We start from the raw sequence: 144,179 nt of genomic DNA on the forward strand, positions 1-144,179 counted from the left end.
ATTGTATGGATAAAGCTTTTCACTCCTCTCTTTACTAAAAGCTTGACCTCACATCACCCAAGATGAAAATTCTCATTAATTTAACTCCCCACCATCAACACAAACCCATAAATGACTACTGGGATTCACAAACTTCTCCCAAAGTCACACTTCTTTAGTAATTAACTTGTCTTCTAAATCAAAGTAAACTCATCAAATGCACATTAAATTTTGTCAGACCAGCAAGGCTATAATCTCTAGAAATGACAACACATCAAATCTATATAGTGCAGAGAGAAAGAGATCTTTGTGATCCAAAGTCTCAAAGGTCATCATGATAAATGCAGCAAGGCATTAAACAAAAGAACAGTAAATGGTAGCTAAAATCTCATATATCGTCAAGATGCGTAGGAATACAAAATAATGCAGTAAATGTTAATTGTTGGAATTTGGAAAATGTACAGAAGGTCACAGAAAACAATCACTGCTTCCATTAAAACTCATTAAACCCATGTCTCTACCCTTTCACTACTTAGCATCACCATCACCATTATTCTATTCAAATCCCAATGTCTTTGCTTTCCCACCATGCCCACTTACTTCCCAAAATCCACCTGTCTGCCTGGTTTTTTTTCTCTTTTCTGACCCGACCAAATCTCAGCATATCTAAATGAGATTTCTCATTTCTACCTGTGCCCCCATCATCTCACGTGATTTCCCACGTGTTACACCTAGAACTCACGTGACATCCGTCGAGCCACCGGCTTCATTGCGCTTGCACCTGCTCTCACAGCCAGGAACCCGTCCCAGATCTCTGTGAAGGCTCTGACGATGATCTCATGGTGGTAGGGAGAATTCAGCTGTAGGAAGCAGTCGAGGAGGTCCCGAAGATCCTCCCGGGCGTAAATTTCGTTCTCTAAGATCATTTGAAGCATGGAACGCCGGAAATCAAGATATGGGTCATTGGAATCCTTCACCACAGCCACGCTCTCGCCAATTCTCCCGAACCCAGTAACCATCTTTGAGTTCTTCAGATCATATTCTTCTTCCTCAGAATGGGTTGGAGACGTGTCCATGTTGGGAGAGAATGTAGTGGTCGTGTCGTCTTCGTCGACCGAGAAGCCACCTCTATCCCAGGAGCTCGAGGAGGAGCCATAGAGATCAGACTTGTGGTATGCTGAAGCCTTGCTCTTTGTTCTGGGGCTGAATATATCGGAGAGCTTTGGCCTTCGACACCCACAACTTACGTCCACTGCAACTGTGTTCCGGCTGAGGCCTTTTCTGTGTGAAGAAGACATTGTACAGCGCCACCCAGTGCCTCGAGGGGAGACAGGCAGGGAGAAACAGAGAGGCAGAGAGAGTTGTTGAGACGAGAAGCGAATCAGTCTGCTGGTTAGGGACTTGAGTCCTTCTCTCGCCCTTCTGCCGTCGAGTGTAAGGAAGATTTTATGGGGGATATTGACCGAGGCTGAGGCTACTACATAAATTGAGCATGTGAGGGTCACATCGGGCGGGCCATCCTGACAAGCTTTTATTATAGTTTTATATTGAGTAAACTAGTCTTACTATTTTCGTAGAAGTTAGGGAAAATTTTTGAGATTTCATACATCAGAATGATCTTGGGATCTGAGCAGCAAAAAACTCGCCGCTAGATTTGGCATCTGGGACCAATATTTCACACCTGAGCCATTCATATTATCTTTGACTATTCTCCCTTCCTTTATTCCTTCTTTTACTTACAAGTTTATTTCGGCACGTCTGGGGAAATGGGTTTTCTGGGTTGCTGGTCAATCCTCATCCATATCCTTGCTGTGATGTATGAGCACCACGGCCCTGGAGCCCTGCCACTTGGAGGGAGGGATTGACAGAGATCCCACACCTAGGTCCTATTTACCCAACAATCTCCCTCTTCTGTTCCTTCTGGTGGAACCACTTGAAAGAATTTGAAAAAGAAGCTCATCTAATCCCCCCCCTTCCGTCTTCCATCCCTACTCTACTTTTTTGGGCCAGGCCACATGGATGGGCTTTTGTGGGTGCAATGGTTCATGATCATCAAATTGGAGGAAAACTTCGGCTGTTTGGAAGCTTCCCATGCATGACACGTTATCAATTTCTCATGGGTGTGAAGTAAAATTGATCTTTCCAATCAATAATCTTTTGGCCAAAAAGACAAGCAAGCAACTGAATGGAGTAACGTGTCATATACAGGAAGCTCACAAACAACCCAGGCTTTTTTTCCTAAACAGCCAGTGAGCCAAAGTCATTCCTCAGACTGAAGAGGGACGACCCTTAGGATTGGCCATGTATCAGTATTGAATGAATGTCGTTTGTGTTCCCACTATTGGAATTTGGAAGAACAAGTTGTGAAGGTTCAAAATCTCAATTTGCTTTTGGGGAAATGAGCAGAAAAGAACGCATTTCTTATGAAACATGTATTGCTAGAAACTTACAATATTTAGGAGAGTGATTTGGCAAAGCATGTGGACCCCTCTTGGGCTGCATCTAACTTAGGCTTTCCTTAAGATTCTCTAGATGTCCAAAAATCACTTTACTTGGCAACTTGTCCGAGAAACCCTTCTGTTAAATTTGAAATCCAAAGACAACTTTTCAAACATCTCGGATAGGGACAACCACAGTACTCTAACAAGACAACATATCTGGTGAGAATCAAAATAATGTCATATTAAGTACAATTTGGAATCATAGCCTTAATTTTTTATTACCAGCTCTCAATCCTCAATTGCTTTGAGAAAAACCAAAACTTGTATTGTTTGAAAAAATACCCAGAAGGCCAGAACCCATCGTTTGAGGACAAGAAAATCAACATCAACATTCCCCTTTTCCAACAACAAAGAGAAGGAAAGATACAAACAAGCAACAACTTGCTGCCCAACTCGGATTGGCAAAATGAATAATTAGATGTTACCAACGAATGAATTTGGGATAGATTTGTCTGGGTTTTCGTTTGTTAGGTGATGTTTGGCAGTGTAGTTCAAATCTAAACTCGCCAGAGACTTATTACAGAAAAAACCTGAGAAAAAAAAGGAAAAGATTTGATGCAGTAAGACTGTAAAAAGTCAATGTAGCTCAAACTCATACCAAGCGTTGCTTAAACTTGTTTTTTCTTGGTCTCAGACCCTCAGCGTCATTAGGGGTTTGCTAATAAACCATTTAGAAGATTCCTGTGTCTTTCAGATGAGGCAAATCGAATCAAAGGCTGAGTGTTGACTCATCAAGTAATTAAACTAAATTAGCCCGAGTTCTATATTAAGTACATATAAGCTGGAGGTATTAAACACCGGAAAATCTTGTATTATTAAACTAAGCATAAGCCCGAGATCATACATTCCACCACACAGTTTTCCAGTACAGAGGGCGAATTGTTTAGTAGATATTAGTGTCTTTATTAAGTGATTGCTTTGGTTCACAACATAAGATGGGCCAGAAATTGCGAGTCACGGGACAATACAGTCCAGTGCCCCCACGGCCCCACCAATCTTCTGGCAGTAATATATATCGTCTGTCTGCTGGCATTGTTGGATTTTTCTTTTTAAACTTTCTAATTTGAGAGAATATTTTAGTTATTATCACCATTGCTGATGCCATCCAATGTAAACTCTACTGTTCCAATAATCAAATAATCATAATTAAGCAACTCTGTTCTTTCTTCTTTCTTGATACTTGAAAGAAAAGAAACTCCCCCCAAGAACAAAATGTTTCTGGCTTTCTGCTAATTACCTTTTCACCACCATGTTTCATACATAATGTATCCTTGCCCAGCCTCCACCGACAGCTCGACAAACAGTCAATGAAGCCTCCAATTCAGACCCCTTAAATCAGTTTTCAGACTCTTAGGAGACGTTGGTCCATGAACTGTTGTCCAGGAAAAAAATAAAGGAAAAAACAGGAGTGCACACGGATTGAACAGAAACAGTCATGACTTATGACCAATAAAATGGTACAAATTTTGGATTATAGTGGATTCAGGTGATGCACTAATTGTGTGGTTTAAATTAATGAGGATAGGTAATCTAGAGCTACATATGGGGGAAGAAGTACCAAGTACAGTATGGTGCTAAGGTGTACCATATTATCTTTCCTAAATAAAAAAAAAAATACAGAGGGTACACCCAGAAATTGAAAATGAAAGCAGTTTTGGTTGACCTGATAAACATGGCAACAATATACGTGAATTTCCATGGCCACTATCATAACTACGTAATACATGATAACAGGAGAATAATGAAAGATATATAAACAAATGGTAAATTTGTCACATAAGACTGGTATATGGTAAACCTTGGGCTGTCATGTTTTGCATATGGGTGTATGTCAAGATTTCAGAACAATAAAGTCACATTTTTCTGTTCCAGATAAGAAATACAAACTCCCCTTTTCTTTCTTTGACATTAGTCATTAGGTGTTTTCTTTTCAATTTCAAGATTTTCAATGGTAACCCTTAATTACGAAGTGGTGCATGCATGCCCTAGAGCAATAGTAAACTAATTGTAAGCTACTGAAATATGCCTTCTATGAGTCCTGTCCACCAAAGATCTCCGCATCAACAGCATCACAGAAATGTGTCCATGGTATTTGCATGCGTCATGACACCAAAGGAATTAGGCATGAGTCACATGACCAATTACTAGATATAGCATCTTATGCTAATGAAAGAAATCTCTCTTCTGGTCATATGCCAGGAATCTAACCTTACTGGCTTGCAATTAGAATTTGACGATTTATTAAGCTTACTACATGATAAGCAACCCATAATGATCCAGCCTCACTGCAACAGAAAGCATGAGTGTGGCCTTCCCGTTCTATTGTTAAAGCTACGTCTGGGACCTGCTTGGTAATCTGCAAATGCAATTGAAAAATGAGCGGAACACTCAAAATGAAGACCGTGAAACAAAAGGAAATAACAGAAGATGAACTTGGTTTGACACAGCTATATGCTGTTAAAGCTTGTGCTCAGGACTTGATCAAATTTACCTACGCTGTGGTGCACAAGTCAAAATTTAATAGTGCTCTAACAAATAGAATTTATATAATATAAAATTTTTCTATTACATTCACAAGAAAAATGAAAATTTATTGCAGTTATTGCAAATAGTCAAATAAATTATAATAACCCCAAGACCATACTTTAGCTGTCATATATATTGAAAATATAACTTCCACCATGTTCAGATTACCAATATTTATTCAGTAACCCAACATTCATCCAACTAGTTGATAAAATATGAGATACTTTTTTATCCAAAAGAATGTAACCTATTGGAAAGTTCGTGTGTGTGTGTGTGTGGTTTATATTTTCAGAAGCCTGTGCTTCATCCCTCCCAAAAGGGTATAAAATAACCAATATGTTAGCTTAAATAAGTCGAAGACATAACAATTCAAGAATTGCATATGGCCCTACACTCACAGAATTACATCATAGTCCCTGGATGTTTAACAACATTATAGACCCTCCTTGAGAAAGAAACCAAGATGCAACCATATCTTCTACTCAACCATGCAAATGCAAACAAGAAAGCAAATAAAGTAACACCCTAACAACCTTTTCAACTTCATAAATCCCATCTCTGTACACAAGAAGTTGACTGAAATATAGGACCTACCTCTTCAGACATTGACAATGGACCCCAGTGATCATCAAGACCAAACAGAAAGGCAATTTGATCCCATTTTCCTCTTATGAACCTCCAATCCGGTGCTTCTGAAAGCTACATTTTCAGTGGCCATGGTCAGCACAAAGTTGAGGTTTTTGGTTTAGCAAATGTTTAAAATGGAACTAGTTACAGTTTGATTTGCAGATTTTTGTCAGTCTAAATGAAGAAATTCATGCAGTCACTACATAATGTAATATAAAGGGCAGCAGAAATTGAAAAGAATGTTGGATCATCTACTAGGTGGTAAACATTCATAGTGGTCTCTGATGCCTGAAACATGGAATGGGTGGTAAATGATGGGCCCTAAATGTATACATCCTATATCCCGAGATCCAAGTTTTAGCCGATACCATAGAGAGAATTGCATGAACTTCAGTTACAATCACATACATGATAACAAACAAAAGAAACATAGAAATAAGATACTAAAACCAGATTGCTAACAAAGAAAAAAGAAAATTACCCAAGAAAACAAAAGACAGCAAACTACCACAGCAGGGGAAAACTAACTTTAGTTACTTGTTTTTTTTGCACTTGCCAATTGTTTTTGAATAAACTATTGATGATGCGCGATCCGGTCTGTCCTAGCTGCCGGTTACCTCGCTTCTGAAGAGATCGGAGGTGCCTGAAACAAGGAAGAAAATGGAGGCTTCCGGGGAGGAACCCGGTTGGAACACTCCAAAGCTCAAGTTAGTGTTCTTTAGAAGGCAAGGGAAATGAGGAATTCTAAGACCAGAAAATGCAAGAGTCACATACCCTCTTGTTTGTGAGATGGGGGCCTTTTATAATCACCTTGTGTGCTCACTTCCATGCCTTTGCCAGTTCGGGCATTATTACCTCTGCCAGATCGGGTCACTTCCTTCTGTCAACTGCCAGTTCGGGTGTCATAACCTCCACTGCTAGTTGCTAGTTCGGGTGTCATAACCTCCATTGCCAGTTGCCAGTTTGGGTGTCATAACCTCCACTGCCAGTTGCCAGGGCCGCCTCTGTCCGTCTGGGATGGCGGTGGCAGGTGGCCGTTGGATGGCGGCTGTCATGTGTCAGTCCTCTGATCGATCAGGTGCGTTGCCTCCGTGTACGATCACCTGGGCATTAGGTACGGTTGCTCAGTCAGGCGATTTGGAGCCAAAGTGGTCTTTTAATGTGAAGTCTCGAGTTCGGATAGGAGTATGGCCCGAACTGCCCCTAGGTGGGTAGTTCGGGTTTTTTGCCTTTGGTGCTTCTTATAAGGCTCAGGACCTCGAAGGGAGAGCTTGGGACTCTAGTTCGGAGCTCGGTTTGTAGGTTCCTTCGAGGGAGCTCGACTCTTTAGTTCGGAGCTCGGGTCGCAGGTTCCTCCGAGGGAGCTCGACTCTTTACTTCAGAGCTCGGGTTGCAGGTTCCTTCGATGGAGCTCGAGTTGTGGGCCTGCTGCCGTGCCGAGCTGGCGTTTCGGCTAGGTCGCTCTCGGTTGCTTCCACGTGCTCGAGGGTCATGACCCGATGTGGGGAGTTCACGGGATGACAGGTGGTTTTGCCTCGGGATACTTTGGCCTTGATCAGGAGCTTTTCTAGTCCAGTCTGCTTGTGTTCTTGGCTCAACTAGGGTTGGGTTGGCTTGACCAGGGGTCAAACCCGGGCTGCGTGTGGCTCACGCGCGCCAACGATTTTCAAATTTTTAAAATTTTGAACGCGCGCGCCAAAGTGTCTTTCGATCAGGGAGTGTGCAGCTGACTTTGCGGGGAGCCGTTGGATGGTTTCGATCTTGGCCGTTGATGCGCGGGTACAATGGCTTTAAATAGTGGGGGGACCCCCAATCACTTTCCTCTGTTATCCTTCAGCGTTTGTTCCTTGAGCTCGCGTCACTCGTCCGTAGTTCGGTCACTCGTCCGTAGTTTCGGTAGCTTTGCTTGGTGAGTCCTCAGCCTTCTTTGTTTTTGATGTCTAGTTTTAGTAGCACAGATAGCCCTCTGGGGGGGTCAGACGCTGGTTCTACGAACCGAGCTGCTGCCCCCGATGGCCTTAGTGAGTCCGAGGCGGGGCCCGAGGTAGAGCTCGAGGAAGAGTACAACCTGCCCGGGGAGTATACTTACTTTTTACCCTCGGGCGACTTTCCTTGGGAGCACGGTCCGGATGAGATCATGATATTTCGGAAGCAGCTTGTTGCCGAGCTGCGCCTTCCCTTCCATCCCCTAATCGTCGAGGTTATGAACCACTTCGGCGTCACTATAGGTCAGCTTCACCCAAACTCTATCCGCAACCTTGTCGGGACCATCTCCCTTTGCTGTGAGCACTGCCTTCCTTTGGACTTAGAAATTTTTTCCGCTATTCTCATGCTTAAGAAACAAGCGGGTTCCCTACCCGGGAGTAGGAGGGCGTACTACTTGTCACCTCGCCCGAGCTTCAAGCTCTTACCCGATCTCCCAAACAAGGTCCCGGCGTGGAAGTGAAAGAATGGTAGGATCCATCTAATGGATGCCATAAAGGTTGCGGAATGGGTGGGCGAATTTCAAAAAATTTCCTACCTTCTCCCAACTGGGAATCATATTCCCTAAATTTAGAATACAATATTCAAGGATCCTACTTGAACCATAATCAAACCAGATCTGTACCAAAAGACAAATGGGAGGAATATACCTGATCCGGAGAAGCAGTATCTCCCAAAGTTGGTGTTCACGCCCAAAGAATGCTCCAAGATCCGTTCCTGCTGAAGATGACACAGCTGTGGATGGAACAGAACCAGTAGGGTGCGTCCTACACACTGGATCCTTCACAAGAATCCTCTGGAAACACTAAACACTGAATCCTTTTAGTCTTTGTTGCAAGACTAATGTCAAGAACAAATTTCTTGACTTTCTTTTTCTGCAAAGATCAAATCTTGGAAGGGCAGATGGCGGCGGCAGGAGGAGAACTCCAGGGGCGAAAAAGGGCTGAACTGCTTCTTCTTCCTTTTCTGGAGTATGAATGAGATCCTATCTCAATTCGCAGGAGATATCCTATATCTCTTCAAGGTGGATCGAAATCTGATATTTCTCTTTCTTGGTTGGGGTTTCTCCTCCTTTCTTCTTGATTAAGAAACCTCCTAATTAGGAGTTATCCCAATCCAAATCAGTATTTGGATAGGGGATAATCTTAATCCTATCTGCAGATAAAGTTAGCTTACTCCTGATCTTATCAGAAGGTTACCAGATTCAAATCTAATTTGAATTTGGTCTCCAAGAGTGGATAAGGCTAAAGGCCCAATCCTTTTACTAACATTAATCTCAGATTCGCCCCAAGGTTGGGTGATCATATCAGCCCACCTCGAAATGGGCTTCTGGCCCATTAAGTGTTCAGTGTCTAATTACTTTCCAATCTGCTGCCCAGTTGGGCTTCTTTGTATGGCGTGGAACCCAAGCATTGATCTACAACCAGCCACATGGGTTTGGCCCAGCCGAATTCACTGAAAAACTCAATGAACCCCTTGAGTCCATCATATGGACCCTATGGGCCCAACACTTACATTAAGTGGTCCCTGGGCCAAGCCATCTTATAAAAACCCAGGGACTGTGGGCAGGTGCAAGATTAGCCCATCAGGTATTATCCTCAATGGTCTTACACTTAACCCCTCAGCCCTTAATGATCAAGCACTGCCCGACAAGAGAGGACCTCTCCCTCGGCTGCAAGGAACAGTGCCGCACTCTCCTCTCACATGGATCCCGGGAATTAAAACCATTTGCAAACAATTTGAAACCGTACATAAATATATAAATATATTAATTTTTGCAAAACAAAATTCCAACGATTGAAATCAACTGCCGGCAGTTTGGTTTCCATCAGAGAGAGTGCATTCCCGATCATTACCCTTTGTCCGACAAAGTGGCTGATTCTGTCACTATGATCACCCACTCAGATGATTTCTCAAACTGCCCCAACATACCCAGGTTTTGATCCCCGCTAAGGATCTCGCTGATTGGCATATCAAAGGCAGCCTGATCCAACACCTAGTGAAGTGTCATAATCGAGTCTAGGGGTCAGGTGTAACTTTCCAGTTTTGCCCATCTATCTCCAAGGTCCAGGGCAATACTGGAAATCTGGTCCGGTTCAAGGATTCAAGTAATCCCATACTGCATGTGCCTCGGGTCTTACCCTGGTGGCTGAGACAGGCCATCCCAACACTTGGTGGCACACCAGTATCAGCCTTGGTAGGATAAATCTCCCCAGACTTATCCAACAGCTGTGAACATTTAAAACTAACACGAGTCTCTATAAATGTCCAGTTTTAGGGTTTTACACAGAATTAAACCAAACAACATGAATCAAACATGCACTTTATTTATTTCCATTAAATAACAAAAGTACATCAAATCAGATTGAAGCCAAGGGCATACAAAAACTGTTTAACAGGAAGCGGGACTACTTCATAGTTCAGAGTGCTACGAGGTGGCCGTTTCCTACCGGTGTTGTTTTAGATGAAGATACAGTGAAGGGCCTCCGGGACTGGGCCCGACTTGGGCTAAAATGCGAAGCCTATCTGACGGAGGATAAACTCATTCAGGCCGGTCTGAGTTCGGGTAGGTTTCTTACTCAGATAAAGATACTTTTGTTTCTGCTTTTATTCCCGTCTTCTGATGCCGAGCTCCTTTTTGTAGGTGTTATGGAGGCAGACAAGACTCGAGGTGCGAACTTGTTTGCTGGCATGAAGCGGAAGAAGCGAGCTGCTAAGCGAGTTCGCGCCGATCCTTCCCGGGTGGCAGAGCTCGAGGTACCGAGGACGGAGCCTCCTGAGGAGCCTGAGGTGCCCCCTCCAGTTCAGGAGGCGACAGAGGCTCCCTATGCCCGGGCTGCGCCTTCGATCTCGGAGAGCCACGGTGGGAATGGGAGCGTGCTGATGCCGGGCTACGCTCTCCGAAAAAGCAAGGCCGCCACTTGTCCTGAGGAGGTCGCGCAGTGGGCCAATCTCCCTACCAATCTCATAGGTGCTCGGGCTGCAACTCACGCCATGGTGGTAAGTCGGAGTGGTTTTTTTTTTTTTTTTTTGCCGAGCTGATTTGTCCTCGTTCTGGTAGGTGCACTCCTCTATCCACGCCTTGGCGATCCAAGCAAAGAGATGCTTGAGACGGGCAGAAGCTGCTGAGGCTAAGCTATCGAGGTCTCAAAGGGACAAAGGGGCCTTAGGAATGGTGGTGAGGCATATGGCCGATCTGAAGTTGGACCTGGAGCACCAGGTCGAGTACCTTTAGGAAGACATTAGGGAGAAGACGCAGATCTTTTCTCAGGCTGTAGAGGAGGCGAAGGCAAAAGCCGTTGAGGATTATATCGCCTCACCACACTTTGACGACATGATGGTAGGCTCGTACAGACGGGGTTTCAAGTTGAGCTGATGGATGATAAGGAACACGTACCCCGACCTCGATACCAGTGCCATAACCACCTCACACATCACTGAGGAGATGGCTGCCGCAACTGATGACAATGCGGATTCAGAAGACGAAGCGGGTCCTTCGGGTGTTGTTGAAGTCCCTTATGAAGGCGAGGAAGATTGACCTCTGGGCTTGTGAACTCGTTTGTGTTTTTTGTGTTTTTTTTTTAAACACTGTAAAGCAAACATTTAGCAATGAAGTATTTTTTCTGTTCAAATATGTTGAGCAAGTATTCTCCATTTGCCCCGAGCTGCTAAACGTGCCCCGAGGCAAGTTAACATAGTAAGGCTATGTGCCCGATCTGTTCTCTGCCCTAGATTGCTTTCTTCGATGATGTGCCGAGGTCATCTTTGGCTCGGTATTTTGCCCCTTTTGGTGCCGAGGACCTTGTTAGCTTGGCATTCTGGGCCTTAGGGTGCCGAGGTTTTTGCTAGCTCGGCAGTGGCTCATGGCCAGATTAGTTTGTTAACTTATAAGTAAAACCGTCTTAAGTTGACGATGTTCCATGCCCGGGGTATCCGCTTACCTTCCAGGGTCTCGAGTTCGTACGCTCCCCCGAGTACTCTCTTCACTCGATAGGGTCCTTCCCAGTTCGGTCCGAGTTTGCCAACGCCGGGCTCAAGTACCATGATTTTGCGGAGGACCAGGTCGCCGACGCGAAAGTTTTGTTTCCTAACTCTGGCGTTGTAGTACCGAGCTACCCTTTACTGGTATGCTGCGGTTTTGATGTATGCGAGGTCCCTTACCTCGTCAAGTAGGTGGAGGTTGGTACGTAGCTCGTTGTTATTCGTATTGTTGCTGTATGCTTCCAACCAAAGTGAGGGGATTTCGATTTCGGCTAGGATGACTGACTCCGTGCCATAGGTGAGGTTGAAGGGAGTTTCTCTAGTGGCGGTCTTCTCTGTAGTTCGGTATGCCCATAGGACGTTGGGCAGCTCGTCTTCCCATAACCCTTTAGCTCGGTCTAGCCTGGCTTTTAGTCCGCGGAGGATAGCTCTGTTCGTGACTTCTGCCTGACCATTTGCTTGTGGGTGCGCAACCGACGTGATGTTCTGGACGTTTCGAGCTGTCTTCGAACTGCTTTCCGTTATCGGAGATCAGCACCCAAGGTAGCCCGAAGCGGCACACTATGTTCTTCCAGAAGAAGTTCTGAACGTTTCGAGCTGTGATGGTTACGAGTCTCAGCTTCAACCCACTTGGTGAAGTAGTCTACTGCCACTACTAGGAGCTTCCTCCTGTTGCTGGCAAGAATGGCCCGAGTAGGTCGATACCCCATTGTGCGAAGGGCCATGGGCTGGTGAGGTACTTGAGGTCGGCGGCGGGCTGATGGTGAATATTTGCGTGCTTCTGGCACTTCTGGCACTTCTTGATTAGCCCGACAACATCTGCTTTTATTGTTGGCCAATAGTACCCCTATCGTAGTGCCTTCTGAGCGACAACCCTGCCCCCCAAGTGTTCGCCACATAGGCCTTCATGAATGTCGTAGAGTACGAGCTCGGCTTCGGGAGGTCGCAAGCAGTGCAGGTAGGGGAGCGTGTAGGATCTTCGGTACAACCGTCCGTCTATCATGATGTACTTGGCTGCCTGATGCTCAACCCTCCTGGCGGCGTTGCATTCTGCGGGGAGGGTTCCATGTAGCAGGAAGCTCGCGAGTGGATCAATCCAGCTCGGTTCTGCTTGGGCAACATGAGCAACCTCCTCTGCCCCCCGGAGAATGCTAGGCCAAGGTAACTCCTCTATGTACACAGTTCTCATGGTGTTGTCATTGGTGCTAGCTAGTCGGGACAGGGCGTCGGCCTCAGTGTTCTCTGACCTCGGGATTTGCTTGATGAAGTGTGACTGGAAGCTAAGTAGTGCCTCTCTTACCTTTGCCAAGTAGGCGATCATAGCCGGCTCGTGGGCTTCGTATTCCCCTGTAACTTGGTTGACCACGAGCTGGGAATCGCTGCAGATAACTGTGTTTTGCCTTCACCTCTTGCGCCAGAGCTAGCCTTGCTATCAACGCCTCGTATTCTGCCTCATTGTTGGATGCCGCGAACTCAAAGCGTAGTGCGCATTCTAGTTTCATGCCACTCGGACCGCATAGAACTACATCAGCTTCGCTGCCTTGCTGGTTTGAGGAGCCATCTACGTGAAGGATCCAGGGCTCTTCATCCCAGTTCGCGCTTGACATAACCAGGAGAGATACCGAACTGGGTGCGACCTCACAGGACTCGGACTCAGCCGGCCTGGGAGCACCGAGCTCACCCAAACTGGGAGCCCTGTGCTCAACCGAGCCAAGGTCCTCAGAGTTGAACGTGCATTCTGCAACGAAATCCGCCAAGGCTTGGGCTTTGATGGCGGTCCGGGGCTTGTACTGGAGGTCGTACTCACTGAGTTCGATGGCCTACTTTGTCAATCGTCCATAGACCTCGGGCCTGAGTAATACTTGCCTCAGGGGTTTGTCGGTGAAGACGGTGATGGTATGAGCTTGGAAATACGGGCGTTTTCGGGCCGCAATGACCAACGCATAGGCCAGCTTTTCTATCTCTGGATATCTCGTTTCTGCTCCCTGCAATGTCTTACTAACATAGTAGATGAGTCGTTGAACCCGATCTGCTTCCTTTATTAGTACCGAACTGACCACTTCGTCGTTTGCCGAAAGGTATAGTTCTAAAACATCGCCCTCTTCTGGCTGGGTCAACACCGGGATGCTGGCGAGGTATTTCTTGAGCTCGTCAAATGCGAGCTGGAAGTTCGGGTTCCACTCGAACCCTTTGCCTTTTATTGCCTTGAAAAAGGGCAGGAAATGGTCTGCTGACTTAGACATGAAGCGACTTAGAGCGGCTATCCTGCCATTTAGCCTCTGAACCTCTTTTACTTTTTGGGGTGGTCTCATCTCTAGGATGGCCTTTATTTTGTCCGGGTTGGCCTCAATACTGCGCCGGTTGACGATGGGCCCTAGGAACTTACCAGAGGTGACACCGAAGACACACTTGTTTGGGTTTAGTTTCATGCTAAATTGACACAGAATTTGGAAGACAGAGTGCAAGTCTTGTATTAATTCATGTGAAAACTGTGTCTTAACTACCATGTCGTCTACATAACATTCTATCTTCATGCCAATTAAGGGCTGAAACAGCTTATTCACGAGTCTTTGGAAGGTCGCCCCAGCATTTTTCAGTCCGAAGGGCATGTCCTTGTAGCAGTACAGGCCGAACTCGGTTAGGAAGGTGGTTTTTTCCTCGTCGGATGGGTCCATCCTAATTTGGTTGTAGCCTGAGTAGGCATCCAGAAAGCTTAGCAACTCATGTCCCGAGGTCGCGTCCACTAGGCGTCAATCCTGGGGAGGGGGAAGCAATCTTTCGAGCAAGCTCGATTCAGGTCGGTGTAGTCGACGCACATGCGCCACTTGCCATTTGCCTTTTTTTACCAGAACTGGGTTGGCTACCCAGCTCGGGTAATGAACTTCCCTTACGAAGTCTACTGCGGGGAGCTTCTCGACCTCCTCATCGACCGCCCTCCAGCGTTTTGGGGGTAAGTTGCGTTTCTTCTGTCTAATGGGTCTGACTACAAGGTCAGTACTGAGCTTGTGAGTTATGAGCATGGGGTCTGTGCCGGGCATTTCTACTGCGGACCAAGCGAAAACATCTAAGTTACTGAGTAAGAAGCGTACCAGTTCGGATCGCAGGGGTTCTTCAAGGGATGCTCCGACCTGAAGTAGTTGGTGGAGTCCTTTGCCAAGCCAGAAATGGGAACAGTTTCCTCTGTTGGTGCAGCTCGCTCCTCCTTCTGTTCCGTAGGTCGCTCCAGTTCGAGGTCGTTGGTTATCTTGGCCTTTCCCTTGAGGGCGGCAATGTAGCACTTGCGGGACTCGAGCTAATCGCCCCGCACTACCCAGATGCCGAAGTCCGTTGGGAACTTCATGGCCAAATAGTAAGTGGACACCACAGATTTTAAAGCGTGGGTGATCGGCCGACCTACTATGGCGTTGTAGAGGGAGGGGGTTGCGACCACCAGAAAATCGTGACTGAGTCTTACCGTGCTAGGCCACGTGCCGACTTCCACAGGTACTGTGACATTTTCCAGAGGTCTGACCTCTTCTCCGTTCAAGCCGACCAGCGGGGTGTTCGCAGGCTTTAAGTCACTCTCTTGGAACTAGAGCTTGACGAAGGCCGCTTTAAAGAGGATGTCTGTCGAACTGCCGGAGTCAATGAGTACCCGTCGGATTTCAAAGTCATTGATCTTCATCTTTATGACAAGTGCGTCGTCGTGGGGGTAGTGGACCCCGCACGCATCGTCTTCGGTGAAGAATATAGGGTCTTCCGTCCTAGGCTGCTTCGAGGGATTTCGTTCTTCTCTGGCAGCTTCCCAGGTTGACGCGCGAGCTGCTGCCGAGGTGCACCCTGCCACGACCGGTCCTCCAATGATCATGTGGATTGTTCCCCGAACTGGTCTTTCCTCCGAGGGCTGCTTCTGTGGTTCCACTGGCCGACTGCTGGACTCGGGAGCTTCTTTGTTGTGCTCTCCCTGCCGACCTGGCTTGTTACTATTATTATTATTATTGTGTTGAACAAAATTTCGTAGATATCCGCGACGGATAAGTTCCTCTATCTCGTCGCGGAGATTATTACAATGTTTGGTGCTATGACCGTGATCCCTATGGAAACTGCAATACAAGTTTTTATTCCTCTCGTTCGGGTTTCCCTTCGGACGAGGTGGCCACTTCACATATGGGGCATCTTTGATCGTCATTAAGATCTCGCCCCGCTTCGCGTTTAAGGGTGTGTAGTCCGTCTGAGCTGCTAAGGGAGCCCGGAACGGCTGGCTTGGCTTCGTCTCCCGAGCTGGGTCTTTCCTTCTTCTGTCATCTGGGTTGGAGGGCTCGCCTTCCCTCTTCCTTTTCTCGATCCCGCTTTTGGTCCTTTGGTTGATCTCCTCCTCTGTTCTCATGAATTTGTCTGCGAGCTTGAGGAATTCAGCCACGGTCATGGGCCGGCTAACTACTATGTGCCACTTGAACTCCTTGCGCGTCACTCCTCTCTTAGCTGCCGCGAGCTGTACCGCGGGGTCCTGTCGCGGTATCTGCAAGCATGCGCCATTGAACCGCTTGATGTAGCCCCGAATGGACTCTCCTTCTCTCTGGACTACTCCGAAGATTCTCTCCTCAGTTCTGGGGCACCGCTTGCTGGTAACGAAGTGCACGGTGAAGACCTGCACAAACTGGGTCCAGCTTCTTATTGACCCGGGGGCCAGGTTCCAGTATCAGGTGCGGGCCACCCCCCTAAAGGTGGTAATGAAGGCCACACACATGCAGGATTCATTGGCCCTTTCCAGGTGCATTTGGGACTGGAAGGCATCAACGTGTCGTTGGGGTCAAAGGACCCATCATACTTGTCTAGAGAGGGGAGTTTGAAATCTCTGGGCATGGGGACTGCAAGGAGTTCTAATGAGAGGGGGGAAGGGACTGAGAGAATAGGGGCAGCTTTTACCTCGTCCGAGCTTGTCTCTTCTTTACCTCGGAGCTCGGGCAGGATGCGGGTGGAAGTTCGGCGACTTCGCCGGCGCCTTCATTGCTGCTTAGAGGGCCTAGTATTGGCGTTGCTGGCTTCGGTAGTGCCGAGCTCGATGGGCCTGGACTGTTGGTAGTCCACTGACTTGAGCGGTAGCTCAAACTTGGAGTGCCGAGGTGCTGACTTTGCTGGCAAGGAGGTTCCCGATCCGCCAGCGAGCTGCGAGGCGGGGGTGATCGGTCTTTCCCTCCTGCCCGGGGATGAGACCTGGCTCTTTGAGGGGTTCTGAAGTTGGGAGGCTTCTCCTCGGTGAAGGCGTCCACCCTGAGGGGAGGGCTTAACCGGCTTCGGAGCGGGGTGCTGAGGTGGAAATAGTGGTTGGTTCAGAGGCAGTTGGGGGAACTGCTGTTGATAGTAATACTGAGAGATGTGCAGTACTTGGTGCTGTTGGAGCTGATGCTGCTGAAACTGCTGCATTTGGGCTTGCATTGCCCGCATGCACTGCATCAAGTCATCAAACTAGTTTTGGCTAGTCGCCAGAGGGACAGCAGTTGGTTCGGCAGAGGTTGTCTTGACAGGGGGAGGAAGGGGAACATTCACAGGCGCCACCATGTTTGGTGCGTTGAGGCTAGGGATTCCGTCCGTCGATAAGGGGATGGTGGACTATCCTATGCACACAGTGGCGGGCTGGGGGTGTTCCCCTACAGCATTCAAGTTGTGCTTGCTGTTGCTGGGAGAAGCCATGGAAGGAAGCTAAGGTTTCTTTGAGAGAGAGAGAGAGAGAGAGAGAGAGAGAGTTAAAGGTTAGGGAAGGCTTTTTAAAGTCTTCCGGGGAGGACCCCGGTTGGAACACTCCGAAGCTCAAGTTAGCGTTCTTCAGAAGGTATGGGAAATGAGGAATTCTAAGACCAGAAAACGCAAGAATCACATACCCTCTTCTTTGTGAGATGGGGGCCTTTTATAATCACCCTGTGTGCTCACTTCCATGCCTCTGCCAGTTCGGGCATCATTACCTCTGCCAGATTGGGTAACATCCTTCTGTCAACTGCCAGTTCGGGCATCATTACCTCTGCCAGATCGGGTAACTTTCTTCTGTCAACTGCCAGTTCGGGTGTCATAACCTCCACTGCCAGTTGCCAATTAGGGTGTCATAACCTCCACTGCCAGTTTCCAGGGCCGCCTCTGTCCGTCTGGGATGACGGTGGCAGATGGCCGTTGGATGGCGGCTGTCTTGTGTCAATTGGGTAGTTCGGATTGCTCAGTCAAGCGATTTGGAGCCAAAGTGGTCTTTTAATATGAAGTCTCGAGTTCGGATAGGAGTATGGCCTGAACTGCCCCTAGGTGGGTAGTTCGGGTTTTCTGCCTTTGGTGCTCCTTGTAAGGCTCAGGACCTCGAAGGGAGAGCTTGGGACTCTAGTTCGGAGCTCGGTTTGTAGGTTCCTTCAAGGGAGCTCGGCTCTTTAGTTCGGAGCTCGGGTTGCAGGTTCCTTCGAGGGAGCTCGACTCTTTACTTCGGAGCTCCGGTTGTAGGTTCCTTCGATGGATCTCGGCTCTTTAGTTCGGAGCTCGGGTTGTGGGCCTTCTGTCGTGCCGACCTAGCGTTTCTGCCAGGTCACTCTCGGTTGCTTCCACGTGTCGCATGGTCGAGGGGTCAGGTCAAATCTTCCTCCATCAACTATTATTTAAGAATTTCAAAAATCTTAAAACAACTTATTTGATTCACAACATGTTACAAAAAGCAGGACAATAACTTGTCAAATCTGCTTAAAAAACTGATTAAGGTGAGCCAACTTAGTGATTCAGGCATGTTTTTCAAACATTATACGTTCACAACTATATTTTAAGGATAATGAAAAAGAAGGAAATGTGGAGAAAAGAGAATTATTTTCATTGTTTCTATGTGGTGTTACTGTATGCATATTATACACCATATCATATTCATCAAGGACAATTTTTTTACTGTAAAAAGTTCATTATACTGGTATATTCAAGGTAGTTAGATGAGATAAAAAGTAACTCTTATTTTCTTTATCCCTGTTAACCAGTTTTAGGGTCCTACTAAATTTTAAATATGGTATTATAGTAGGATTTAAAAGGACGTGTATAGCATATCTTGGAAAAGGAGTGCCAAATAGGTATCTGGCTGATCAAGGACATAATGAGGGTGCAACAACCAATGCTAGAACACCTGTAGGAGAGATGGAGCTTCTGGCTATAATAGGACTTCAACATTTAGAACATAGCCCTCCTTTATTTGCACTAGTCATACATCAGTTGACTAAACCTATTAAGGAGGAGGTCCCATGGGAAATGCTGTTAACAGATGACAGTATCAATTGATGAAACCAAACAAAGATCAAATACAAAATTAGATTTATTGATGGCTTAGGGTCTTTGTTAGAATCTTATATTATTGACAGGGAATCATTAGTCATTCTTTGTATTGTTTAATTAAGGGCAGTTTGCTGATTGTACACCCACATATAAATAAAATAGAAGGGGTGGCAGTTAGAAAGAATCTATTCTCTCTCTGTGGAGATTATGTAACTTGATGTATCTTATTAGTATAGTCCCTGTTGTACCTTGTATTTTATGTATCTTCTTTGGTAAGTTAAACAATTGGAAGTATTTCATAAATGATTGTTCATCTTTCACATTATCACAATATAAACAAGTGATAAATTTACCTTATCAAATTCCGTCATTGCCATAAAGAGGACGTTCCGCATGACATGGTACTGTTGATCAAGAAAATATGCTATAAAATTAATATGGTAAACTTATGAATATAACATAGCATTCTGTCACCAATAACATAAAAAAGTACTACAAAATTATTACCATCTATATGAGTAACTACCTTGTTGAGACCACACACATGATCTAGAACTATGGTATTATTAGGAAAGGAAACGAAAGTATGGATTTGGAGATAAGAAACTTTTTAAAGTGTTAGTATTAGGCTATTAGCCATTTTATGATTGTTCCCTAACTTACATTTTGTTTTAATTTCTTCCTTTTTTTAGTCAATGACAAGAAGTTGAAAAGCATTGTTTAAAGAATGATAAGTCACTTTCACATTCATCAAAGCTTATGACAAACAAGGTAATTCTAGGATGAATTGGTAGAATAAGGGTCTATTGCAATTGAAACAAGCTATCCTAAGGGAGCCTAAATAAATATTTCTTGTCACTATTTCCCACATGAATGCTGTTGATGATTGAGTAATGAGACAGAAGGACTTCAAGTGCTGAAAATTAGGCTGGTTGGCCAGGAATTCAATAAGTTCAAGAAGGCTATTATTAATTGGGTTGATATCAGGTTAGAAATTTAAAGATAAAGCTAATATCAAGCTGACTCTATCTAGGGCAGAAATTGGATAGCACAATGAGGGATTTAAAGGGTTTACAACAAACTACCAGATGGCAGTAAGGTTAGGGTAACCAATGACAAAAAAAGTAGCTGAATATCAACTAAAAGGAAATAATTTAAAAAATCAGAATTTGCTGGCATATATTTGAAGCCTGTTTAAGTTATTAAGTAGCCTTCATATTTAGATTGTTTGCAATCAGATTGAAGAAGAAAAGTGAAAGAACTGAGAAAGAAGAAAGAGAAGAGTTTGAAGAATGGGGTGGCTCAACCTTCTAACCAGCCCAAAACTAGTATTTGAAGTAGAGTTAACATATTACATGAAAAGACAAGACTGCCCCCACTAGTAGACAGCAATAAGGAGTTACAACTTAAGCCTAGGCCCATTAAACCCAATAAGAGAAAAAAATAACATAACAGAGATATAAAAGAGGTCCAAGACCATGTCATTAATTCCCACAATGCTCCCCCTCAAGCTGAGCATAGATATCTATATGCCCAACTTGCACAACAATTCACCAAATCTCATTCTAGTAAGCCCCTTGGTAAAAAAACATCAGCTAGTTGTCTTGAAGAAGGCATATAGGGAATGCAAGGATCCCCAATAACAATCCTCTCTCTCACAAAGTGTCTATTAATTTCAATATGTTTGGTCCTATCATGTTGAATGGGATTATTAGTAATATTAATTTCTGCTTGGTTGTCACAATACAACTTAAAAGGACCACTCACCATAATCCCCAACTCATTCAGAAGAATCCAAAGCCAAAGCAATTCAGCAACACCATGAGCCATATCTCAGTACTCTGCCTTAACACTTGATCTAGCAACCATAGTACAATACCAAATGTATAACTTCTATCACTTCTCAAGATTGTTTCAACTACTTTCATGTGGGACACCTAAGGAGCATGCATAAACTGGCTTACCACATGTACAGCATAAACAATTTCAAACCTAGTACGTGATAGAGAGAGAAGTTTATCCACAAGCTATTGATACCTTCCCTTGTCTAGGTATAATTCCTCCTCACCTTGTAACCCATGATTTTTCTCTATAGGAGTGTCAGCAAATCAACTTCCCAATTTCCCCATCTCCTTTAACAAATCCAAAGTGTACTTCCTCTAGAAAATGTAAGTCCCCTTGCTAGACCTAGTTAGCTCTATTCCCAAGAAATACCTTAGACGTCTTAGATCCTTTATCTCAAACTCTGAGGCCAAGAAATGTTTTTGTTTTTGAATTTCCCTTAAATCATTTCCTATCACTACAATATCATCAACATACACAATCAACAGTGTTAGCTTGTTAGCTTTTCTCCATTTCTCTTGTAGAACAATGTGTGGTCAGCATTGCTTTGTTGGTATCCTACAGTCTTCATTGCCCTACATAATCTCTCAAACCAGGCAGGCTATAAGGGATTGTTTAAACCCATATAGAGCTCTCTTCAGCTTACACACTCTTCCACTTATACCATACCCTGGCGGAGGATCCATGTAGACTTCTTGCAAATCTCTATCCAGGAATGTATTCTTGACATCCAATTAACATTACTCCCAGGTGAATTTTGCAGCCAAGGAAAGCAGCACCGATACAGTATTCAGCTTGGCAATTGGGGCAAAGGTCTCCATGTAGTCTATGCCCTCTTTCTGTGTGAACCCCTTGGCTATAAGCCTGTCTTTGTATCCCTCTACTAAGCCATCAGCACAATACTTTACAAGAAACACCTAATGCACCCCATTATATTCTTCCCATTTGGTAGATCCACCAACTCCCAAGTACCAACTTTCAGCAAAGGTCTCATTTCATCATCCATTGCTTCCCTCTACTTAGGGTCCACAACAACTTTAGAGTACCTAGATGGAGCAGAAATACAAGACAAGGCAAAAACAAAGGAATAATATGTTGGAGACAAGAGAGAATAGGAAACAAACTTATTTATGGGACGAAGAGCATAGTTGTCAAGGTGACAAGGTGCCCTTGGAGGCCCACCTTTCCTAATTGCCAAGAAGTTTTGTATATTGTGTTATAATATACTTTTATATTCTTAATTTTTTGATATTATAATTATAATACTGGCATTATTAAACTAAAATATTCATTTTGTGGTTATATACTAATTTATTTTTATTATTTTCTTATTTGTTAGGGTTTAATCAACACAGACATTGATATCTGTTGTATTGAACACTCAAAGACTTCAAAATCTGAACCAATAAGGAAGAACTTAAAATTTTGTCTAATCAAAAATAGGGATCCAGCCCCTAATTTTTTGAATTTTCTTTTCTTTCTTCTTTTTCTTCTAATGAGTATGATGATTTTCTATACTTTAACATGAAGTTTATACTTTTCTTATGAATTGCGGATAATTATTAAGGAAATATGTTTATGTAACCTAGGGAACTACCCTAGGATATATGTCTTTTACTTAAAAAAATCCACCGCCTAGGCGACCCCCCTATCGCCTAGCCTCACCCAAGCACCTTGAAAACTATGATGAAGATAGACAAATAGGCTTTCGCAAGACAATCAAGGAGATCCAGATCAGAAGAGGGAGGAATAGTACCTTTATTGTATTCAAAGGCATCCAACTGGTTGCAGTCATCAACTAATAGACCTCTCCTCCTCTTAAACAAATATGTAGCTCCCTCTCATGTGTGTAGAGTAGGAGCACCAACAAAAGGAGTCGGAGCAGACACAACAAGAGAAGCATCACCAGTGACAGGTGTGGTAAGACAAGGACCATCAGAAGATGGAGTAGGTGTAAGAGAAGTAAAGACAAAAGGGTTAACCTCAAATGAATTCTTTTCTCCCTCAAATGAAGATGGAGTAGGACTGTGACTTGCAAAGGATGACATCCTTAGTGAAAAATTTCCTCCTAGTAAGGGGATCAAAACATTTGTATCGCTTTTTATAGGAGAACAGCCTAAGAAGACCCCACAAATAATTTTTTGGTCTAACTCGGTTCTCTCCTTAACATCAATAAAACAGACACAAAAGACTTTCAATGGCAACAAAAACTCAGGAACGTTAGAACAAAGGATAGAAAAGGGGTTTTCATCCCAAGCACCTTGGATGACATCCTATTTATTAAGTATGATGTAGTAAGTACTGCATGAGACCAATACTTCTTGGGAGCCTTGTGCTGGAATAAGAGAGCACGAGCTGTCTCCAAAAGAAGTCTATTCTTCATCTCTACAACTCCATTCTGTTGTGGAGTGTAAGTGCAAGAAGACTAATCCAAAGTCCCTTCATCTTCTAGGAACAAGTTCAGAGTACTCTTGAAATATTCAGGTGTGTTACCAAATCAGTTTTACTTTTTTTCCAAATTGAGTTTCAACTACCTTGCAAAATATCATGGTGATCCAAGAAGCCTTATCATCTTCTTTCATGAGATAAATCCAGGCGCACCATGAGAAGTGATCAATGAAGCTAATAAAATAGCAATAACCATCCATGGAGACAATGAATGAAGGACCCTAAGCATCGGAATGAATTAAGTCAAAATGAGCAGTGACATTACTAATAGAACTTGATTAGTTTTCCTTACAATGCTTGACAATTGACACATAACATAACAAAAATTCAATGGGAACTGTTGAAACTGAAGAGAGGAGAGGAGACTTCTGTGTTTCGGCAATGAGGGTTCTGAGAAGAGTTTTCGAACAATCTCTATCTCAGCCCTCTAACACTGTTTTATTAGATATTTTTGAGTAATTACAAGGAGGCCCTTAGTTGGGCAGAATTTACAAAGAACTTAAAAAAATAACTTAACATTGACAGGATGGGCCCAAAATAAAAAGAAGAATAAACAACCTATGGGCCATTCGGCCCATCTTCTCTACACTCCCCCTCAAGCTGAGCATAGATGTCAATCATGCCAAGCTTGCTGGTATCATGCTAAAGTTTTGCCTTGGGAATGTCTTTGGTAAGAAAATCTGCCAACTGTCCTTCAGATGTGATGAAAGGAAGACAAACTTCACCCGAAGAGACCCTTTCCCTAATGAAGTGTCGATCAACTTCAATATGCTTGGTTCTATCATGTTGCACTGAGTTGTGAGCAATGTTGATGGCAGCCTGATTATCACAGTATAACATCATTGACTTGTCATATTCAACTCCAAGTTCTTCCATCAAAGATTTTAGCCATAATAATTCAGAAACCCCATGTGCCATGGCCCTGTGTTCTGCTTCAGCAGAAGACCGAGCAACAACCGATTGTTTCTTGCTTCTCCAAGAAACAACATTACCAGCTACCAAGCTGCAATACCCAGATGTAGATCTTCTGTCATCAATGTTCCCGGCCCAGTCAGCATCGATGTAAGCTTCAAGTTTCATATGACCATGCTTGGCAAACAGAATACCCTTTCTCTCTGCAGCTGCCAAATGAGTGTCTCGAGGAGCATGCATGAATTGGCTAATGCAACTGACTGCATATGCAATATCTGGCCGAGTCATGCATAGATACAAAAGTTTCCCAAGAAGTCTCTGAAAGATTCCTTTGTATTCTAACAATGTCCCTTCTGAGGCTGAGAGTTTATGACTCATATCAATAGGAGTAGCAGCTGGTCTAGCACCCATCTTTCCAGTTTCAGAGAGCAAGTCAAGAACATACTTTCTTTGGGAGATAAGAATCCCATCCTTGGATCGAGCCACTTCTATGCCAAGAAAATATCTCAATTCCTCCAAATCTTTAATCTCAAACTTTGTATGGAGAAAATATTTTAGATCTTGAATTCCTGAGGCATCATTACCCGCCACTACAATATTATCTACATACACAATGAGGTATACTGCCAGAGGTCCACTCCTCATCACAAAAAGAGTATGATCGGACTGTGTCTGCACATAACCAAAATTAACAAGTGATGTTCTAAATCTCTCAAACCATGTCCTAGGGGACTGTTTTAGTCCATAAAGATATTTCTTCAGCCTGCATACCTTCCCTTTTATATCAGTTCCATACATCCCTGGAGGAAGAGACATGTAAACCTCCTCATGTAATTCACCATTCAGAAATGCATTCTTCACATCCAATTGATAAAGGGACCAGTCAAAGCAGCAGCTAAAGATAGAAGAACCCTCACAGATGTCATCTTGGCAACAGGTGCAAAAGCCTCTAAATAATCAATCCCATATGTCTGTGTATAGCCTTTTGCAACCAGCCTGGCCTTGTACCTTTCAATGGTACCATCACCTTCCCTTTTATATCAGTTCCATACATCCCTGGAGGAAGAGACATGTAAACCTCCTCATGTAATTCACCATTCAGAAATGCATTCTTCACATCCAATTGATAAAGGGGCCAGTCAAAGTGAGCAGCTAAAGATAGAAGAACCCTCACAGATGTCATCTTGGCAACAGGTGCAAAATTCTCTAAATAATCAATCCCATATGTCTGTGTATAGCCTTTTGCAACCAGCCTGGCCTTGTACCTTTAAATGGTACCATCAGCTTTGTATTTGATAGTAAAGACCCACTTGCAACCAACAGGATTCTTCCCTTCAGGCAAATCCATCACTTCCCATGTGTCATTCTTGTGTAGGGCATCTATTTCAGATTTCATAGCATCCCTCCATTCTAGAATCTTAAGAGCTTCTGACACAGACCTGGGAATAGGATGAGAAGCAACAGAAGAGAGATAGGCAAAATATGAAGGTGAAAGCAAACTGTAAGAAAGGTGCTTGGAAATGCAGTGTGCAGTGCACTTCCGTTTTCCTTTTCTAACAGCAATGGGAATATCAAGGTCAGGGAAGGATGAATCCAAAGGTGTTGAACCAGTACCTGTTGTCTCTTCTGTGACTAGAAGTGTAGGAGGCTCATGTGTTGTAGGAGAAATAACCTGCACATTTCTGGATCTTTGCCTTTGATACACCTTGGGATTGAGGACAAGACGAGGAGGTAGGGTACCAGGACAAGGAGAATGGAATGACTGATTCACCCTTGATTCATTTGAGGGAGAGGCAGACACATCAAGGGACTCAACAGGGATAGGAAGAGGAAGAGCAAACACCTGTGTCAAATTCTCCCCCTGTGGACAATGTCCTTCTGGAGAGGAACCATTAAAAGGGGAAGACTCATCAAATGTGACATCCATTGAGACATACCGATTGCCAGACTTTGGATCAAAACAGCAATAACCCTTCTGTTTGGGGGAATAACCAAGGAAGATACACTTTTGGGCTTTGGGTTCAAATTTATGCCTTTGGACACTTGGAACATGTACATAACAGGTGCAGCCAAAGACACGAATAGGAATAGGAAAAAGATCTTTGTCCGGATGAAGAAGAGTGAAGGGAGACTTAAAACCCAAAACCCTGGATGGCATGCGGTTTATGAGATAGGTAGCAGTAAGTACAACATCACCCCAAAACCTGGTAGTAACATGTGAGGCAAATAAGATACTTCTTGCAACCTCAACAATATGCCTGTTTTTCCTCTCAGCAACCCCATTCTGTTCTAGGGTCCTAGCACATGAGCTTTGATGAATAACCCCCATGTCAGAAAGATAGCAGGATAGGTTTTTCACAAAGTATTCTTTTGCATTGTCTGATCTGAAGATTTAAATCCTGGTATCAAATTGGGTTAGAACAAATTCATGGAATTGTTTTACAAGTCTTGGGACTTCATCACGAGATTTCATCAGGTATATCCAAGTGAATCGTGAAAAGTCATCAATAAACAGGATAAAATATTTGTAGCATGATTAACAGAAGCCCTTATACCTGAATGAGCAAATGCTGAAGTAGTAGATTTTCCTGAAGGGTCGGTAGCAGAGGTCACATCACTCAGCTAACTGATCATCTTCCCAAACTTTTCATATTCTGCTCTCATGGCTGCCAACTGTGCAGAAGCAGACATCTCTTCACTATCTGGCCCGGCAGCTACATTTGCACTTCCTGATCTTTTACTATCATTTTTTTCTAAAACCTTATGGGAACAAGATTAGGATGTAACTTCCAGCACTTGTCTTTGGTGTGCTTCGGCCTCTTGCAGTACTCACATACAACTTCTTTCTTTCCTGTGCCACTAGAAGTTCCAACATTCCCTTTAGGTTTAATCCCCATATTGGCAAAGTGATCATTAATATCAGCCCCTTGAACCTGTACAACCCTTTTGCTCTCTTCACTACTCACCAATGCATAAGCTTGTGACAAAGATACACACTCCTTGGAAAGAATATTCTATTTTGTGATATCATATTCCGGGTTTAGTCCGGTTAAGAACTCAAATACCCTGTTTCTTTCAACCAGTTTCCTGTAGGTCTCTGCATCATTGGTGGTGTCCCAGGTTACAGCTTCTATCAAGTCTATTTCTTGCCACAAAGACTTCAAAGTTGAGAAGTATACAGATAATGGTTTCTCCCCCTGTCTTAGATTCTTCACATCACTTCTCAACTTATAGGCTCTAGCCACATTTAGTTTTTGGGAATAGGTTTCAGCAACACTATCCCATATTTCCTTTGCTGAATTCATCCATAGATAGTGCTGGCTGATCTGTGGCTGCATTGAGCTCACAAGCGACCCAATGACGGTGTAATTTTCTTGCATCCACTTCTCGTAGGATGGATCATCTTCTGGGGGAGCCTTCTTACTCCCGGAAATAAACCCCCACTTTCCTCTACTACAAACATGAATCTTTACTAATTGTGACCATGCCAGATAATTAGTTCCATCTAGCTTAACTGTGGTCACAGTCAATAAGGAATCACTTGGAGTCCCCTAACCCAGTCCATATTCAGCACCACTTTTGTTTTCAAACTCTGAGGAGTACATCATGTAAACACTCCAAATATGATTTCAGATGACTTCTACAAGTATGCTGGATAAGAACAAGCAATAACTGAGTTCAGCCGACCACAAGGAGACAACACACTGAGTTCAGCCGACCACAAGGAGGCAACACACTGAGTTCAGGCTTCAAGAAGAAATCAGAAACTCCTAGGCACTGTGCACTTAGCCAAAGTACCTTTTCAAGGTTGTACACTCAGCCAAGAAGAGTAAGTACCAATCGGTATTGCTGAATAGGCCTTTTCACAAACACAGTGTGGGAAATAGAGACAACCCCACTGTCAAAGAAGAGAAAAGACCCCAAAAACTGTTCGTACAGCCCTCTAAAAACAGCCGAACAAGAGTAACAATACACAGCCTTGTTACAAGGATGTTTCGGCGGGTTTTAACAGTCCAAGAAGAAGAGAAAAACAGCCCAGAAATTTCTGGGTTAAACCAGATTTAATGCAGTTGAAGGTAGTACAGAACAGCTAGGATTTTCGAACACTTCAACAGTCCAAACACAGTCGAAGGTAATGCAAAACAGAACCAGAAAAACTGAGCACAACTTACAGTTCGAGCTTCAGCAGTCCAAACACAGTCGAGCTTCAAAAACAGAACCGAGCTGTTCCCCTTCCCTTTTTTTTCTTCTTCTCTGATTTTTCCTGGTCACCGAACCCCTTCTCCAAGAGATTCTAGTCTTGGGCTTGTCCAATGACCTCCAAGAATCAGGCAGTACGTGACTAAGCCTCCAGCCCTAGGACGTTCAAGTTCAAATATGCTCTGATATCATGTTGAAACTGAAGAGAGGAGAGGAGACTTGTGTGTTTCGTCAATGAGGGTTCTGAGAAGAGTTTTCGAACAATCTCTATCTCAGCCCTCTAACACTGTTTTATTAGATATTTTTGAGTAATTACAAGGAGGCCCTTAGTTGGGCAGAATTTACAAAGAACTTAAAAAAATTACTTAACATTGACAGGATGGGCCCAAAATAACAAGAAGAATAAACAACCTATGGGCCATTCGGCCCATCTTCTCTATAGAAACAACTTTAAATAACTCTAATAACAAAATTTTCAATAAAAGAAAAGGCAAATGACCCAATCTAGCATGCCAAAGATAGACTAATGAACTACTTATTGTCATTTCTACCGCTAGTAGTTGCCTTAAGAACTGATCTAAAGCTTCATTAAGGTAGTACAGCCACTAAGTTCACAACCACTCCCAATCATTTGCCTTGTCAGTTGATCTTGCAAAATACGAGTGGGAAAAAAATGTCACAACACAACCTAAGGTCTTGGTTACTTTGGAAAAAATAATAGAACCATCAGAAATTTTGCAAGGTTGATTTTAGTAGAAGTCCTATTCCAAGATAAATGTCTCCCTTTCTAGAAAAAAATGGAAATAAAACCATAAACAATCTTTACCTTGTCTTGTCCAAAAGTTAGATAATATGATGTAAAGAAAGAAGATGAGTTTGTCAACTCTCAAAAGCTCCTAAGTCGATGACCCAAGAGTTGGACGAGGAGTGAATAGCACTGAGAGCAGAAGAGATACTTGTCTTTACAAATGAGGATGAAGTAATGGATGAATATTTCAAGGATGTCTACCTCTTGAGCTGTGAACTTTGGGAAGCTACTTGTAGGAGTGGTAAGTCCCAAGAGCAAAGAATTTGTGTGAGTACTCTTAGGAACACTATTTGCAACATTAGAGCTTGCAACATGTCTGAACTAATGTTAGGACTTTTATGTGGCTTTTTGTCCTTCCTTAAATCTGTTGGTTTTAACTGTGGATGAAAAATCTAGCAAGTATCATTAGTGTGCCTCTCACCCCCACATGGGACAATTTCAAATTCTTCTTATGCACCCCTTTTCCTCCCTTTGATATGTTAGAAACTAAGGCAGATTACTCACTAGGCTGAAAGGGAACACCAATTCCCATCTTTTTTCTCCTCATTTCCCCATTCCTAATCAGGTAAAAAACATGATGCAGGTTTGGAAATTCATCTCTTCCTAAAAGTTGTGCTCTAATGTTGAATGATCTACACCAGTCAAGAACTTCAATATTCTCCTTTCTTCAATCTGTTTGTCATGTTTTTCTTTGTCTTTTGTGCTGTCCCATTCAAGGATCAAATGATGGTCAAGCTTTTCTACAAGCCTTCTAGTGTAGCAAAGTAGTTGCAACACTCATGTCCCCTTGAGTCAAAGCTGAAATGTCTTGGTTCAGCCTGTAAATCCTTGCAATGTTCTTCAATTGACAATAAATGTTATACAATTTGTTCCAAATCTTATGGGTTATTGTAGTATAGTTCTGAGCAGTCCTTGCAATTTTGGGTGTCATAGAAGAAAGCAACCACGACATTACGGTTGCATTTTCTCTACACTAAGTCCTATAACTTGGTTCCTCTTTCTGTTCCTTGACCTTCCCATCAATGTATCCTTGCAGTGCATGACTAACCATGGACAATCTTGCTGGAATGACCCCTCCCCCATAGTTGTATTCATCTAATTTCACATTAGTAATTTGTATCATAAGGTTCCCAAGATGAATTACACTATCAATGGTCCTGGAATCCCTAACAGCAGATCCTTTTGCTTGAACTCAAGGAAAAAACACTGCCAAGAGTCCACACAAATCTACAAGATTGCCTTCCTTTGCAATCCTAGTCCAAACGACTACTACAAAGCTCCTTGCCCTAATTGGGCATAACAGAAAATATTTTAGGCTTCCTTGGAGATTCTCCCAAGGAAAAAATAAACCCTAGGAACAGTCTCAGATAACCACGACCAGCACTAAGGTTTCTTCTTGTTGTTCCAAAAAAAAAAAAAAAGAAAACAGAAACACTTAAGAGAAAATAAATGGAAATACAGAAGTATTCAAGAAGAATAAGAATAGATTATTGCTCTGATACCATGTTTGCAAACAGACTCAAGAAGAAAAGTGAAAGAACTGAGAAAGAAGAGAGAAAAGAATTTGAAGAATGGAGCGGCTCAACCTTCAAACCAGCCCAAAACTAGTATTTAAAGTAGGGCTTACATATTACATGAAACGACAAGATTGCCCCCCTCCCCCCATTAGTAGACATAGAAAGAGTTACAACTTAAGCCCAGGTCCATTAAACCCAACAAGAGAAAAAATAACATAACAAAGATCTAAAAGAGGCCCAAGCCCATGTTGTTCATTCTCACAACAGAGATGTATCCCTTAGAGTATGGCAAGACTCCTATGTCTTGATCAAGTTGGTCTCATCTGTTTTCATTAAGTACTGAATTTTCAGTGCTAATTTCTTTACTGCACATTTACTAGCCAGTAGTAATCATGGTTTATAATGTCTAAATATTATCAAATATTTTCACAAAGCTTTTTTTGAAGATTAATAAAAAAATAAATTTTCATTAAAATAAAAGGATTACAAAGGTGATCAGGTGACAAGGCATCACCCAGTGCAAAAGAAATACAAATCTGAAAACAAAAGCAAGAATTATGCCAAGAACAATAAGAGAATAACTGTTACTACAGCTCTAATGTCTTCCAAAAATCGACTCCAAACTCTTCTCTTTTGGTTCCTTGAAAATGCAGAAGCAACAGAACCCAATCGAGTTTTGCACCTACCATCCTGCATAACTTCTCCCAAGACTAATGTTTCTCATCAAATATCCACCTCTTCCTTTCTTTCCATACTTACCAACAGACTGCAAATGGAATGCAACTCCAAAAGATCTTTTCTTCTTGCTGCCCTTGAGTGATGGCCACATGTCAAAGATTTCTATAGGCACTTGAGGTGACCAAAGCTCCTTACCAAATGTTAGGTTGAGGGGTTTTATGTATTGATGGTTTGGCTGATAAGTGTTCTTATTAGTCTGTAATTGTGTTTAAGTTGTTATGTACTGGGCCTGTGTTAATGGGCCTAAGTTTATTTGCTGTTTTAAGTAGTCTGGGTGTCCCATCACTAAGCAGGGGCATTCCAGATATTTCCTGTAACATTGTACTATAATCTAATATAAATAATAGTACTGTCGACTGGGTTATTCAGTTCGACATTCTCAGCACCTCTTGGTCTCCTTTTCTTTTCTACTACTTCGACTGCAACATTTCAGCTTTCATGGTATCAGAGCATTGAGAACTTTCCTGGTTGCAGCTGACGCCATCTCTTCTCTCTTGCTGTCTTTCTTTCTTTGTTTTATCTTGGTTGCTGCGGTGAAACCCTAGGGTTGCAGGAGAACACTACAAGGTTCGAACCTAGGGTTTCCCTTGGTTGTAGGGCGCAAGGGAAGAAGACCCAGAAGTTGATGTCCTACTAGACTGTTTCTAGTAGTTAGTAGCTATTCGGCTGCTAAGAGAGGTCTGTATAGGACAGACCTAGTTTGAGGACTGATTTCTGCAGTCCTAGTATTGACCGTAGGGGGAGAAACACTCTCTACAGTTACAGTAATCGAAGCCCAAGAGAAGTTTGCATAGTGCAGTGGTGTGAGCCCTCAGTTTCAGGTCGGTTTCCAGCTCACAGTACACCCAATTTGTTGCTGTTACTGAACTACTTCAGAGCTGTGTCAGTCTCGGCAAGTCTGAAACAGTGTTGTGGGCTATCAGAACCTTCTTCAATACTGCAACTAGTCTCTTTTCAGCACTGTTATCACTTCGGCTAGTCTCAACAGTGTTGTCTACACAGTGTCTGCAGCCAAGATGTCTTCAGTATCAGGAGAGGTCTCTTCTAGAGATAACAAACCTGGTGGGAGGTCTTCAAACCTGGAAAACCCGAATCTGCACAGCTTGCAGATTACAAGTGTGCTGCTAGATGAATACAACTTCAGGGAGTGGTCAGTTTCTGCAATGCTTTTTATTACTTCCCGTGATCTCACAGCCTACTTAGATGGGAATAAGAAGGAACCGGAAGTTGGCAGTACGGAGTATGCAGTGTGGCGCAAGGAGAATGCCACAGTTATGTCCTGGTTGCTTGCCTCTATGACTCCACGAGTTGCCAGAACTGTTCAACACTTTCCCACAGCAGCTAAGATTTGGGAAAAAGTGTCTAAAACCTATGGATAGAGGAAAAATAATGCTAGAATCTACAGATTGAATCAAGACATTGCTGCCTTAAGGCAAGGGGATATGACAGTTGCAACATACTTTGCAACTCTGGAAGGACTTTGGAAAGAACTTGACCATCACTTGATTTTGAACTGGGAAAATGCCAGGGACAAGGAGAGACATGATAAGCAGGTTGAAGAGAGCAGAGACTTTAAGTTCTTGGCTGGCTTAGACCCAGCGTATGAGGGCATATGGTCACAAATTCTAGGAAGAGATGAACTGCCCGAGTTACACCATGTTTATTATCTGGTAAGGAATGAAAAAGTGAGGACAAAGGATATGCAAGTTGACTCTCAGATTCAACCAGCTGAACAACTTGGAGACCATTCAGCCCTGATTTCTACTAAGGGAAACAGACATCCAAAACAGAAGCATCTTAAGTGCACTCATTGTGGGGGTGAGAGACATGTGAAAGAAAAGTGTTGAGTCCTGTATCCACACTTGAAGCCAGCTGCATTGAGAAAGGACAAGAAGCAACAGAAGGGTCATGCGGCAAGTGGGAACCTTGTCACTAGTAACAATGGTGACAACTCACAGAGTATACCAACAGTGACTTCTTCTCCCATGGGGCAGGTTGCTGATTCCTCTGGAGCCGGTGCCTTGGGCTTCACTGCTAGTGAGGTAGAAGTCCTTAGTCAGGCTTTAGCTTGTCTAAGGAGTAATTCTTTTGCTCCCTCCTCTCTTGCCAGATCAGGTATAGTCTCTGCCTTTAGTGCAACTAGTTCTATTGACTCTACTTCTTGGGTTATTGATTCTGGTGCAACTGACCACATGACACATATGTCCTCCTTATTCTCTTCATATCAATTGTTGTCTGGTCAGGATAAGATGAGAGTTGCTGACGGGTCTTTCTCCGCCATCTCTAGAAAAGGGGTGGTTGACCTAAACAAGGACCTCTCTCTTAAATCAGTCCTACATGTTCCCAGTCTCACCTCAAATCTTTTGTCTGATTCAAAACTTACCAAAAATTGGATTTGTAGTATAACCTTTTTTCCTACTCATTGTGTCTTTCAGGACAGATTGACAAGGAGAACGATTGGGAGCGGTCATGAGTATAGAGGCCTCTACTATTTTGATGCAAACATCCGTTCAGCCTTACAAGCATTTGCTGCTAGTAGTCCGGAGAGTGTGGAGTCAATAGCTAGGTTGCATCTATGGCATGCTAGGCTAGGTCATTTACCTTTCTCTTCATTAGAAATGTTATTTCCCGAATTGTTTAAGGGCATTTCAAGTCAAAGTTTAGTCTGTGAAGTATGTCAAATGTCAAAACAATGTAGAACTGTTTATCCAATTTCCAGTAATGAAATTCGAGCTCATTTTGATTTGGTTCATTCTGATGTTTGGGGCCCTTCACCTATTGTTTCTATTGATGGTTTTCGTTACTTTATCAGTTTTATTGACCACCACTCTCGATGCACATGGATCTACCTGTTAAAAGGAAAAGATGAAGTGCCACGGATAACTATGGCATTTTGCAAAATGATTGAAACACAATTTGATAAGAAGATTAAGCAATTCCGGTCAGATAATGTTGCTGAATATTTTGAAAAATCCTTGAATTTATTCATGGAAGATGCTGGCATGTTATATCAATCATCCTGTGCTTATACCCCTCAGCAAAATGGGGTTGCTAAGTGCAAGAATAGACATATATTGGAGATAGCTCGAGCCTTACTATTCCAACACAAGGTTCCCAAGCAATATTGGTCTCAAGCTGTACTTACTGCATCATATCTGATAAATCGGATGCCATCTAAGGTGTTGGGTATGAAAGCCCTTTCTCTGTTCTGTGTCCTACTCTTCCAGACTTTCCTCTTCCTCCACGGATCTTTGGCTGTATATGTTTCATACATGTGAAGGATCCAAAGAGGACCAAGTTTAATCATCGGGCTACGAAAGGAATATTTTTGGGATATTCTCCTACGCAAAAGGGTTACAAGTGTTATGATCCTGTCTCCAAGAGAAAGTATGTCACCAGAGATGTGGTCTTTTTTGAGTTTCAACCCTATTTTCAGTCTTCTCAAAATCCTCTTCAGGGGGAGACTAGTGGGATAGAAGAGGATTCTCATTCTCCCTCTTTTTTTGTTCCCCTATCTGCCTCGGGCCTTCCATCCTTTTCTTCTACTCCTAGTTGTGGCATTTCGGGTCAACCTAGTGAGGCTCCCACTGTGCTAGTTACCTCTCCTGATACTGTAGATGTCCCTAAAGGCTCCAGTAGGCAACAGAAAGAGATACGAATCACCTACAACAGAAGGAAAAAGGGCCCTCAAACTCATGACAGCAACCAGTTGGACTCGGATCAATCCGTCTCTACAATCCAAGGTAATTCCAACACTCATACTTCTAATTTGGATCTTCCTATTGCTCTCCATAAGCCTATCCGTTCTTGTACCACTCTGCATCCCATTGCTGATTTTGTTTCTTACTCACATTTATCTCTAGTCTATCACTCCTTTGTGTCTGTTCTTTCCTCTATTCATGTTCCTTCTAGGTACTCAGAGGTCGTGTCTGATCCAAGGTGGAAAGAAGCTATGAATGAAGAAATGAAAGCCCTAATGAAAGCAAGAACTTGGGAATTAGTGGATCTGCCAGAGGGGAAGAGCACTATTGGGTGCAAGTGGGTGTTTACTGTAAAGCATAGGGAGGACGGGTCCATTGAAAGGTACAAGGCCAGGCTTGTGGCAAAGGGGTTTACTCAGGAAGAAGGGATTGACTACAAAGAAACCTTTGCCCCAGTAGCAAAGCTCAACACAATTCGGGTTCTATTGTCATTAGCAGCAAATTTTTCATGCGAACTTCATCAGCTGGATGTGAAGAATGCCTTCCTAAATGGTGACCTTCATGAAGAGGTATTTATGGAACCTCCACCAAGCTATGACTTTGATAGAAAGGTGTGTAAACTGAGTAAAGCATTATATGGTTTAAAGCCATCTCCTCATGCATGGTTTGAGAGGCTTTGTGGGGCCATGAAGAAAGTTGGGTACACTCAGAGTGGTGCAGACCATACCTTATTCATAAGGAGACAGGATAACAAACTTAATACACTCATTGTTTATGTGGATGATATGGTGATTACTGGGAATGACTTGAAAGAGATCCAAAGATTAAAGGACTTTTTAGCCTCTGAATTTGAGATCAAAGACTTGGACCATTTGAGATATTTTCTCGGGATTGAAGTTGCTAGGTCAAGAGAGGGGATCTACATATGTCAGCGGAAGTATGTTCTTGACCTCCAAGAGGAGACGGGCATGATAGGGTGTAAACCAGTAGATACTCCAATAGAACAGAATCATGGCCTACAAGAATCGGTAGGGGAGGACTACTGTGATAGAGAGAGATACCAAAAATTGGTAGGGAAGCCGATATATTTATCTCTTACTCGACCAGATATTGCTTATGTGGTGCATTTTGTCAATCAATTTATACACTCTCCAGAGATCCCTCGTATGAAAGTAGTTGAAAGGATTCTCAGGTACTTGAAGACTTACCCAAGAAAGGGAATTCTATTCAGGAAAAACAATAAAATTGAAATTAAAGCTTATACTGATGCAGATTGGGTCGGTTCTGTTGGGGACAGAAAATCAACTTCTAGTTATTGTACATTTGTGGGAGGGAACCTGGTTACATGGCGCAGTAAGAAGCAGAATGTTCTTGCTAGATCAAGTGTGGAAGCTGAATATTGAGCTACGCCTCGCGGGGTTGCTGAACTCCTATGGCTCAGGACTCTTCTAAATGAGTTTGGCATTAAAGTTGAGGGTCCTCTCAAACTATATTGTGACAACAAGGCGGCCATCAACATTGCAAATAACCCTGTGCAACATGACAGGACAAAACATATTGAGATTGATCGACATTTTGTTAGAGAAAGAATAGTCTCGGGAGAACTCTACATTCCTTATACTCCATCTGAGATGCAAATTGCAGATGTACTGACTAAAGGGTTGGCTGCAGCAAAATTCGTGGACCTTCTTGGCAAGCTAAACATATGATTGACATCCATGCTTAGCTTGAGGGGGAGTGTTAGGTTGAGGGGTTTTATGTATTGATGGTTCGGATGATAAGTGTTCTTATTAGTTTGTATTTGTGTCTAAGTTGTTATGTACTAGGCCTGTGTTAATGGGCCTAAGTTTATTTGCTATTTTAAGTAGTTTGGATGTCCCATCACTAATCAGGGGCATTCCAGACATTTCCTATAACATTGTACTATAATCTAATATAAATAATAGTATTGTCGACTGGGTTATTCAGTTCGACGTTCTCAACACCTCTTGGTCTCCTTCTCTCTTCTACTACTTCGACTGCAACATTTCAGCTTTCACCAAACAACTGGAAAAAGAAGTCCCAAATAAAACTAATGAATTCACATGCCATCAAAAGATGTGTAAGAAAATAAAACCTATTCAAGGACCTTACTTAACAGCTTATGCTTTTAGGTTGAATGGTTCTTTGAGATGGTATCAAAACCACTTTGACCAAGTGGTCTAGTGTTCAATCCTAATTACCTCCACTATAATTAATTAAGTTTCAGCACAAGGTATGGGTGGGCCTGTGCTTGTTCACACTTCAAGCCCAATGGGCTTTTGTGTGAGGAGACATGTTAGAGAATAAAACCTATTCAAGGACCTCACTTAACAGCTTAAGCTTTTAGGTTGAATAGTTCTTTGAGAAGATGCATAATGCTTTCAACATCTTATTTGCAAAGGACACATTTACTTGCCATGTAGTTACCATCTCCAATTTATATGTTCCTGGGAAAGAATTCTGTCCATTGCCACCAACCACCCAAACATTTCCAACCATTCGTTCTCTCAAAATCAAATGCTTGATCCATCCCCCACTCAGCAAGGAGAAAAGGCAACAATAAAGATTGAAACTTCATTATTCCCTTCCACACACTCACCCCATATGAATAAAATACCCCTTTAGGATCCCACCCGAAGTTAACCACTCATACTTGCAAGCAATTATACTCCTCACAAAGCCTCCCTTTCCAACCCAAATCTCCAAAATCATTTCCCCAACAAAGGCTGATTAAACATATTCACCCTTCTAAACCCTAAAACCTCATCCTTCTTAGCCCTACACACCTTATCCCATCTCCCTCGACAAACCTTTCAATTTCTTCTGCCACTTATCCGAAACCTTCAACAATGATTAATAATAGACTGGGAGATTAGATAACACTGTTGATTAGAGTGATTCTTCCTCCAATGAGAGGTCCCTTCCCTTCTGTTAGAGTTGGCTAAGGAAGGGTACTTCAGTCTTTTCTGTTTAAGTATTATGTTAATTACATGTCCCGTACTTAATTAGGGGCATAGTTGTCTGTGTACACTGATTTTGATATATAAATGTATGGTTGGATGGGAGAGTCTCTTTGACTTCTCAGTTCGACACTCCTTTCTCCTCTCTTCTTCTTCTTCTTCTCCCTCTCTCTTTCTGTCTTCTCTATCTCTGAAAACAGTTCGACTGAACTATTCTTACATGGTATCAGAGCGCCGCTAAAAAGGAGAGAGGAAGACTACAGCTTCATTCGATCAACTCCTCTTTCCACCCTCTTCCTTTTTTTATTTATTTTTTTCTGGTCTGCACAATCTGGCGTAAGTGGGGGAGAAAGTTGCGGCAATCCCCAGAAATCTGTGGCAACCTATTCAGGCATCGTAGGGTTATGGTGGCTTAGTTACAGGTGAAGGGGGAGTGCAACAGCCCTAGTGAAAATTTTCTGGACTGCTGTCACCATGCGTGACAACCTTGGTGGTCGAGTGGTTGTAGTTGTGGTGGTCTGAACCCTCTAATGAGCAGTTTCAAGAGGGATTTCTTTGGTGGTTATGAAATTATTTATTCACAGAAGTGGCCGAATGTATGCTAGGGCAGATTCGTGGGGATTGGATGAGTGTGTTGGTGCAGTATTCAAAGAACAATAGTCGAAGTGTTTGGGGCTGATTTTTTTGTTTTTTTTTTTTGGATGGGCAGAATCAGCTTTGTAGGTTGAAATGGCGTTGATGGGGGATGTTAGTGGTGACCAGAAATCAAGTGTGATGATCTCCTCTGATTTTTTAAGTGTGCAGATGACACCCATCAAACTCAACGGTGAAAACTATGTGCCATGGGCTAAGTCAGTGGAAATGTTTCTTAGGGCTAAGAAGAAAGTGAAACATGTACAGGAGGAGAGACCTATTGCTGAATCTCTAGGGTTCAGTGATTGGGAGTAGGAGGATGCTCAAATCATGACATGGTTGTGGAACAGTATGAAGCCTAAAATCAGTGTTAACTTCATGTTCTTAGACACAGAAAAGGATATCTGGGAGCACGCCAAGAAACTCTATTCTAGACAAGACAACACTACAAGAGTTTATCAGCTTTATCAGGAGTACTTCAATTTGTAGTAAGGAAACCAAACCCTTGAAGAATATTATGCCAACATGAGAAATCTTCGGAATAAACTTAGTGTCTATCATCCCTTAACTCCAGATGTCAAAATTCAGCAACAAAGGGAACAACTAGATGTTACCGGTGCTTGGTGGAGCTGAAATTAGATTATGAACCTGTCAGAGCACAGATATTAGGTGGATCTGCCCTCCCTACTCTAGAGGAAGTGTTTGCCCATCTCCGTAGGATCTCTCTTAGTCCAATAGAGAGTACTATACCTCCTGACAGATCAGCACTTGTTGGGACTCGAGGAGGAGCTTATGGGAACAGAGGAGGTGGCCGTACGGTTAGGGGAGGCCGTGGTAACCCTATGTCTGGTCGTAGCAATGGTGGAGGTCGTGATTCAAGGGGAGGTTATGGCAGAGGAAGAGGAAGTTCTACTAGGAAGTGTACACATTGTTGAAGAGATGGACACACAATTAACTTTTGTTATGATTTGCATGGACCACCCTCCACATGGGCTAATCATGCAGTTGTTGGTGGTAGTGAAGCTAGTGAGAATCAGCCAGATGATCCAACACCTTCTACAGTCACAACTACTTCTAGGAAGGAGATTATGAGTATTCCAAGAGATGAGTATGAGAGATTCCTTAAGCTACTTCACATCAGAATACTACCACCCTTGCTCATTCAGGTACGGCTTGCCTAGCATCAAAACCTTCCCCTTGGATAATCGACTTTGGAGACTCTGATCACATGACCGAGACTCCATGTGTGTTTTCCTCTCTTTCTCCGACTTCCACATCACATAATGTTACCCTAGCCAATGGTTCTTGTTAGAATACACAAATCAGGGGTATTTTGATCATTTGGGTTTATCTGTTTGAGAGTGAAAGGTCTATTTTATTTATGTTTAAGTTATGTGTCCCATCACTTATGAGGGACAATATGGTCTTTCTTGTAACTATGTTATTAGAGATAAATACAAGTGGGTCGGCTAGAGGTGGACTGATTTTTCCTAATCTGGTCGAACCCTTCTTCTCCTCCTTCTTCTTCTCTTCTTCTCTACTTTAACCTAGAATCGAATAGGGATTTTACATGGTACCAGAGCAATAAAACCTAGTTCTCTTTTCCCTTTTTTTTTCTTTCCTCGCTATTTGTCTTCTTCCTGGGTTCACCGCCAACCATTTCAGCTTTCTTCGATTTTCTTCTAACCTGAGTGGAAGCTCGACAAGAGGCCAAAAAGGAGTATTCGTTTTGTGGTTTTGGAGGTGAGTATGCCTCCAGTTACTGTGGTGGTGGTCGTTGAGGTTGTGTACTAGATGCCCTCTATTCTGTTATATGAAGAGGGTTGTTTGTGGACAGGTATGAACAGTTCTGTTTTTTTGCCCAAATAGTGGACTGTAAATGTTGTGTTTTGGTTCAAAATATTTTTTTTGTGGAGGTTTGAAGTGACTAGTATGCATATCAGCCTTGTTCTCCTCTGCTTTTACCTCATATGTGTGCTGAAAGTAGGGTTTTTCGACTGCTGAAGTTCACGACAGCAGTGGTGTGGTGGTGGTTGTACTGTGTTGAATGGTGTGTGAATGCTTCTGAATAGTTGAAAGTGAAACCTTGTGTCGTGTGGTGGTGTTTATACTGATTTCTGTGTTTGATTTAATGACTGAGTGATTTCAGCTTTTGTATTTGATGTGCAATGTGTATTTGAAGAAGTTGGTGGTGCTGAAAGTGAGATAAGTTTTGTGGAAGTGCGTGAGGTTGTGCTGAATATTTGAAGGTGAATTAGTTAAGATGGCATCGATTGGAGATGGGAATGACAATAAAACAGGCGTTATGATTTCTCCAGATTACTTAAATGTTCAAATGACATCTATTAAGTTGAATGGTGAAAATTACGTGTCGTGGGCAAAATCTGTGGAGGTGCTTTTAAAGGCCAAGAAAAAGGTAAAACATGTGAGAAAGGAGAAACCCTCCTCTGATTCTCCGGGGTTTAGTGACTGGGAACAGGAAGATGCACAAATAATGAAATGGCTGTGGAATAGCATGGAACCAAAAATTAGCATGAACTTTATGTTCCTAGATACAGCTAAAGAAATCTGGGATCATGCTAAGAAATTGTACTCCGGACAAGACAATACAACTAAGGTGTATCAATTGTACCAAGAGTACTTTAATCTGAAGCAAGGCAGTCAAAGCTTGGAGGAATACTATGCAAGTCTGAGGAATATCCAAAATGAGCTCAATGTGTATCATCCTCTGACACATGATGTTCAGGTTCAGCAACAACAGCGTGAGCAGCTTGATGTGACAAGGTTTCTAGTGGGTTTGAAGGCTGAATATGAACCTGTCCGAGCACAAATACTAGAGGGGGTCTGCTCTTCCCTCACTTGAAGAAGTTTTTGCCTATCTTAGGAGGACATCTATTGAGTCTATAGAGCATTTTTCTCTCTCAGATAGATCTGGTTTTGTGGTGACTGGAGGGGGAGGCCGTGGAAATACAAGTGGTGGTGGTCGTCGTGGACTTCCGGGTAACTGTGGTGGTCCCATTTTTAACCATGCTGGCGGCCGGAGTGGAGGTCGGAACTCAGGGAGAGGTCGTGGTAAAGGAAGAAGTAATGCCCCTAGGAAGTGTACACACTGTGGATTAGAGGGGCACATGGTTAATTTCTGCTATGATTTACATGGTCCACCCAACACTTGGGCTAACCATGCTATGACTAAGGGTAGTGGTACAATTACTGATAGTCAGTAAACTGACCCGATCCCCTCCACATCTACTGGTGCTTCTGAGAAGGAGATGGTGAGTGTACCCCGTGCAATATATGAGCAGTTCCTTCAGACATCTCAGTAGAACACAGCTACCCTTGCCCATTCAGGTATGGCTTGCTTGGCTTCCAAGCCCTCACACTGGATCATTGACACCGGAGCCTTGGACCATATGTCTGGGACTCCTAATGTATTTTCTTCTCTTTCTCGGTCCTCCACATCTCAAATAGTTACTCTTGCTAATGGTTCTACATCTCCCATCTGTGGTGTTGGTGATGTTGATCTCTCCTCCATGTCTTTATCATCTGTTTTATATGTTCCCAAGTTCCCTTTTAACCTTATGTCTGTTAGTAGATTAACCAAGTCACTTAAATGTTCCATAACCTTTTATCCCTCTTCTTGTGTGTTTCAGGATCTCAAGATGGGGATGAAGATTGGTGGAGGGCATGAGGCAGGTGGATTGTATTACCTTGATGGTGGTGGCCCTCCAGTAGCTTTCCAGTCGTCTCTTACTCCTCTTCAATGGCACTGCAAACTTGATCATCCTTCTCTCAAGGCTCTGAAGTTGCTAGTTCCTTCCTTGAGTTTCATCATTGGATTGTGAGTCATGTTAGCTTGGGAAACATCATAGAGTCTCTTTTAGTCCAAGAGTTGATAGTCGTGTCTCGAGTCCTTTTTCTTTAATTCATTCTGATGTCTAGGATCCGATCAAAGTGATGCCATACAATGGCTATAAGTATTTTGTAATTTTTGTTGATGACTTTTCAAAAATGACATGGATTTATCTTATGAAAGATCGCAGTGAATTGTTTTCTATTTTTCAAAAATTTTATGCTGAAATACGTACCCAATTTGGTGTTCAAATTAAAATTCTTCGCTCCAATAATGCCAAAGAGTACACATCAATACCATTTCAGCAATGCTTAGAGCACCATGGGATAATTCATCAAACTTCTTGTGCCTACACCCCACAACAGAACGGTGTAGTTGAACGGAAAAATCGACATCTCCTTGAAACTGCTCGGTCTTTGATGCTAAATATGAATGTCTCAAAGCATTTTTGGAGTGATCTCGTCCTCACATCCTGTTTTCTCATCAATCGGATGCCCATGTCCATCCTTGGAAGTCAATCCCCCTTCTCGGTGTCGTTTCCCACCTTGTCTCCGTTTCCTCTCACCCCAAGAGTCTTTGGATGTGTTTGTTTTGTTCAAAACTTGGAGCCTGGTTTAGACAAGTTAGATGCACGAGCTACTAAGTGTATCTTCCTTGGCTACTCAAGGACTCAGAAAGGGTATAAGTGCTATAACCCTAACTTCCATAAGTCATTTGTGTGCTCCGATGTCACCTTCTTTGAATCAGTTCCTTTTTTCTCAGATACTATGGTTTCTTCTCCTTCCTCCGTAGTTCCTCTTCTCGTCCCTGTTGCGGATCCTCTTCCCATGGTTCCCATTCCAGTTGCAGATTCACCTCCCATGCCAGTTACTACTGAGAAGCCACCAATCAAACAAGTGTATACTCACAGAAGAGCACCGGCCCCTCCTCCAATTCAGCTCTAGTCGACAGATCCTGTCATTGCTTCTTGTCCCTTAGACCTTGATCTTCCTATTGCCCCGCGGAAAGGTAAATGCACTTGTACTTCTCATCCTATTTCATACTATGTTTCAACTGCTCACCTTTCTGCTTCTCACTGCAACTTTATATCATTGCTATCATCTGTTTCCATTCCCAAGACTGTCCAGGAAGCCCTTACCTCCCCAGGGTGGCAGTAAGCCATGGAAGAGGAACTCTCTGCTCTACAACCCAATCACGCGTGGGAACTCACTGCTCTTCCTCCTAGTAAGCATGTTGTTGGGTGTAAGTGGGTCTACACAGTGAAATATCTTCCAGATGGCAGTGTGAAGCGATTGAAGGCCAAGTTAGTGGCCAAGGGCTATTCTCAGTTGTATGGTGTGGACTATATGGAGACATTTTCTCCTGTGGCTGAAATTGGTTCAGTTCGGGTGTTGATTTCATTAGCTGCTATGTATGATTGGCCTTTTGTGCAACTTGACATCAAAAATGCTTTCCTACATCGTGATCTCATTGACGAAGTGTATGTGGAGCAACCGCCAGGGTTTGTTGCTCAGGGGGAGGATGGTAAGGTTTGTAGATTCAAAAAGGCAATTTATGGACTGAAACAATCTCCATGCGCATGGTTTGGCAGGTTCAGTGAAATAGTGAAAGACTTTGGGATGAAACAGTGTCAGGTAGACCATTCTGTGTTCAGCCATGACTCAAAAGATGGGAAAATCTTGCTAGTGGTGTATGTAGATGATATTGTCATAACTAGGAGTGACAGCAACGGGATTGACAGGTTGAAGAAATTCCTATAGGACCACTTCAATACGAAAGATTTGGGTAAGCTGAAGAACTTCCTAGGAATAGAAGTTGCAAGGTCAAGGCATGGAATTAACTTATGTCAAAGAAAATATGTTCTTGACCTACTTGAAGAAACAAGATTGTTAGGTGCTAAACAAGCAGAGACTCCAATGGAACTTAATGTTAAGTTGAGTGTTGATGCAGGTGAAGAGTTTGATGATCCTGGAAGATACAGGAGGTTGGTGGGAAAGTTGAATTATCTGACTATTACCCGACCAGATATATCATTTGTTGTGAGTATGGTGAGTCAGTTTATGCAACATCCTCGGATTCCTCATTGGGAAGCAGTTCTAAGGATTGTTAGGTACCTAAAGGGTGCTCCAGGTCGTGGTTTTCTATACCAAAGTGGAGAGACTCTTGAAATAGTAGGGTATACAGATGCTGATTGGGCTGGTTCTATATCAGACAGGAGATCAACTACAGGATATTGTACCCTCCTTGGTGGCAATCTTGTAACTTGGAAGAGCAAGAAACAAACAGTGGTGGCAAGGAGCAGTGCAGAAGCTGAGTACAGAGCTATGGCTCATACCACATGTGAACTAGTATGATTGAAGAACCTGCTACATGAGATGGGGTTCTCGGTTGACAAACCCATGAGACTATACTGTGATAATCAGGTTGTTGTTCACATCTCTTCCAACCCAGTCTTCCATGAGAGAACCAAGCATATTGAGGTTGATTGTCACTTTGTGAGAGAGAAAGTGATAAGTGGAGTGATAACCACATCTCATGTGAGCTCAAGAAATCAGTGGGCAGATCTCTTTACAAAGGGATTGTCTCGGGGCAGAGTAGATTATATTTGTGACAAGCTGGGACTATATGACATATACTCTCCAGCTTGAGGTGGAGTGTTAGAATACACAAATCAGGGGTATTTTGGTTATTTGGCTTTATCTATTTGAGAGTGAAAGGTCTATTTTATTTAAGTTGTGTGTCCCATCACTTATGAGGGACAATATGGTCTTTCTTGTAACTATGTTATTGGAGATAAATACAAGTGGGTCGGCTAGAGGTGGAATGATTTTTCCTAATCTGGCTTAACCCTTCTTCTCCTCCTCCTTCTTCTCTTCTTCTTCTCTACTTTAACCTAGAATCGAATAGGGACTTTACAGTTCTACCTCCCCATTTACGGTGTTGGTAATGTTGACAAAGCATCTCTTTCTTTGTCTTTTGTTTTATATGTACCCAAGTTTCCTTTTAATCTTATGTTTGTTAGTCAACTAACCAAATCCCTCAATTGTTCTATCACGTTTTACCCTTCTTCTTTTGTTTTTCAGGATCTCAAGACAGGGAGGAAGGTTGGTGGAGGGCATGAAGCTGGTGGATTGTATTACCTTGACGGTGGTGGTTCTACAGTTGCTCTTCAAATTTCTTTGACTCCTCTCCATTGGCATTGTAGACTCATCCATCCATCTCCATGCTAAAGTGTGTACACAATTTGGTGTTTCAATTAAAATTCTTCGTTCAAACAATGGCAGAGAGTATTTTCTTACTTCATTTTAGTACTATTTAGAACAACATGGCATTATTCATCAAACATCCTATGCAAACACTCCTTGACAAAATGGAGTGGCTGAGAGGAAGAACCGACATCTACTTGAAACAACTCGGTCTCTTCTTCATCATATGAATGTTCCTAAACGTTTCTAAAGTGATGCAATACTTACCGCTTGTTTTCACATTAATCGAATGCCCTCATTCATTCTTGATGGTCGTTCTCCGTTCTCTATTTTGTTTCCCACTTTGTATCCATATCCCTTGACCCCCAAGATCTTCAGGTGTGTGTGCTTTGTTCAGAATCTTGGTCCTATTCTAGACAAGTTGGATGCACGGTCCATTAAGTGTATCTTTCTTGGCTACTCTATGACTCAGAAAGGGTATAAATGCTATAATCCTATTACTCAAAAATCCTTTATCTATCCTGATGTTACATTCTTTGAGTTTGTGTCGTACTTCTCAGGTCTTGATATTTCTCCTCCCAAAGAGGTTCCTCTTCCTCTTCCAATTGATAATCCCATTCCTGTTGTTTCCGTTGTGACTAAGTCTCCACCTTCCCCAATGCAGGAACTTACTGAAAGGCCACCAATCCATCAAGTGTATACTCACCAACAGAGACCAGCACCTCCTCCAACCTCTACTTCTTTGCAGATCTAGGTTCTTCCACACCCGAGTTGCCTTCTGACCTTAACCTTCCTATTGCATTATGGAAAGGTAAATGTAGTTGCACCTTGCACCCCATATCCAATTATGTATCTATCTCTCACCTTTCCGCTTCCCATCGTGAGTGTGTTTCTCTATTATCCTTTGTGTCTACACCTAAGGATGTTCAAAAGGCTCTTACCTCGCCAAGGTGGCGTAAAGCTATGGAAGAGGAACTCTCTGCCCTTAATCACAATCATATGTGGGAACTCACCAATCTTCCCCCAGGTAAGCATGTTGTTGGTTGTAAATGGGTGTATATTATTAAATATCTACCAGATGGGAGAATGGAACGGCTGAAAATCCGTTTAGTTGCCAAAGGGTATCTCAACTTTAGGGTGTAGATTATGTGGAAACCTTTTCTCCTGTTGCTAAGATTGGCTCAATACGTGTGTTGCTTTTCTTAGCAGTCATGCATGATTGGCCTCTGTTTCAGCTTGATATTAAAAATGCCTTCCTCCATGTTGATCTTCTAAAGGAAGTGTACATGGAGCAACCACCAAGGTTTGTTGCTCAGGGGAGGATGGTAAGGTGTGTAAGCTCAAGAAGGCAATTTACGAGCTCAAACAGTCTCCTCGTGCTTGGTTTGGAAAATTTAGTGAAGTAGTGAAGGAATTCGGAATGAAACAATGTCAAGTTGACCATTAGTATTTAGCTATGACTCTGAAGCTAGGAAGATCTTGCTAGTACTTTCTGAGGATGGCATAGTCATCAATGGTAGTGATAGACTTGAGATTGATAGACTAAAGGCCTTTCTTCAAGATCACTTTCAGACAAGATCTTGGGAAGTTGAAGTATTTCTTGGGTATAGAAGTTGCTAGACCGAAGCAAGGCATAAACCTATGTCAAAGGAAATATGTTCTTGACCTATTGGAAGAAACAGGACTATTAGGTGAAAAACCAACCAAAACTCCCATGGAACCGAATGTGAAGTTGGGCAGTGATATAAGTGAGTTATTTGGTAATCTGGGAAGGTATACAAGGCTAGTGGGAAAACTGAATTACCTAACTATCACAAAGCCAATTTATGCAAAGCCCTTGAGTTCCTCATTGGGATGTAGTTCTTAGAATTGTGTGGTATTTGAAGGGGGCTCTAGGTCGTGGGTTACTGTACAAGCTAGGAGGTGGTCTTGAAATAATTGGCTATATAGATGCAGATTGGGAAAGTCCAGTATTGAACAAGAGATCCACTATAGGTTATTGCACCTTTCTTGGAGGAAATCTAGTGACATGGAAGAGCAAGAAGCAGACTGTTGTAGCAAGGAACAGTGCAAAAGCAGAATACAGGGCCATGGCACACACTACATGTGAACTAGTGTGGTTGAAAAATCTTTTGCAGGAAATTGGGTTCTCAATAAGAAAACCCATGAAGCTATACTGTGACAACCAAGCTGCAATTCACATCTCATCCAATCCAGTCTTTTATGAGAGAACTAAGCACATAGAGGTAGATTGCCATTTTGTAAGGGAAAAAGTCCTCAATGGTGTCATAAGCACAGAGCATGTGAGAACAGGTGATCAGTGGACAAATCTGTTCACAAAAGGGTTGAATTCTCCAGCTTGAGGGGAGTGTTAGAGTCAGCTAAGGAAGGGTATTTCAGTCTTTTCCGTTTTAGTATTATGTTAATTACATGTCCCATACTTAGTACGGGCATAGTTGTCTTTATACACTGATTTTGATATATAAATGTATGGTCGGCTGGGAGAGTCTCTTTGACTTCTCAGTTCGACACTCCTTTCTCCTCTCTTATTCTTCTTCTTCTCCCTCTCTCTTTCTCTCTTCTCTATCTCTGAAAACAGTTTGACTGAACTATTCTTACACCTTCCACCTAGCTTTGGCCCCAATTGGTAACCCCAAGTAAAAGTAAACTCTCCTATCAAGCAGCCCATGGCCACTGCACAACCTTCCAAACCTCCTGCTCAATACCCCCTACACTAATCATCACACTCTTACTCAAATAAATCTTCAAACCAAATAGCATCTCAAAAATCTTTAAAATTGCCCTTACCCTTAGAACATGTTGAACTGATGCATCAACTAAAATTAATGTGTCAACTGCTTCTCTTCCAACCCTAAAGCCGTTCAACAACCCAGCCTCCATCCCTTTGTTAATCAATTTGCTAAGTACCTCCACCACCAAAACGAAAAGGATCACAGACAAAGGATCTCCTTGTCTCAAACCTATGGAAGAATCAAAGAACTTAGGAGACGCTCCATTAACAATACCAAGTATGAAACTGATGAAATGCATGCAGACATCCAACTCCACTTTTCTCCAAAATTCTTCTCATCACTTCTTCGAAAAAAAACACAAATTCTACATGATCATACGCCTTCTCCATATCAACTTTGCAAATTATCCCCGCTTGTCCACTTCTTATTCTTGCATCTACACACACACACACAAGCCTCTTCATTTCCATGAGTACAGAAAAGAATAATACTGAAATATATCTCGACACATCCTAGTTCTTTTTTTTTTTGGATCTCAAAAAAAAAGGCCCAACTTGGGTACTCAGTACCATCTTTGTCTTCATGCAGGACACTTGTCAGGAACAAGGTGGTTCTCGTATCTCGACACATCCTAGTTCTTTTTTTTTTTGGATCTCAAAAAAAGAGGCCCAACTTGGGTACTCAGTACCATCTTTGTCTTCATGCAGGACACTTGTCAGGAACAAGGTGGTTCTCCCAGTAGACAGACTTGTACATAATGCTGGTATTCTAGTTTTATTTTCTCTTGCCCTATTATAATAGGATAGGACTATTGTAGCCTAGTATATTATGTAAAATAATAAGGGTATTTTTGTAATTGCAAATAGCTATTTCTCTCTTAATAAAATACACCTTTCGGAAGTGGGAGAACTCATTTATGGAACCCCAGGAGTAACAGTCACCTAGGATGACATGGTATCAGAGCTTCATACATGGATCAACTGGATGAACTGCAGCCTGTTAGCTTCCAACCACAATCGCAGAAGAGGAAAGGAAAGAAAGAACAGATGAACTTATAAACCATTAATAAGACAAATACTATTGAAATGTGAGAAAAAGAAAAGAAGCATGAGAACTTACAAGTAGCTTATTGAATCTGAAAACTTCTGTCATATCATACCTTAAGCATATCAGAATAAAATATTATAGATTAGCCACAACTATGTGTACCAGATAAGAGTTTTACCTGAAGAAGGTAATTGCAGCCAGCCTCAACTGCTGCCGCAGACCAAGACTTCCCAATAGATCTTCTCACTAAAAATCTAGAAGCCCAGCTTGGAAACAAGCCAAACACTGCTGCAGTGGAGCTTACAAGAAAACTTAAGATCTGGGAACTGAAAACCAAAAAGTTACTAAGCTTTATGAATTCCTTATTGATAGGAATCTTGCGAGAAATTAAAAGATAGACGGTAAGTGTTTATCAAAAATGATTTGATACATCTGCAACCAACAGAAAAATAAAATTAACTTTTGAGATAATCAGACATGCATAAGAGCATTTTATGTAGTTAGATTAATTGAGAAGCAAATATTAAGGGTTATTTTTGTAATTTTAATATTCTTGTATTAAGGCATGATATCCAAGACAGATTCTCATCCCATTCATGCCAATTCCTCACATAAGCACCATTATCACAAGATGGTGTCACTGGTTGGTATAACCGTATAAAAGCTCCCCTCACAATCATCCTGTGCTGACATGCTTCTTTAGACACTGCTGACATCGACAGCCATAAAGATAAGTCAGCAGATGTACAGCCAACCTATAACTCATTACTCATCACAATCCCAGGCCCTGGTAAGTAAATGCATGATTTGGTGTTAGTCTCTATGTATCTACACCTCAATAAAAAGGAGTAGAAAAGAGGAACAACCTAAATACCTTAGCACAATCAACTAAATTTGAGTCCTCTACAGTAACTCCCGTCAAAAAGCTCTTCTCCAAATTGAACTTCAAGTTAGATATTCTTTTAAACAGCTCCACCACATATCTCAAGTTCTGAACCTGCTGCATGTCATCCCCCTCAGAAAAAAACTATAATGTCATCAGCAAATTGGAGGTGGATGACTAACACCATATTCCTACCCATCCACCTCCCCTTTAATTAACTGCAAACTATCATCTCTTGTGAGTAGACTACTTGAAACATCAGCTATTAGGGTGAAGACGAGAGAGTAGAGGGTCTACCTATCTAAGACCCCTTAAAGTTGAAAAAAAAAATCTCCAGTCGCCTCATTGACTAGGATTGAGTAGTGGCACAAGGACAGACAACTTAAGATCCATTTACACCACTACCAAAACTGCAACTCCCTATAATCCCGTGTTTTAAAAGCACAAAGTGCAAAAAAAGCACCAGGGCATTTTGCACCTGACGCACAGGGAAAAGCATGTGCCTTTTCAAAGCAAAGCACAAAAATGCAAAAAATGCCAAAAAGTCAAAAACAACTATAAAATAAAATATAAAACATAATATTAATTAAAAATATAAACTTATTTTAAAAACTACTATTATCTCAAATTAAAATGCATAAACATAACATGTAAAATACATTCAAAATGAAAAATAAAAAATAAAATCAAACATTTAAAACATATACAAGCATGCAAACTCTCAATCTCTTTATTTTTTTTTTTTTTTGCAATAACATTACTTCAAATAGCTAATGTGATGTTAAATATTTCCATTCCTGATTCTATGGGCCACCTTTGTACCAATCTCCTTGAGGCAAGCCCAAGCAAGTCCATATTAGGGTCTTAAGTTCTTTTTTTTTTCTGATAAATATGTTAGCGTCTTAAATTCTCAATCCCTAGTTCCCTACAAAAAATGATTTTATAATTTTAATTGTCTTTTATAATATCTTTTATTATGATAAATGAATGAATAACATTAGCAAATAGGGGGTTCTTAGAGCCCCCTAACATGGACATGTTTGGGCTTGCCTCAAGGGACTTGATCAAGGGTCTGGGGGAGAAGCCCCAGGCCCATCCACTAGGCCTAAAAAAGAGCAAAATGCACAAATTTTGAAAAGGCACATTCCTGGGCTGAAGCATAAGATGCACCAAACACACACCTCTTGAAAGTGTTGACCTAGGGCCTAAGCAAGGTGCATACCTTGAAATGTGCCTTGCCTGTGCACCTAGGTGTGCCTTTTAAATCATTGTTATAACCTCTAGGAGAGAAAAGCTCAATCCACTAAATCATATGCTTTCTCAATGTCTAACTTGCATGCCAAACCACCTCTGCCCGATTTCCTCATAAATTCCATGCATTCGTCTGCTATTGGGATCTTATCAGTAATTTTCCTATCTTGCACAAAGGCTCCTTAAAATTGTATGGTGATGGAGGGGAGAACTTTCTTGAGTCTTATAGATAAGACCTTAGCTCTAATTTTATAAACGCTAGTAACTAGGCTAATAGGCCTAAAATCTCTTAGGTGGCAGACTTTTGGATTTTGGGGCACCAAGGTTATGAAAGTAGAGTTCATTCCTAGATTGATGATCCCTCTATCAAAAAATTAATTAAACAATTCTAGTAGATCATCTTTTGCTATATCCAAACAGTCTTGATAGAAAGCCATTGTGAAATCATTTGGTCCAAGGGCTTTAACCCTATCCACTGCAAAGACCACATGTTTTATTTCTTCCAACTCAAACCCCCTTTCTAAAAACTCCACCGACCTAATCTTGGTTAGACCAATCCAAGCCTCGCACCTAACATCTCCTACATAATGTCCTTCTATAAATGGATTTAAAATGTTGTACGAAGACCCTAATCTTACACCACTAATCAAGTTTTGTTTATCGATAATCAAAAGAGAAAAGCTAGATTTGTTGCCGGTTTTGTATTTTAGGTGATTAAAGTTAAAAATCTCTGAAATATGGATCAATTTTAGTGTGTTTCTTGTAAAACCGTAAGTAAAAATTAGGGATTTGTGTTTTTTGGTTCAAATCTGAGGAATGAGATGTGATTTACACAACTAGAAGACCAAGACAAAGAACTTTTGAGAGTTCTTCATGCATAACGTCATTTGTAATAGTATACGAACCACAGCTAGGCAAAAACCAGGTATTGCCTACTCAATTTACACATTTTATCTTTTAATCTTTGTTTTGTCAAGTCTAATATACATTAAATAATTGATTATTTCTCTATTTTTACATGTTTGAGAGTAAAATCAGTTGTTGGATGCCCTTTCAAGTTTGAAACATCCAACAAAGACAGCTTTGGGCAATCATAAGCATTGATGTGAAGTTCTAGATCTATTGAAGTGATTCTCTAAGACATCTGAGAAGCTAGACTCTAACATTATCTTATTTTAGTTTCAATTAACTGTTTTCAGTATTACAGCATCATTTGCTTTGTCTCAAGAATCAAGTAAAACTGACAAATGAATGGAACTAATTAACCAATGTGGAAATGTAGAATTAGAGGTATTCTGGAAAAGGAAATTGTTGATTTTATTTTAGACAAAACCTATTCCTACTATACAACCAATGATTCTCCGCTAACTATAGTACATAAATTTCAAAAGTGAGAGAAAATCAACAAGTAAGCTAAAACCAGTTTCCTAGCATTTATAGAACCAGATGTAGATGTTATTTTTGAGGATTATAAAAATGATAAAAATGTATTTGAAACTGTTAAGTAATTTTTGATAAGTAGAAGATCATTAAAATTCATTGAAAATCATAAAGATATGCATCGTTACAAGCATCCCACAGGGAGGCATGAGATGCAGCCTCACTGTTAGAACAGAACTAGTACAGAATTACACCAAATCACTGTATACTTAGATTCATTTTCTGTGTTAACCACTGAAACTTCTTCATTTCATTTCTACAACACCAAATCACTGAGTCCGGATCTCTCAACCAACCTACCACCACCTTGGAGTCCCCTTCAATTATCAGGTTCTCCAAGTTTAAGTCTTTGACAATCTGAACACCTTATAACACTGCAAACAGTTCAGCCTTTAAAGAGTCTCCAATCCCCACCGGTCCTGAATAAAGTGTTAGTATGACCCCTTCTGTGTTCCTTATGACTCCTCCAATTCCCAAAGGACCTGGATTGCCTTGACTGCTCCCATCAAAGTTTAATTTCAGAAAACCTTCAAGAGGAGGTGTCCACACTGGCCTTGGTACAAATATTAAATGAAAAACATTATACATGAACAATGAAAGAGGGAGAAACTAAAACTGATCACATTAATAAAATAAACAAAATACAAAGGAATTGCCTGCTACAAACCAACGTTTTAAAAAACGAGCTGGAAACAGAACCGTTCTGGCCACCGATTTCCGGGTCGACAATCTGACCGTCCAGTTCGAACGGACGGCCCATTCTGACAGAAAAATTTAAAAAAAAAAACGGTCAAAAACCATTGAACAGGTCGACGGGTCGATGGTTCAACCGACCAGATCAACGGTTTGTTGACTTTTTCAACGGTTTTTTACCAGATTCCGGGTTTGGGGTAAAACAGAACCGGTTGCCTGGACGGTTCCCGGGCCGAACAGTCTGACCATCCGGGTCAACAGTGGTTCAAAAACATTGCTACAAACAACCCTATTCTAGAGAAAATTCAGGTCTCTAAAATCCTACACAGCTTTCCAAATCATGGCAACCAGTAGTTATCACTTTAAACTTGTAGCAATTGATATGAAAATTTTGCCTACACTCTTAGGATTGGTAGATTAAAGAAAGAATAAGAAAATTTTAAGTAATCCTATAGTTGTGAGTTCTATCTTAGTTAAAACTTCTAATGAACAAGAAAAGCTAAAAAACAAAAATTTCAAACTAGAGGAAACAACTCAAAAAACAAGAAACTAAGTTCACAAGGAATTTTAAAAGGTAGGGAAATTGTTATGAATCATGAATGTGGTAAGCCTAGACATACCAAATTCAATTGCCCTAAACTAAAGAATAATAAAATTTACGATAACAAAGATTATAATAATTAAGGAAGAAATTGTGTTGTTTCTGAATCCTTGCTTGCTGATGGTGATTCCATGAATTAGTGTTGAAGATTAATTAGTTTTATGATGTTTTCCTGAGTAGATGTTTTATGTTAGTTGTTAGATAGGAGGTGGGAACCACAGTAGTTATGTGAGTCCAAATTTTATTATGTTTTTGAGTGTTGTATATGTTGTTTTATGTTTTGCCGCACTATAAGGGCATAGTTGTCTTTGTATTGTTCTATTATTTTAGCATAAATAATAAGTGAAGGCGGCGGCTAGATTATTGCTCTCTTTTCTTTCCAACTTCTCTTCTTCTCCTTCTCTCTTCCTTCTCTCTTCAAGAAACTACTTTTCTTTTATATTTTTTAATTCAGCAGATTTCTACTTGGTATCAGAGCTTTGGCTAGGATTTCTTGAAGCATTCTCATGCAGCCCTAGGTCAGCCGACTACATGAAGTAGTAAAGGGCTGATCAATCTGCTATAGATTGCCTAGTTCTTGGAGTTTTTGGTGGGATCTAGTCATCAGGAAGGTGATCTACTGTTCGGCATCAAAATCATGGAAGAACTGGAGTACGGGGAAGAGTCCCAGAAAAGTTGAACTCTTTGTTTTTTATCTGATCTTGGGCACTTAGGTATTGTTAGTTTTCTTTTGATTTTCTGAAGAGGGCGGTTTGGTTTCTGGAATTTTTTTCGGCCTCCCGGAGAGATCGATTCACTTTTCTCTCTGTTGGGAGGCGTGAGGAGGAGAGAGATTTCCCTCCAGCTAAGGTTTTCTTCTTCCGGAAGGGTTAGTTTCTGTGTGTGTGATATTAAATTATTTTTTGAAGGTCTCCAATCTATTTTTTTCTTACTGTTGAACTGTTTGAAGTAAGATGGAGAGTTGGAATACCGAGATGAAATCTACTGGTGCAGTTGGACTGGGTGTTGGTGGTAGTAGTGATATTTTTGGGTCTGGGATCATTACTACAGTAAAACTTGATGGTACAAATTATTTGGAGTGGGCACAATTAGCTAAGATGGTTATTGGTGCCCGTGGAAAATTAGGGTATCTCACTGGGGATGAGAAGAAACCTAATATAGACTCTTCCCAATGGGTGCAAGAGAATTACATGGTAATGTCCTAGCTATGTAATTCTATGTTACCTCATATTGCAAAAAAATTCCTATGGGCTAATACTGCTAAGGAGATTTGGGATGGAGTGACTAAAACCTACTCTCATAAGCAAAATGAAGCCAAGGCCTATCAGTTAAGAAATCAGGTGATTATGAAACAAGGAGAAAAACCTCTTGTTGTGTATTTCTCCATGCTAAAAACCCTATGGCAGGAAATAGATCACTTAGAAACTGTGGTATGGGAAAGTGTAAATGATGCAGCAACTTATCACAGACTAGTAGAGAGGAATAGGGTTTTTGAGTTCTTGGTAGGGCTGAACCTTGAATTTGACATTGCTAGGCAGCATATTCTTTCTAGGGAGGGTGCGACACTCTCTCAGGCCTATGCCTTTGTCTCTGTAGAGGAGAGTAGGAGGAATGTAATGCTGAGACAGCCTGGGATTGACCAGACAGCTATGGTTGGTACAATAAAACCTAAGTCGAATGGAGACAGGGGGAGTAGTGAGACTAGAAGGGAAGATAAGGACTTGGTGTGTGATCATTGCAAAAGCCTAAGCATAATAGGGACACTTGTTGGAAGCTTCATCCAAATCTTATGCTTGCTCGGATAAGAAATAAGAAGGGAAATGCAAATGTAGCCACTAAAGGAGACTCTTCAGCCCCTCTCTCCCAAATTGATTGGGAATCCATTGCAGTAGCAGCAGTGAGAACAGAATTGGAGAGGTTTGGACAGCAAAATGCATGAGATAGATACACCACTTCCTTTACACATACAGGTAGTTCATATGCAACTACAAATCTTGCACACTTCAGGTAAGGAGGGACCTCCATGGATTATAGACTCAAGAGAATCTAAGCATATGACTAATGCCCCTACCATTTTCAGTTCCTATCAGTTGTGCTCTGGTAAAGACAAAGTCTCTACAACAGATGGTTCACATATGCCCATTGCTGGGAAGGGGACAGTTAGAGTGACTAATGATATAACTCTGTCCTCTGTTTTACATGTCCCTAGACTTCATACCAACCTACTGTCTATTAGTTCTTTGACAAAAAATTTAAATTGTTCCGTGACCTTTCTTCCTGGTAATTGTGTTTTGTAGGATCTGGAGTCAAAAAAGATGATTGGGAGTGGTCGTGAGGTGAATGGAGTCTACCTTCTGGATGAGATTCCGAGACATCAGGGACATCATGTTAGCAACAACAGTAGTAGTGGGTCAGATTCAGTGAACCAGATTATGCTTTGGCACAATCACTTGGGACATCTTTCCTTTAGTTCTTTAAAATTTCTTTTCCCAAAGTTGTTTGAGTCTGTTTAGTTATCTACTTTGGAGTGTGAGAGTTGTCAGTTAGGAAAGCATTGTAGACAGTCTTTTAAACCAAGTAATAAAAGAAGTACTTCTGCTTTTAATATTGTTCGCACTGATGTATGGGGGCCATATCATATCCCTTCCATGGGAGGATTCTGTTTTCTCTTGTTTGTGGATGATTATACACGATATTCTTGGATATATTTGATGAGATCACGTGATGAGGTTCCTAACTTGGTACGACAGTTCCACCAGATGGTTCTCACACAATTTGGAGTGAGAACTAAGGCTTTTAGATCAGATAATGCTAGAGAGTACTTTGAGAAGGACCTGACCACGTATCTCTTAGAAAATGGTGTAGTTCATCAGAGCAGTTGTGCATATACACCGCAACAGAATGGAGTTGCTGAGAGGAAAAACAAACACATTGTGGACGTGGCAAGGAGTTTTATGGTGTGTGCTTCAATTCATGTGTAGTTCTGGGGAGATGCAGTTCTTACAGTCGTGCATTTGATTAACCGTGTTCCTTCACGAACTTTGGGGTTTAAGGTGCCATTTAGCCTTCTTTTTTCAGATGGAGAGATATTTCATATACCTTTGAGGGTTTTTGGTTGTGTTTCTTTTATTCACATTCTTGGCCCTCATCGCAAGAAATTGGATCCTAAGGCCAAGAAATGTGTTTTTCTTAGGTATGCTCAAAACCAAAAGAGGTATTGCTGTTGCGACCCAGTGTCGAGGAGTAGATTTGTCACTATGGATGTTACCTTCTTTGAATCCACATTCTTCTTCTCGAGTGGTTCTCCTCAGGAGGAGAGTTTTGGGGAGAACACACAATTTGTTCCTCTTCCTGTTTTTGTGGTGCCTCCATCAATTCAGACAGCATCTACATCAGTTCAACCAGCACCTGCACCTCCAGTTTTTATCTGAGCCACTACGAGCAGCCTCATAGAAATATCAGCACTGGCAGATGATGGTTGACTCCACACATCCTCAACCAACACCACTCTCTATTAGTCCTACCGTGCTTTTCTTTCTTCCATGGATTTTGTGTCTATACCCAAGAATGTTACTAAGGCTCTCTCCAAACTTTGAATGGAAAACAGCCATGTAAGATGAGATGGATGCATTGATCAAAAACCAAACTTGGGAAATAGTTTATCTCCCTCTAGACAAGGAGACAGTCAAAGGTAGATGGGTATTCACAATGAAGTATAAGGCCGATGACAAGATAGAGAGGTACAAGGCAAGGTTGATAGAAAAAGGGTATACTCAGACCTATGGTGTTGATTATCTGGAAAGCTTTGCAAAAGTTGCTAAGATGAATTCAGTTCGTATCCTTTTATCTCTAGCAGCCACCTATTCATAGCCCTTGTTCCAGCTTGATGTCAAAAATGCTTTCCTCAATGGTGATTTACAAGAGGAGGTATATATGGACATTCCAACAAGCTTTATGAAAATGTTGTAAAGGAAAGGTGTGCAGACTAAGAAAATCTTTGTATGGACTGAAAGTCACCTAGGGCTTGGTTTGACAGGTTCAGAGGGGCATTCATCCGTTTTGGATACACACACACACAGTCTGATCACACCCTCTTTGTGAAGAGGAGAGATGCTTCGGTGTCAACTCCGATTGTGTATATGGATGATATAGTGGTGACAGGAAATGATCTAGAGGAGATTGATGATCTCAAAAAATCATTACAGCAAGAATTTGAGATCAAAGATCTTGGTGAGATCAAATACTTCTTAGGGATTGAAGTTGCAAGATCCAAGCATGGGATGTTCATTTCACAGAGAAAGTATGTACTTGACCTACTACAAGAGACTGGAAAGCTGGGGACCACACCAATAGACACTCCTATTGATCCAAATTAATGGTGTGGAAGGTAAGTTGGTGAAGGATGTGGGGAGATATCAAAGAATGGTGGGCCGACTGTTGTATTTGTGTATGACATGACCAGATATTTCTTATGCTATCAGTGTTGTGAGTCAATACATGCATGCACCTCGGGTTCAGCACTGGAAAGTTATTGAGAGAACACTTGCATATCTGAAAAAGCACCCTGGCAGAGGCATTCTTTTCTCAAATCATGAGAATCTGAAGCTAGAATCCTATACAGATGCATATTGGACAGGATGCTTAGATGACAGGAGGTCTACATCAGGAGTGTGTACCTTTGTAGGTGGAAACTTGATCTCCTGGAAGAGTAAGAAGTAAGTGGTTGTGGCAAGGTCAAGTGCAGAGGCTGAGTATAGATCCACGTCCCATGGTGTCTCAGAACTTCTTTGGGTTAGATCTCTTTTGAGTGGGATTGGGGTGAAAGAAGAGGAACCTATGATGTTATACTGTGACAATCAGGCTGCAATCAATATTTCCCACAATCCAATTCAGCATGATAAGACAAAACACATTGAAATTGATAGACAGTTTTTAAGAGAAAGGGTAACAACTGGAGAAGTTTGTTTGCCTTATGTCTCTTTAGCGTTGCAACTGGCTGATGTTCTCACTAAAGGGGTGGAAAAGAACAAACTTGAGCCTGATCTACGAAGTTGGGAATGTGTGGCATTTACTCCCAACTTGATGGGGAGTGTTGAAGATTAATTAGTTTTATGATGTTTTTTTGAGTAGATGTTTTATGTTAGTTGTTAGATAGGAGGTGGGGACCACAGTAGTTATGTGAGTCCAAATTTTATTATGTTTTTGAGTGTTATATATGCTGTTTTATGTTTTGCAACCCTATAAAGGCATAGCTGTCTTTGTACTGTTCTATTATTTTAGTATAAATAATAAGTGAAGGGGGCGGCCAGATTATTGCTCTCTTTTCTTTCAAACTTCTCTTCTTCTCTTCTTCTCCTTCTCTCTTCCTTCTCTATTCAAGAAACTACTTTTCTTTTATATTTTTTAATTCAGCAGATTTCTACTATTAGTATATTGATTCTGGTTCTTAATATATTTGCAAGAAAAGAGAAGTACTTACTAAGATGAAAGAAATTAGAGCTGGAGAACACAAAATTTATGAGAAATAACTCTTATTGTGATATACTTGTTGTGGGAATGTTTAAAATGTGATTGACAATGATACTACTCTTACTTTCACTAATGTGGTGTATGCCCTAAGATTATACGTAACTTACTATATGTATGTACCCCTCCTTGACGAGAAAGGGTTTAACGTACATTTTAGGAGAGGAAGAGCATCTATTCAGGTCGAAGGGGGAGAAGAGGCCGGTTCATATCTTCTTCCTCAAGATCCCTTTTCTCTCTCCTCTTGCTTTCTTCTGTACAAGACCTCTCTCTCTACTTTTCTCCCTCCTTTTTCTTGCCTTTTCTCGTGCTGTGACATGGTATCAGAGCTGTGAACTCGACTGTCACTATTCACACCTTTTTTGCGCCCTAGAAGTTGAGAACTCTCTCACTTCGAGATAAGGAGCTAAAAGGACTGGTCGCCCCTTAGGAAAAGAGGCTTTAATGCCTTAAGTGGGTCAGTTTAAGGAGCTGGTGATGGTGTACTAAACCCTTCTTTGTTGCAGCCCTAGACGTGAGTACAGGTATGTGTACTAAGTGCAGCCTTTTTTTTTCTTGACAATTTGTGGTGTGTAGCTTGATGTGTTGTGGTGTGGAAATTTATTGTCTAAAGTGCGTGGAGCTTTTTGGGACCGTGCAAGTATTTGTGTGAGCCTTCTGTTGGATTCTAGGGCTGAAACACTGTAGCAAGGTAGTGTATTAACCTTGTTGGTCTTAAAATTTCTGTAGTGAGTGTTTCGTCTTGTGGTTGGTGTGTGTAGTTGTTTTTCCTGGCTGGTTGGTGTCTCATTCTACTTATGGCTGCTTCCAATAGTAACTCCAAGTCTTGTATAATAGTGCAATCGGACTTTATGAACACCCAGTTAACTACTGTCAAGCTAATTGGTACTAATTATATACTGTGGGTTAATCTGTGGAACTTTCCTTAATTGCAAGAGGGAAGTTGAAATATGTCAAGGAAGATCAACCCAAGAGTGAGTCTGAAGGGTACAATGACTGGGTGCAAGAAAATGCTCAGATTATGAATGCCTTATAGAATAGTATGGAAAACAATATTAGTGTCAACGTAATGTTTTTGGAAACCACTAAGGAAATCTAGGAGCAAGTCCAACAGTTGTATTCAGGGCAGGACAATGTAACAAGGATTTACCAACTTTACTAGGATTACGTCTCTCTTCAACAGGGTGATAAAAGTGTCAAAGAATATTATGCTACCATAAAAGGTCTATGGAACAAGTTGAATGCTTACCAACCTCATTCCCCTGATTTGAATACAACAAGCTAAACAGGAGCATTTAGATGTTGCCAGATTCTTGTCAGGATTGAGGTCTGAGTTTGAACCCGTGATGGCTCAAATCTTGGGAAGTAGTAGAGAAGAAATTAATTAAAATAAAAAAGAGAAGTACAATCTGATTGGGTATCAAGATAACACACCACACCATTAACCACTAAGAAACAAGTTTACATTTCAAGGTTGAATCTCAAGAATTTCACAGAAATCTTCCACCAAATCTGCACTGTTAACTTGCTCAAAATATGGGAGGATCAAAACCAAGCTTGAAGCTAGCTTTCTTGTATCAGAGGTGTTTTCTCATATCCAGAGGATATGTCAACCCATAATGATCATTCCACTACTTTAGAGAGGTTTCCTTTAGTAGCGAGCAAAGGTGGTAGTGGCAGAGGTGTTAGGGGAAGAAATGCAATTAGAGGTGCCAACTGCGGTTTTAGGGGTGGTTGTGGTGGAAATAAGGAAGGAAGAAATAGTGGAAGAAACAGTGGTGGTCGTGGTACAGTTAGAGAGTGCAGACATTGTAGTCATGAGGGACACACTGTATCTTTCTGTTATGACTTGCATGGTTCACCATCTTCATGGACCAATCATGTCATGGTTGAGGATGATTATGGAATTAATGACTCAACTGGTGAGTTGTCTGCCACAGGAGTTGGTAAGAGTAATGAATTGGTTTCCATCACTCGTGAGGGATATAAGAGACTTTGTCTAGCTTCTTCTGTGCCTTCCAAGTCCACTGCCACTCTTGCTAAGTCAGGTACAGCGTGCTCAGTTTCCAATTCTAGCCATTGACCATGGGCAATTGATTCTAGAGCTTCAGATCATATGACTAGATCTTCGGATCTTTTTGAGTCCTTGACTCCTCCTTCCACTACCCTAGCTAATGGCATTTCTTCTCCTATTAATTGTACTGGTAATACTTCCCTTGGATCTGATATTAGTCCTAACCTTGCCTTTTACATTCTAAAGTTTCCTTTTACTCTCTTGTCTGTAAGTAAACTCACAAAGTCATTAAACTGTTCAATCACTTTCTTTCCTTCCTATTGTGTTTTTCAAGATCTTACGACAAGGAAGATGATTGGTGGACGTCGTGAAGTTGGAGGACTATACTACCTAGATGTTAATGGCCCGCCAAGAGCTCTTCACTCATCCTTTACTCCTCACCAGTGGTGTTTCCGTTTGGGTCATCCTTCACTTCATATTTCGAAGTTAGTTCCTAATTTGGCATCAGTGTCTCAATTGGATTGTTAATCATATCACAGAGTTACTTTTGTTCCCCAGGAAGATAATAGAGTCATGAGTCCTTTTGATCTTGTTCCCTCAGATGTTTGGGGTCCTAGTCATGTGTCATCGCACAATGGATTTCGATATTTTCTAACCTTTATTGATGATCATTCATAAATGACATGGATATATTTAATGAAAGAACATTCAGAATTGTTTATCTCTTTTTCTTTCCTTTCATGCTGGAATTCGCAATCAGTTTAGTGTTTGTATTAATGTTAGAATGCAAAAGAGTACTTTCATAGTTCATAATGGTGTATCGGAACAAAAGAAATTACACATTATTGAGACAGCTCACGCATTATTACTCTAAATGTTTGTTCCTAAAACCTACCGGAGTGATGTTGTTCTCACTTCATGCTTCTTGATTAATTGCATGCCTACATTTGTCATTGCTGGTGATTCTCCATTTTCTATCATGTTCCCTTTTGATGTCACCTTCTTTGAGAGTCTTCCTTATTTTTCTGGACGGGAACCCTCTCCCTCTATTCCTCTTTCGTCTACCTCTATGATGTGTTTATTCCCCTTCCCACTCTCGAAGAGCCTATTCGACCATCGATTCATAGTGTAGTACATTAGACATACTCGGGAGCTTACATCAAATTCTATGCCAGCTCAAACTCTAACTTCCGACCTTCCACCAGCATCTGAACTTGATGTTCCCATTGCATTACGTAAAGTAAGCATGCTTGTACTGACCACCCCATCTCTCGTTATTGCTCTCTTGTTCACTTATCTGTTGCCCACCAGAAATGTGTCTCTTTTGTCTTCTACCTTTGTTCCTAGGTTTGTTCCAGAAGCCTTTGCCATACCTAATTTGAAGAAAGCAATAGATGATAAATTTCATGCTCTCCAGTCTAACCACACATGGGACCTTACCCTCTTACCTCCTAGCAAACAAGCAGTTGGTTGTTGATGGGTGTATACAATCAAACACAAAGAAGATGGTAGCATTGAGAGGCTTAAAGCTTGCTTGGTAGCCAAGGCTATACCTAGACTTACAGTGTTGATTACACTAAGACTTTCTCCCCAGCGGCTGTTGTCATCTGTGAGAGTTATTATTTCTCTTGCCATCAACTTAGACTGGCCCTTGTACTAACTTAATGTCAAGAATGCTTTTCTTAATGGCAACCTTCAGGAGGAGGTGTACATGGAGCAACCTCCTGGGTATGTTGCTCAAGGGGAGGCTGGAAAGGTTTGTAAGTTACACAAGGCCATTTATGGGCTAAAGCAGTCACCACAAGCATGGTTTGGTAGATTCAACAATGTGGTGCAGGAGTTTTGGTCTCCAAGTAGTGTAGAGTTGATAATTCCATTTTCAGTAGGGATACTACATCTGGGAAGATTGTCTTGACAGTATATGTTGATGACATAGTCATTATTAGCAGTGATGTTGGTGGGATTAATGATTTAAAACAGTTTTTGCAACAACACTTCCAAACCAAGGATTTAGGATCCTTGAAGTATTTCTTGGATTTGTTGGATGAGATGGGTCTACTACGGGCTAAACCATTTGAGACCCCTATAGATCCTAATGTGAAAATAGCTAATAGTCAAGGGGGGCCATTCAGCCATCCTGTACGGTACAGAAGATTAGTTGGAAAATTGGTCTATCTTACAATCACCCATCTTGATATTTCCTTCAGTGTCAGAGTTTTGAGCCTGTTCATGCAGAATCCCACAATCACCCACTGGGAAGGTGTTCTAAGAGTGTTGAGATATCTGAAAGGTGTACAAGAAAGGGGGAGAGCTAGCCCTAGAAGGATATTCTAATGCAGAATGCACAGGTTCTACAATGGATAGGAGGTCTACTACAAGGTAATATACCTTTTTGTGTGCAAATATAAAAAGCAGAGTGCAGAGTGCAATTTCCAGTAGTGTTAAGGCTGAGTATAGAGCAATGGCCCATACCACTTGTGGGTTGATAAGGCTGAAACATCTACTCCAAGACATAGGCATTCCGATAGGGGAACCTGTCAAGTTGTTTTGCTGTAATCAAGCTGCTATTCATACTGTTTCCAATCCAGTCTTTCATGAGAGGACCAAGCATATAGAAGTTGATTGTCAATTTGTAAGAGAAAAGGTGACAAATGGTGAGATTGTTACTCCTTATGTCAAGTTGAAGATCAGATAGCATAATTGTTTACCAAGAGCTTGTGTCGTACTAGAATGGATTATATTTTTAACAAGCTGGAGTTTATAATATATATGCTCCCACTCGAGGGGGAGTGTTGAAATGTATGCCCATGAGGGGTATATTTGTCTTTCGATATAACCTTGTATTTCCCCAGTTAAGAATCACTTAACAGGGGCATTTTTGTAACTTTAAAATTTCTAATACAATGAATATCAGTTCAGGTCAATGGGGGAAAAGAGGTTGGTTCGTATCTTCTTCCTCAAGACCCCTTTTCTCTCTCTCCTTTTGCTTTCTTTTGAACAAGACCTCTCTCTTTTTTTACTTTTCTCCCTCCTTTTTCTTCCTTTTTTCTTGCCTTTTCTCATCCTCCTCTATCACTTCTTAGAATCTTATTTTTTTCATAATTAAGTTTTGACTTCTAATTTTGTACTCTTTAAGTTCCTCTAGGACTTCAGATTTCTTTTTAATTAAATAAAAGTAACCATGCCTAAAATGGCTGAATTATTCATAAAATACACCATTGCTCTATTAGTTTTCACATTTAATAGACCGCATACATCTAAATGGATGATTTCTAAGAAGACACTGCAGTGTCGTCCAAAATCGCCTAGAGGCCTTGAAAGCTATGTGTCAATGCAGTTGACCATTCTATATTCAATAGGGATTCTCCCTTAGGTAAAATTCTCTTAGCATTATATTGTAATGACATTATTATTACAGAAAGTGATACACTAGGTGTTGGTGAATTGAAGCAATTCTTACAGGAGAAGTTCTAAGCCAAGGATTCGGGGCATCTAAAGTGTTCCTTGGGAATTGATGTGGCTAGATCAAAGTATTCCTTTTCTTCCTATAAAGATAGTCTTCCCACCTGCTTATAACTTGTCTAACATATAGAGAGAATAGAAATCTAGAAAAGGAGAGAGATTATTGTCAGAGGTACCAAGGATTTAAGACCCTTTTAATAGAAATGATCATGGAACCTGGTTGACTACCATATTAAAAAATCCAAAAGAACTTGTAGGCTTTTTTTCGTTTTTTACCTTTTATGTTCTTTGCTGTAATGGGCCTTAATCTGGGCTTTATTCTTTCTTATGTTATGTCTTTTTAATTTTCTGCCCAACTAGGGGCTTCTCTGTAAATTACTAAATTTTTAACTTAATGAAATAGAATTAAGGAAGTAAGAGAAGCGATTATGTTCGAAAATCTCTCTCTCTGAACCCAAGTTGCCGCCACCTTCTTCTCCTTCTTCTCTCCTCTTGAACTCTGATTTCTGCTACTTTCTTTTGAACTTTTGCAACTTTCTAAATAGTCATTTCTTCTCAAAAGGCTGTTTTTCTTCTTGGTATCAGAGCGGGCTCGATTTTTTCCCTTTTTTTCACCTTTTTTTCCCAGACAGTGTGTATGGAGAATGAATAGTTAAAGATACCTATTTCAGCCCAGTTGTTAGTGGTTTCTGGAGAGAAGGGGACTGGTTTTGCCATCCTCTTGACAGATTCAAGTGTGTTGCCCAAAACCCCAATTTTCTGGAGAAATCTGATTGCGGACCCCACAAAAAGTTTGACATGGGCGCTCAGTGGCTGAAGGCCTACTCATTCATCTTCTTGAAGATCGAATCAAGTGGATTGGTGTTCTGTGAAGTCTACAAGGAGCGGCTGAGTTTTCGTTGTTTCTCCCAGCTTTCGGGTGTGATGCAGGTTATGGGTACGGCTGCATAGAGGTTGGCCCACAACACAATTTTTGTTCTATCTTCATTTGTTGTTATCCAAAATTGTTTGAAGTCTTTTTTGAAGTATTTAAGAAGATGAACTCCTCTGACTTTGAAAACAACATGTTGCTGAATCAGGACAAGTTTCGAGAGCCTCTGTAGACTCTCTACTGGCTGTGACCACAATCAAGCTAGATGGAACTAATTATCTGGCTTGGTCACAATCAGTAAAAATTCATATTTGTAGTAGAGGCAAATGGGGTTTTATCTCCAGGAGAAAAAAGGCTCCTCCAGAAGATGAACCATCATATGAAAAGTGGATGCAAGAAAATTATATTGTTATTGGATGGCTTGTGAACTTAATGCAACCATAGATTAGTCAACACTATTTGTGAATGAATTCAGCAAAGGAAATTTGAGATAGTGTTGCTGAAACATATTCCCAAAAATTAAATGTGGCCAGGGTTTACAAGTTGAGAAGTGATGTGAAGAATTTGAGACAGGGGGAGAAACCATTAGCTGTATACTTCTCAACACTGAAGTCTTTATGGCAAGAGATAGATTTGATAGAAGTTGTAGCCTAGGACACCACTAAGGATGTTGTGACCTACAGAAAACTGGTTGAGAGAAACAGGGTGTTTGAGTTCTTGACAGGGTTAAATCCAGAGTATGACATTACAAAGCAAAATATTTTATCCAAGGATGGTGTCTCACTGTCTCAAGCATATGCCTTGGTAAGTAGTGAAGAAAGCAGAAGACTTGTCCAGGTCCAAGGGGCTGGTCTAAATGATCACTTTGCTAATATAGGAGTGAAACCTAAGGGGGTTGCAGGGACCCCAAGTAGCTCAGGGAAGAAGGGGATTATCTGTGAGTACTGTAAAAAGCCAAAACACACTAAAGACAAGTGTTGTAAATTGCATCTTGAGCTCCTACCACTTCGGTTTCAGAAGAAGTTTGATAATATAAAGGCAGGGAGTGCCAATGTTGTTGTTGGTCCAGATAGTGATAGATACCAAACTGAAGAAATGACGGATAGTGAGCATTTAGCAACTATGAAGGCAGAATATGAGAAGTTTGGGAGGATGATCAGTCACCTAGAGGGTGTGGCCTCTTCTTCCAACACTCCAGGAAATTCAACCTCTTCCACATTTGCTCATTCGGGTATACGGGCTTCTGCCAATCATACAACCATTTCAGGTAATCGTAGGATCCCTTGGATTATTGATTTTGGTGCTTCTAATCATATGACCAGCCTTTCTACTTTGTTTGTTTCATATGATTTACTTCCTGGATGTGACAAAATCACCCTAGCCAATAGCTCTCTCGACCCTATTTCCGGCAAGGGAACCATCAAGGCTACAGACTCCTTGGTTCTTCCTTCTGCTCTTCATGTACCCAAACTAAATACAAACTTGTTATCTGTAAATAGTCTAACTAAGTCGTTAAACTGTTCTGTAACCTTCTTCCCTTCCTACTATGTTTTTTAGGATTTGGAGTCTCAGAAGGTGATTGGGAGTGGTCGTGAGGCGAATGGAATATATCTGTTGGATACTCCTGGACAATGCCATGAACAACCTGGAAAAGTTGCTTTTAGGTCTACTTCTACAGAGTCCAACAGTCGAGTCATGTTATGTCATTTTTGTTTGGGTCATCTTTCTTTTTCTGCATTAAGTCATTTATTCCCAGAACTGTTTAAGGGAATTAGTTTGTCCAGTCTTCATTGTAAGTCTTGTGAACTGTCAAAACACTATAGAAACAGTTATCCTCTGAGTAATAAAAGACCTTCTTCTCCTTTTAATATTGTACAGTCTGATGTGTGAGGGCCTTACCACTTACCTTCTATGGGTGGCTACAAATATTTTATCTTGTTCATTGATGACTTTTCTCGATTCACTTGGATATTTTTTATAAAGTCCCATGATGAAGTTCCCAGACTTGTGAGGCAATTCCATGAATTTGTCCTAACCCAGTTTGATACCAGAATTAAAATTTTCAAATCCGACAATGCAAAGAATATTTTGAGAAAAACCTGACCTTCTATCTCACTGATTTAGGGGTTATTCATCAAAGCTCCTGTGTTAGGACCCCAGAATAGAATGGAGTTGCTGAAAGAAAAAATAGACATATTGTTGAAGTTGCAAGAAGTATTCTATTTGCCTCATATGTCCCTACAAAATTTTGGGGTGATATTGTTCTCACTGCTACCTACCTTATAAACCGTATGCCATCCAGGGTTTTAGGGTTTAAGTCTCCCTTCAGTCTTCTTCATCCGGACAAGGATCTTTTTCCTATTCCTCTCCGTGTCTTTGGTTGCACTTGTTATGTACATATCCCAAGTGTCCAGAGACATAAATTTGAACCAAAATCCCACAAATGTATCTTCCTTGGTTATTCCCCCACACAAAAGGGTTACTATTGTTTTGATCCGAAGACTGGCACTCGGTATGTCTCAATGGATGTCACCTTTGATGAGCTTTCTTCCTTTTATGGTTCTTCCCTGGAGAAACATTGTCCAAACGGGGAGGATTTGTCACAAGTGTTTGTTCTTCCTCTTCCTGTCCCAGTTGAGTCTTTTGCTAAGTCTCTTCCTCCTTCAAATGAGTCAAGGGAGGATCAATCACTTCACTCTCATTCAAGTGTTTCTATTCCTCCTCCTTTACCTCCTCACCCTCTTTTTAATCCCAGGTTGTACCAATGGCAAAGAACCAGAAATGAGCAGATTGTTTCCCCTCCAACACATGAGCTTCATGCACTTCCAGTTACAGAAGAGACAATAGGTATTGTTTTAGCCCCTTTGGAGCCATCCTTCCTAGACCTTGATATTCCCATTGCTATTAGGAAAGGAAAAAGGAAGTGTACTGCACATTACATTTCTAAACACCTTTCTTATAGTTTGCTCTCTCCTTCATATTGTGCCTACCTTTCTTCTGTTGCTTCTAACCCAATTCCCAAGTCTGTGTCAGAAGCTCTTACTCTTCCAGAATGGAGGGATGCTATGAGAACAGAAATTGATGCCCTGCACAAGAATGACACTTGGGAAGTGGTTGATTTGCCTGAAGGGAATGATCCATTAGGCTGTAAGTGGGTTTTTACTATCAAATATCATGTTGATGGCACCATTGAAAGGTGCAAGGCTAGGTTGGTTGCAAAAGGCTATACACAGACATATGGGATTGATTATCCGGAGACCTTTGCCCCTATTGCCAAGATGACTTCTATGAGAGTTCCGCTATCTTTGGTTGCACACTCAGACTGGCCACTTTATCAACTGGATGTAAAGAATGCATTTCTGAATGGAGAGTTACATGAGGAGGTCTGTATGTCTCTTACTCCAGGGATGTATGAAACAGATATGAAAGGAAAGGTCTACAGGCTAAAGAAATCTCTTTATGGACTCAAACAGTCCCCTAGAGCATGGTTTGAAAGGTTTAGGGCTGCCCTTGTTAGTTTTGGCTATATACAGACATAGTCTAATCATACCCTCTTTGTGAAGAGGAGAGGATCCTTGGCCGTTTACCTGATTGTGTATGTTGATAATATTGTTGTGACTGGTAATGATGTCTCAGGGATAATTAATCTCAAATACTTCCTTCATACAGAGTTTGAGATCAAAGATTTGGGGGAATTGAGATACTTTCTAGGTATAGAAATTGCTAGATCCAAGGATGGGATCCTTATCTCTCAGAGAAAGTATATTCTTGATTTGCTCTCTGAAACAGGGAAGATGGGTGCTAGACCAGTTGCTACTCCTTTTGATATGAGCCATAAACTCTCTGCTTCAGATGGAATATTGTTAGAAGATAAGGGAGTCTTCCAGAGATTACTTGGAAAACTTCTTTATCTATGCATGACTTGGCCAGACATTACATATGTGGTCAGTTGCATTAGTCAGTTCATGCATGCTCCCAGGGATATTCACATGGCAGCAGCAGAGCGGATTCTATGTTATTTGAAGGGCTCCCCTGGAAAGGGAATTCTATTTGCTAAGCATGGCCATATGAAACTTGAAGCCTACACAGATGCTGACTAGGCTGGAAACATTGATGGCAGAAGACCTACCTCTGGGTATTGTAGCTTGGTGGCAGGTAATATTGTCTCTTGGAGAAGCAAGAAACAATCAATTGTTGCTCGATCTTCAGCCGAAGCAAAATACAAAGCCATGGCTCATGGAGTTTCTGAACTATTGTGGCTTAGATCCTTGATGGAGGAACTGGATATTGAGCATGATAAGCCAATGATGTTATACTGTGATAATCAGGCCGCCATCAACATTGTTCACACCCCAGTGCAACATAACAGAACTAAGCATATTGAAGTTGACAGACACTTCATTCGAGAAAGAGTGGCTTCTGGAGAAGTGTGCCTACCTTTCATCACCTCTGAAGGACAGTTAGCTGATTTCCTCACCAAGGGCATTCCCAAGGCCAAACTTCAGCATGATACTGGGCATGATTGACATCTATGCTCAGCTTGAGGGGGAGTGTAGAGAAGATGGGCCGAATGGCCCATAGGCTGTTTATCCTTTTTTATCTTTTATGTTCTTTGTTGTAATGGGCCTTAATCTGGGCTTTATTCTTTCTTATGTTATGTCTTTTTAATTTTCTGCCCAACTAGGGGCTTCTCTGTAAATTACTAAAGTTTAACTTACTGAAATAGAATTAAGGGAGTAAGAGAAAAGATTATGTTTGAAAATCTCTCTCTCTGAACCCAAGTTGCCGCCACCTTCTTCTTCTTCTTCTCTCCTCTTGAACTCTAATTTCTGCTACTTTCTTTTGAAAAAGGAGACCATTTATCGATAAAAGGAAAAAGAGTGAAAACCATTACTCATATAGAAGAAAGGAACATACACTACAATCTTCCCTATCAGAGACTGCTTTGCAGATTCCTTGTTCAAAAATAAAAATGGATACAGCCCTATACAATATTTAACCTGCAAACATGAAAGCAAAGTTTACTAAAGCTATAAACATAACAACAATGCTGTCATTTCAAATTAGTAATACCTGCTCTGGAAGTCTCCTAAAAATTTCAAGAGAGATGTATGAACCAATAGAGTGGCCAACCTTCAAATAGAGAGAACAGAATATAATAAGGAAAAAAAAGTTACCAAAACTTTTATACAGTAAATATGTAATAATATGACTAAGGATTACCAAGACATTTAAATGTTGCTAAGATATTTAGACAAGAAAATACATAAACCTATAACCAATAAGTATTCTTGACAGTTCTGTTAATGGGCAGAGAGGTTTATGGGCCCAGTTTCTTATATACTTTTATTGTTGCGTTAATTGTTTGGTTCTCAAGCCTAAGCCCATTAGTAGCTTGTTCTTTTATTTCTTAAAGTGTGGTCCCTTTAGTTATAGCCGCCCTATTAAGGGCTGTATTATCATCGTATCATTTCTAGTTAAGTATAAATATCAAGAGAGAAGGCAAATGTGAGTCCTTATTCTCCTACTTACAATACTGGAAAATGTCTTTTTGGACCAAAATGTTTCAGATATTAGAGTTTGGACTCCTTTGCCTGATGGTTGTTTCATGTGTGCTTCTTTCTTTAACATTCTTATTCTAACTAAACCTAGGGGGTAAACTGCTTGATAAAAGAAATCAGGTGCAAACCTATCCCTCCTAAAGTACAAGCTTTTTGCTGGGAAGTGTTTCTTGGAAAGATCAATACCTGCGACTTGCTATAAAAAAGGCCAAATGGGTGCCTATATCCTCATATGTGTTTCCTGTGCAAGGAGAGTGGTGAGACTCTCCCTCATTTATTGCTCTCTTGTTCCTTTGTATCTTGTATTTGGGAATTTGTTTGCTCTCCTTTTGGTTGCAGATGGACTCCCCCGCAAGACGTGGTAGAGTTATTCAACTCCAATTTCCTGAGGCAAGAGAAAAAGAGAGGAAGGATTTTGTGGACGGTAAGAGCAGCGGTGATATGGACCATTTGGGAAGAAAGAAATTAAAGAATCTTCAGTGAGGAGTAAATCTAAGGAGGAACTATCTGAAGTCATAACAGTTAGGACAGCACACTAGGTAAAGACCATGGATATTTTCTGTGGGGCCCATTGATAGGGTTTAATTTGTCTAGTTATAATTTGTTTATGTTTAAAATTTTAGTCATTGCATAAGTAGGGTTAGAGTTCTTTCAGTCTTCTTTGAATTAAAATAGGATATGACAGCTTAGTTTGAGTCCTACTAGAATTATTGAGTCTAACAATTTTGACTCCTAAGACTATTATGAGTCTAAAAGTTCGACTCCTAGGATTATTATGAGTTTAGAGTCCATAAATATGTATGGACGTTTTATACAAAGCCAATGAATTATAATGGGTATTCGTCAGCTTATGCTAGCTATGGTGAGTGATCTCATGCCCTAGAGTGATTCTAGGCACCCTGTGAGTGATTCCAGGTATTTTCTCTCTTCTTTCTCTCGCTATTTTCTCTTTTACTCCTTCAAGAATCCATTACAGCCATCAACAGCCATAAAACTCTGATCAAGAAGACCATTCAACATTCTCTAAGGACTAGAACTGAGCTTGTCCTACATCAAATAGTTTGAAATTGAACTTTGATTTGATGGCAGCTCAATGGGCAACCCAGGAAGAGCAGGCATAGGGGGTGTATTCAGAAATAACCTAGGAGAGGTAGTGGCCTTGTATTCAGGTTCAATTGGCTTTGGAGATTCAGTTCAAGGCTTCAAGCTGACTTGCTGCACAACTTGAAATCAGGGAACTGGAAATTGAAGGAGATTCACAATTCGTCATTGCTCGGACAAAGAAAGTCAATTCATCCCCTTGGAAATACAAACAAGCTTTTAGGGAAATCGATGCTCTAGCAAAAAGATACAACGCAGCTTTCAGTTGGGTAAGGAGGACTGCTAATGGGATGGCAGATGTGCTTGCAAAACAAGGAGATAGCAGGCCTCTTCTATTTTGGGCAAAATTATAAAATGATGTAATCTAAGAAGGGGGAATGGTTTAAGGAATGTCCCAATATGTACATGTTTTGTTCACATACTTGGTGTCTTGGTCCTTACTGTTCTAAACTTGATCCTAAAGCCAAGAAGTGTGTTTTCCTTGGGTATGCTCAAAACTAGAAGGGGTATTGTTACTATGATCTAGTGTTAAAGATTAGGTATGTTACCTTCTCCAAGTCCACTCCTTTCTTCTCACATGCTGCTTCTTAGGGGAGTATTTTAGGGATGAGCATCCTATCCTTGAGTGTCATGTTCCTCCTCCCATCCTTACTCCGTTTATCCCATTGCTAGCTCTTGCACCCTCGTCTACTCCATTATATGCTGCTACACGTTTTTTCAGGCATCAGCACAGAAGGGTTGATTCTAATGCTCTGAGAAACACTCCTTCCCTTTCACCTTTCCAGTGTGTCAGTCTTTGATTAAACAACCATTATGAGAAAAGTGAGAGCATTTCCTTCATCAACAAGTTGGCAAACAGAAATTAAATTGGTAGTAAGATTAGGAACAAGGAGGAAGGTCTTTGAAAGAGGGAAGGACATAGTGGGTGAAAGTTTCAAAGAAAGGTCATTACTACCAGTGATGCTTAGCTTTTACCATTAGCAATAACTATGTATTTATCATGGGTTTCTGTAAGGTGAATTGGGCAATTGGGATAGGATCCGGTCATATGGTTGGTGGCACTAGAATCAATATTCCAAACATGTGAGGCTGATGAACAATAAGCAAAAGGACTTACTAGACAAGCAAATAGCAAAAAAAGCAGAGGGTACTAATTTTCAAATCTTTTCTTCATCCATAGAAACAGATGATTCACCTTTAACAGAGGAATCACTCTTGGTAATAGTCATGTTAAAAGTTTAGCCCTCAATAACTTGATATGCATGTGGCTGATTCTTCTTTTCAGCACCCTTAGCTGGTCGAACAAGACAATTAGGAATAATCTGACCAAGTTGTTTATAGTAAGTGCACATATTTTTCTTCTTGCAATAAGAATCAATGTGAACAAACCCTTTGCACTCAAAACATTGAATTTTTGAAAAGTCCTTAGTGGCTGGCTTCCTATTCCCATGTGCAACAAAAGTTGTATCAGCCCCAGAATCTGTCAATTTCCCTTCAATTCCCATAGCAATTAAAAGTTGGGTCTCCTCTCTTAGGAGTTCCCCCATCACTGAATCCAAGTCTGGAAGGGTTCCCCGGCTCGAGATGTTAGACCTGATTATCTCATATTCAGGTGTAAGTCTCATAAGAAACCGATTCACCTTATGTTTCTCAAAGTGTTTCTAAAGATACATGAGATATTCATGAGGATTGGAAGGGTCAATATGTACTAGCTCGTATTCAGTCCACAAATCCAGAAATCCGGCATAATATTCCCGTATTTTCCTATCTCCTTGACAATATGCAAATATTTCATATTCAACTTGGTACTGCCTAGACATGTTAGACTGGTAACAAACCTTCAAATAAGCATACATATTAAAAGCAGTTCTCATCCTTCTCATGGGTACAGAAATACGAGTTTCGATCGAACTTACAATCCAAGAAACCAGTTTTTCATTATCAAGTTTCCATGGGTAAAATGCCTTTGATTTAGCTTCATCTGGCTTAGTAATTGTGCCATTCAAATAACAGATCCTTTCCCTCAACAAAGAAATCAAAATGGAACTTGCACATATTGTAGTTAGTTCCATCAAACTTCACAGGTATGACATCAACCTTATCAGCCATCTAGGTTATCTAGGTTAACAAGTTCTAGTCCAGAACAATAACCAAATAAAATGCAATTCTCGAAGATAGTAATCCAAACAACTAGGTTTTAGGACTGCCGGTCCAAATATGGAAGATCAAAGTCCTGCCAAACTAGAGAAGGGATCAAAGCCTTCTAAACCGAAGTAAATCTTCAAACTAATCAATGGAATATCTAAAGTAGGCCTGGGCAACACACACATTAGAATACAAAACTGAAAAAGACAGCTGATTGGAAGAAATCAAAAAAAAAAAAAAAAAGAACTCATCAGGTAGGCATCTTTCTTAGAGAAAAAAAGGTTATCTTGGGTTGATCAAAACTCTAAATGATTTGAAACTGTATCCGAATGGAGTATAGATTACAAGTACAAAAGGGACTATAATAAAACAATACATCAGTCTTAGAATCTCCACAAATATGCCAATTTTCATAAATAAGGTTGTAGATGGCTTTTCTCCCAACAAAAAAGGATTTAAGGAGGAAATTAAGGAGGCTTTAAAACATATAAGTGGGGATAAGGCCCCAGGTCCAGATGGCTTTAATTTTTCTTTTATTAATTAAGGCCTGCTGGAATATATTGAAAGGAGAGTTTGACCCAATGTTTTTGAACCGTTGTTGACCCGGATGGTCGGACCGTTCGGCCTGGAAAACGTCCAAGCAACCGGTTCCGTTTCACCCCTAACCCATCCTTGGGTCAAAAACCATTGATTTTGTTAGAAAACCGCTGACCCGGGCAGTCAAACCATCGACTCATTTGACCCGGACAGCGGTTCACAGTATAAAGATGCAGGAGAGAAACACACGAACTCAGATCTGAGTTCGTGTTTCGTGTCTGAGATCTGTGGAAGAAGAAGGGAGAGAGAGAAGAAGAAGAAGAAGAAGAAGAAGAAGTTGCAGACTGCAGAGAATCTCGGATCTGAGATCCGAGAACTCAGATCTCAGATCTGAGAGTTCAGATCTACTGTTGCTGCCACTTCACCGTTGTCATCGTTGATGACGACAAACCATCCTCCCCCTCTTCGTTCTTCTTCCCTCCTCCTTCCTTTCCTTTCTCTTTGTAGAGAACACTGATGTGGGCCCCACAGCAGTGGTCCCCACTGTGTTCGTAGGATAGCATGTGTAGTTATTTGTTTCAGTTATAGTAGTGTCAGTTTTGGTCAGTTTGTTAATTCAGTAATTATTTATTTCAGTTTTTATTTACTTTATTTATCATGTAAGTACTAAGGGCAGATCTGTCCTTTCCATTATGTACCGAACATAATCTATAAATAATAAGAGAGTGGCGGCGGCAGATCAGTAAGAATCTGTCCCTCCTTTCAACCCCTTGTGTTCTCCTGTTTCTCTTCTATTCCTTCTCCTTTCTCTCACTTTTCTTCTGTTTTGTAAACCTAAAACCTATTAGGATTCAAGACTGATTATAGTCTTGATCTTCTACTTGGTATCAGAGCCTATCTAGGGCTTCTCATATGTGTCTAGTCCAGCTGACCACATGAGGACTAGTTAGGGCTGGAAGCTTATGAAGAAGTATTCGGCGGCTGAATCTTGGAGATTACCAGGAGAGGTTTGCAGCAGTTGAGGACTTGCCGCGGCTTGCAGAGAGTTGGTAATTAGGAAGAAGCAGCGAAGGTTAGGGTTCAAGTGACCCTAGAAGGCAGTAAACCGAAATCCATAATTAAGTATTTTTTTATTTAGTTTCAGAGACTGCAATCAGTCGAGATAGGTTGGACCTATCTAGAAGGAGAGGCCGAACTGTTTTAAGTTTGTTTCTAGGGTTTGATTGTTGGGCCGAACCCCCCCTCTCAGAGGTGATCAATTTTAGGGTTTAATATTGACCCTACGACAAGTCCCACTTGTGCGGACTGCTTGGAGAGTGCAGCTGAGCACTTATTTCAGACCTACAATTGAAACCCTAATTCTGCTCTCGCAGCAGTGGGCCCGACAGTAGTGATTTCAGAAAATAGCATCTCAGATTGACAGGTTGCCTGGTACTATGCATGCCAATTGATTTCAGATCAGATTTGGGTTGATTTCTTGCATATATTGTGATAGGCGATTGATTTCATATCAGATTTGGGTTGGTTTCATATCAGATTTCATATCAGATCAGATTTGTGTTAGTTTCAGATCAGATTTCAGACCAGCTTGATGTTACTCTATTTTCTAGTATAGTGGCTCTAACAGTTTGTAGCCACTGATTCTTGATCAAAGATGGAGTTTAAGGGTTAGGGAGAAGGTAGTTTTGGAAACAACAGTTATAGTAGTGTATCTGAAACCGGGTTTCAGATTACAACTATGAGATTTGATGGGTCAAATTACTTGGAGTGAGGAAGGGGAAAACTGGGTTACCTCTTGGGAGATGTGAAAGAACCTTCCAAGGATGACCCAACATACACCAAGTGGGTTCAAGAGAACTATTTGGTTATGGCATGACTGTGTAATTCTATGCAGCCACATATCAGCCGAAATTACTTGTGGGCAAAGACAGCTAAAGAGATATGGGATGTTGTGAAAGAAACCTATTCCCAACCCCTTAATGTTGCCAGAGCCTATGAACTAAAGTGTGAGGTGAACAGCCTTAAACAAGGAGAGAAGCCAGTTTCTGTCTACTTCTCTACCTTGAAATCCTTGTAGCATGAGATTGACCATCTAGAGACCCTTGAATGGGAGAGTCCCAAAGATGCACAGACTCACAGAAAGCAAGTCGAGACGAATAGGGTATTTGAGTTTCTGGCTGGTTTGAATTCCGAATAGGACATTGTGCGACAACAGATATTGACAAGAGATAGTGTGACCCTTTCTCAAGCATACTCCCTGGTGCATAGTGAAGAGACCAGGAGGTAAGTCATGATGCAGCCTCAACCCCCTTTCCCAACCCTGAAGCTATTAAACCTAAGCCAGGGGGTGATCCAGAAAAGGACCGGAAGAAGGAAGATAAACGGGATCTGATATGTGAACATTGCAAGAAACCCAAGCACACAAAAGATACTTGTTGGAAGCTACATCCTCACTTGGTCCCAGCAAAACTAAGAAATAAGAAGGGTAATGCTCATGTGGCCGTGAACACTGATTCAGCATCCTCATCAGGCACATCCCTAGAGACTTTAGCCGTTGTTCGGGCTGCCCTCATACAGTTGGAAAAGGAAGTTGGGAGTTCAGCTCAGCCATCTCAGTCACCATCAGCTCCTACCACATCTGCATTTGCACATTCAGGTACTCGAGCCTCAGCCTACCATGCTTCGGCTCCAGGTAATATTGACCACTACTAGGTAATAGATTCAGGTGCATCCGACCATATGACTAGCTTGCCATCATTGTTCACTTCTTATCACTTGTCCTCTGGCCGAGATAGAGTATCCATTGTTGATGTCTCTCTTGTTCCCATTTCGAGCAAGGGGGACATCAAACTATCGGATACTATCAATTTATCTTCTGTCTTGCATGTTCCTAAGCTTGATACTAACCTGCTTTCAGTTAGTAGTATTACCAAACACATGAACTGTTCAGTAACCTTTTTCCCTGACCGATGTGTTTTTCAGGACTTGGAGACGAGGAAAGTGATTCGGACTGGCCGTGAGACGAACGGGATCTATCTGCTTGGAGAGAGTTCTCGTCAGGAGGAGTCAGTGGATAAGAAGTCTTTTGTTTCCTAGTCTGTGAGTCCGGTTATGCTTTGGCATAACCGATTAGGTCATTTGTCTTTTAAGTCTTTGAAGAGTCTGTTTCCTGCATTATTTGAGTCTGTTGAGTTATCAAAGTTGAGGTGTGAGAGTTGTGAGTTTGTCAAACATTGTAGAACCTCTTATTCTTTAAGTAATAAAATAAGTAATTCCTATTTTGATATTGTGCATACTGATGTTTGGGGGCCATATCATATCTCTTCTATGGGTGGGTACAGATATTTTCTACTGTTTGTTGATGACCATACCCGCTTTTCTTGGGTCTATCTTATACGTTCTCGGGATGAGATTCCTACTCTGAACCAAAACTTCTATCAGATGATTCTCACTCAGTTTGGGGCCAAAATCAAAGTTCTTAGATCTGATAATGCAAAGGAATACTTTGCTCAGCCATTGACCTTCTACCTTCTTAGCCATGGAGTTATTCACCAGAGCACTTGCCCTTATACACCACAGCAGAACGGCGTTGCCGAAAGGAAGAATAGGCATATCTTGGAGGTGGCTAGAAGCATTATGTTTACCTCCAATGTACCTATTCGCTTCTGGGGTGATACTATCCTCACGGCAGTTTATCTCATTAATCGAGTTCCTTCCCAGGTTCTTGATATGAAAACCCCTTTTCCCTTCTATACCCAGACGAGGAGTTGTTCATTGTTTCCCTTAAAACCTTTGGTTGTACCTGTTTCGTTCAGCTTCTCGGGCCTCATCATTCCAAGTTTGAACCCCAAATGCATTTTCCTCGGTTATGCACAAACTCAAAAGGGTTATTGTTGCTATGATCCGGTTTTAGGGAAAAGGTTTGTCTCCATGGATGTCACCTTCTTTGAGGAGACACCCTATTATCCTAGGATTACTCCTCAGGGGGAGAGCAGTGAGAGTGGGGCTGTTTTGAGTTTCTTTCCTCAGAGGGAGAGCAGTGAGAGTGGAAGTGGGGCTGGTGGAAGTGGGGTTGTTTTGAGTGGGGCTGTTCCTTTACCTATTCCACTGGATAATGAAGGTTGTAGTAGTGAGGGTGGTCAGAGGGAGCAGGAGTTGAGAGTCTATCACAGGCAATGCAGGCAGGTTGATCCTAGTCAACGGCAGTCCCGGCCAGCTCGAGTTCCTTCTGCGGCTCCAGATCCAGAGCCTACTGAGACACCTCCCACTATTGCCACTTCCCCTCTTGTTGATGACCTTGATCTCCCTATTGCCATTCGCAAAGAGAAACGACATTGCACCACTTCTACAGCTCACACCATCTCACAGTTCCTATCCTATGATCGTCTATCTCCATCTTACTGCTCCTATCTCACTTCCATTGCCAATGTCCCCATTCCAAGAACAGTGCAAGAAGCCTTATCAGTTCCAGAATGGAAAGATGCAATGCAAGTCGAAATGGATGCCTTGTTGAAGCATAACACTTGGGCACTGGTTGACCCACCAAAAGGAAAGAAACCGGTGGGATGCAAATGGGTGTTCACTGTGAAGCATAATGTTGATGGCTCTATTGAAAGGTACAAAGCCCGGTTGGTCGCAAAGGGGTTCACTCAAACTTATGGTATAGACTACTTGGAGACCTTTGCCCCAGTAGCCAAGATGACCACCATCCGAGTTCTGTTATCCCTTGCAGCAAATCATTCTTGGCCCTTGTTCCAGATGGATGTTAAAAATGTCTTTCTGAACGGAGACTTACAGAAAGAGGTCTACATGCAGTTGCCTCCTGGATTCTATGATACAGAGACAGATAAAAAGGTTTGTCGACTGAACAAGGCATTGTATGGTTTGAAGCAGTCACCTAGAGTCTGGTTTGATAGGTTCAGATTAGCCCTTGGAAAGTTTGGTTATGTACAGACCCAGTCAGATCATACACTATTCATCAAGAGGGTGGAGTCCTCTCTGACACTACTTGCGGTATCTGTTGATGATATTGTGGTGACAGGAAATGACAGCCATGAGATTGAGTCCCTCAAACAGCTCCTTCATCAAGAGTTTGAGGTGAAAGATCTTGGTGCACTACAGTACTTTTTGGGTATTGAGATTGCTAGATCCAAGCAGGGGATTTTTATCTCTCAGAGAAAATATGTTCTAGATCTGTTGGCGGAAACTGGAAAGTTGGGTGTTAAGCCTGCTGATACACCCATTGAACAAAATCACAAGATTAGTGTAGAGGGCGGGGAGCCTCTTGAAGACAAAGTTATGTTCCAACAGTTGGTTGGAAAGCTCCTAAATCTCTGCCTCACTCGGCCAGATATCAATTATGCAGTTAGTGTTGTTAGCCAGTACATGCACTCCCCTAGAACTTCTCATCTTCTTGCGGCAGAGAAAATATTAGCATACTTGAAGAGATGCCCGGGTAGAGGTATACTGCTCAAGAACAATAATCACATGAGGGTAGAGGTCTATACAGATGCTGATTGGGCTGGGAGTGTTGATGACAGAAGGTCTACCTCTGGATATTGTGCCCTTGTGGGAGGTAACCTTGTCTCTTGGAGGAGTAAGAAGCAGAGTGTTGTTTCCCGCTCCACTGCTGAAGCGGAATACAGGTCAATGGCTAACGGAGTGGCTGAAATCTTATGGCTGAGGTCACTACTTGAAGAGTTCGGTATTGACTATGAAAAGCCCTTAATGTTGTATTGTGATAATCAGGCAGCTATTAATATAGCCCACAACCCAGTGCAGCATGACAGAACTAAACATATCGAAGTTGATCGACATTTTGTGCGAGAGAGGGTCACATCACAAGAAGTGTCTTCCGTACATCACATCTAATATGCAACTCGCGGATATCCTCACCAAGGCTGTACCAAGGAAGAAGTTAGAGACAGACCTATCCAAGTTGGGAATGATAGATATCTACTCCCGACTTGAGAGGGAGTGTAGAGAACACTGATGTGGGCCCCACAGAAGTGGTCCCCACTGTGTTCGTAAGATAGCATGTGTAGTTATTTGTTTCAGTTATAGTAGTGTCAGTTTGGATCGGTTTGTTAATTCAGTAATTATTTATTTCAGTTTTTATTTACTTTATTTATCATGTAAGTACCAAGGGCAGATCTGTCCTTTCCATTATGTACTGAACATAACCTATAAATAATAAGAGAGTGGCGGCAGCAGATCAGTAAGAATCTGTCCCTCCTTTCAACCCCTTTTGTTCTCCTGTATCTCTTCTATTCCTTCTCCTTTCTCTCACTTTTCTTCTGTTTTGTAAACCTAAAACCTATTAGGATTCAATACTGATTACAGTCTTGATCTTCTACTCTCTTCTTTTCATTTTTTCCTTTCTCCTTCCTTCCTTTCTTTCTTTCTTTTTCTTCTTTCTTTTTTCTTTCTCAGCCGACATCTCTTCTCCACTCAAGTTCTTCTTTCATATAAAATATTTGCCCTAACCCTTATATACAAACCGTCCGGACCGTTTGACCCGGACGGTCGAACCGCTGACCCATAAACCGGTACCTAGAACGGTTCCATTTCCGGGTTGGTTTCTGAAACCTTGGTTTGACCTGATGTTTAAGGAGTTCCATAGGGAGAGAAGGTTGGAGAAAATGGCTAATGCCACTTTTTCATCTCAGGTTTCAGAGGAGGAGGATGCTATGGAGTTGAAGAATTTCAGACCAATAAGCTTAATCAGTAGTCCTTACAAATTATCAGCCAAGGTATTACCAAAGAGGCTCAGAAAAAGTGTTGCATGAGGTAGTGGGAGAAACCCAGATGGCTTTTGTGGAATGTAGACAGATTTTGAATGGTGTTCTAGTGGCAAATGAATGTATTGATCCTAGGCTGAGGAGTGAAAGAGCAGGTTTGGTTTGTAAGATAGACATTGAGAAGGCCTATGACCATGTAGAATGGGGATTTTTAGAAGAAATTCAAAGGTTAACGGGATCTGGAGAGAAGTGGAGAAGCTGGATGTTTGCTTGTGTATCGGTTTCCTTCTCAATTCTTCTACGAAATTTTTCAAGCTTCAAGGGGGTTGAGACAGGGAAATCCAATTTCTCCCATGCTTTTTGTATTGGTTATGGAGATGCTGAATATGCTGTTGGAGAAAAGTGTTGAGTTGTGTCTGATAGACGGTTTCAAGGTGGGTAGAGATGGTCCTTGTACCTCTCATGTGCAGTATGTAGATGATACTTTGATTTCCTAGATGCCTCAGTCGAGCAGGTTTTAAATTTGAGAGAAATTCTGGCCAACTTTGAACTGTTAACAGATCTAAAGTGAATCTGTCCAAGAGTGTGATGATTGAAATTGGGGAAGGTGGAAGGGAAGTATTAGTAGAATGTGCTGAAGCCTTTGAATGAAGAATGGGGGTGCTTCCATTTACTTATCTGGGGCTTCTGATTGGAGGAGCTTCAAACTCAAGTGTGGTTTAGAATACAATTGTGAAGAGGATTGAAAAAACATTGGATGGTTGGAAAGCTAAATATCTTTATTTAGTGGAAGAATAACTATAACTAGAAGTGTTCTCTCAAACTTACCAACTTATTACATGTCCTTACTGAAGATGCCATCATGGGTGGCTGAAAGAGTGGAGAAGCTTCAGAGGGATTTCTTATGGAAGGGTGTGGAAGGGGGGGGGCGGGGCGGGGTAAGAAGTTTCACCTGGTAAATTGGGTGAAAGTATGCAGGCCATAGGAGAGGGGAGGTTTGGGGTTTAGAAGAACGAAGGTTTTCAATAAAGGATTTGGTGGGGAAGTGGTTATGGAGGCTTGGTTTGGGGAGGGAGAAAATTTCACTTTGGAGAAGGGTGGTGGTGGGGAAATATGGGGTGGTGAGGTTTGGGTGGGAGTCAAGGGAGGTGAGGGCTTCTTATGGGGTGGGGGCATCAACTGGTTTGGTGCCCAAACTTCAGAAGACCTTTGTTGGATAGAGAGGTTGAAGAATGTATTACAGTATTGGAGAAATTGGAGGAGGTGAAAGTTCAGTCCAGTCAGGGGATGAACTATGGTGGAAAGAATGCTCAAATGGGAAGTTTACTGCAAAGTCTTGTTATATTTCTCTTTGTAGGGATCTTTCATATTCAAGTCATGCTGTTGGTGTGTGGGGAAATCCAGTCCCTCCCAGGGTTGAAGCATTTGCGTGGCTTGTGGCCGTGGATAGTATCTTGATTGTGGATCATCTTAAATCTAGGGGTTTCAATATGGCTAATTTGTGCTTCCTGTGCAAAGAAGAGGAAAATGTTAGCCATTTATTTTTCTCATGCAAGATCTCTGGCTTCTTGTGGAGGTTGTTTGCTGCCATGTTCAGAGTAAGATACTTTCATCCAGCTTCTACTGCTGAGATCTTTTCTTCGTGGCCAAAGATAAGAGGAAGCAAGAAAGCAAAGGTGATTTGGAGCTGCATTCCATTTGCAATCTGCTTGAATGTATAGAAGGAAAGAAACAGAAGACTTTTTTAAGATAAATTGCAGAGTTTGGATAAAATTGTGGAGGCTGTCAGCAAATCTGTTGCAAATTGGGTGTTAATATTACCAGAATTTGGACAAATCACAAGGATCATGGGGATAAGCTTGGGGAAGTTCTGAGGTTTCAATTTTGTAATGTGGAAAAATTATGTTGAATGCTTTTTGTAGTTTTTTTGTTGATGTATGTGGTGATACCTTATCACCTATCAGGTTGTATGTTTTCTTTCTGTTGAGTGGGCCGATTTATGTTTAGTTTGTTTTCTTTTAAATTAAGAAGTTGTTGGGCCTTGGGCCCATTAGTTTTTACTTTTAAAAGAATTGTAAGTACTTAGTTTGAGTTGCCGCCCTACTAAGGACATCTTTGTAATATCTCATATTTAAGTTAATTATAAATAGAATGAGGGGCTGGCGGCTAGGGTTATGTATCACTATCCTAGTTGACCTTCTTCTCCTTTTCTTCCCTTTCCTCTGTCTATTGCTGAAACCCCCAACTTTCTCCTTTTCCTTTCACAAGAAGCTTGGCCAAATCAGCACATAAGGCTTTCTACTTGGTACCAGAGCAGGTTGAAGGTTCTTGAAGAGATTCACTCCTGCAACCCTAGATCGGCCGACTGCATGGAGATTTAAGAGGCTGATCGAAGCTCTCAGGTAAACCCAGTTTTGTTGGACTCTTCAATTTTGACAAAGGTAATGGTGCCCTAATTTTTTAGGGTTCCTTTGGGTTTTTTGTAAGGAGCGATTCAAGCTCCATGTGGTTTGGAGGCTTCCAGAGAGGGCGGTTGCTTTTTCTCTCTCTTCTCCCATCCCACAGAAAAGGAATCTTTCGTGGGAAGAAAGTCCAGGACACTGAAGGAGTGTCGTTGGTTCCAGAAGGTATTTTGTTTGTTCTTGCTGCATTTTTTTGTTGTTTTCTGTACCTCTTTTGAGAAACATGGAGGGACACAGAGTTGAATATAAGCCCGGGAATGAAATGGGACCAATGGGAGGAGGTGCTAGAAACCCCTTCGGAGCTGGGACCATTACTACGGTTAGGTTGGATGGTACAAACTACTTGGAATGGTCCCAATCTGCAAAGATGGCCACTGGGGCTCGTGAAAAATTGGGGTATATTACTGGTGAAGAGGTGAAACCCAAAACTAGCAACTCCCGGTGGGTGTAGGAAAATTATATGGTAATGACATGGTTGTGTAATTCTATGTTGCCACATATAAGTAAAAATTTTTTATGGGCAAACACTACTAAGGAGATATGGGATGGGGTTGCAGAAACCTATTCACAAAGGGAGAATGTTGCTAGGGCTTATCAACTGAGAAATCAAATTATTGCCACAAGCCAGGGAGATAGATCTATTGCAGCCTATTTTTCAGTCCTTAAGACCCTGTGGCAGGAGATCGACCATCTAGAGACCTTTGCTTGGGAAACCATCAAGGATGCAGCTACCTATCAAAGACATTTAGAGAAGTATAGGGTGTTTGAATTCCTTGCAGGCCTTAACCCTGAGTATGACAATGCACGACAGCATCTTCTTTCTAGGGACAGTGTCACTCTCTCCCAAGCATATGCCTTTGTGTCAGGAGAGGAGTGCAGGAGGGATGTAATGATGAAAAATCTCAGTTCTGATCAGTCTGCTATGGTAAGTGTTGTGAAATCTAAACAGAATGGCAATGAAAACAAAAAGGAAGACAAAAGGGACTTGGTCTATGACTATTGTAAGAAGCCTAAGCATACAAGAGATACTTGTTGGAAGCTTCACCCACATCTAGTGTGACCAGATTGAAGAATAAGAAAGGAAATGCGCACATGGCAGTTACTGGTGATACTCCGGCCCCCCTACTACAGCTGCTTTGGAGTCCATTGCAGCTGCTGCAGTAAGGGTCGAGCTTGAGAGGTTTGGGTTACTTCTGAATCAGAGGGATACAGCTAGTTCCAGTTCAGCCGTAGGCGGACAACAAGGTACAAGTAGCACAGGTGGAGCTCACTCTACCTCCTTTGCCCACATAGTTCACATGTCACTACAAACTATGTTTCTGCTTCAAGTAAGGAGAGATCTCCTTGGATTATAGACTCTGGAGCCTCAGAACATATGACCCATTGTTCCACTATTTTCTCCTCTCATCAGCTCTGTTCTGGCAGAGATAGGGTCTCTACAGCTGATGGATCCCATGTTCCTATTGCTGGGAAGGGATCTATCAAGATTAATGATTCTATTTGTTTACCCTCTATCCTCCATGTTCCTAGATTGAGCACTAATTTGTTATCTGTTAGTAGTTTGACTAAAAATCTGAACTACTCAGTAATTTTTTTTCCTTGACGTTGTATTTTGCAGGATCTGGATTCAAAGAGGACAATTAGGAGTGGTCGTGAAGTGAATGGAATCTACCTCCTGGATGTTCCTCCTCTTCACCAAAGCCATCGTGTTTGTAGAGACGGTGAGACAAAATCTGTGGGTCAGATTATGCTTTGGCACAATCGTCTGGGTCATTTATCATTTTCTTCTTTGAGTTGTTTGTTTCCAAAACTGTTTGAGTTTGTGAGTCTGTCAAGTTTGAAGTGTGAGGATTGTGAACTTGGAAAGCATTGTAGACACTCTTTTAAACCTAGTAATAAAAGATGTTCTTCTCCCTTTGATGTTATTCATTCGGATGTGTGGGGTCCTTATCATATTCCCTCTATGGGCGGCTATCACTATTTTCTCCTGTTTGTGGATGATTTCTCTCGATATTCTTGGATTTACCTGATGAAATCACGTGATGAAGTACCATCATTGGTGAGGCAATTCCACCAGATAGTACTAACACAGTTTGGGACGAGAATAAAGATGTTCAGATCTGACAATGCTAGGGAATATTTTGAGAGACATCTTACCTCATATCTGTTGGAGTATGGTGTTGTCCATCAAAGTAGTTGCTCCTATAGTCCACAGCAGAATGGTGTTGCAGAGAGGAAGAACAGACACATCATTGAGACGACAAGAAGCATGATGATCACAGCCACAATTCCGGTTCGTTTTTGGGGTGATGCAGTTCTCACGGCAGCATATCTGATTAACAGGGTGCCTTCTCGTGTACTCGGATTCAGCACTCCATTCAGCCTTCTTTTTCCTCAGAGGGAGATGTTTCATATTCCTCTAAGGGTGTTTGGATGTGTCTGCTTTGCGCATATTCTTGGCCCTTACCGTTCAAGCTTGATCTCAAGGCAAAGAAATGTGTTTTCCTTGGATATGCAAAGAACCAGAAAGGGTACCGCTGCTATGATCCAGTCTCTGGGAACCGGTATGTTACCATGGATGTTACCTTTTTTGAATCTATGTACTACTTCTGAAAGGATCCTTCTCAAGGGGAGTGTTTTGAGGAAGTAAGTCAGCAGTCTATCCCTCTCCCAGTTCCAGTCCTTGTGTCTACTCCTATGCTTGACCACCACACGATGTCACCCACCTTGCCACCTCCTTTGCGTTCCATTTCATAGCATTACTCACGACAGAGATTCCATAAAGCGGTTGATTCCACTATAGCAGAACTCACACCACTTCCTATCGATCCCTTGGAGACTCCAGATTCGACTGATACGGATTCAAGTATTCCTCTTGATCCCACTACTATTTCAGTTCCCATTGATCCTATTGACACTGTTACAGATAACCTTGATCTCCCTATTGCTCTTAGAAAAGGGAAGAGAAAGTGCATTGCTCATTGTATCTCACAGTACCTATCCTACAATGGACTTTCTCCTTCCTACCGTGCTTCTCTCTTCTCTTGATTCAGTATCTATACCCAAGGGTGTTAGTGAGGCTCTCTCCAAACCTGAGTGGAAGACAGCTATGTAGGAAGAGATGGAGGCTTTGATTAAGAATCAGACATGGGAGATTGTGGACCTACCAAAAAGCAAGGAGACAGTTGGATGCAGATGGGTTTACACAGTAAAGTATAAGGCAGATGGAAGTATAGAGAGGTACAAGGCAAGACTTGTTGCAAAAGGGTACACACAGACCTATGGCATTGATTATCTAGAGACATTTGCGCCAGTTGCAAAGATGACCTCTGTTCAGATACTCCTTTCTCTTGTTGCCTCATACTCTTGTCCCTTGTTTCAACTGGATGTAAAGAATGCTTTCCTAAATGGGGATCTGCAAGAAGAGGTGTATATGGACCTTCCAGATGGTTTTTATGATAATGTTGAAAATGGAAATGTATGCAAGCTGAAGAAGTCACTATATGGCTTGAAACAATCTCCCAGAGCTTGGTTTGACAGATTCAGAAAGGCCCTGATTGTTTTTAGCTATACTCAAACTCAATCTAATCACACCTTGTTTGTGAAGCGAAGGGGATCTTTGGTGTCAATCCTAATTGTTTATGTGGATGACATTGTTGTCACTGGGAATTATCTGAGTGAGATTGATAGTCTGAAGAGGAACCTGCATAAGGAATTTGAAATTAAGGATCTTAGAGAACTAAGATACTTCTTAGTATGTCTTGGACCTTCTCCAAGAGACAGGGAAGCTTGGAACCAAGGCAGCTAGCACCCCCATTGATCAGAACCATAGAACCAGTGCATCAAAAGGTGAACCAGTAAAGGACCTTGGGAGATACCAAAGACTTGTGGGTCGGCTACTATACTTGTGTATGACAAGACCGGACATCTCCTATGCAGTAAGTGTAGTGAGTCAATACATGCATGCTCCACGAGACCAGCACTAGAAGGCAGTTGACAGGATCCTTGCTTATTTGAAGGGACATCCAGGCAGAGGCATAGTGTGCACCCTGGTTGGGGGTAACCTAGTCTCATGGAAGAGTAAAAAACAAACAGTTGTGGCAAGATCAAGTACAGAAGCGGAATATAGGGCCATGGCACATGGAGTTTCAAAACTTCTCTGGATCCGTTCTCTGTTAGAAGAAATCGGTGTACAGGCAGAAGAACCTATGATGCTATATTGCGATAACCAAGCAGCAATCAATATTGCCTATAATCCAGTCCAGCATGACCGAATTAAGCACATTGAAGTAGATAGACAAATTATCAGAGAAAGGGTAACTTCTAAAGAAATTTGTCTTCCATACATTTCTTCTTATCTGCAGCTTGTTGATGTTCTCACAAAAGGTGTTGCGAAGAATAAGCTGGAACATGATCTACTCAAGTTGGGAATGTGTGACATCTATTCCCAACTTGAGGGGGAGTGTTGAGTGGGCCGATTTATGTTTAGTTTGTTTTCTTTTAAATTAAGAAGTTGTTGGGCCTTGGGCCCATTAGTTTTTATTTTTAAAAGAATTGTAAGTACTTAGTTTGAGTTGCCGCCCTACTAAGGGCATCTTTGTAATATCTCACATTTAAGTTAATTATAAATAGAATGAGGGGCTGGCGGCTAGGGTTATGTATCACTATCCTAGTTGACCTTCTTCTCCTTTTCTTCCCTTTCCCCTGTCTATTGCTGAAACCCCCAACTTTCTCCTTTTCCTTTCACAAGAAGCTTGGCCAAATCAGCACATAAGGCTTTCTACTCTTTCTTTTAATAAAATTTTATTTTTACCTTCAAAAAAATCTAAAAAATTCAATAAAGTTTTCTAGAAACATAGAATTAGTTAATAAACCTTCAAGAGGTCATTAGAAGAAATATAATTGCACATTTAAGGATCAAAGCCATAGCAAAGAATATATAAATCAAATAGGAAAAATTAAGAGACTCTAATAGGTATCTTTCTGCATCTCCCTTTTGGTCTTTAACCATCTTCTCTTCTTTATATATGTCAAGTATTTGCCATTTTAACTTTTGTCTTTATTCTTATTATATATTGATTAGATTGAGAATACAATTTGGAAGTATATGCATTTTTTCTTTTTCTTTTGAATTATAGTGACTTAGTAAGTGAATCATATCAAAAGTAGTAAGCCAATTATCTAATCACCAATTCCCCATTGGTTCTTTTAGGAAAATATGTTTAAAAAAATATGATGGTTTTAATGAAATATTGAAAATTTTTAATAATATTCTAAAATTTAAATTTTAAATTTTAAATATCTAGTCTATCAATCAAATCTGAAATATCGCTGACATGTTGGCAAAATATCAGGGATATTTGAGAAACAAAAGATTCTCAGGAAATTTTGTATTGCTGCCTAGCAATGGTGATATTTTGGAGATATATCACCAATATTGTGAACCATGATCCAAGCATATCGTATGATATGTATTAGTTAGTAGATTTTCGAGATGGTAGAAGAGTGATGGTAATATGGAATTGAAGAACCTCTGAAGACAAGGAGTGGAAGCTGGGCATTACAGGTGGGTCATAGGCAATCTGCTATAGTGTTGGCCTTGTTCATTGAAGGTGGTTCTAGAAGATAGATTTTGGAGGTGGTGGGGTTTCAAATGCATGTGATGGAGATTTAGATTGGATCTCTTTTTGTTCTGTTTCTGTTGTTAGGTGTTGTCTTAACACCTATCTGGGATGTACTTTTTATTTTTTCAAGGAATTTTGATTTTACTTGTCAAAAAAATACATATCAGTTTTCAGGGTCACCAATATGTGAAATGCTTGGAGGTAGAGGTTGGTTTAATGCATTGAAGTAGTAATGATGATGTTAATGTGTCTATCTGTAAATTGTCAAACTCAAGCATCTTGATACTTTGAACATTGGAGGCAACCAAACAAATACTCCAAAGACTTTCTCCACTACAGCATACATGCTCACACTCAAGAGCTATCCAAGTTGATAAATATCAAAATATTCTAGCATAGCAGTTGGAATAAGGAACAATGAGAAAAGTCATACCAAATACCATAAGAAAATTGCAGTAAACAGAAATATTCCTACCAATAATAGAGGAATTTCCGCATATTGAAGCTCATTCTTGATGAAGTCAACCTGCGATGTTGAGATTTAGCTTATAATTTGCACTAAATATAAAGTAAATCAATTGAACACAAACTTATTAACTTAGGATCCTCAATGAGAAGATAAAATATAAGAAATATGAGGAAAAACATAAACAGTAAATCATGCCCCGTTTATATTTCAATAAAGTGATTAGTGACTTCTAATTAAATAGCATGGATGACACTTTTTACATAAACTACATCATTAGCATTCCCTTCATATTATTCAACAGTTTTACCAAATGAATGCTACTCAATTAGGTAGAAAAGTGAATGTTTTCTGCTCAAATAATGTATGAAAGTGCTTTGAGGGAAGCCTAAACTCCTTTCTCATGAAAAAGAGGTAACTCATCAAATACCTTGTACACACACCCCTCAACAGAATGGACTCTTGATGCAAGTAACTTAAGTTTGTTGCTAGGATTAAGGTGTATTACATGCTGCATTCCTTATCAACCATATGCTATCCAGGGTACTACACTTCAAGTCCTCTTCTAAGGGCCTGTTTGGTTCATTGCCAAGTTCTGCCATGCCGTCATTTCTTACTGGAAAGAGAATTTGATTCTAACAAGAAATAGGATGGAACAAAACAGTTTGGAAGAAATAAAAAATGTTGTTTGGTTCAATTTAACAAGAAACAAAAATTCTTATTAGAATAAAAAAATTTTGAGAAATGCATTTGGTTCAAAATTTGAACATTATTGGTGGGCCCTACATAAGAATCTGTGGGCTCCGCATATGTGAGACATGTCACCACATTTCTCCCAAATTTGAACACGTGAGAAATTTTTATAAAAGATTTGGTTGGCCCCACATATGTGGGGCATGTCACCACATTTCTTTCAAATTTGAGCATACATGAGAAATTTTTATAAAAATAACCAGCGGGTCCCACATGGAGATGGAGATCTGCTATCCAATGTTTCCTCTTTATTAGACTGAATAGGCATTCCCAATTTAAAAGGTGTGGGAGGCGTGCCTCCAAGCGAGGCACTCCCAAAACGCCCTGAGGCATATGCCAGAGGAGCTGACACCTCTGAGGTGCACGCCTCATGCACTTTTTTCATGAGGCGTGCTAGAGAAATATGCCTCATGTGCCTCATGCACATCTTATATAAAAAGACAAAAAAAAAAGAAAAAGGAAGAAAAAGAAAAGGAAAAGAAAGGGAAGGGAAGGGAAAGAAAAAGAAAGAGAAGGAAAAAAAAGAGAAAAGGAAAGAAAAGAAAAGAAAAGGGAAGGGAAGAAAAGATAAGGGGAAAGAAAGTGGTTTGCCCCCTGCCCCTTCGGTTGGGGGGCTTCGCCCCCCAGACCCCCCCTCTGCTTCGACAAGACCCCCCCCCTTTCAACTAATGTTATGCATCTTTATTCTTCTTAATATAAAAGATTTTTATTAAAAATAAAGAAAGAAATGAGGTCCCCCCCCTTCCTCTTCATCCTCCTCCTAACCCTCCTCCTCTTAAGGAGGCTTACGCCTCTTGCGTTCTGAACTACGCCTCACGCCTCTGGGTAGCGGAACGCCTCGCATCATGCCTCCACATTTTAAAACATTATTCCCAAATATGAGGGACATGTCACCACATTTCTTCCAATAATGAAACCAGCTCTTGCCCAAGTGCAGGACTTTTGGGCATGCCACACTTGGGCAAGAAATGGGCTTAAATTCTTGCCCTTTACTGGAAAAACTGAATAGATAACTATATCTTTTTTTCATCAAATTAATAACAAGAAAACAAGCCTATTCCATTAAATAGATAGCTATATCAAACATCATCTTGGCCCATTCTTGCCTAATCTTGGCAAGAATGAGACAGAAATGGGCTCTGGGATATCAACCAAATGGGCCCTAATCCTCTTTACCCTAGTATATCTCCTTTTCCTTTGTAGGTTTTTGATTATGAATCCTACTGTTGTGTCACATACGTAATTTGGGTTGGGCTGTAATGTTCATTTTCTCTGTTATTTCTTCTTATTTGGGGCTTAATGGTCCTAGGATTTCTACCTACTAATGGGGAGGGGGGGCAGTTTTGTGCATCATTTGTAAATCTCTTGTTTAAATAGTACGTTAAGGTAGACAGAACCAATAGCTGCACCTCTCTTCTTCCTTTCTAATCTTCTTATACCAGCCTAGGGCAAAATAACTTCATGGTATCAGAGCACATAAATCTGCCCTAGAACCTGCTTGTTCAGTTCCGAGTCCTTAGTAGTTATTGTCGGGTTGATTCCAGTTCCACCTGGGCCCAACCCACTGACAGCCCTATCTTTTAGTAGCTTTGCCTTTACCATGTGTTCTACTTGTCCCTCATAACTATGTAGAGGTCATGTCTATACCTGAGTGTAAGAAGGCTATAGAGGACAAGATTTATGCCCCAAGAAAATAACCAATCCTTTGAGCCAAGCACATGGATATTACTTCATGGAATAACAATCCCCTGAGCGTGAGCATCTTCCTTGGGCTCCCTCTAAGCAAACCATGGAAATTGCTCCATACACACTGGATAAGCAAATCTCAATACAGAAGTACATTCTTAAAATCTACCAAACAAAGAGATGAATCCATGCCCAATAAAATACATAGATAAATAAAAACATTACTACCTAAGCAACAGGAGAGTATGTCCCAGAAGTAATAAAAGAGGATGAACAAGAAGTTCATATATTTAAATGCAAGTGAGGTTCTCCCTTTCCTTCCTAGACAACAATATGCCCAAGTCCACCATTGTATGTCCAAGTATGGTTATATTTTCTCACTTTTGTTCATTACCCAAAATAAAAAATACCTTGTGATTGATTTGCTCATTTAATGAGAACAACCTTCCACCCTCCCAATTCTGGCAAGTAGAGAAAAACTTTATATTAGAAAGATATGGATGTAATGTATTTAAATGAAATAAAAAAAGTGATAACAAGGCATAGAAAAGACCAAAAGGAAAAGATACTCTTTTTTTCTAAATCTGAATATAAATGATGAGAAGTTAGAACTAGGAGAAGAAGAAAGAATAATGGGGGAAAACAAGGGGAAAACATCCATGTATTCTTGGACAAATACATATTTTCACCTAAGCCAATTATTGTAAAAAGCAAGATTATGTGCAAATGTGCATTATAAATAATCCATAAAAGTATCCTTCAAGAATAGCACTAACTTTTCTTGAAAGAAACCAGAAACCTCAACAATCAAAGCCATAAATCTCCACATACTCTTCAGACATAATAATGCCTAAAGATAACCACATTTCACTAGCACATAGTGTGACTAAGGGCTGTTTGATAACAGCTGAAATTGCTGAACTGAATGACTTATTGCTTTGTCTTTTAGTGGATAAAAGAACTAAACAATAAAGTATTCAAGGGTATAGAAATCTGCCCAACTACAGCTTCATCCATGTAGGAGACCAAAACCTCCATAAAAACTAATTCTTTAAAAGACAAAACACTAAGCTTTTCAGTTCAACCACTTCATCTGTTACCTAACAGCCCCTAAGCTGACAACACATGTAACCTCTTGACAGTGTAGCCGGCCAGAGATAAGTGGAAGAGGAGAGAAGAGAAGAGAAGAGAAGAAGAAGAAAAGAGAAGAAGAAGAAAAGAGAAGAGAGGAGAGAAGAGAGAAGGTTTGCAATGTAACAGTACTGGCGGCGCCAGTGTTTATTTTACTATATATAGGGCGACAGAAATAACAAGGGAAAAGACCCTTGTGCCCCTAAGTACAATAACAGACATAACAGAAATAAAAAACGAAATAAAAAACAATTTAATTAGCCAAACAGGCCCTAACATCTGCAACTAAGTTATTTTAACATTATTCCAACACTCCCCCTCAAGTTGGAGCATAGATGTCAATCATGCCCAACTTGTCACACAAATCTTTGTGCCGCACATGATGAAGACCTTTGGTGAAGATATCTGCAAGTTGCTCTTCCGAGCTGAAATATGGTGTGCACACTTCTCCACTTTCAAGTTTCTCTCTGATAAAATGCTTGTCCACTTCAATGTGTTTCGTCCTATCATGCAGAACTGGATTAGCAGCAATATTGATGGCAACTTTATTGTCACGGTAGAGTGACGTAGGATTGCTTACTGCGAAACCCAGTTCACCTAACAGATTTCTTATCCACATGATTTCCACAACCCCATGAGCCATCGCTCTATACTCTGCTTAAGCACTGGATCTAGCCACCACACTTTGTTTTTTGCTTCTCCATGTGACAAGGTTTCCTCCTACAAAGGCACAATAACCACTGGTAGACTTTCGGTCATTGACTGCTCCTGCCCAATCTGCATCAGTATATACTTCCACTTTTAAGTGATTGTGTTTCTGGAACAACAAACCAGCTCCAGGAAACTTCTTGAGATATCTCAAGATCCTCTCTACAGTCTCAAAGTGAGTTGTCCTCGGGCTGTGCATGAATTGACTAAGGACACCCACTGCATAGGCAATATCAGGCCTGGCCATAGACAAATATAGAAGTCTCCCCACGAGTCTCTGGAACATCTTTACATCTTTCAAAAACTCTCCCTCACTATCTCCCAGATGGTGATTAGGTTCAATAGGTGAATCAGATGGTTTTACCCCCAACTTGCCTGTATCTTCTAGTAGATCTAGTACATACTTCCGTTGGGAAATAAAGATGCCCTTGTGAGAGCAGGCAACTTCAATTCCAAGAAAGTATCGTAAGGGGCCTAGATCCTTCACCTCAAATTTAGTAGCTAAGAATTTTTTTTAGTCTCTGGATTTCAGCCTCCCAATCTCCTGTGATCAATATGTCATCCACATACACAATAAGAGCTACAATTTTACCTTCGCCTCTTTTTACAAATAGGGTATGATCTGACTGGCATTGTTTGAATCCCATCTGTTGAACTGCTAAATGGAACTTACAAAACCAAGCCCGAGGTGATTGTTTCAACCCATATAGGGAATTTTTTAACCTGCACACCTTTTGTTCACTGCCTTTGGCACAAAACCCTGGGGGTTGGGTCATGTACACCTCCTCTTCCAAGTCACCATTCAAGAAGGCATTCTTGATGTCCAATTGGTGAAGATCCCAGTCAAGATTTGCTGCCAAGGAAAGGAGAATCCGGATGGAGTTCATCTTCGCTACTGGAGCAAAAGTCTCTGCATAGTCCACTCCATATACCTGTGTGAAGCCTCTTGCTACCAGTCTATCCTTGTACCTTTCAACAGTTCCATCAGCTTTGTGTTTCACTGTGAACACCCACTTGCACCCCACTGGTTCCTTCCCCTCAGGAAGATCTACCAACTCCCACGTACCATTTTTGTGTAAGGCATCAATTTCTTCCTGCATTGCATCTGTCCATTCAGGTTTTGACAAAGCTTCTGCCACGGTCTTAGGGATGGGGACACTATCCACAGAAGAGATAAAGGCACGGTACGAAGGTGAAACAAGCTCATAGGACACAAAGTTAGAGATAGGATGATTAGTGGTACAAGATCTAACACCCTTTCTCTTAGCAATAGGAATATTAAGATCATTGGGGACAGGTGAATCAACATTTAAAGGAGCAATGGGAGCAAGTGTACCTGGCTGATGAGACGGATCTACCTCGCGTGAATCCGCCGATGTTGGTTGCATAGTGTCCGGCTCCACGGCTCTTGAACTCTGCTGGCTCTTATGGCGACGATGAAAAACCCGGAATGGAGGAGGATCGGGTAAAGGAGGTAGTTGAATCTGAGTCATCGCCTGTTTCTCCTCAACCCTACTCTCCCCCTGAGTAGAAACCGAGAAGAACAAATGACTCTCAAAGAATGAGACATCAATGGAAACATAGTACTTGCGGGCAATGGGATCATAGCAACGATACCCCTTTTGAGATGAAGGGTAACCAAGAAAAATACAAGGAATAGCTCAAGGGTCAAGTTTACCACGAGTAGGCAACAAGTTGTGGACAAAACAACGACACCCAAAAACACGCATCGGGATGGTGGACAGCGGGGCTTTAGGGAACAAGAGATGATGTGGGGCCTTATACTCTAGTAGCCGAGAGGGCATGCGATTGATGATATATGCCGCACACAATACTGCATCCATCAATAACTATTTTGGCACATTCATATGAATCAGCAAGCCACGAGCAACTTCGAGAAGGTGACAGTTTTTTCGTTCAGCCACACCATTTTGTTGGGGTGTCCTGGCACAAGAGCTTCGCTGAAGTGACCCACTTGAAGAAAAGAACTTCGTGAGATCACTATGGAAATATTCCTTTGCATTGTCTTACTAGAAAATATGAATTTCCGTTTGGAACTGAGTGAACACCATGCGTTGAAAATCTTTCACAATTTGTGGCACTTCGTCTCGAGATCGCATAGGGTAAACCCAAGTGTATCGAGAATAATCATCAATCAAAGTAACAAAATACTTATAGCCAGCCGCAGTAGGTAGAGTAACAGGGCCCCAAACATCAGAATAAACAATATGAAATGGAAATTCAGAATCGCATAGGGAATACTGAAGGAAGGGTCTTTTCTGCTAGTCTGTTCGATCTGTTCTTTGGGCTAATCGATCTTCTCTTGACAGTAGGGTTGATCAATCTGCTCTCTTTTGATCAGCATCCCCGCTCTGATACCATCTTGACAGTGTAGCCGGCCAGAGATAAGTGGAAGAGGAGAGAAGAGAAGAGAGAAGTTTGCAGGGTAACAGTACTGGCGGCGCCAGTGTTTATTTTACTATATATAGGGCGACAGAAATAACAAGGGAAAAGACCCTTGTGCCCCTGAGTACAATAACAGACATAACAGAAAAAAAAAAACGAAATAAAAAACACTTTAATTAGCCAAACAGGCCCTAACATCTGCAACTAAGTTATTTTAACATTATTCCAACATAAGCAAACAAAGGGTGCTCCGATGAGCAAACTATCTCACATTAACTTACCAGATATTAGATCGGGGACCTGTAGTGTAACCTTTAATGGATAAGGCGTCTGTAGCATTAGCATTAAACCAACCAGCTATTAAATTGGACCCATCATCTCAACAGCTGCATATAAGACTTTAAGGATCTAAGATGGTCACTAACTTTTGATAATGCTGTTATTTGAGAGTAGATAAAGAGACTTAAATAGACAAGGTATATGGGTAATGAAACTGGGTAAATAGATAGGAATATAGCATACAAGTTAAGCAACCAAATCTACCTAGAGAATAATCACCTTTCGTCATTCCCTAACATTTTACTTTATCCTTTAACTTTCTAGCAGAAGTGGACATTGACAAATAATAAAGAGCTTAATATTATTTTACGTAACCAAATCAAATATCCTTCAAAATGAGGTGTGATTGGAATATGTTATAGCCAATCTAGTTCATTCTAAGCAGGGGGTGGTCGTGAAGCAAAAGTTGTCTCCATCACCTCTTCCGAATGGCGGTGTCAGGGGTGTCATGAAGGATGTAGGAAAGATCAGAAGTAGATTAGCCATGCTTGAAACTTGCTTAGTCAAGAGATTCCTCGATTCAGACCCGAACCAAAAAGATGTGGAAGTAGGGGCGTGGTTTGAATGGAGGAAAAGGTTTCTAGTGGGTTAGAAAGTTGTATGCTGGGTTATTTTTATTTATGTTCAAAAGATAAGAAGAGAGAGAAGAAATTCTAAAGGGAGAAGAGATAGGAAAATATAGATACCTAGAACTGAGGTTGGGGAAATGGTATACATGGTGGGGCAGGTGAGGAATACTGAAGGAAGAAGTTTTATTTGGATTAATGTTTTTGGGATACCATTACATGCATGGTGCATCCAAACTTTCAAAGCCATCAGAGAAGCCTGTGGAAAGTTTAAAATGTATGATTTTCAAAACAAGAGATGGGATGACCTCCGCTTTGCAAGAATCTTAGTGGAGACAGAGAATGTGAAAACTATACCTGTGAAGTTGGACTTGTCCTTTCCCGGAGAAGTTTATGAAGTCAGCGTAGTGATTGAAGGTGAGGATCCAACTTGTGGGGTAAGAACAATGATGTTGGAAGAATTAGAGGAAGGAACAGGAAGGAGGTGGGAGGGAGAGAAGACGAAGAGTGATAACAGGGGAGAGGAAGACTGCAAAGTAGAGGGGTGGGCTGGTTTCAGGCTTCTTCAGAAATTAAAAGCTTTGAAGAAAATCTGGTGTAGCCACATCCCTTCAAGAATTTGCTTCTTTGTTTGGGAAGCTTGTCTCCAGAAAGTTAATACTTGTGATCTCCTACAGAAAAAACTTTCGGGAAGACGCTCCATATCTCCTTATGTTTGTATTTTATGCCTCAGCGAGGGTGAATCTGTAGATCACATCCTTCTTCACTACAATTTCACCCAAAGGATATGGTCCCACTTCTTAAAAGTGGCAGGTTATAGCTGGGCTTTTCCAAAACACATTATGGACACAATGAATCAATGGCAAGGAACAGGGCTAAGCAAAAGGGGTAAAGTCCTTTGGCAATCAGTGCTACATGCAATGTTGTGGGGTGTTTGGGGTGAAAGAAACAATCGCCTCTTTGACAATAAAAGCAGTACCTTGGAGAAATTAATCTCAGATTTTTTTTTTTGATAAATGAATTAATCTCAGATATTACCTACCTTTGCATCCTTCTTTGGATGGTGAATTCAGCTCTGTTCAAAGGACTTTCAGTGATATTATCAGAGATGTTCACCCCTTTCTGTTTCTCCCTCATCCCCAGAAAACATCCTTGAGGCATCCCATACCCATCAGTGAAGGAGTGATAACCCTTAATTTTGACAGTTGTGCCTTAGGTAATCCTGGTCTTGCTGGTATTGGAGGTACAGTAAGGGACGGAAGGGGCAATGCTGGACTTTTAGTGATCCAATCGGCTGGGCTGACTCCACAAAGGATGAAGTGATGGCTGCTCTCACCGGAATCAGGATAATAAAAAATTCGGGAATTAAGAATTTAATCATTGCAGGTGATTCAGAAAATACGATAAAATGGTAAAGAGACAAAGAGGGGGGCCCTTGGAGACTGAATCATTATCTTGCTGAAGCTTGGGATTCTTTGGATTGTTTGAATGTTAATTTAGTTTGGATTCCTAGGGAACACAATCATACTGCAGATTGCCTAGATAAATTTGGTGTGTACTTGGAGCATTTGTATAGCGACAAGCTTCCTCCTTTGTAACTTGTAGGGGTTCTCCCCCAGCTTTGTATATCTCCCCTTGTTCTCCCTCTTTTTCTTAATAAATTCTGGTTAAATTTTCTCACAAAAAAAAAAAGATATAAAGTTGGATGTTGAGAAGAGGAGGAAGAAGAAGGAAGCCAAATCATCTAATGGTGTGTTTGGTTTCCAAGAAAGGGAAGGGATGGGAAGCATTTTGGTGGAATATTCCATCTTTCTAGTGTTTGTTTTGCAAGAAACACTAAGAAATGAGAGGGGCACGGGTTCTCAATAGTTAAACCATGGGGTCGCACCAAAACAGTGAGACCTCGCTGAGAAGAGAAAATATTGGGTTTCAAGTTGGAAAATTTCATTGAGCCTGTCAGAGCACCAAACTCGGGTCTTCGTCTTCTGACTATCCATCCTCCAACGGTTAGTTCTCCGGCGACGTTTCTGGCAGTTTCGTGCAACGATAAGTACAGATCCAAAATCCTCTCGCGTTTTGCTTCTATTTTGGAATCATTTTTATCTGATTTTGTTGATTTCTTCTCCTTCCACAACCCATTGAATCGCCCCTCCAACCATGGTCAGCTGGACTAGTTTTTCCTCGCCGGCGAGCTGAAACACAAGACCTGTGTTCCAGATCTGCTACTATTGTCCTCTGGTTTAACATTGGCACTCCAGATCTGGACAGGGACATGTGTTGTTCCAGATGTGGAGCTTTTCCCATGGATTTGTTCCAGTTATGTGGTATTTCCCAATGTGCTCATCTCAGATCTGTTTAGGGTTTTTTTCTCCTGATTGTTGTTTATTAGTGTGTTGTATTGCTTGTTCGATTACTATTTGATGGGTTCTGTTGTGTTGTTTCATTTTGGTTCCATGGATTAGTTTCAGTTTCTATGTAACTGAGTACTTGGACATAGTTCATGACTCTTTGTTAGTTTTGAATCCATTGTTTTGATGGTTTTAGAAAACATGAAGCATATTAAATTAAGCCAATGTTTTTTTTTTGTTTGTTTTTTCATTCCTCGAGGCGTGTAGAGTGAAATTTTAGACCAATAAGTCCAATTTCAAGCCCTTACAAAATAATTGTGAAGGTTTTATTGACAAGGCTGAGGAAGGTGCCGCATTTGGTGGTGGGTCCTATGCAAATGGATTTTGTATAAGGCAGACAAATTTTGGACGGGATACTGATTGCAAGTGAGTGTATTGATTCTAGAATTAGAAGTGGGGTGGAAGGAGTGGTTTGTTAAATTGATATGGAGAAGGCATATGATCATGTGGAGTGGGGTTTTCTGACGAAGTGCTTACAAGGATGGGTTTTGGGGAGAAGTGGAGGAGCTGGATTTTTGCATGCGTGTCTTCAGTCTCTTTCTCAGTGTTGGTTAATGGGGTCTCTACAGAATAATTCACATCTACAAGTGGGATAAGACAGGGAGATCCACAGTCACCAATGTTGTTTGTTTTGGTGGTTGAGGTATTGGGGTTATTCTTTGGGAGAGGAGTGTAAGCAGGTATGCTTTCGGGTTTTAAGGTGGGAAGAGGGGACCTGAAAATCATACATCTACAGTATGCCGCTGACACTTTGGTTTTCATGGATGCTTTAGTGGAGCAGTTCTGAATCTAAGGGCAATATTGAAAGGGTTTTGAATTTCTAGCTTGATTGAAAATCAATTTGAAGAAAAGTGTGATGATAGGAGTGGGGAACATACCCAATATATGCCTTGAAGAATGTGCAAAGACACTAGGCTGTTTGGTGGGAGAATTTCCATTTACTTATCTGGGACTTCCCATTGGCACAAAAGCTTCAACCTTCTCAACCTGGAAACCAATGATAGATAGTATAGATCAAAAGCTAGAAAGGTGGAAAAGGGAGGTATTTTATCTTTTGGGAGGAAGAATTAGCCTTATAGAGTGTGCTTTCCAATCCACCTATTTATTATCTTTCAATTATCAAGGTTCCAGCTATAGTTGCAGATGAGATTGAGAGGATTCAGAAGGAGTTTTTTATGGAATTTCAATTCAGAAGTTAAAAAGTTCCATCTTGTTAAATGGGACTGGGTTTGCAGGGTAAATAAGGATGGGCAGTTGAGCATTAGAAAGGTGAGGGTTATTAACTTTGGGTGGGATTCGAGGGAGGTGGTTTCATCTTATGGCGTGGGGTTTGGAAGGGCATTATGAAATTTCATTATTTGATGGTCAACTTGATAAGATGGAGGGTGGGTTTGGGTAACACCATTAGGTTTTGGGAGGATGATTGGTTGGGAGTTGGGAAACTCAATGAGATATGTCCAAGACTTTATAATCTAAGTGAAAAGAACATTGTCATAGCACAATGTTATGAATCAGGCAGGGTTTGGCGGTTTGGGCTCCAAAGTTCAGGAGGCCTTTGCTGGATAGAAAGGTGGAAGAATGCATACAGTTTCTGTCAAGATAACAAGAAGCAGAGATCAATGTTGAAGGGCCTGATGAGAGGTGGTGGAAAGAGTGCAGAAATGGAAGATTTACAGTGAAATCCTTCTACAAAGCTCTTGTGAGAAATCAGATAGAAAGGTCAGAGATCAAAGGTGTTTGGGAAAACCCAGTCCCTCCAAGAGTAAATGCTTTTGCTTGGCTGGTGTCTTTAGACAGCATCCTGATGCAAAATCATATCATACAGAGAGGTACTCATCTAGCAAGCAGCTGTGCTCTCTGTCAGTTGAAAGAAGAGGATGTGTTTCACCTTTTCCATGGCTGCAAGTTCTCTTTCTTTATTTTGGGCTTCTACTTCCATCTCTTCGACAAAGACATTTGGTCATTGGGTTCACCAAGTGAAATCTTTGCATGCTGGCCTAACTTACAAAGAAGCAAAAACGCTAAAATTTTTTGGAGCTGTATTCCTTTTGCAGTCTGCTAGGAAATATGGAAAGAGAGAAATAAAAGGATTTTTAGGGAAGAGCGTGTAACAGGATGTACAAGAAGGATTTCTGTTAGATACCAATGAAAGGAGAAGTTTCAGTCAAATTTAAAATCACACATGCATGCACATATATGTGTGTTTCTACGGAGCATACAGAAAAATGATATCCAAAAAAAATATAACTCAAACAAGTCACCAAACATGAATATGTTGACTAAAAATTTTTACTAACAAAAATGGAATACAATATTTTTTTATAATAAATAAAAAGGAAAATTATATTGAAACAAGAGAAGGTACAAAAAAAATTAGACAATATATCACCCACAACAAGGGATAAGAACTTAAAACCCAAAACACCACAACCCTTCAAGCCCTTTTGAATACATACGATAAAACTCTTTCCCTTTTCTTAGCCCTTAAACATCATGACACTTGTGCTGTCAAAACTCAAACCCCACAAAAGGACCCAAAGCTTGCTCCCTATACCATCGTTTCTAAACTGCTCATACTCTTTCCTTTCTAGAATTTCTAAACTGCCTTCTGTTTCTCTCTGCCCACACTGCCCCAACCACAGCCACTGGAATGAAGTGCCAAACCACTTCCCTCTTTTACTCAAACCTGGGAGGCTCCAGCACCACAAAATCTCTTGACCGATCTAGGCATGGTCCAACCCACTCCCACAGCTTCAAGGAAGTGACACCAAATCCAAGAGACAAACAGACAGTGAACGAAAAGGTGGTCAACATCTTCCGTCATCTGTCCACACAAATTAGAATTCAAGTCAGGAAGCTGTGCCCCCCTCCTAAACCAAGTTATCCTTGGTCAAAAACATCTGTCCAATACTGCAGCCCAAACTAAAGCATTAATCTTTCCTTTTTCTAAGCCCTTAAACATCATGACACTCTTGCTGTCAAAACCCAACCCCTCAAAGGACCCAAAGCTTGCTACCTACACCATCCATGCACAAACCTAATAATAGCTCTCTACTAATCAAAAATTCCAAATTGGAACTTTCCTCACTCATTGGAAACTTCTACTCTAAATCCCAAAACATTTTTCTTGAAAAATCTTCCACTCCCAAAACAAATAGCCCCAACAATTTGCTTACTCGGACTTCAGTTTCCACTATCTTTTCTGAGTCCTCCTTTTTTTCTATCCTAACTCAATCAACAAAGATTAGGTGAATTACAGTGCCTAACCAGAACTCCAAGAAGGTATAAAATTATAAATTATTAAAAAGTTTTTGTTTAGGAGAAAATAGTTTGGCGGACCAGAGTCTTCTTGTGTGAAGAAACATCCTACCCAAACCAAGCCCAATTATCAATCTGATTGAGGTATAAATTGGAGGAATTCAAGGTAGCCCAGGGACTTGCAACCCATGATACCCAGATACTAGCACATGGCCGGCATACTAGTTTCAGATACTACAGAGGCACTAAGTAAACTTTATAGCATCGAATACTGTTTTACTGATTTTTATCAACTTTTTTTACTTGTATTGTAACATCAATCATTTTAAAATATGTAAATTGGAATATTTTAACAAATCATACTATAAAAAATCTATACTGGTTAGAAGTTAAATTAAATTTAACAAGATATAAGCATTGAGAAATTACACTTAGCTTCAAAACTAGACATAAAAGCATTCTATAAGCATATTAAACAAGACACTTAATCCTGTGTCCATGTTAGGAATCTTAAGAAATAGAGTCATATCCCCATTTCCCATATCCATGTAAACGACAATATCCCCCGTTTTTTGTATAATAGCTTGTTATACTTGTTTTGGTTTTTCAATGAAATTATACTTTACTTTCTCTCCCAAACAAAATGTACACGACAACGTCCATATCTGGGCATCATAGCTGGAAACCATAATACATTATTCAGATTTCATAATCAGATACCCAGCCATCAAAATGGTAGCTAATCCTACACGTTGTGGTTTAAAGTTAAATTAATGATCAGATGCATCCTTGCACAATGTCACAGTCTCACAGATGCACAAGCACATAAGATATCTTATGTCCAAATCACTAGTAAATCATTGCACCACTTTAATTAACCTCAGGTTAACAGCAATGTATAAGCACCTTTCTTGTTTGAGATATATGCCCAATTGCTGAACATGAAAACATAGGCGTGAGCGGTTAGTATATAGAAATCGCAGCTCCAATTAGTACCCAATAGGGGAAAATTGCTCCATTTCTTGCCTGTTATTGATGCCTTTCCTCCAAGAAGCTCATAAACTGCTTCCACGAAGTCCTTGTAAAAAGATATAATACCTGTAATAACCATTCAACAACCGAGAGACAGAAATTTAAAGGCAAGTTATCATCCACAGATACATATACACATTTCTGCACAAGTTTACCGCAGGACCTGGATTTCCTGGGATAAGCAAAATGTTGATCAAAGGATCTTCCGCTTGCAACTCAAGTAATTCAGTCATATGACTGCAAAAATATATATATATATATATAATTATAGATCTATCAGTATTCAGTAGTTCACTGAGTGCATTAATATACAAAGTGAAAATTAGACGCACCTGGACACATTGCACAGACGAAGAGTGGCTTGTTTTCTCTTTTCTGGAAGTAAATTCTCACTACCCATCTGACTACTTATACTCTTTAGCCTATACTTTGACCTTAAACTTCCAACATAATTCAAAGATGATAAGAGAAATCAGTAATGAGCAGAATCAAAAATTCAACTCAGCATTGTTTGTGCCTACTTCGTGGCAACATCTTCTACTCAAAAATTCAACTCAACATAATTCAAGTTTATGAAGATTAGGCTTGAAATTCTACTCAAAATTAAAATACCCATTTCTCTAACCAACATCTTCTACTCATTCTCCAAATCAAATGATGGGCACAGACATCAGAGAGAGAAAGGAGTAAAGGAGATATTGCTTGAACTTAAATCGAGAAACGAGAAACCAGAAAATCGGGTAACGCAACTGGGATTTATCTCTGAAACGAAGAGGAGTTTTTATTTTGTGGGCTTACCTGGAACTGCAGGAGATCGAGGACGAGAGCAAACGAGACACCACAAGCACAAGGCCAGACGGATGGATGTATTTTGACTTGATTCATAACTGCCTTCTGGAACGGCCCACCAACCAACAAAAAGGTTTAGGGATTGGCAGTGTATATTAGGAGACCATCAGGTCACTCCGAATCCGCTATACAAACATTGTTCCCACTTCTCTACCGGTCTACCCATATAATAAGTGCGAATGGGCTGGAGACAAAATTATACACACCCGGCTGAACAACTTATCACATTTGAACACACCAGTGCAGTGTAGATTAGGAAACCATCAGGTCACTCCGAATCCGCTACACAAACATTGTTCCCACTTCTCTACCGGTCTACCCATATAACAAGTGCGAATGAGCTGGAGAAAAAACTATACACACCCGGCTGAACAACCTATCACACTTGAACACACCAGTGTACGTCTCGTCTGAGACTAAGTTGTATTGAACACCGGTGTATATGTTTTTGTCTCCAGCTAATCCGCTGCCTTGTATTGGGAACATTTTCTGTGTGTAGGTAGGGCTAACACCAGTGAAATCGGCTCCTTGCATGAGGAATATTTCTGTACTTTGTGCTTTATTTTATGGGGAGATATTCTCAATGTAAGGCTATGATAGCTGTTGGAACGGGTTCTGCACTGATTGAATTCAGTTTTAAAGAGATTTTCTCAATGCATAACTATACTGACCTGTGGGTGAGAATGTAGTAACAAAACATGGGCAATAGATCTGGGCCTAGATTAGGTTATAACTCCATATCTCCTACTCACAAGAATTCTATCTATGTCTACTCACAAAACACTAACTCAGTGCATTGGAGCATCTCCCTGTGCATAATAATAATATATAAGAGGATGAAATGTTCCCCATGTATAACTCCAAACTTAAGACAGTGTAAAATTGGAACCGCCTGTGAACAGGTTTAGCTGTAATGTTACGTGGATAGGTTACACCTTACATATGCGGAGGTTTAGTTTTTTACATGAATCATTATTTTGGAATCTTTTATCTTCATATACGATATACGATAGGTAAGAAAAAAATGGTTAAATAAATTTCCCAAATTGATTAAATTCCACATACCCTCTAACAACAGTCCCAACCTACAGTATATCCCAATCATGTATTGAAAATCTCAATGGCAACTATGAGAGATGCTCCCAATACATGCTGAGATGTGCATGTGAGGTGCTAATGTGAATTCAGTGGATAGAGCATTTCCATCCCCATCCACAAAATGTTCCTATTCCCCACCAAATTTCCAATTCGTCCCCGTGCCCGTGTTTAGTGGGGGCAAAAAGATTTGCTTTACAAAAGCGAAATAAGTATTAGATAAGGTCCCTCTACTGCCATCAATACTAAATATAACATTATAATTGCAAGCATTGTAAGCGAGGGCATTGCCAGCAGTATTAGTCTTCCTGTTTAAGGCAATGGCTAAATTCACATGCATATATATATATAATATTTAAAACAAATGAATAATCTCATAGACTGATCTTCGAGGTACTTTGTTTCCCACCAACCTTAACATTGACTTGATGTGTACACTTTTAGCTTTTCTTCAGTCCCTCGATCAGAGGCCATTTTAGATTGGGTAACAGATGTGGTAAAAATTCTTCTACCTTTTGCAAAAGTAATGGTTAGTTATTTCAATAATATAGTGAAACCAATGTTTTCGAATCGTCATTGATTTGATCAGAAACCGTTCAAGCGATCGGTTTCATTTTATCCTAAACCCGGTCTTTGGTCAAAAAAATGTTGACCCAGACAATTTGACCTTTGAACCGTTCGATCCAAAGAACGATTTGCGGTTTATTAATTTGTCAAAAGGGAAGCTTAGATCTAAGATCTCTCAGATCTGAGTTCTATTGAAACTCTTAGAAAAATGTGTGAGAGAGTGAGAGAGATCTTACATTTAGAGATCTGGGAGAGAAGTTTAGAGTTTAGACTCTAGATGACAGATCTGCGAGAAAGAAAGAGTGAGATTAAACTGAGAAATTTCAAATCTACTCCCGTTTTTCATCATCACCGCTATTGTTGCCGCCATCACCATCATTGTCATTGTCGACACTGCAACCTTCAAGCCCTCCTCTTCCTTCTTTTTTTTTTTTTTTCTTTGATCAATAACACTTTCATTAACTCATCAATAGAAGATTTACAATAGGAAGACAAACACGCTTATCTTCCAAGAGCAATAAAGAACCTCAAGAAAAGGAAAAAAAAAAAGAAAGAAAACACACTATAGTTACAGCTTAGCCCAAAACAGTGAATCCCTTTCTGCCTCTTGTTTAGCTAAACCGTCAACTAGGGAATTAGCCGATCTTTTAACCCAACATATCTTAACTTTCATCTCCCGCACCAGACACTTGAATTTCCTTATCTCATTATTATACTTCCATAAGCCACTGTGACCTTTAATCAGCCACCCTATCACCACTTCTGAATCCCCTTCAATTAAGAGTTTCCTGGTGTTCAATTCCTTAGCTTTTTGGACTCCTTACATAACTGCAAAGATCTTAACTCTAAGGGAGTCACCCACTCCAATTGGGCCTGAGAACATAGCAGAAATGACCCAATTTTCATCCCTAAAAACACCCACAATCCCTGATTGTCTCGGATTTCTCCTACTACACCCATCAAAGTTTAGTTTCACGAATCCACCAGGTGGAGGGGTCCAGCCACACTCATTACTGGCTTAGTCTGTGTGCAATTTGCAATTTCACCCCACTTCCTCAACATGTCATCCACAGTGTAATCTGTGAAAAGCACCAAAGTTTTCAGCCACTCTACCGCCCTAATATGAATGATAGCCCTCAGATCTGTTGTTCCTCTCTAAGCTTTTGAAAATATCCTGGAGTTTCTTTCTTCTTAAAGTGTCCAACATACTGCAGCCCTTAGTCCTCTCCACATTGTTCTTCCCCTTTTTATCCGCCACCTAAAAAAAGAAGGGGAAAAAGGGCCCTGCAAGTCTGATGGAGGATTCCAGCTACATCCAAATAGGGACAAAGCCCATTTCAAATTGACCTCACAAAATGGCAAGACACTAGTAGGTGAAAACCAATCTACCCATCCACTTTACAAAGAACACACCACTGAGGTGACAAACAAGTATTGGGTCTCTTCTTTTGGAGTAGATCACCAGTGTTGATTCTTTCCAAATAGGCTTTCTAACAAAAACTACCAACCTTATGAGATATTGCTCTACACCAAACCTCATCAACAGGAAAAGGGGGAAGGTAGGACTGGTGGGCTGACTTAAGACTTTGAAGAAATAAGCACAAGAAAAGATGTTGTTGGGGGTAGGTGTCCAAATTCTAGAATCCGCCCTAGTAGGGTTTAAGACAATGTTATCAAGAAGTGCAATAAGGCTCAAAATATTGCCAAAGTCTGAATCCCTCAAATCCCTTCTTAGACCCAAGTTCCACTCAATCCCAGAAGTGGAAGAGGACGAGATGGTGAATGACGAGATTGACTCATTTTTCAAATCAGAAAGAGCATACAAAGAAGGAAATTTATCCTTTAGAGGGGCACTCCCCACCCAGGTTTGTTCCCAAAATTTTATGGAGTTACCGAAATTCAAATCATACCTGATATTAGGGGAGAAAACTGGTAGCAGGTCATGAATGGCTTTCCAAGGAGAATTGCTTGTGGTCCTAGCTCTGATTCCAGCATCCCATCCATTAAGCTCCAGCCCATGTATACTTGCCACTATTCTAGCCCATAGCTTCTTCTTCTCCAAAGGGAATCTCCATAACCACTTTCCCAACAGAGTCATGTTCCTTCTCCTAATATTCCCAAGCCCCAAACCACCACAGGCCTTACTCCTACAAACTATCTATCAGCTAACTCTATGATCCCTCTTTTCCTCTCCCGGTTCCCACAAGAAATCTCTCATTAGATTCTCCAATCTATTAGCAACCTTCATTGGGATTTTAAACATCAATAGGAAAAAGATAGGTAAATTAGCAAGCGTGGCCTTAATAAGTGTAATTCTCTCACCAAGAGAGAAGTAGTTCTTTTTCCAGGAGACCATTATTTTTTCAAACCTTTCGACCACTGGGTTCCAAAAACTCTCTCTCATGGGATTATCACCTAAAGGCAACCCTAAGTAGTTCAAAGGCCACCCCAAGACTTCACACCCCAGCACTTCAGCATTCCCTGATCTCTCTCTCCTCCAAATTCACCCCCACAATACAGTTTTTCCCAAAGTTAACCTTCAAATTGGACATTTGCTCAAACAGTTGTATCATTGACTTCAAATTCCTGATAAAGTTCACATTACCGCCTTCACAAAACATAATTGTGTCATCAGCAAACTACAAGTGAGTAAGGGGGATTTCCACCCTCCCAACTCTCCAGCCTCTAATGAGCCCCCTAGAATCTACTCTGTGAATCATTTTCCCCAAAACCTTTGCAATTAGAATAAACAAGAAAAGAGAAAGAGGGTCTCCTTGTCTTATACCCCTACTGGCTGGAAAGAAATCTATCATTGTTCCATTCACTAGCACTGAGTAATGACAATTCCGGACACAACCCATTATCCACTTACACCATTTAGCTCCAATACAGATAGTAGGAAGTCGGGGCTGCTCCCTAGAAGCGTTTTGGCTGGTGCCACGTCCGGCATTGTTAGAAGAAGCCATGAATGCTGAGTTTTTTTTTTTTTTTGGAAGAGAAACTGTGAAAGCTTTAGAGGAAGGCTTTTAGAAGCATTTCTCACAGACGACGCCAAATGATGCAGCATGATCCGGGCACTCCTATTTGGCTGCTGACTGGCTCCTTACTGGCAACGGACGGCACCTGAGAAGATGAAGGTGAAGGATTCCCGAGGGATTTGCCCAGTGGAAATACTTCGAAGCTTAAGTCAGAACGCTGGAGAGGAAGAAAAGAGTATAAAAGGCTAAGAGTGTAGGTCACGTTGGATCACTGTGTCTCAAGATTAGCTCATGAGAAAGTAAGAATTCAAGTTTAGATCTAATTCGAGAGAGTGTTCTCTCCCCTTTGATTAAAGGGCTTTTATAGGGGTGTTCTTGTCAAATCGGGCATAACCGCCACTGGGCTCTTGTCGCAACTGTTACCTACCAAGGCTGCGCAGGTGATCGTTACAATGTACTACCCGCTTGGATGAGCGACACGTCTTGAAGGGACAGGCACGCTACCATCTGTCGAGAAATGTGGGTGCAGACTGTCAAATGGGTAGGGACTACGCCGTCAGTCAAGAGACGTGGTGCAGTCTGACGAGTATGGTCTTGTCAGATAGAAGCTTCCTGAGAGCGTCGCGCTGCTTAGTCGCAAGCTACCCTGTCACGCTGCGAGCTGCTTTTGTAGCAAGCTCTTAGGGGTATTTCCAGGTGACCCTCATCAAGGTCGGTCTTCGGGGCAGTTCTTCTGCCCAGGTGCTAGAGCGAGCTGGTTTCCCTAGCTCGCAAGATAAAACAATCTTGGAGCATTCCCTTTCCAGTAGCTCGGGGGACCTGGAGCTCGTGTTGTAGCGAGCTGCTCTACAGGCTCGTTACTTAGTTGTGGTCAGGCCATGATGCTAAGTTGTTGCTCGTACTGAGTCAGATCCACGTGTCATCATCTCAGTAGGTCGGGTCAAATCATCCTCCATCAGCTACCATCCTTCACTTGCCAAAGTACGCAACCTTTTATTTGTTCCATTATCTTCACCACATTCTTCCACCAAATGGAATCATGCATACGGTTTTGTTTTTAGGCCATATTCTTTTTTCGGAAACACATTTACTTGGGTAAATGCACTTACCTTGGGGTAAGTTTTTCCTGGGTAAGTGCATTTACCCATCTTCGTTTTTTGTTTGATTTATCCAAGTAAATGAAATCCCTTACTTTCTCATGTTCTTTTGCAACACCCAATTTCCTGGGTAAGTTGTTATTTTTTTCATTTCTTTTCAATTTTACCCTTTCATTGCATCAGCCATTAAGAAGGGGATCTTATATTGCAACTGCAAAATTTTTTGTCTATCTTAGTCATCAAATACCAAACAGCCCATAGAAGTATTAGAAGTAAAGAATGGTACTTTCAAAATATAAATTAATAAATAAGAAGCAAAAAAAATGATTTCACTTTGGTTTCACGAGCAACTATTTAATTTCCAAAGCTGATAAACTACAACCGTCTCAAGAGATATATCAAGTAGTTTCTTGATAAAGGCACTCATTGCCCTCTACTTTTAAAATGGAAATACATTCCAGTTCTCTTTTTTTTTTAGATGAAGAGAAGAAAACAAGCACAAAGAAAACAGAGAAAGAAAACAACCAAAACAGAAAAAACTAAAACTGAAACTAATACTAAGGGAGCTTCTGGACTTCTTGATCAAACAACTTCCTTGAACCATCATCAAACTGTGAAGATAAAAGAGCCTGAAATAGCTCTACAGGGTCCACAAACAGCAACCAAAAAAGAGCCTAAAACACTTGACAACCAAAAAAGTGCCCTAATTATTCATCCTTGTAAGAAACATTTGACAACCAAGCTTCTAAGAAACAAAAATTCATCCTTGTAATAAAAAAGAGAGTTGAGCTAATCGGCTACTAGGTTCAGCTTTTGCTTCCATATCACCATTCTCATTGACTCTAACTCATGTAACTCCTCTCTCTTTCCCTATGAGCTTTCCCATGCATAACAAGGTGACTATCAAATTACTTGCAGGTGAGATATGCCACCTAGCAAGAGGCTTTAACACCACCACTAAAGTCTTGAACCGCTGTAACATTCCCACCTAGCATAAAGCACGTTAGGAAGAACTTGTTAGTACAAATCACTTCAGAAATTTGTTTTTTGAAGGCCAAATCACTTCATAATTTAGATGCAATCAAATTTAGAATTTTCAATTGCTTCAACCAGAACATGGTATATACAAGGTAAATATATCAATATTGGATTTGTGGTTTCTTTCTTTCATTTTTGGAATGAAATACAAAAAACATACTAATTGGGGTGTAACTTGGGTCAAGTGGGGTGAGCATTTGTTAAATTTTGAATGGGTATGAACCTGAGTGACCGAGTCTGGTGTAAATCTGGCAACCTAATTTGCACCCTATGTCAAAAACTGTTGAGAATATTCCATCTAAAATAAGAAGATATAACTAGACAAATCCCAACTAATAGAACAAATCATATAAACAGAACTAATGTCTTTGAACAAGAAATGAATCAAAAGCAATAGAAAAAAATTTATTATGTTTCACATATAATAGATTATAGAAAGCTTTGCATGACAAAAACCATACATGCATATACATAGTACAGCATATGCTGTATTATGTAAATATGATTGAACATACCCATGTGGTTAATATTAAGTACTTCTCCAACCCTAAATTCCATGGGTCTCTGTAACTGATTGCACGACAAAAATCACATCATTCATGTTGTACTATATTAATGTTGGGCTCTGGAATCAATAATAAAGATTAGAACTTATTTTGGGTAGTCAATAATAAATATTAGAATGAAGTTGCAATGAACTAAGGGCAGCCATGAACTTCTATAAGCCAAGCTTTCATTTTAAAGAGAATAATCGAAAGATAAAGGTATGGCCAACAATAAATTAAACCATCAGCTATCCATTAATCCATTTTCTCGAAAGCCAACTTGTCCTAACCTCCCCTCCCCTTCCCAACAAAAAAAAGGCCAAGAAGCCAACCAACTAGATAGAGTATTGCACACAGGTTTTGAATCTTTTGATTTGTAATTAATACATATGCTACACAATTCCACAATGGACCTTGAATTATCTAGATTTTTTGTGAATAGAAAAGAGTTCAGATATTTTACCTAGTTGAATAGCACATTTCATTTCATGTACATGGAAGCCATTGTTGGACAAAAAGGATAACAAATTATAATATCTACATAAGCCAAGCCTAAACATAAAAAAAGAGGTTATCCTCAAAATATGCACAAGTTCATCAGTGAGGAGAAATGATCTATTGCAAGTTGAAGGGCTTAGATGAGCTAAGGGTAGGCCAAAAAGTATATAGGTTGAACTGGTGAGAAATGGTCTGAGGATGAAGGTTCATAATTTAACAATGAATATGTTACTAAACAACATGGAATGACAGAACGGGCATCATGTAGTTGATACCATATAGATGGGGCAAGGCTTAGTTGAGTTGAGTAGTTGAGGTTGTATTCATTTCTATGTATAAGGAACATAAAACAAGGTTTTGATCATACAAAAGCCAAATGTTAACTGAAATTTTACAGATTGGAAGATCTTTTATACTTCACAGTGAAACAAATGGAGTCATAATAGTAAAGAATGTGATTTTTGAATTAGAAAGGATCAACGCAGATAGGGACGCTTTTTTAACCGAGGAGAGAATTCCTAATGCAGTAAAGAGGGACAGAAAACCAATCAAACAGTGCAAGTTTCAAAAGTTTTTGCTAGATTAAAGCTGGGAGTTTTTGGGGCAGTTCCAAAGAAGGGAAAGAAGATGAAGAAAACCTTCAGATAAGAAATTTGGTTTCAAACATCAAAGGCACTGAGAAAATGGGCAAAGCGTGATGTTTGAGTCTTATTAGAATAGGTTTCTGGGTTCAGGGTAGGTTCTTTCCCACCACAACAACTTCATCTTGTCCAAGCATATTATAGTAATAGAGAGAAATGGATTTTAAATTATAGAGGGGGCATAATGATGCTTGGATGGAGCCTTGGGAAGTTGGTCTGATGGCTTTGAACAGTATTGGTTTGGGACCTTTAGGTAAGGAAGAAACTTTTAGGGAATATTGAGGAAAGAGTAGAATATGATCCACTGGATGTTATCAATGGTTCAACAAAGAAAATAAGACAAGAGTAGAAAAGAAAAGGGGGTTTTGAAGGTTACCAACAAGACAAAGGGGAAAAGGAATGGGTCATAGGGGAAGAGGGTCTCACAAGCAGAGATTATGTTAGTTTTGGAAGTGGCTGAGTACAGTGTTAGATGGACTCTCTTAAACAGATGAAGTGTCTATGTTGGACTCAAGTCAAATACTGACACCATAGATTCTAATGGGTGGGAGAACACTTATACAAATGATTTTCTTCTTTCTCCTTGTTTAGTTAACATAAATGAACATCTAATATACACAGTCGGTTCTATCTTTTCTTATAGAATATCTGTAGGTAACAAAAATAAACTTTAATTTACTTATGAAAACTTCTATAAGTATATGATGATAGAATTCACAAGACAAATTTTTAAGAGAAATTTCCAATTTTAGGTGTGTTTGTGAATCCATTTTTCATCTTTCCAAGTCAGATTACTGAAAGTTTATTGAGTTCCAACTCTTGTGTCCATGTCCAAGCATCACTAGTTGGGTATTGGGTGGGGGTTGTTGAAGTTTATTTTGGGTCACAAGGATCAGTGGTAGCAAAAGTGGCGATGGTCCTCTGGTAGGGAAATTTGTGTTCTTTAAGAGGGATTTTGCAATGTCCATTTGAATTTTCTACACCTTGGGAGTAACATGGAGTAATTAATAGGCTTGACTAATGAAACTAGATGGACCATTACCCTTGCGATCTGGCAGTAACCTTGTGCTTTCTACAGAAACAGGAAGAACAGTGAAAGCTTCATCATTAAGCTCCTCTAGATTTCTATTGTCTTTCAATGAACCAACCTTCATCTTGGCCTTCAAAGCTCTAGATTCAGCCAATCTTGCATATGTAGTGGCTTGACTGTGCAAATCAGCTGAACCTGAAGTTGTTAAAGTATAGTCCTAGTGAATGATGTACATAAATACATCAAGATAGTTGGGAAAAAACACTTGCAAAAGCCTAGTTTCAATGATAATCATAAGTTTGATAAGCACTCATTGAAAAAAACTCCAATATGATAAGCAGAAGGTGATGTCTCTGGATTATCCATCAGCAAATGAGTCATTGGACTAGGATTCATGACGGATATGCTCCGTATTTCATAATGAATTGCTTCTAGTTGTGCAATTGCATCTTGATGTTCTTTGTGCACCTGAATGTCAAGAAAACATAACTTAGAATCAACATCTCCTTAGTACTGAGAAATAAGATCAGTTCCAAAATGATCTTAGAGCTTTCTTATCTGAACTAGATAGATAGTGCAATGCCAAAACTATTATTTAATTACAGGAAATATTTCCAATGCATGGTGGAATGTGCCTGTGAAGTCAGTGTGAGGCACACCGGGGGAGGGATGCATAATTTTTTCCAGGCAATAGTATGCATGGTTGAGTTTGGGTTTGATCCCTCCCACCAAAATTTTCTTTGAGTTTTTTTTTTCTATTTGGCTCACTATATTGGTTGAGAGAAAGGAGATGGACATTGCATAGGTGGGAATAGCTTGTACAACTGATTTTACAAGTGTAGTTCTCCCAGCATGAGATAAGAGTTTTACTTTCCAAGAGGCCAAACTTTGAGTTTATTTTGTCAATTAGTTCCTGATGTGGAACAAAAATTTTGCCTTGAAAACATAAGTAGGCTCCTAAGTATATTTCTTAACTCTTCAATTGTTTTATTTGCAACATGTGGAGCATAAACTTTTTCTTTCTTCAAAGGACACACTTACTAAATTGGGCACCTGATTTGGCAAGGTTTATTTTTTCTCCAGATAGGTCTTCAAATTGTTTCAAAGTCTCCTTGACTTTTCTTATTTGATTTGGTTCAACTTTACACATGACTATATCTGTAAAAAGAAGATGTGTGATTGGAGTTCCTTCCCTACATAATTTGAAAGTTGAAACCCTACAATTCCTTCTTCTATTCAGCCTTATAAGATATGCTTGAGAGGGCTTGCATTCCAATGATGAATAGATAAGAGGACAATGGTCCCCTTGTCTAAGCCCATTTTGCACTTGGAAATAACCCTTTGAGGTGCCATTTAGCTTAATAGAGAATGTTGGTGTTTCTAAACAAAATTCGATCATTTGACACCACTTCTCATGAAATCCCATCCCTTGTACATATGAATAATAAAATCCCTTCTCATCCTATCATAAGTTTTAGGCATATCAATTTTTAGTAGAATCCACCATGTTCTTTTTTCTTGCTTCCTCATTTGATAAAAGCTAATTAGTTTCGAGCAATCAATTTATTAAGTAATTTTTGCATTTTGGGAATTAAACATTTGGACATTGATGAGGGAAAATTTGGCCCTCCATTGACATTGAGCCATATGGTGATCCTAAAATGTTGCTTAACACCTCAACACCACATAGACAATGTCGATCTGTAGGCACCTTGGGCCAAAGCCAGGTCGTCCATCGCAGGACTAGGTCAGCCATCATAGGATCAAGTCACCCATCGCAGGATTGAGCTAGGGACCTCGACATGAGGGGTGACCTTTCTCTACCGACCTGGCTAAAGCACAATTGGCAACCTATAGGATGTTGTAGACGACCCCTATCACGAGTGGGCTATCATCTTTGAATCCTCCAGAATCACATCACCCCATCAATGGAGTTGACCCCCTACCCTACCTGTTTCAAAGGCAACCAGATAAGTGAACTCTATCGCTTTACGTGGAAATCGCCTTCGAGCAAGGTGGGCCGATAAGCCGTGTACCCCCAATGATCTCAAGTGTGCAGCGTGAAGCCCACGACAACCTGCACCTATATAAAGGCGTCCTAGTGATCAAAGAAGGTATGCATAATTTAGTTCTCTAGCACACTAGCTCTCTTGCTTTCCAACTTACAAACTCTCTTCGCTAATTTAAGCATAAGAGTGCCCTAATTATTTCTTTGCAGCTCAATCAAGCAACCTCACCAACCTAGCATCTGAACTGTCCACCAACAGGGAGCACCAGATCGCACAACATCAGACATTATTTTGTAGAGTGCATTATAGACACTTATTGGCCTACAATGATGAATGCTTTTAGGATTTTTTTTTAATGGGGGGATATACACAAGGTTTGTAGAATTCATAGACGGAGGAAAGTGGGGCTATACGCAAGGTTTAAACATATAACTTTTGTATTATTAAAATTATTAGATATAAATTTAATTAATAGAATTTATTAGTGAGGAACAAAAAACCTCAAAAGGATATAAGGAAAAAGAATAGGAGTTAACTACTTGACTATAGGAATGAGAGAAAACTAAATGATGTAGAAGTAGGGGTTCAAATTATATTTTCTATCCTTCTAATTAAAGGGAGCGCACCAAATTCAAAAGTAAGGGCAAGAAAAATGAGAGGAAATAAGAATTAATGTCTTAACTAAATTAGGACTTAATAAGAGAGAATAAAATATATTTAAAAGTAGTAGTTCAAATTATGGCTTTTGCCACCAAATTAAAAAATAATCATATTTTAATAAAAAAAGAACAAAATACATTAACATAATATTTTAAGTAGGTTGACATTTTTCAACCCAACCCAACGACCCAAACGCAAAGTTACTTGTTTTAAAGTTGGGCAAATAGGGTTGGATCAAAGCCCAACCAGCCCAACCACTGTCTGGCAGGTAGTGTCGGCAACAGCATGGTTCCCCCTTAACCACCACCAATGCTGGAATCTTTTAACAACCACGTCTGATTGTCTGCAACAGCATGGATTTACCATCTCAATGGTATTAATTTGTGAAAATCCTATTTCTTTATTAAGAAGAAGACCCTTATCCACCATTTATGGGTCAAATTGTCTGATTTTAAAAGACGAAACTACCCCTAATACATTATTAGTTTTATCATTAGAAACAGGGTATCTCTTATTATTATAATTTTTTTCACAGAAAATGTGCCCACCCTGTTTAAAAAATTTGTGAATAGTAACCCTAGCTATCCACCAACCGTGCAAACTAAAAAAATCGGGAAAAAGGGTATCTCGGATTTCGGTATTATGTTCATATTATAAGCTTCAATCAATACATCATTGATTGTCGAATTCAAATCAACCCCCCATCAGATTGCCGCCCATCAGATTTTCCCAACAACGTCCCACAACGGATCAGGAGATATTTACAATAGACGGCGGGAATGTAGGACGTTGTCAAATCAGCCCCCCATCACCTTGTGGAGTGCACGATATGGGAACTAGGAAGTTTCCTTTCGGATTTAATTTACTTATTTTGTTGACCAATGTCCATTGTTGGGATACATCCTGATTCGAGCTTGGATATTTGCTTCACTCAATCCAATTGCATTGCACTTACAAAGAATACATCTGTAGCCCACGTCTATATTTTAGTCATGTATCAACATCTCTCTCAGCATGGCAAATCCATGCTTTCGATCAAAAACCAAGTATTCCCAAAGGTTTTCCATCCACATCTGCAGTCTATTTCATAAGTGTACAAATTTCATGTGCCGTGATTTGGTAGATGAACGGCTTTTCTTTGAAGATTTAATATATTACCCATTCATTTGAGTTTGTTTATGTGCCATGATAAAAGCTGCTATACTAGCCCTCCATTTGAGATTTTCAGAAAAAATAAAAGGGCTTGGGATTCTACATGTTCTCAATGGATTTTTGTTGAGTGCTTAATAGGGGTGATCACGTTAATTAAATGTCAAATCGATCAAACCGGCCCGACTCAATTCGAGTTAGTCGGTTTTTTAAAATCACCAGTCGGTTTCGTTTTGTATGAAAAATAAACCAACAATTCGGTTTAATTTCATGAAAATCGAAATCAAATCGAACCGAACTGATCTTATATATTTAACTGTTTAAGTAATTATTAATTAACCCTTACCCTATATTGTTAAAGGTTGATATATTTTATTTGTGTTTGTTTGAATTTTGGGAAAAAAATGGTTTAAAAACGTAAAACCAATACAAATATAATACAATGGTACAATATTTAATTTGGTTTTGTATAAATTTAAATATATATTGACAAAAAATCACTTTTGCATAAAAAACTAATTGATTTAAATATATATTTTAATTTTGCATAAAAACTAAAAAAACAAACTTAAATATAAATAGATATTTTAGTTTAAAATATACATATATATATAAACCGACTAAACTGATAAACCGACCCTTCATGCTTGGGTCGTTTTGCTTCAGGATCAGTCGGTTTCAGTTTAGTCAATAAGTAAACCGATTAGGTCGAGTTGGTTGAAGAAAATGACTCAAACCAACCCGACCCAACCCGTGAGCACCCCTAGTGTTTCAGGAGTGCCACCACCTCTTACTTTTATTTGCTTTTGTGATTTTTGGGACAAGTTATCTTTATCTTGTGTAACACAAATTTTTTTTATTTATAAAAAAAAAAGATGGATTTGATATATTGGGGGGTTGATCGGTAGTGTAGTCATTTATTGAAGAAATCTTTTGTATAAAAAATGATAAATGTTTATTATTATTATTTGACCATTAGGTGACATTAGAATCTTTTAAGCATCGACATCACATAAGGTGAGATTTGAATAAATGGCTAGGTCTTAGGGGAAATATTAAAAATGATGGCGTTTTCTCAAATAGTTGGCTCCCACAAATTAAGACAAACACTTATCTAATAAAAGTTTTATTAAATAGCATTTTGGAATAAATACCTATGTGGCAGAGAAGAATTTGCTCTACTTTTAAAATAAATAGCCTCAAAACCAAACACCATATTAGATTGGAGGATGAAATAAGAAATATTATTTGTATATTTTATTTATTTTCTTTTTTAAGGGTTCATTTAAAAGAGGATATGAGTAAATTTAATCATTAAAAACAATTAATATGCCCTAAGTAGACAACTTCTATTAATGGTTACTGATGAGGGCAGATTTGGCCCTCCAGTGGAATTGTGACACGTGGCACCTCGTGCCAACTAAATATGGCCTCCAGGCAGCTCGCCATAGGTAGCTCGCCACAGGCAGCTCACCATAGGTAGCTTGCCATAGGCAGCTCGCCATAGGTAGCTTGCCACAGGCAGCAGCTCGCCATAGGCAACTTGCCACAGGCAATTGCTAGGGCTTGCCATAGGCAGCTCGCCACAAGCAGCTCGCCATAGGCAATTCACCATAGGCAGCTCGCCATGGGCAGCTCGCCATAGGCAGCTCGCCCTAGGTAGCTCGTCACTTGTAGAGAAGCTCGGTACAGGAGTAGTTTGGCATATCGCAAGAAGATCTCCTGCCTAACGACCTGGCCCAGACACCGACCCGCCGACTGACACAGGTGCCACCCTGACAACCTAGCCCAAGCACCGACCTAGCCGCCTGACACAAGTGCCAGCCTAACGACCTCGAGGAGTTCACCACCGTACCCCAGTTCTGATGGAATGTGACGAGTCTTACCATTTGGAAGCTTTTCACCCACCTAACCCGTGAGGACTCCGGTATATAAAGACCTCACCCCCCAAGAGGGAGAGGAGGGGGAAAATGTGGAGTTAATCCATACTCTCTAGCTCTCTCGTTCCTTCAATATTATCTTCAAAGCTCTCTACAATCAGAGTGCTAACTTAAGCGCCGGGGAGCCCCCGCCAGGAAAATACCTCCGAATCCTCTAATTCAGCTCTTACAGGTCCCTCAGCTCCCGCCGCCTACAAAGAGGAGGAAAAGATGGAGTTCTCGCAGGTCCCTCAGCTCCTGCCGCATACCAAGAGGAGGAAAAGATGGAGTTCTCGCAGGCCCCTCAGCACCTGCCACCTACAAAGAGGAGGAAAAGATGGAGTTCTCGTAGGTCCCTCAGCTCCCACTGCCTACAAAGGAAAGAAGACCACCTCATGCTGAGGGCAGTCAGGTTGCACTGCACCAGGGAGCTCCACCATTCTCTAAGTCACTGGTCGCTTAGTAGGGAGTTCGCCACCAGGTAGCTCTCCACCAGGCAGTTCGCCGCAAGGGAGATCGCCACCAGGCAGTTTGTCACCAGGCAGTTCGCCACTAGGGAGCTCTCCACCAGGCAGTTTGCCACCAGACAGTTCGCCACCAGGCAGTTCGCCCCCAGGCAGTTCACCCCCAGGCAGTTCTCCACCAAGCATTTCGCCACTAGGCAGTTCGTCACCAAGTAGCTCATCACTAAGGCACGTCGCCACCGGGTCAAATCACGAGGTACTTAGCCAAAAAATTTTCACATCACAAAACAATGGTACGTGGTCGAAAACGGTTACATCTTACTTATGATTGCCTGATGGAAAGAAAAGTGTGAGCTAACAAAAATTCTCTACCAGGGATCTTTTTTGGTTTTGAAAAGTTAAAATAATTTAAAGAGAAATGGATAAAAGAGAAATAATGATTTAGATAATAACTAAAAAATTATTAGGTAAAGGAGCCTTCATGTTCCATCCACCTCAGCATAGACCTAAAAAATTATAGATAGTGAATTCTAACCACATGGGGCCCTTTGATAGTGACAGAAGTGGTTGAACTGAACTACTTATTGCTTTGTATTCTGGTGCATAAAATGGTTAGATAATGAAATATTTAATGTAAAGGTGTATTACTCAACCTAACAATTAAAATGCTATTCAACAACTTGATAATTTCCACTAAATTGAACTATTTATTAATTTATCTTTTAGGGGAAACTTGCATTGAAATTGCTTATTCACTAAAAAGCAATTCAGTTAAGTCATTACCATATGTGTTGTAATATCTATTTGTTTATCTTATTCTACTAGTAATTAAACAGGTGCATTGCATGTGAGATTTTTTTTTCATACTAATTACTTGAATTTTAGATATATCATAGTTAAGATAGAAATTGAAAATTAACAAAAGTAACAATATGATTAAAACTAAACTTAAACGCTTGTTGTAAATGTGCATGTGCATTGCACGTGGGAAATTTAAATTATAATAACACTTATTATTATTATTATTGTTATTGTTATTGTTATTATTATTGTTATTGTTATTATTATTGTTATTGTTATTGTTATTATTATTATTATTATTATTATTATTATTATTATTATTATTATTATTATTATTATTATTATTATTATTAACTCTTTCTATTCCAAATATTTTCGACAAAATTCTACACTTTTTATTTTTTGTGTTTAATCATTTTTAAATATTTAGTATTCAATTATGACATCATGAGTTTCTTTGAAAAGTTGGACCATTGACCCACCATCTAAATAAGAAAATACCTTTTGCTTTTGGATTAGTTTTAAGTAATATATTCCATATACATTATAAAAATAATTTATACTTATCATACTTTATTTTTGTTTGAAATAATTAATATATAATTTTTTATATATTCTTTTGATTACTTGAACTTTTTTTTTTAAGATTTACTATTTAGCTATCATATCATTGACTAATCCATTTGATCCAAACTACTAACACGCCACTCAAAATGAAAAATATTTTGATTTCTATGTTGATATTAAATTTTGTATTACATTTTCATCACTGATAAAATTATTTCTTATGTATAATACTTTTTTTTGTTCAATATAATGAATATACAATATTAGATATGGACCAAATATTTGATTTTTATAAATATATAACATTAGATATGTGCCCAAATGTTTCTTTATTTTTTAATTTTTGTGATTCTTTATTTTTTTTTATTTTACTATTTGACTATGGCATCATTTCATTTATAGGTTGATTTTAAATTTGGCATTTCATTTTCAACATTAATAAGAACACTTCTTACATTTCATACTTGTCTTTGTTTAGTATATTGAATATGCAATATTAGAGATATGCCCAATTCTTTTTATTTTTATTTGTATTATATATTTAATTTATTTTATTATTTTATTATGATAATATATATTAACCTATTTGACCCCATATGGTAAAATTGCTTACCCACCACTGGGAGGGAAGAAAATGGTTTTGTTTTTAAATTCCTTTTTTTTAATATTTATTTTTATACTATTAAAATTAATGTTATAGATTTAATTAGTAGAATTTAATGATGAGAAAAATATATCTTAAATATAGAATTTAATGAGAGAATATATCTTAGATATGAGATTTAATGAGTGAAAATAGGAAAATAGTTTTATTTTCAATCAGTTTTAAATTTTACATTCCATTTGCATCATTAATAAAATCATTTCTTATTTATCATACTTATTCTTGTTTAATAATTCAAAAATATAATGTTGAAAATTTTCCCATTTGTTAATTTCTATTTTTTTTGTATTTTATCTATTTTTAAATTCTATTATTTAATTGTGACAACATAGATTGTCCCACTTGACCCAAAATGATTTAATTTCTTACCACCACCTAGATGAAAACACTTTTTTTCAATGTATATTTTAAAAGTATAAGTTTTTGTGTTATTGAAATTATTAATTTATTATATATGAATTTAATTAGTAGAATTTAATGATAAGAATAAACAAAAATGCCCTAAATATATGATTCAATGAAGGTGAATGCAAGTTAATACCTTAAATGTTGAATGCATTGAATATCTTAAAATTACCTATTTTCAAGTCATTTAATATCAATAACCAATTATCTTATTTGCCTTCTTTTTTTATCAATAAATTTAAATATGGAGGAGTAAATTTTATCCTAAAAAAATCCAGAAATATTATTTAGGCTATTTATACTTTTTAAAATAGTATAAATTTAACATTGTTTATTCCTTTCACACTTAACTGACCCCCAAAGACAGAATATTGTAATACAACACCAAGGTTGTTTGGTGGCCAAGTTTTCCATTGCACCGGCCGACTTTTGTTTCAGTTTGCAATGCCACCGCGTTTGGTTCTGTCTGACCTCAGACAGTTCAGATGGGTCTGGGTCTATTTTTTGTTTTCTTTACACCTTCTCGTTGTTTCATTTGAAGATGAATATGAGTCTACGAGATACTGATGTCAGCCATGAAGGATAAGGTGTTGACTGCGAACCCGTTTCCATGTGCGCCAAATCAGGCCAGGTTTGGCCGGGTCAGAATAGCCTTGATCCTCATTTTTCAAATCTTTCTGGATGCGTAGACCCGGATGGGGCCTGATGGACTTTGACAAATTCTCAATTCCCATACTAATGTCGAAAGCTACTTAAAAAACAGTAAATACTGTTCGGACCAGCCCCACTCCAATCATACTTGACACTTCCCAATCGTTGACTCATTTAACCTCGTCACCAAACAAGTCCCATCGACCTTCATTCATGATTCAACACCGGACCTCAACTAACTAGAAGCTACTCATAAGTCCGTTTAAATGGAAGCTTCCACGACCGCATGAATTTCCAAAGGCTCCATCTTACGATACAATTGATAATTAACTGCCAACCTTTGAATCTGGACTGTTGATCTCCCCTTCCGCATCATCTACTCTAGTTAGGGTTATATACCAGAAGGCAGATTCCCTTGATGCACTCACCGTTGGATATTTTGACGATCCAATATATCAAATATGATTGATAGTCAACGGTCGAAAAGTCCTGGAGCCGAAATGACGAAAAGGCTCTTACCTGAACCGAATCGTCATGTCCTGACCGCGGAAACGGTAAATTCCGTTTCGAAGAATCCCAAGGAAAATGAATCCTTTATACTTTGTTTTTTCTTCTGAGTTCTGAGTTTCTCTTCTACGGTTCAACCATAGAAAACTAAAAGGAGGGAAGCGTTCGTGGCAAGTAACCTCGTTCGTTCCCTTCCCGGTTCCCTCCTCCACTCTATTTAATTATTCGTTGCGGACTTCAACTGTTTTCCGTATCCCAACTTTCTCCGAATTACCATTCCTTGATTTATATCTCTCTGCGTCTTTGTTCATTTCTACAGAATCGAAGATCGTTAAAGCCATAAAGGTATGGAGAAATTTAAAAGGAACAAAAAGAAAAGAATCTGAAAGAGAACTCTTGAATCTTGGCTTCAATTTTTACTGTTACTTGATCTTATTCAATTCTACTGCAGGGGATTTCATCATCAAATTGAATTCTGGTGGGAAGCCTCGACTTGTCCCTCGGAGAATCACTATCCCCACTCCTCTACAAGGTTTGCTTTAAGTTCATGTTCTGAGAACTCTTTTTTTTTTCCATTTCCTTTTGGTTCGAGAGAGAAAGTTGATTATACAAATTCGTTGAGGTTTTGGTTATTTTTATGATCGAAATCCGGTGTTTTTTGTCGAATTCCAGTAAAATGTATGTGCAACAGGAGCCGTCTAAAGCTCTTTATTTTCTGTTGTTTTTGGTTTCTGTTATTTGTACTATAGATTGTTTGAGTATATCGATTTGTTTTTTCTTATTCTCATCTGCTGAATTTCAAATTTTGAAAATTTATGGTGTTCTGTAGGATTGTAAGTGGCTGCTGTGGCATAAGAGGTCGAGATGTTGGGGGAAGTCATCAACAGAAGTCTTATGTATGTTAATATTTGTGAATTGTCTTCCTATTCTTCTTTTCTCTACGGCTCTGCTTTTATGACTATTTTCCGTTTCTTTTTGTCTGGTTTTGTTAAGAAAAGAATTGCAAAAAAAATGTTGACTTGAACTTGGGATTGATTTTCAATTTTGGATATTAGGATGCTACTTGGATACGTATATCCTGCGTTCGAGTGCTTCAAAAGCATGGAAAGGAACAGAGTCGAGATTGATCAGCTCCGGTTTTGGTGCCAATACTGGTAATATAATAAGCTTTTCTTGAGAACTCTTTCAAGCATACTTCATTTTTCAGATTTGTCGAAGATACAAAAACTTTCTTTCCCTAAATCTTAATTTGAATTCTCCCACTTTGGCTTCTCAATTCGTTTAATTAATTTTCGATTGGTTCAGTTCTTCTTTCTTGTTTGAACTAATTACCCAATTCGATTTGTAAAGAGAATGAGTCGAAGGAATCTACAGTTTGAGGAAGAATAAAAAACTTAGGGTCTAAGTTTCTTCTGGGTGCCAAATGTAGACTTTGATTTTAAATAGCAGTTGATGCTTATGGGTAATAACAGACAAAACAGGCCTAATCTAAAAACAAATCAACTAATCCATGGGATAAGTCCACCCCAAATGATTCTTTAATAATGAATGCTGAAACTTAATTAATTCAAGTGGATATTATTGGAGTTGAACAGTTATCCACAGTATAATGCCTAGACAGTTAGACAATGGCACACATATGGCCGGGGCTGGGACCTATACAGTTAATGTTAGAAAAAAGAAAATAATAGTTAATGATCACAGAGCAATCTCTATAGGTCTAGTCTAGTAATTAGTTTAACATGAACACCAGATTTTGCTTTATATTTTCTAGGTGATAGTGTTACATTCAACCAGTGTTTTTCGAACCGTTGTTGATCCGGACAGTTGGACTGTTTGGCCTGTTCCAACAGGTTCAATTTCACCTGTAACCCGTTCCTTGACCAAAAACTGTTGACTTGGTCAATGATCCACTGACTCGGGCAGTCGAACTGATGATCTATTTGACCCGGATAACAATTTATGACCATTTTTATTTTAAGTATTTTTTAAATTGAAATGGCTGTTCATTTGAGCCGAACAGTCAAAAACCGCTGACCCAGAAACCGGTGACCAGAACGGTTGGTTTTTAAAACATTGCAGTCAGAAGTTTGGACCCCATATTTTGCCAATTTTTCTTAGACCGGTCTCACCCTGACTTGATGATTAGTTGGACCCCATACGGACCCAGGCCCGGGTCTGGGCCCGGATTATAACACTTATCATAGGTGCTAAGACCTGTCCGGCCCGGTAAGAAATTGAAAGAAAAGAAAAGAAATCATTGGTGGATTAATTGTGAGCATCAATAGTAATAGCACATTTGCACATCTAAGGATACAGGAAAGAGGACAAGTTGTTGATAAAAGCCAGTTCTAGTCCATGGATGATTGCTCTGAGCTCTGTTTCACTGCTTCTGTGAGCAAAATTTTCTTTACCTGCTGCTATTATATCAGCTTGTTAGAAAAATACATTAAAACAACTGTGCCTGCTTGTGCCGTATTTTCTACGAAGGAGCCATCTATATTTAAGTTGAGACTTCTCTGTGCAAATGATGAGTAAATTACCTCTGCTGATAGTACGGCTGTATGTGCCAGGTTATTTAACACCTCTGATTTTAATCGGGATTGATTGTTCTGCCCATATTGTATTCTTACATGCAATGGACAAGGACAGCTGAAGATTTTACTCTAGTCCAGTGAAAAGTAAAACTAAACTACTGAAGATTCTCTCTTTGTTTTTGAGTTAGATGAATGGACCTCATGGAAAGAGGACTCCTATGATAAGTGCGCTGGTGGGCAGGTTTGCCCAATTAGTATTCAGTAATTTTTTTGTATATATAATTAGTATTTAGTGCTTACTGTTTAGGTATTGTCAAATGCCATGGACGATTCAAGAAAACCCTGTTTTCATGTTCGGCCTAAATCACTTGGCAAAGTTCACAAGTTTAACAGGAGGATTCACCTTTGGTTATGGATCAAATTCATATTCGGCCATCTAATTCACACGCTATCATTTTTAGCTTGAAGATTTAGAATGCATAAACATGATAAAAAACAAGCAAACAAAAGAAATTTCTGAATTCTTTACAATCTTGCTTGGATGACCATTTTTTCAAAAGAATGCTGACCACCTCCATTTCAATATCTTGCAGGGTCATTGTTGCACTGCTGACTGCTCTGGAGCGGGTCGGGGATGTTTTCATTTCATGGTACGCATTAGCTCTTCAATTTGTGTTAGTTACTGAGATAGATATGCAGAATTGTTCTTATAATCACCTTTTCCTATCCTCTGTGAAGGTTACCCATGTATGGAGAGATGAAGCTGGCCTTCATAATCTACCTATGGTATCCAAGAACTATGGTAATTCATTTACACTCTCGATGGAAAAAACCAAATTTCTGCACTCTTCTGTGTATATTCAATTTTCTAATATCAGGAAAAATAACTGTAAATGCAGGGAACTAGTTACGTCTACGAAACCTTCTTGCGGCCTTTCATGACAAGGTACGAACCAGATCTTAATCAGAACATGGGAGAATTGAGGAGAAGAGCCTGGAATTTAGCTGTAATGCATTGGCACAACGTTGCTAATTTTGGAGAGACCACATTTGCTCAATTCCTCCAGTATTTGACCTCCAAGGCTAAAGGCAGTGAAGCTCCGGTACATCTTCTTTTCCTTTTCTGTTAATAACCATCTAAGACTACAGAGGCATGTTCCCTGCTCTTTACTCATCTCTACACCCATATGGGTTCATCCAGTGGACCACCCCATGGAAGACCAGAGACTGGTTTTACTCATCTTTCTACATCAAATTATAAAATTCAATCCTTGGACCACCCACAAATCAGGCAAGAAACTGATTTTACTAATCTTCACACGTCAAACCACCCTACTTGGCTCTGTTCAGTCAGTGGACCACCCTATTTGGCTCTGTTGAGAATATTTTTGGGAATGCCACGTTACCATAGAGTGGGGTAAAATAGTAATTATCCCAGACATGGGCGTGAATGGTGAACGTGTCCAGCCTAAAAACTCTTTCGCGTAGGCTGTTGGCCTCAAACAGCCAAAGTTAACTCAAATAGACCATTGATGGATCTCTAATCTCTAATTGAGCCACATGGATCCATGGCATCCATCCCTTTGAGGAGAAACAAATTCCTTGTATAATTCTTAGGAAGTTGAAATGAAATATACATCTGAACCACCCAATCTATGTGCATGGCTTGTCATCACAACATCCTCAAATTAGATTAGTTCTCGTACATTTCTTCTTCTGAACGTGTTCTTATACTTTTGCAGAAAATCGATCCACACTACCCCAGTGCACCTCCTCTTAATTCAATGCCGAGCGCACCTCCTCTAAGTTCAATGGCCTCCGGCCATCGGCCGCCGCTGAGGCAACCTGGCAGGAACCGGTCGCCAGCGACATCACCACCGCCAGCGTATCGCGCATGGTTCCCACAAATGGGTTCCAACACCAGCTCAGAGTCCGGTTATAGACAAGACGCCACCACCATTCACCAAACAGCTATGGACGAAACTCTTCGTAGACGGCCACGCTGAACCCAGAAGGAAAAGTGAAAGAAAATGTAAAAAGAAAAAACACAAATCGTAACCCAAGGATTGTTCTTTTCTTCTTCTTTTCCAATTAATTACAGTTAATTATTCATTTTTTTTCTCTTTAGTTTGCATCTCTCTCCGCCTCTTTATATAAGAAAGGGAAGTTTGAACGAAAGTATAGGTACTAAATACACATTGAAAACAGAATCTATTTTGTCAATTACACAGAGATTCGTAACAGTCGCCGTTATCATCACCGATCACCCTCAGCGAGGTAGGTAGCTGCCATTACTAAAGTCGCCCATCATGTCTCCATCCTACCCAAATGTTGCCGAGCAACCGATCAAAGACTCGCGTTATCCTTGGGATGATTTTCCGATTAATGAACCCAATACAAGCACTGACCGAATTCCTCAAGTACTCGCCGGAAAACCTGGTCCACATCCGCCGGAAGAAATGCCGGCCGGAGGAGTCCACTGGCGAAGACATGGGCTGGAGGTAAGCCCAGGCAGCCTGCTTGACGAGGCGGTTCTTGATGGAAATCTCATAGCCGGACTGAGAACCGGGGCCGGTCGGAGACTGGACTACTGCGCCAGGGGATGAAGGCATCAAGTCCCTTAAGGAAGTATAAGTCTGTGATTGTAAAGAAACAAGCTCGAAATCGTTGGGCAACGACGACGACTTGTCACCGTTGGGAAAGCTTGAGCTCAATACTGGGGGGAGATCGAGCTTTATAGGGAGCGAAGAAGCTATCGAGTTCCTCCGCCGGAGTGTTGACGAAGTGTCTGGTTTGATTGACCCCATCGATATAAATGGAACAGAAGAATAGAACCCCACAGACAGACAGAGAGAGAGAGAGACAAAAGAGGTTTGAAGAGATTTCACCTGGTTTGTCTCAACCTTCTTCAGTTGGGACCTACTCACTGGTGGAGAATCCGGCAGAAATGGTTTCTGGGTTCTGGCTTTGTGCTGCCTGCTTCTCTCTCTTTTGCTGTTCGCGTTTTGCTTCTGCTCGGTCGTTTCTCTTGCAATTATTACGGAGAATGGAGTATATACCATGTAGAGGCGTCATTAATCATTATTATGTTCACGAAATCACGATTTGTAAAATAGAGCAACTCACATGTTAAGCTCATCAAGGCCATTCAACCAGTGGTCCCACCCCCAACCAAAATCATGGTCACTTGATAAATATCAACCATATTCAGTCTGACTTGGGACTTATGAGGTTTGTCGAAACGAAAACGTGAGTTTTAATTGTTTGAATTGAATGATCAACCATTAAGAAGATTGCTAGATTCTAATCCAAGCGACAAATTGATTTGGACCAGTATTTATAAGACAGTGGGTGTATGTGATATGCTATTATCACTGTGGTTACATTTGAATTTCCACGTGTCAAATCAAGAGGCGACTATAGAGTCATTCTTGTTCTTTTGCACAGTGAATTCACGTTTTTTGCGCCAATAATCTTCCGTCATTCAAGGCCCACACACTTTTTTTTTTAATCTTTTTATATATTTCACGTCAACGGCTAGCTTAAAGCCTTGTTTGTTCCTGTTCACGCTTGTGCTTTTCTACATGAGCTATGATTCGATGTGCATTCCCATAGTTATTAGTGAGCTCACCACCACGTGGAAGATGATTTGGTAATTAAGATTTGATGAATGATCTTTAAATCTTCCACGTGGCAACGCTAATCTGAATGAACTATAGTTGACCTGTTTATCCAACTACACTTGCCGGAGTTTGTCCTCACAATTTAGTTGTGAGTTGTGACAACTTCTTGTGGGGAGGCTATTAGTAGATTAGGAGGGAATGCAGTTTATTATCCCATAAAAAATTCAACCCAATGATATTGTAGACTGCTATGCTAGGTGAGGTGTGAGTAGGGGTCATCATGGCTTGCACCTACGGCTATTCATGGGTCGGGTTGGGTTGGTTTACAGGGGTTTTCCAACCGACCTGACCTGGTCGGGTTACAGGAGGTGGAAACCCAAATCGATCCACTGATAGGCAAAACCGATCTGATCAATTTGAGTCGGATTGGGTCGGTTTTGGTTTTGCTCCTGTAACTAATGGGTTGTCTATTTGGTGTAAAAGACTATAGAAATTAGGATAGATACAATTTAGTTAAGTAAGAACTAGAAGATAGGGCTGTTCTAGTTCTAGTAGAAGACTAGTTAAGTAGGAAACTAGGAACTACCGAACTAGAAAACCTGATATATCGGTTTATGATTTTGCCCAACCCGAAACCGACTGGTGCTGATGAAAACCTGGCCGACTCGGGTTGAGTCGGTTTGGGCCTTCTTATGAACAGCCCTAGTTGTACCAGGCTTTGCAAATTGCAATACACTAGGCTTGGGCTAAGCCCGGTCTGGGTTTGGACCTGAAATATAAACCCTACACGGGCCTGGGCTGAGCCAGGCTTGATTCCAGCCCTTTGTTTTTTATATATAAAATATAAAAATTTTATAACAAATGGTATATAATATATATATATATATATTATAATATTATAATATTTATATAAAATATATAATATAATATAAACTAACACACATACATACATATATTTGAATATATAACTGGGCTGGGACCGGATCAGACTTAAAGCATTAGGCTCAGGCCTAACCTTGAAATTTGTGGGCTCAGGACTAGCATGGGCATGAACATAAAACCTAGGCCCAATCCCTGTGTGAGTGTTTTAATCCAAATCAAACCAAACCAGTAAGAGCCAAGTTTGACTTGTAGATGGAGAGGATTAGAGTACAGAGGAGTCGGTGTTTGGGTTGGAATCTTCAATCCTTTTCGCGAAGAAATGGACTAATGGAGAGACTGTGAAAGTAGCGCTTTTACTTTTTCATGGTTTAGCTTTTGAGGCCTGGCCCATTCTTTTGAATTTAATGTGGCTTTTGTGGCGTAGGCACGGCTGGTGGGACTGGGAGCATCAAAGTATCAAGCATCCAACGCCACTGATAATTTAAGAGGGGACTCTTTCAGTCTTGTGAGTTGGTGTCACATGACAAGACAGGCCCAGTAGTTGCAAATTGGGGAGTTCTAACCAGCCACGTGTCCCATAAATTGGAACAGGATTGGGGCAGGGTATATCTATAATGCCGGAAACATATGATACAAGAAAAGCTTTTATCAAACCCTCCCCACCAATTATGAGGAATATTAATGGATTGGCTACTATTTTTATGATAGGGGTTGATTGGTTATTGATGTAGCGTGATCCGGTTGGTCTTAGCTGTCTGCTGCCTTGTTTCCGAATGGTGTATCAGGGAACTTGAAACGGAGGAGATGGGAAAGCTCCGGGGGAACCCGGTGTATAGGCTCCGAAGCTCAAGTTAGAATCCTTCAAAAGCAAGGTAATACCAGATAGCGCAAAGTTTGCATACCTCCGTTGTCGGGGGCAGGGGGCTCTTATAGTCACTTCGTGTACTCGTCCCGAGGCCCTTGTCAGATCGGGTATGATTACCCTTGTGCTTGTCAACTCGGCCGTCGTCCTTTCTGCTGAGACAGAACCGTCACTGCCTAACCGTCTAACTGGAGATGGCGGCGTTAGTGGCGGTGGCAGGTGGCCGTTTAGAGTGCTGCTGCCAAACGTCAGATCCCAAGTCAGTCAGGCGTGGCGCCCTCGAGCACGGACTTCCCTAGTGTCAGGCATGGTACGACTTGTTTGACTTTGGTGCCCAGAAGATGATGCGAAGTGCTGAGCGAGGCGGTCTTGAGCTCGGAGGTATCCCGAACTGTTACAAGGTGGGTCGGTTTGGCGAAGTGTATCCCGAGCTGTTACAAGGTGGGTCAGTTCGGCGAAGTGTATCCCGAGCTGTTACAAGGTGGGTCAGTTCGGCGAAGTGTATCCCGAGCTGTTACAAGGTCAGTTCGGCGAAGTGTATCCCGAGCTGTTACAAGGTGGGTCAGTTCGGCGAAGTCTATCCCGAGCTGTTACAAGGTGGCAGTTCGGCGAAGTCCATCCCGAGCTGTTACAAGGTGGCAGTTCGGCGAAGTCCATTCCGAGCGGTTACAAGGTGGCAGTTCGGCGAAGTCCATCCCGAGCTGTTACAAGGTGGGTCAGTTCGGCGAAGTGTGTCCCCTTGTTCCCGCCTAGGCTTGGCCCCTTTTGCTGAGCTGTCATTTCTGCCACGTGTCACATAATAAAGAGGTCGGGCCAAATCTTCCTTCATCAATTGCCCCCCACTCCTTGCGCCGAGGGTCTTGCCATGGTGCGGGGAGTTTTCGCGAGGTAGCTGGTGGATTTGTCCCGTCCTTCAAACCTTCACTGTACGAGACGCTTTTGCTAGGGTTCTTTCGGTTTTCGAGAAAGCTGGAAACGTGCTTACTCATGAACGCTGGTGGTTGTGACCGCGCGTTTTAAATTTCAAACCAACTCGCGCCGATGGGACGTGACAGCGGGTCATTTCAAAAAGGCACACCACTGCTGTACGTGCACAGTCGACTGTCAAGGAGACGTGCGGCGCGTCAGTTTCGAAAAGACGCGTGTCAAAGCGACGTCGGTTTCAAAAAGACGTGCTGACGTTTCGCTTTTCTCGGAAAGACGTGCGCCCGTCATGTCTCGACATTAAGGGTTGTGCGGTTGGTAAGAACGTGGGCCGTCGGATCGTCTTCGGTCTACACGGTCGATTCTTGGTTACTGTAGATATAAATAGTGGGAGACCCCGGTTGTTGTCACTTCTGCGGTTTGTCTATTGAGTTCGCGTCCAACCCTTCAGCTCACGTCCAAGTCTTTTCCAGCTCGCGTCAAGGCTGGTTATACGGTTCACGGTTCTTTGGTATTTCTTCAAACCTTCCGGTGAGTACTTTCTTGAATTCGTCTTTTCCCCAATGTTTAGCTTTGATAGCTCAGACGACTCTTCGAGTAGGGCCGATGTAGGTTCCACCAACCGAGCCGTGTCCCCAGACTGCCTCAGTGATCCTGAGGTGGAGTTTGAGGACTACGAACCAGCAGGTCGAGTCGCTTCGGGCAGTTTGGCGTCTACCTCCCGTCGAGGTCGGATGCTAGACCGGTTTGGTCCTTCGACCATGACGCCTGAGGGGCTTCAATCCATACTTCTGTCTTACAATCTTCTTGGGGGGTACACATATTTTATTCCTTCGGGTAGCTTTCCTTGGGAACACGGTCCCGACGAGATCGTGATTTTTCGAGAGCAGCTTGCTGCAGGGTTGCGACTTCCTTTCCATCCCCTTCTCGTCGAAGTCATAAACCACTTTGGTGTCACCATTGGCCAGCTTCATCCAAATTCTATTCGGAACCTGGTGGGGACAATTTCCCTTTTTTGCGAGCAGAACATTCCCTTAGACTTAGAGATATTCTCCTCTATCTTGATGCTCAAGAGATAGGCGGGTTCTCTTCCAGGGGGGAGACGGGCGTATTACCTTACTCCTCGCCAGGGTTTCAAGCTTCTGCACGATCTTCCTAATAAGGTCCCGACTTGGAAGCGGGGCTACTTCGGCGTGCGAAGTGCACAAGGATGGCCCTTTCAGACCGGGTGGGGTGAGGCCGCTCCCGATTTGGGCGTAACTCTTGATAAAGAGACGGTGAAGGGTCTCCGGCAATGGGCACGACAAGGCTTAAAGTGCCACCACTACTTAACGGAGGCTAAGCTTTTTGCAGCCGGCCTGAGTTCGGGTAGGTTTCTGGCTATGCGGCTTTTTTTTTTTGATATCAAACTCGTTTCTGTAGGTGTGATGGATGCGCAGAGAACTCGTGGGGGGCGTTTGTTCCAAGGTATGAAGAGGAGGAAGCGGGTCGCCAAGCGAACTCGTAACGACCTGCCCCTGGATGAGGAGCCCCAAGCCCCAGACCATACGCTAGAGGATCTGCCCAGGGAGCCCGAAGTGACTCCACCGGTGCACGAGACTGCCGGGGCGCCTTACGCTGAAACCACTCATACGGGCGCTCCTGCGTACTCAAGTGCTCTTGCTCACTCCGGGTCTGCTCATACGCGGGCTGGGCCCTCAGGCTCGGGATCTCAAGGGGAGTTTAGGAGCGTGTTGACGCCGAACTACGCTCTTCAGAAGAGTAGGGACGCTACTTTCCCGGAGGAGGTCGCGGCGTGGACCGATCTTTCCTTGAATCAGGTCGCTTGCCGCGCCGTAACACATGCCATGATGGTAAGTTAGATTCTGTCTTCCTTTTTTATTCTGTTGCTTCTGCTTTCATTTTGCTCACTTGTTTCTTTTGGTAGGTGAATTCTTCGATTCATGCCTTGGCGGCCCAAGTGGAGAGGAACTCGCGAAGGCGCGAGCTGCTGAGGCTGCCGCTCATGCTGCTGAAAAAGCCTTCCATGCTGCAGAGGCAAATACCCGGGCTACTGAGGCTGCCACTCAAGTCGAGTATCTTCAGGAGGACATTAGGGAGAGAACACAGATTTTTTTCCCAAGGCATTGAAGACGCCAAGAAGAAGGCAGTTGAAGACTACATTGCCTCCCCGCGTTTTGACGATCTGATGGTGGACTCTTGCAGGAGGGAGTTCAAGTTGAGCCGGTGGATGATCCAGAATACATACCCCGACCTTGATGTAAGTGCCATAACCACTTCGCGTATAACTCAGGAGATGGCCAATGCTGCCAATGGCGAGTCGGACTCTGAAGGAGAGGCAGGGCCTTCGGGTGTTGTTGAAGTGCCTTCCGATGGCGAAGAAGTGGCTCCGGGCATGTAATTTTTTTTCCAGTGTACTGTTTCTTGCAATGGAGTGTCTTTTTCCCCTTGCTCATCTTCCCTGAGCTGTTTCTTTGCCGGGTTTTTAAATTTTCGCGGTCTTTTATGCCGCGAACTAATTTTTTGCCGAGCTGATAATGTGCTGAAGTTCCTCGGCTTGCCTTGTGGCACATGGCCTGATTTCGTCCACTTCACTAGGTGGTTTATAGGTAGTATTGCCTCAAGTTTACGATGTTCCACGTTTGGGGTACTCGTTTGCCTTCCAAGGTTTCGAGTTCGTATGCGCCCCCGAGCGCTGTTTTTACTTTATAGGGCCCTTCCCAATTAGGTCCAAGCTTGCCGACGCCGGGTTCGGGCACCATAATCTTACGGAGGACCAGGTTGCCGATTCGGAAGCTTCGTTGCTTTACTCTGCTATTGTAGTAGCGAGCTACCTGCTGCTGGTATGCCGCTGTTCGGATGTGCGCGAGGTCCCTTACCTCGTCCAGTAGGTCGAGGTTGGTGCGTAACTCGTCTCCGTTCTTCCGATCGGCGTATGTTTCTAATCACAACGTTGGTATTTCGATTTCCACCGGGATCACCGCTTCAGTGCCGTAGGTGAGGTTGAAGGGGGTTTCTCCCGTGGCTGCTTTTTTGGACGTTCGGTGAGCCCATAAGACACTTGGTAGCTCTTTGGCCCACAATCCCTTAGCTCGATCCAGACGTGCTTTCAGTCTGGGCAGGATGGCTCTGTTCATCACTTCCGTCTGACTGTTTGCCTGTGGGTGCGCGACTGACGTGAAATTTTGCCGAATCCCCATGTTCTGGCACCACTCTTGGAACTTGATATCCTCGAACTGTTTGCCGTTGTCGGAGATTAGAACCCGAGGTAATCCGAACCGACATACTATGTTCTTCCAAAAGAAGTTCTATATGTTTCGAGCCGTAACAGTTGCCAGAGGTTCGGCTTCTATCCACTTCGTAAAGTAATCTACTGCAACAACTAAGAATTTTCTTCCGCCTGTTGCTGGTGGGAATGGCCCTAGGAGGTCAATGCCCGATTGTGCAAAGGGCCACGGGCTGGCGAGGTATTTGAGGTCGGAGGCAGGTTGATGGTGGATGTTAGCGTGTTTCTGACACTTGTCGCATTTTCTGACGAGCTCGACAGTTTCTGCCTTCATCGTTGGCCAATAGTATCCTTGTCGAAGTGCCTTTTGGGCGAGTGCTCTGCCCCCCCAAGTGTCCGCCGCACAGGCCTTCATGAGTGTCGCGAAGTACGAACTCGGCTTCGGTAGGTCGTAGGCACCGCAAGTAGGGGAGCGTGTACGACCATCGGTATAACCGTTCATCTATTATGACGTATTTGGCCGCATGGCGCTGCATCCTCTTGGCCGCATTGTGTTCTGCAGGGAGGGTTCCGTCTATCAGGAAGCTCGCGAGTGGATCGATCCAGCTCGGCTCTGCTTCTAAGACGGGAGCGACCTCCTCTGTCCCCCTGAGAATACTAGGCCGAGGTAAGTCTTCTATGTACACAGTTCTCATATTGTTGTGACTCGTGCTGGCTAACCGGGACAGGGCGTCGGCCTAAGTGTTTTCGGACCTCGGGATTTTCCTGATGATGTGTGACCGAAAGTTGAGAAGGGCTTCTTTTACTTTGGCCAAATATGCGATCATGGAGAGATCGCGTGCTTTGTATTCGCCGGTAACTTGGTTTACCACGAGCTGAGAATCGCTGCAGATGACCAAGTGTTTTGCCTTAACCTTTCGCGCTAGGTCCAGCCCGGCGATCAGTGCTTCGTACTCTGCCTCGTTGTTGGATGCCGCGAACTCAAAGCGTAGTGCGTATTCCAGCTCCGCTACCTTGCCGGTTCGAGGAACCATCCACGTGTAGGATCCAGGGCTCCTCATCCCAATTCGCTCTTCGCCTGACCAGGAGAGATGCCACACTGGGTGCTACTTCACGGGGTTCGGACTCTATGGGCTCAGGAGCTCCGGGTTCGCCGCAACTGGGGACCTCGGGCTCGACCCGTGGGGCTTCGTGGCTGAAAGTGCACTCGGCGATAAAATCTGCCAAAGCTTGGGCCTTGATAGCGGTTCTCGGTTTGTATTGGAGGTCGTACTCACTGAGTTCGATGGCCCATTTCGTCAGTCGACCGGAGACTTTGGGTTTGAGTAAAACTTGTCTAAGAGGTTTGTCAGTTAGGACGATGACGGTGTGAGCCTGGAAGTACGGGCGGAGTTTACGAGCTGATATTACTAGGGCATATGCTTGTTTTTCTATCTCTGGGTACATTGCCTCTGCTCCCTACAAAATTTTACTAACATAATATATGGGTCGTTGGACCTAGTCTGTTTCTTTTATTAGTACCGAACTGACCGCCTCGTCGCTCACCGAGAGGTACAGTTCTAAGACCTCTCCCACCTCGGGCCGGGCTAAGGTTGGCACACTAGCGAGGTAACCTTTTAGTTCGTCAAACGCGAACTGGCAGTCCTGGGTCCACTCGAACCCTTTGCCTTTGACTGCCTTGAACAAGGGTAGGCAGCGGTCTGCTGACTTAGACAAGAAGCAGCTTAGAGTGGGTATGCGGCCGTTTAGCCTCTGAACCTCTTTTACTTTCCGAGGTGGTTTCATATCTAGAATGACTTTTATTTTGTCTGGGTTCGCCTCAATACCGCGTCGATTGACAATGTAGCCTAGGAACTTGCCCGAGGTGACGCCGAAGACACACTTGTTGGGATTCAACTTCATGCTAAACTGACGTAGGATTTGGAAGACAGAATCTACGTCTTGTATTAACTCTTGTGAAAACTGAGTCTTGACGACAATGTCGTCTACATAGCACTCTATCTTCGTACCAATCAGGGGCCGAAATAGCTTATTTACAAGTCTTTGGAAAGTTGCCCCGGCATTTTTTAGTCCGAAGGGCATGACTTTGTAGCAATACAGGCCGAACTCGGTTATGAAGTTGGTTTTTTCCTCATCGGATGGGTTCATCCTAACTTGGTTGTAGCCCGAGTAGGCGTCCAGGAAGCTTAGCAACTCATTTGCCGAGGTCGCGTCCACTAGGCGGTCAATTCTGGGGAGGGGGAAGCAATCTTTCGGGCAAGCTCGGTTCAGGTCGGTATAGTCGACGCACATGCGCCACTTGCCGCTTGCCTTTTTTACCAACACCGGGTTGGCCACCCAGCTCGGGTAGTGGACTTCCCTTATGAAGTTTGCTACGAGGAGCTTCTCAACCTCCTCGTCGACCGCTCTCCAACATTCTGGGGCTAAGTTGCGTTTCTTCTGTCTAACGGGTCTGACTACAGGGTCAGTATTAAGTTTGTGAGTTATCAGTCCGGGGCTAATGTCGGGCATGTCGATCGCGGACCAGGCAAAAATATCTAAATTTTGAAGTAAAAAACTCACCAGTTCGGCTCGTAGGGGGTCTTCGATGGAAGCTCCGATGCTTAGTGTGCGAGCTGAGTCCGTAGCTGAAGTCGGGATTGCGATTGTTTCCTCCGTGGACGAAGCTCGCTCCTCACCTTGCTCTGCCAGCCGCTCCAATTCGAGGTCGTCGGCCGCCTTGGTTTTTCCCTATAGGGCGGCAACGTAGCACTTGCGGGACTCGAGCTGGTCGCCCCGCGCTACCCCTATACCGAAGTCCGTAGGGAACTTCATGGCCAAATAGTAGGTGGAGACCGCCGCCCGTAGGATATGCGTGATCGGCCGCCCTATTATGGCATTGTATGGGGAGGGGGTCGCGACTACCAGGAAATCATGGTTGAGTCTGACCGCACAAGGCCATGTGCCGACTTCCACAGGGACAGTTACTTTTCCGAGGGGCCTGACTTCCTCTCCGCTGAAACCTACCAGGGGAGTGTTCGCAGGCTTCAGTTCACTCCTCTTTAACTGCAGCTGGTCAAATGCTGATTTGAAGAGGATGTCCGCTGAGCTGCCCGAATCTACGAGTACGCGCCTGACCTCGAAGTCGTTGATCCTTAGCTTAATGACAAGCGCGTCATCATGAGGGTAGTGGACTCCTCGTGCGTCGTCCTCCGTGAAAAAGATTGGTTCTTCGGTCTTTGGTCTCTTTGGGGGGTTCCTTTCTTCGAGGGCCGCTTTGCGAACTAAAGTCCGGGCAGCTGCCGAGGTACACCCCGCTACCACCGAACCTCCCACTATTACATGGATGGTTCCCCAAACTGGCCTCTCTTCCGGAGGCTGCTTCTGCAACGATTCGGTAGGTCTGTTGCTAGACTCGGGGGCATCCTTTTTGTGCTCCCTTTGCCGACATGCTTTATTGTTATTGCTGTGTTGTACAAAGTTTCTCAAGTATCCGCGACGGATGAGTCCCTCTATCTCGTCCTGGAGGTTATTACACTGTTTGGTGCTATGACTATGGTCTCTATGGAAACTACAATACAAATTCTTGTTTCTCTCGTTCGGATTTCCTTTTAGGCGAGGTGGCCACTTAACGTACGGAGCGTCTTTGATCGTCATTAAGATCTTTGTCCGCCTCGTGTTTAACGGCGTGTAGTCCGTCCGAACTGCTAGGTTGGGCCCGGAAGGACTGGTTCTGCTTCGGCTCCCGGGTTGGGTTTTTTCTATTCACCGGGTTGGAGAGCTCGCCTTCTCTCTTCCTTTTCTCGTTTCCGCCTTTGGTTCGTTGGTTGATTTCTTCCTCTGTCCTCATGAACTTATCCGCGAGTTTGAGGAACTCGGCCACGGTCGCGGGCTGGTTGGCCACCATGTGCCATTTGAACTCTTTGTGCGTCACCCCTCTTTTGGCCGCCGTGAGCTGCACTGCGGGGTCCAACCGCGGTATTTGCAAGCATGCTTCGTTGAACCGCTAGATGTAGCCCCGAATAGATTCTCCTTCTCTTTGGACCACTCCGAAGATGCTTTCCTCTATTCTGGGGCACCGTCGGCTGGTGACGAAGTGTGTGGTGAAGACTTGCACGAACTGGGCCTAGCACTTTACCGACCCGAGGGCCAGGTTCCTGTACCAAGTGCGGGCTACCCCCCTGAGGGTGGTGGTAAAGGGGCCGGGAGGCCTTCGCCTAGCGGGCGCCCACCATGGGGCTTGGAGCGCCAGGGTGCCGACCTCGCGGGCGAGGTTCTCGAACCGCCTGCGTGTTGCGAGGCGGGGATGACATTTTTCTCTCTTTGGCCTGGGGACGAGGCCTGGCTATTGGGCTGGTTCAGGGGCCGGGAGGCCTTCGCCTTGCGGGGGCGCCCATCCTGCGGGGAGGCCTTGACCGGCCTCGGAGCGGGGTGGCGAGGTGGAAGTAGTGGTTGGTTCAGTGGCAGTTGGGGGAACTGTTGTTGATAGTGATACTGGGAGATGTTGTGTAGCACTTGGTGGTGGTGAAGCTGGTGTTGCTGGAACTGTTGCATTTGGGCTTGCATTGCCCGCATGCACTGCATTAAGTCCTCCAATCGGTTTTGGCTAGCTGCCAGGGGGACGGCAGTTGGTTCAGTGAAGGTTGTCTCAATGGGGAGAGGAAAGGGGACGCTTGTGGTAGGAGGGTTTACGGGTGCCACTGCTTGTGGCGTGTTCAAGATGGGGATCCCATCCGCCGAAAGGGGGATGGTGAACTGTCCAACGCACACTACGGGGACCTGAAGTTGCTCCCCGGTGGCATTTGTCTCCATGCCACATCCGATGTTGTTGGAGGAGGCCATGAGTGTTGGGTTTTTTGAAGAAAAAATGGGGTATCGAAGTTTGGAGGGAGGCTTTTTGAAGTGTTTCCCACAGACGGCGCCAATTGATGGAGCGCGATCCGACTGGTCTTAGCTGTCTGCTGCCTTGCTTCCGAACGGGGTAGCAGGAAACCTGAAACGGAGGAGATGGGAAAGCTCCGGGGGGAACCCGGTGTAGAGGCTCCGAAGCTCAAGTTAGAATCCTTCAAAAGCAAGGTAATACCAGATAGCGCAAAGTTTGCCTACCTCCGTTGTCGGGGGGCAGAGGGCTCTTATAGTCACTTCGTGTACTCGTCCCGAGGCCCTTGTCAGATCGGGTATGATTACCCTTGTGCTTGTCAACTCAGTCGTCGTCCTTTCTTGGCGAAGTGTATCCCGAGCTGTTACAAGGTGGGTCAGTTCGGCGAAGTGTATCCCGAGCTGTTACAAGGTGGATCAGTTCGGCGAAGTCTATCCCGAGCTGTTATAAGGTGGGTCATTTCGGCGAAGTCTATCCCGAGCTGTTACAAAGTGGCAGTTCGGCAAAGTCCATTCCGAGCTGTTACAAGGTGGCAGTTCGGCGAAGTCCATCCCGAACTGTTACAAGGTGGGTCAGTTCGGCGAAGTGTGTCCCCTTGTTCCCGCCTAGGCTTGGCCCCTTTTGCCGAGCTGTCGGGCCACATCTTCCTTCATCAGTTATAAACTTTTTTAGTTATCATACTTTTTTCCCTATTATAGTTGCGGATTCACAATATTTACAATGGTGGAAAGATAGGATACAGGAAGAATCGGGATGGGATCAGCTGCCTATAGAGCGCGCGCCCCACAGGTGCCCCACAATCCATCGCATTCAATTCATGCATTGAGAGTATCTCCTCATGAGAAGCACGGGAGATGTTTCCGGTGCACGTTAGGGATGGGCTGTGGGGCGCGAACTCTGTGGACAGCCGATCCGATCACTCCAAGTTCACCACTTTTATGAGTCAGTTATCCATAAGCCTTCCCACACAACCCAATTCACATGCCATTAGAGCTACACGTTGGAAAGAGATGGTAGGTAGTAGAGCCACACGCCTTTTATGATATCAGTTGATGGGTAATACTTGGCTCCTACCATCGTTAGATGAAAGTATCTGACCATCTACTACTTTTGAAATTTAAATAATAAAATTTAGGCACTGAAGTCTAAATTGTAAACTCTTAAACCCATAATTCCATAAACTATAACATTAAATCCACAAGTTAATGTGTAAAATGCCTCTGGTCAGACGCATTTTCCCCTCTTGATTGGTCATCAGTTTTTCAGGTGTCATGCCTTTTTGGTTTCGACTTTGAATTTCCTCCTCAAAATTTGGATTTCACACCCCTTGCAGCTGCATATCAGAAATATCTCTGTACTTTTTTTTTTAGAGTAAATAAGTATATATTAGCAAAAAGATAAGGAGGTGCAGTCTTCCGGTCTAGGTATCCCTAGCATATAGGTGCAGTAACAAAAGAAGGCTGAGCAAGAGTTTTAGCAGCCTGGGATATCGCATGAGCTGTTGAATTATATTTTCTATTTACATGTACAAAATAAACAGAGTTCAGATTGTTTAATAACTGCTTCGAGTGTTTAAAAAGCCAATGGCATGTCCATGGATAGTCTTGTTTTTCTTTAAAAAAGCAGATTAGCTGGAGAGAATCCGAGCATATGCAGACGTTTTCAAATGTCCAATACTGTAATGGGATGGGATGAGAAGAGGAAAATTTATTTTATGAATTAGTTATAATGTGTTTGTTTGCTAAGAAAATTTTGGTTAGAAAATCCACTTTCTAATGTTTGTTTTACAATAAAATTTATAGGAGAAAATGGCTGAGCTTCCGGCCATTGAGGGAAAGACATGGGGTTGGAAAAAAAATAATATAATAATAACAGTCTTCGATCAAACTAAAAGAGTTGGGATAATCTTATTTTCCAGATATTGTTAAAGATTTGTTCAATCCTTTTCGTTGCAGGATTTAACAACATTTTCAATT

General features: G+C 41.3%; 4 protein-coding genes and 1 long non-coding RNA gene across 8 annotated transcripts in view; 1 reads left to right on the forward strand and 4 right to left on the reverse strand.

Annotated features, from left to right (window-relative positions):
- Positions 1-333: 333 nt before the first annotated feature.
- LOC148847545 (uncharacterized) lies at positions 334-1,490 on the reverse strand. The gene has a single exon (XM_088948907.1). It carries the CDS (start codon positions 1,275-1,277, stop codon positions 711-713), a length of 567 nt encoding a protein of 188 aa, XP_088805033.1. The 5' UTR covers positions 1,278-1,490; the 3' UTR covers positions 334-710.
- Positions 1,491-4,208: 2,718 nt separating this feature from the next.
- LOC148847546 (alpha/beta-Hydrolases superfamily protein) lies at positions 4,209-106,327 on the reverse strand. 4 transcript variants are annotated; one of them, XM_088948908.1, is made up of 13 exons: positions 105,956-106,327; positions 105,490-105,597; positions 105,321-105,394; positions 105,152-105,223; positions 105,032-105,060; positions 93,720-93,770; positions 90,880-90,930; positions 71,308-71,367; positions 71,152-71,234; positions 49,672-49,819; positions 19,211-19,261; positions 5,601-5,705; positions 4,209-4,836 (listed from the first exon to the last, which is right to left on the reverse strand). In XM_088948908.1, exons 2-13 carry the CDS (start codon positions 105,555-105,557, stop codon positions 4,690-4,692), a joined length of 939 nt encoding a protein of 312 aa, XP_088805034.1. In that variant the 5' UTR covers positions 105,558-105,597; positions 105,956-106,327; the 3' UTR covers positions 4,209-4,689. The 4 variants fall into 4 exon arrangements, with proteins under 4 accessions (XP_088805034.1, XP_088805035.1, XP_088805036.1 ...); XM_088948909.1 differs by having other exon boundaries at positions 105,490-105,591; positions 105,956-106,147; XM_088948910.1 differs by lacking the exon at positions 93,720-93,770 and having other exon boundaries at positions 105,956-106,301.
- A 5,973-nt stretch (positions 106,328-112,300) lies between these two features.
- LOC148847547 (uncharacterized) lies at positions 112,301-116,170 on the reverse strand. The gene is made up of 4 exons (XM_088951271.1): positions 116,099-116,170; positions 115,820-115,963; positions 115,508-115,712; positions 112,301-112,383 (listed from the first exon to the last, which is right to left on the reverse strand). The coding sequence occupies exons 1-4, from the start codon at positions 116,168-116,170 to the stop codon at positions 112,301-112,303; spliced, it is 504 nt and encodes a 167-aa protein (XP_088807397.1).
- A 9,293-nt stretch (positions 116,171-125,463) lies between these two features.
- On the forward strand, positions 125,464-129,955 carry LOC148847548 (putative HVA22-like protein g). Its single transcript, XM_088948326.1, has 8 exons — positions 125,464-125,636; positions 125,743-125,823; positions 126,121-126,187; positions 126,347-126,445; positions 128,422-128,478; positions 128,567-128,630; positions 128,728-128,931; positions 129,571-129,955. The coding sequence occupies exons 3-8, from the start codon at positions 126,156-126,158 to the stop codon at positions 129,832-129,834; spliced, it is 720 nt and encodes a 239-aa protein (XP_088804452.1). The 5' UTR covers positions 125,464-125,636; positions 125,743-125,823; positions 126,121-126,155; the 3' UTR covers positions 129,835-129,955.
- A 14,099-nt stretch (positions 129,956-144,054) lies between these two features.
- LOC148847549 (uncharacterized) overlaps positions 144,055-144,179 on the reverse strand; it is a 2,478-nt gene continuing 2,353 nt past the window's right edge. The window contains exon 2 of the long non-coding RNA XR_016100437.1: positions 144,055-144,179. This exon is cut by the window's right edge and continues 239 nt beyond it. This is a non-coding gene — a long non-coding RNA (uncharacterized LOC148847549).

The sequence above is a fragment of the Nelumbo lutea genome, chromosome 6, assembly GCF_056320005.1.
Source record: "Nelumbo lutea isolate HS-2025 chromosome 6, American lotus-T2T, whole genome shotgun sequence".
Classification (NCBI taxonomy): domain Eukaryota; kingdom Viridiplantae; phylum Streptophyta; class Magnoliopsida; order Proteales; family Nelumbonaceae; genus Nelumbo; species Nelumbo lutea.

Coding starts and splice junctions, on each gene's coding strand:
- LOC148847545 (XM_088948907.1), bottom strand. CDS start 1,277: ATGTCTTCTTCACACAGAAAAGGCCTCAGCCGGAACACAGTTGCAGTG.
- LOC148847546 (XM_088948908.1), bottom strand. CDS start 105,557: ATGGGTAGTGAGAATTTACTTCCAGAAAAGAGAAAACAAGCCACTCTT. Junction 93,771..105,031: donor ATATATCTCAAACAAGAAAG/GTGCTTATACAT, acceptor TCTACTTGCCAG/AATTGGGAGGGTGGAAGGTT. Junction 71,368..90,879: donor CGGAAATTCCTCTATTATTG/GTAGGAATATTT, acceptor CTCTATTTGAAG/GTTGGCCACTCTATTGGTTC.
- LOC148847547 (XM_088951271.1), bottom strand. CDS start 116,170: ATGCATCCCTCCCCCGGTGTGCCTCACACTGACTTCACAGGCACATTC. Junction 115,964..116,098: donor ATGCATTGGAAATATTTCCT/GTAATTAAATAA, acceptor CTTGACATTCAG/GTGCACAAAGAACATCAAGA. Junction 115,713..115,819: donor CTTCTGCTTATCATATTGGA/GTTTTTTTCAAT, acceptor ATCATTCACTAG/GACTATACTTTAACAACTTC.
- LOC148847548 (XM_088948326.1), top strand. CDS start 126,156: ATGTTGGGGGAAGTCATCAACAGAAGTCTTAT. Junction 126,188..126,346: donor GTCATCAACAGAAGTCTTAT/GTATGTTAATAT, acceptor TTTGGATATTAG/GATGCTACTTGGATACGTAT. Junction 126,446..128,421: donor CGGTTTTGGTGCCAATACTG/GTAATATAATAA, acceptor AATATCTTGCAG/GGTCATTGTTGCACTGCTGA.